At 39.9% G+C, this 144,179-nt stretch overlaps 2 protein-coding genes across 3 annotated transcripts; both read left to right on the top strand.

The window, feature by feature from the left end:
* The first annotated feature begins 69,532 nt into the window (after positions 1 to 69,532).
* Positions 69,533 to 99,754, top strand: RIPK2 (receptor interacting serine/threonine kinase 2). Its single transcript, XM_060775572.2, has 11 exons — positions 69,533 to 70,920; positions 81,572 to 81,725; positions 82,839 to 82,994; positions 84,930 to 85,078; positions 86,110 to 86,159; positions 86,883 to 87,044; positions 89,773 to 89,858; positions 90,026 to 90,121; positions 92,444 to 92,534; positions 94,504 to 94,671; positions 95,028 to 99,754. The coding sequence occupies exons 1-11, from the start codon at positions 70,697 to 70,699 to the stop codon at positions 95,363 to 95,365; spliced, it is 1,674 nt and encodes a 557-aa protein (XP_060631555.2). The 5' UTR covers positions 69,533 to 70,696; the 3' UTR covers positions 95,366 to 99,754.
* Positions 99,755 to 103,557: 3,803 nt separating this feature from the next.
* On the top strand, positions 103,558 to 132,825 carry LOC132774967 (Y+L amino acid transporter 2-like). 2 transcript variants are annotated; one of them, XM_067467367.1, is made up of 10 exons: positions 103,558 to 103,912; positions 112,426 to 112,947; positions 119,350 to 119,475; positions 120,880 to 121,024; positions 121,335 to 121,458; positions 122,759 to 122,862; positions 126,756 to 126,852; positions 127,855 to 128,004; positions 129,063 to 129,246; positions 130,755 to 132,825. In XM_067467367.1, the coding sequence occupies exons 2-10, from the start codon at positions 112,443 to 112,445 to the stop codon at positions 130,844 to 130,846; spliced, it is 1,527 nt and encodes a 508-aa protein (XP_067323468.1). In that variant the 5' UTR covers positions 103,558 to 103,912; positions 112,426 to 112,442; the 3' UTR covers positions 130,847 to 132,825. The 2 variants fall into 2 exon arrangements, with proteins under 2 accessions (XP_067323468.1, XP_060631556.2); XM_060775573.2 differs by lacking the exon at positions 103,558 to 103,912 and adding an exon at positions 107,325 to 107,814.
* The last annotated feature ends 11,354 nt before the right edge of the window (positions 132,826 to 144,179 follow it).

The raw sequence follows: 144,179 nt of genomic DNA, 5'->3' as shown, positions 1-144,179 counted from the left end.
GAAGTGTAGACTCACATAATCCAGTTTAAAGCAGATAATCTGCATTCAGAAACTGGATTATATGGTCAGTGTAGATGGGGCCGGAGGAAAAAGTTGCATCTTTTGCTGTTATAACTTAACCTTTCCTGGAGCAGTCTGTTGGAGAAGATCATAAACCAATAATAATAATAATAATAATAATAATACTTTATTTATACCTCGCTACCATCTTCCCAAGAGACTCGGTGCAACTTACATGAGGCCGAGCCCAAAATACAACAATACAAGCAAAACAATAACAATACAAGCAATTTAAAAACAACAAAACAATAAAACAATAACGTAAACATAAATGTATAATGAGGAAAAGCATTCTCTTTGTTGGTTATTAAAGGGAACCCATGAAAACTGACATTCCACCCAATTAAGGTAAATAATTGGCTAGTAAAGTCAGGGTGCCTTTATCATTTTTTTTATTTAGTTTTATTTTTCCTCTCCAACTTTGGTAATAAGTGAGGCTGGGAGAAAGACAGTGGCTCAAAACTGCCAAAGCTGAGTGCAGACTTGAGGATTCTGTCTGTTATATCCCATTGCCATGCATGACAGTGCCAACACCTCAAAATGGAGATAACCCATAATAATAAATTCTAAATTCGTGTTTATGACTGGTAGTATTTCTTTTGTCATGACTAACTATGTTGAAGAAAGAGACCAGGGTCAGTCATTTGCTTTGAGTAGGCATGGCCAACTCTAACTACAAGCCTAAAGTGAGGGTATGAAATGTAAGACAGCATAATCACTAACTATACTCTGCATTCCAGCTGCCATTTTTATTGCACAAGGGTAATATTTGTGCAGTTTATAAACACATTACACTTTTTTCTGGTAAACAGTGTTTTGTGGCTGTGCTATGCAATTATTTTCAGGCTTCAGAAACCCTATGAAAATGTAGGATTATTTGTATTGAGTGATTTACTGCCCACTTATTTTTATGTAGTTCTTCTCAAGACATCAGGGCATCATCGTTCACAGAGAACTTATAATTTTTGAAGCATTTTACAGTCTTTATCTTATCTTCACAACAACTCTGAGAAATTGGTCTCTTAACACATCCCAAGAGTGGAGGACAGCAATGGCCTTGTAGACACTGAGGGTGATAATGGAATACCAGATTATATTTCTGCAAATATCCATTAGGGGGGTGAGCAATTTGTATGTATTTTACTCCTTTCTTTCCTTCTTATGACTAAACCTGGCCCCTAGCATGGATCATTAAAATGGTTTGTGCCTCTTACATATCTGAACAGAAATGTTTATTTTGTTTCTTATAGGCAGAAACACCAATCCTTAACATTACTTGCTAGAGTTAGACTTGTTCCTATAGTACCAACGTTTGTGTTCTAGCCACTTTCCTTTTTTATTTGAATTTGTAAATATATTGAAGAGAAATTCTCCTAAGGGTTGTTTAAATTTTGTTCCACTGTCCCAATAAGTAGGCCTAAGACAGCATTTCACATTTCTCTTTCAAACAATTGTTTTCAATTTCCATATTTCCTGAGGTCAATAAAGTATTTCAGAAAGTCCAAACACTTTTGCTTTTGCATTGACCATTTTAATCTTAGTACTTGTGCAACTATGTGCCAAATGTTTAATTAATTAATAGTTAAAGTTATATCCTCTCATTCCTAAAATGAGTTTTCTTGATAGCCTCTAGGAGTGTGGATATTCATGTAGGAGAGTTATATGGAGAACATGCAACTTCTTCAAAGAAAATGGCAGTATTCGGGAAAATGATTGATTTTGGCAGTAGTAGATTGAGGGCAAGGACCCTTCTGGGGCTGTCTGGTGTTAAAAATAGCTGGGCTACAAGGAGTCGGAAGGCCACATGTTGCTCATACTAAAGCAAAATATTTACCAACAGGAGAGATAACTTTTAAAATCCCTACTCAGTCATAGATCTCACTGGGAGAATCACAAATCATAATGTTGGGAGAGATCTCAAAGACCACCAAGTCCAATTCCTCACCAGTGCAGTAATCCACAACTAAAGCAGCCTCAAGAATGGCCATCTTGCCTCTTTTTAAGGGACTCCAAAGAAAGAGTTAATTGACTTCCAAGTCAGATTATTGCATTCTTCAACTAAAATTATCATCAGGAAATTCTCCCTAATGTTTGGGTGGAATCTTTCATTTTTTTTCTTGCAATTTAAATCCATTGATTCACATTCTAATCTCTGAAGAAATAGAAAACAACCCTGTTGCTGTCTCATCAAATATTTAAAGAAGTTTATTAGTCACCTCCTGATACCTTCTTCAACCTTAATATACCTTGGCTCCCTAAACTGATCCTGGTAGAACTTGATTTTCAGACTTTGACCATCATGGTCATCCTCCTCTGGACACATTCTGATTTGTCAACAGCCTTCTTGAACTATAATGCCAGAACTGGCAGAACGAATGAAATTTGACCAAAACAGAACAGGAATTGCCTTTTGCTTTCCTTAAATTGGATGCTGTGCACCTATTGATCTAAAATGCTATTGGCTTGGGTGATACATCACACTGTTAACTTGTGGTTAGTCTATGATTTACTAAAACTTCTGGAACCTTTTCATGTGTAGAATTTTGATGCCATATGTCATCTATACTGTATTGGTGCATTACATTTCTCTTTTCTGAATGTAATTTTTGTGTGGCTTCAAGCTGGTTTTGACTTATGATGACTCTAAGGTGAACTTATCTCAGTGTGTTTTGGGGTTTGTTTGTGGGTGTGTTTCTTTTTTCTTTTCTTTTTTTGAAATAATTATGCAGAGTTGGTTTGCTATTGATTTACTCTATGTGAGAATGATTATGATTCATCCAAGATCACCCAGTAGATTCCTGTGCCCAAGCAGTAATTTAAACTTTGACCTCCCAGCATCTTAGTCGAACACACAAGCCATTACACCTAATTGTACCTTATATGTATTCCTGTTGATGCTATGCTGATCCCCCAGGCATCTAATCTAATGTAGATCTATTTCAATATCTCATAGGAAGGTCCAACAGAAATCTATATTTTCAAAGTAGACTTGTGCAAATGACTCATTCCAGAAAGATCCTTTCTTTCATGCGATGTTAAGCAATCATGCCATCAGTCCTGGCTATTAACTGCATTAACAACTATTAGAGAGACATTTTGCCCTGAATGTAAGCTCCTACAGTCACAAGGGTGCTCAGATGTGCCTGGAGAATGCAGGCTACATGAGTGATGTAATTTATTAGTTACCACATGGGTTTCACTGCTGTGCAATGCCATATATTGAAACTGAATACAGCGCTGCACTAATTGCGATAAATGACTCAGCACAGTTAGAGCAGAAAGGTCAGGAAGAAAAACAGATTTCCTTAAGTGGAAATAACCATGTGGTGAGAAAGAGAGACAGGAAGAAGAAGTACTTGGGCAAGAAAGAGTTGGTAATCAGATTTTAGACCATGTCAAGGGAGATATTACTATCTGCAATGGAACGTTATATGTTTGGGCCAATGTCTATGTGAATAGTTGTTTGTTCAACCATGCATTAATTGTAGTTTTAAAAAACCCTGCAAACTTTGCTGATAAATAGGGGAGTCCACTTTTTATTGTGCAGTGATTCTAAGCAAGTTCATAGGCAGTTAGATTTATGTATATATCTAGCCATTATGAACACTGAGATCAATATGGCCCAGTATTAAGCAAAGTCACCACAAACCAGTGTTCACAGCAGTTGTGTTGTCTGAATGATACTGGATAGCACAGAGGTCACAGAGTTTTATATTCAATTTAGGACCCCCCGAATTTCTGCTTTAGGCATTATTCGCGTTATTTCATTGACAGAAGCATTATGGCACCTTGAGGAAAGATACACCATCTGCTTCCTTTTGTAGGATAACAACAACAGTTTGTTAGAGTGCACTAAATAATTCAGTGAGATCATGAAAACTACCACAGTGAATCCTGTGAGTTCTTCTATCCACTACAGGTGTATCAACAGGCAAAACTGGATACCCATGTTGAAGTCTACAAGAAGCAGACCAATTAGCAAATAATTTCCCATCCCTTATTGTAAAGTCTAAAATTCCAGAAAACAAAGGTCATTTTCAAACAATATTTCCCTTTTTCACCATAATCTTGAAAAACATTCCCATGCGCAATACTAGACGCTAGCAGAATAACAGGGGATATATATGCATCTCACATCAAAGTGTGTGTGTGTGAATCCAGATAAGTATCCTTTTCATAGCCATTGGTCAAGCATGTTAAGCAAAGAAAATAAACATAATGGATTAGATCCAGGCTCTGCCATCTAATAGAAAACCTCTGCCCATTAATGTCCCTCACCTTCAGTTTGAATACTGAAGGAAAAGAGATTGCACCTATATATTAGGAAGAACTTCCTATGAAACGGTTCAGGCCCTGCCTATCTTTGTGATCGCATCTCCCTTTATGAACCGGCACAGACTTTAAGATCTTCCAGGAAGGCTCTCCTTTCGCTCCCACCACCGTCACAAGCACGGTTGGTGGGGACGAGAGAGAGGGCCTTCTCGGTGGTGGCCCCCCACCTTTGGAACACCCTTCCTAGAGAAATAAGGCAGACCCCATCCCTCCCCTCCTTTCATAAGAGCCTGAAGATCTGGTGGTTTAAACAAACCTTTGAGATCGACTAGTTATAGCTTAGCCACAGATACTGTTGAAATTGGCCACATCTTTTTCTACCAATTACCCAGGTTACTTTCTTCTATTAGGCCCTGAAAATGTACAGCCATAGACTCTACCTAATTTCCCAGGCCCTGTAATATTGCACTAGCCCAGGCCCGGCCTCTTAAATTGCCTTGAACAGGCAGGATTATTTTAAATATATGTGTGCTATTATGGTTTTTAATTCTTATATTATTTTGTTAACTTTAAGTTTATGCTGTTTTCCTCGTATGTATTGATTATGTTATTTGGAAACCGCTCTGAGTCCCCTCGGGGAGATAGAGCAGTATATAAATAACATTTTGTAGTAGTAGTAGTAGTAGTAGTAGTAGTAAAGTTCTGTTTGACAGTGGAATACATTGCCATCCACAGCAGTGGAGTCTCCTTCCATGGAGTTTTTAAAATGTAAACTAGATGGCCATCTTTAAGGAGTGCTTTGATTGGACTGGATGATTCTGGTCTCTTCCAACTTTATGATTCCATTCCAACTGTCCTGATTTGATAGAGACAATCCCTCAGCAGAGAGAACAGGAAAAAATGAGTGCAAGCTATTTTGCACCAATGAAAATAAACCAAGTGCAACAGGGAAAAGTGGAAAGCGAAACTGGGAAATGTTAAAAGTAGATGAAAAAGTCAAATGACGCAGGATTAATCAAAAGGAAAGGGAAACCATTCCCTTCCCAGTAGGCTAAGGCATAAACAAACTTCTGCTGCCTCTCCTTGTGTGCTCTTCTTCATTAAAAACTTTAGCCATCTTGACACAACACTCTGATATTGCTTGTCCACAAATGTCCCAATTTTCACCTGTGAAATGTTGGAAGGTGAGGGTTCCATGGCTAGAACTGCAACTCCTTGGTCCAAGGATGAGCAACATGCCCCTGCAACTGTTGTTGGAGTATATCTCACATTAATCCTAGCCAATAATGTAAGATAATGGGAATTCCTCAATTGCAAAATCTGGAGAACCACAAAAACTTGCACCCACCTTAGTTGTTGCTGTCGAGTTGTTATGTGTTAGACCAGAACTTTGCAAACTGTGTGTTGTGACACTTTAGTGTGTTGGCTGCAGTGTATAGGTATATCACATGTAGATCTAATGATAAATGACAAAAATCTTCAAAATTCATATTATTATCTTATAATGTTTTCATGAGATATGTTGTGTTGCCATGCATTTCATTATTGCCATTTATGTGAGTTGATCTCTTATAAGGAATTGCTTCAATCTTCACTTTGCTAGTAAAACTGAAATACTGTGTCACAAAATGACACATCTAAAATGTGTGTCGCCAACATGAAATGTTTGGAAAGTTCTGTATTAGACATTCCTATTAGGCATTTTAGAACGGATATGACTTTCAGTTCTATATCACCCTATATACCTTATTGTATTCTCTTTCAGATGGGGAACAAGAGCTTCCCCTCTTACAAATTGAATACTGCACTGATGTATTCTCTCATATCTCATCTGTTCCTTGTCATTCAAATTACCTTACTCACTGCTGTGCATTGAGATGGTGGGTTCAAAAGACTACCTGCAGAGAGACACCAGGATCTATTTCATGGGTGGGAATTCATTCTTACTGACAATTCAGGTATTTTTCTTCTCTAGGCCCTTTCCTGATGTGAATGTTCCTTCAAGTTGCCTTGCTAGCTCTCCACCTTGCAACTTGCTTCTGATACACTTCAAGGGGAAATGGACTGGTGAGACAGCAAAAGAAGAAATACCAGTATGAGTTTTATATATAAAAAGAAAAGTCTGAAAAGAGAGAAGAACAGTTTTTCCCCCCACAAGAACTCATTTGGTTCCCATTGTGAGCTGGCTGGCTACTGTGGAAACAGAATGCTGAACTTGATAGACTTTTGGTCCCATGCGGCTCTTCTTGTGTAGTTCAGTGAATAAGAAAAGGATAGGAAAGTAGAGAATTACTGATAAAAGCAAAAGCATTCTGATTTCTTTGTCATGAAACTATTGTAAACCATGGGTGTGAGACTTTTCTTCCATCATGTGTTCATCCAACTGAAAATATGAACCAGCATAGTATTGTTGTTTGAGTGTTGAACTAGAACTGCGGAGACTTGGGTTTCAATTCACCTTCTATGGTGATGGCAGAGCAAACATTCTTGGGCCCCTTCTACACTGCCCCAGGATCTGATCCCAGATTATCTACTTTGAACTGGATTATACAAGTCTCCACTGCCACATAATCTGGGATAAGTAGATAATCAGATCCTGGGATATAGGGGCAGTGTGGAAGGGGCGTCAGTGTAACCTACCTGACAAAGTTCTTGAGTGGGTGGAGTTGGGCAGGGGAGATTTATACTGAAGTGTTATGAAGTGTTATGTTACTGTAATGTGAATGTGGGAACTGAAGGAATAGGGAGAAGGAATTCTTATTTTGCAAACAGACATATTCCATGCTTTACAACTTTGGATATGTCTCAAAAAATCCAGATTCTAACCCACCCCACCCCACACACACACACACACTAACCAAAAGTAAGTTTTAATTAGATGATGTGTTTGTTTACTTACATTTTTCCATTCAAAACTGTTTCCTCCCATGAAAACTATAAGGGTCATCCAATCCAATCCAATCCCCTACCATGCATGAGCACACAGTCAAAGTAATCTCAACAAATCATTATTCAACCTCTGTTTAAAAACCTCCACAAAATACTCCACTACACTTTGAAGCAGCATATTCCACTGTTAAACAGGAATTCTTCCTTCATCATGGAATCATAGAGTTAGAATAAATCACAAGGGCAGGAGCATACAATCAAAGCACTCTCAACAATGGCTATCTAACCTCTGTTTAAAAAACCCTAGCAAAGGAAACACGGCCACACAACAAGGCAGCATATTCCATTATCTAAGCATCAAGAAGCCTAAGGTTTAGGTGGAATCTCTTTTTCCAGTCATTTGAATGTGTTGCTGCATGTCCAGGTTTCTGGAGAAGACAAAAACAAGTTTGTTCCATTTCCAGTTGTGAAATTCTTTCATATGTTTCAACTTGGCTGTCATTAACCTTCTGTGCTGCAAGCATACCCAGCACTCTCAGCCATTTCTCATAAAGCTTGGTTTCAGACCTTTGACCATTTTGATAACTCTTCCCAGGACACATTCCAGCTTATCAATATCCTTTTTGAATTGTGGTATCAAGAACTGGATGCCGGATTCCATTTGAGACATGACCAAGGTAGAATAGTTGCTATAGCATCCCACTGGACATTCTCTTAGGGCCATAGCTTCTTTGATTTGGTCTATGCATCTGGAAAGTGGTCTTCCACTATTTCCAGCTGCTTTCAGTCTTACCAAGCATTATTGACTTTTATAGTGAGCCTTGCCTTCTCATGTGTTTACTGGCCAAAGTATGAAGGTCTCAGTTCAGTCATCTTGGGTTCCAGGGAGAGTTCAAGCTTGATGTGCTCTAACAATGTGAGATCCTTCATATCAGTACACACATATGCATATGAGTACATGCACATTAATTACTGTTACTTTCCTATATCTACTTTGCATTTAGAATGTCATCACATTTGACAATTTCAGCATACTAGGATGCTTCCAGGACCCTGGGATAATGGAGCCTGTAGAATCTGATCAGACAATGCACAGCTACTTCCAGTGAGGTGCCATCCCCCAAACTGATAGAAATCACAAAAAAAATTCCACATGAAGTTTATTCTTTTCTGTACTAATTACACTGATCTGGGAAGTTGATTTATTAATTTTAGTACTAAATGTGGTTTTCCTTCAGGATGCTGCTTCTCGTGTTCTCATTGACAAAAACAGGGCAAGTGTAGAGGTAAACTGGGTGGTGATACTTTTCCTTGTGGGATGGGGAAAGTGCTGACGCAGGTGATACGGGTGCAGGGGGGCGGTTTTCCCATATCCCTCCAGATTCACCCTGCTGCCTGTTGAATCCCCCCATTATTAAATGCTTTTTGGATCTCAATGTGATGAGCTCCTTAGTCTGACTTCTCAGCAAAAGTCTGCTTGATATGGAGGACCATCAGAACAGTCTCTTGCATCACAGGAGCATACAACTGCACCACCACGAAAAGGTGGTGCCATGCTGGGATTCGGAAAAGTACCTGTATGCAAAAACTAAACAAAAATAAAAGGGAAAAGTAGGGAAACCCTCATAGCCTAGGTAAGAATGAAATAAATATTTCATCTTGGACAAATCATGTTATCTTTGCTTAAGAAGAAGGCCATGTTAAACCTCCCCTGAATAAATCTTGCGGAAAAAAATCCTATGACAGGAAGTGCTTCTACACTGTAGAATTCATGGTGCCCCACAAAACTACAAATCCCAGCAACGGATTGAGCCATGGCAGTTAAAATGGTGTCAAGGTGCATTAATTCCAGGGTCACTATAAGTTGGAGTGAACCCAAAGACACACAACAGTGCTGAAGAAATGGAATCCTAACAACCTATTAAGCTGTCAGGTATAAATGGCATCCTGGCATGAAACAGGAACTGGGATCCAAGCAATGTGCATAATCAGGACCAGAACCAAAGGACAAACTAGGAGGTAAACCAGATAGATTGCTTATTGACTCATCATACAGGACAGCTTCTGCAAATCCCAATAGTTCCTGTCCTGGGTTAGATGTTAATTCATCTGCATAATCTTAATTATTGTATAATTTAGACCAGCAAACTGCTTCTATCAGATGGATTATCATCTGATAGAAGCAACATGGAAGTCAGTGAGAACTATTTCTGGTTACTCCATGGGCTCTTTTTCTCACATGACACTCTCCACGTGAGCATTTGTTAAGGCCCAAACTGATAGAAAGCACAAAATAATTCCATGTGAATTGGGTCTGAGAAAGTTTCTTCTCTTCTGTATTAACCACACTATAAGAGAGTACAAATCTGATCTGGGAAGTTGATTTATTCATTCTTGGTACTAAATGTGGTTTTCCTTAAGTAGTTGGAAAAACTCTGCATATTTGCATTAACCAGTATTATTTTTCATTCCGATCAACCTCTTTTTTTGACCCTTCAGTTGCTGTGGAAATAAATCATGTGATTACTCAAATCTAAAACCAAGATTTATCTCACCGTGCCATAATAAATCTTGTTTAGAATGCAGCAGTGTGTTGTTTTTTCCTCCCCAATTTAATGATTCTTCAGTCAAAAGAAAATGTTAGGGTTGTGACAAAAATCAACAAAAGCCAAGAAATTTAAAGTTAATGTTGAATCTCATCCATAAAGCACCTCATTAAGCTTCATCATTGCATCCTGTATCATTTCGGGAGACGTGTGCAGTTGTTCACAGTTACCGGGCAAGATATGGACAAAGGACTATGCCAGTTTACATTTACACTAAAAGCCATAGTCTGCTACAAGGACACAATCTAACTAAAATTTCCTCCAGAGTAGGCAGTAGAACCTGGTGGGTCTTAAGACTGCCTTGTGGCCCATCTACATCTGATTATATACCCCAAAGAGGGCAAAAAGTCACTCTGTGAAGAACAATACAATATTTAAAATGAAGAAAAACTTTAAGCAACATAAAATTAACAGTATTTCAGTGGAAGACCCCTGGGGCTATCCAGAACAATCCCTTTCTGCCATGCAGGAAAAGCACAAAGTACCCCCAACAGATATCCACCCAGCCTTTGTAGTAGTAGTAGTAGTAGTAGTAGTAGTGGTAGTAGTAATATAAAAGATCTCAGCCACCATTTGGAAACAATAAACATTGACAAAATCATGATCTGTCAACTACAAAAGGCCACCGAAGAAAGTGTGGGGGATCTGGGCTGCGAGAAAGAGGCTGGGAAGTGAGAGAGGTGGAGGGAAGGGTCTGGGTGGCAAGGAAAGAAGTCTAGGCAGCTAGAGAGATAGGGAAAGGGTCTGGGTGGCAAGAAAACAAGTCTGGTAAGCAAGGGAAGCAAGGAGAAATAGTCAGGGCAGCGAGGAAAATAGTCCGGGCAAGGAGGGAATTGGGGAAAAGGGGCTGGACCACATAGAAGAGTCTGAGCAGTGAGGAAGGTGAGGGAAAAAGGGTCTGTGTCCCAAGATCCTGTAATTGCTGCTGTTTCCGGCAACTCAAAACTTTAATGTCCCTGCAGTGCCCCAAGGGCTCCGTGGAGCACAATTTGAGAACCTCCTACTCTTATAGAGATAATTCAGATGCTGACTCCCAGGGCCCTTCCACACAGCCCTGTATCCCAGAACATGAAGGCACAAAATCCCACATTATCTGAATGTGGACTCAGATCACCCAGTTCAAACAGATATTGTGGGATTTTCTGTCTTGATATTCTGGGAGATAGGGTTGTGTGGAAGGGCTCTCAGTCTGTGTATTTACTCACCCTCCTAACCAACTGCTTTTTCTTTTCCTACACTCTTCCAGCCTTCCATATATATAATGTTTGTTTATTTATTGTTTACTTAGCTGTCAGTTAAATGTATATATCACCCAAGTGGCCATTACACCTGGAGCAAATTACAAACATAAATACCAAAAAGAACTCAACAGAAAAGTCATCTGATTTTTAAAGTTCAATTTTAATAATATGCCAGCAATAAAATAGACAGAACCAAGGACCAAACATCAGTGTATAGTGTTTCAGTATCACTAATGTAGACATTGGGCAGATAATCTCACCAAGGAGAGTATTCCACGTGTAGGGGGTCACTGCTGGAAATGTTCTTTTGCCGGTAATTCTGTCATGCCACTATTGTGGCAGCACACAGGGAAGCTTCTCCAATGATGATCTCAATACTTAGGAAGGAACTCATGGGGAAAGACAGCTTCAGGACTGGGACTGTCTCCTTTTGGATGTTAATATGTTTGGACGTTTAATTATTTAAAATATATTTGTTGAGAGTTACATATATTTAAAATACACCAAAGGCACCTGCATGCAACAAACTTCTAAAAAAACTAAAAACACCTAGCTGATTAACTAATTAATACTAATATGGCACAAACATGGACAAATATACAATAAAATATACACAAAAAGAAAGAAAAACGCACATCTTACAGGATAAACTACAAATCTTGAAGTGATTTCCACTTTTAAAAAATTATCATTTTTTTGAAGTTATATACAGATATCGAACATTCCCATTCTGAGTTGTGGCTTATGACATTGGAGAAAATTATCCAATTGTTTTTCATGCTTTTTACCAGACTTAAATCATCTTTCCTTAACTTTCTCATTGATCTGTTTTACTTTTTCTGCCAATATTTCAACTTGAATGCTTTATCTTTTTAATATCTTTTCACTTCTTCCTTTATTTTCTGCTTCAGCTCCTTCTTTAATTCTTAATTCAATTTATTCTGTCTCTTAAATTATTTTACTAATTCCTTTCCCATCAACTTCATTTTTCCTACCAATTGGGTCATTTCTAGTGAACATGCTTTTTCAGCAAATGTTTATACTGATGATCTCCTTGCTTTGCTTCTGCAACTCTAGTTATTCTTGATCAGGGCTTCTTAAACATTTTCCACTAGTGACCCCTTTCCACCCAAATAATTTTTACATGACCCACAGGTATATATAAAATAGGTATAGAAATCAAACATTTCCAGATAACAAATCAGCACTTGCAAGGCTTTCTAAACAGACTGATTTCCACTTTTGTGGAGTACAGCTGAAGCATTTTTTGCAGAGCCCACTGTAAAGTATTTTCTGCAGAGTTGTTGCTAACAAATTTGTATAAATGTGTAGTGTTCAGAAACCTTTTACTGTTGCCAATTTTTGTGACCCCAATATTGCACTAAGGGGAGCCCATTTGGGGTAGGAACTCACAGTTTAAGAAGCCCTGTTCTAGATATCATTAGCCAAAAACATTTCAAAGTTGAAAAAGCTTTGACCACTAGGTGGCAGAGTTTCATCATTAGATATCTATCTTTTTTCTTGTGATTGTCCTTCTAGCCACTAGGTGATAACATTGTCCTTCTAGCCACTAGGTGATTGTCCTTCTAGCTACTAGGTGATATTTCCAGACGTTTCCTCACAAGGTTTAAGGTTGAAGTGGTCAATTCCAATGTGAGGGGTGGATTTTCCTCAATTTTTGCTAACAATCATCTTGGTCACCACACATGGTCAAAAGCACCAACTTTCATGTTCTCTGGGTGGAAACCATTTCCAGAAACAGACTTGATCTTAGTACAGTCAATACAACAGTACAGCAATACCCTCCTAACTATTAGTAACACTCATTTTAATAATCTAGGCAGAGACTCCAGTGCATGGATAACTACAGCGAAGTTATGATTGTCCAAGTAGGTTCAAAGCTGAAGCTGATAAAGGTACTCTGTGCCATTGGTGCCAGTTGGGTCTCAATTGACAAAGCTGGATCTCGAAATAACTTCAGATAATGAACACTCATCTTTCAAGGGAGTGTAACTTCATTTGGAACAGGATGCCATACTTCTGTTCCCTGGAAAAATCATGTCCACCTTTTGGTCCCAGATATTTGGTGGGATCTATGTTGAAGAAATTTGAGGTAGCTACACAGCAGCAAGATGTCCTCAGAATGTCATGAGCAAGTTCTTCCTTCTTTCCAGCAGCATCAACGATTTGAAAGTTTGCTGATCTTGTTTTTGGAAGTTCAACGATCCAATATAATTGACAAGTTGGCAATCTGGGAGTATGCTGAACCAAACATTAAAGTCCAAAGGAGGAAAAAGAAGAGGAGGACCCATATCACAACAGATCCTCATCCCATGTTCAACATATTTTTGTAAAATTGAGAATATACTCTAATAAAGAGGTTGTCGTACATTACACCACTTTTCTTGCCTCAGAGACTCTTTCCAAGGCCTATATGAGACACCTAAAACAAATAGACTTTGGCAGGGCTATTACACCAATGGGGCCAATGTTTGGAATTAGCCATAGGATAGCTTGACTGCAGGCAATTACAAAGCAATCTACTGACTTAATTGAATTGCTGTTTTGTGACATTAAGGCCTGGAGTGTTAATAGCAAGATTTCAGTTGAATTCTCTTGTTGAAGGCTGTTTTTTTTCTTTTAAGGTGATGTATTTCTTCTTACCAAACATACATACTTCAGTCAATCAACATTACCTCTGAACAAAATACTTCTGATCCATTAAACAGACGATCAGTGCTTCCATCCCACCCAGGAAATATGAAATAGTGGGCTTGTGTTTATCCATTCTTTAGATGAAGAATAAGAAAGCTTTGAATCCAGATGTCCTCTAGCCTTCCCTGACAGTACATTATTAGATTACAGGTCTCCAAGCCTCCTCAGATGTTACACAGTACAGCTACCATTATCCCCAGGTAACACAAACAGAATGGCATGTTTCTCCTATTATATCCATGGAACATGGCCAACAGGACAGTGAATAGACAACCTCCACAGAAGTTCTCTGTCTCCACAGGTATGTCAATATAAGAAAGAGTCAAGACAAAATGTGTTGCCTACTTCGAAACCTTGAGAAGCAAGACTAGAGAAAACTTCTAGCTGGAATCCTGGAGAGAAGATCTGGGAAGGATATTCACTTCTATTTGTTTCTATTCCAAGCATAATACAATCAACTCTCCACATTCATTAGGGTTACAGACACAAGACCTGTACAAAAGTGAAAAATCATAAATATTTTTCTAGGAATATCTAGGTTTCTAGTATGACTACCACTGGAACCTGACCATAAAGTCGCACTGAGAAGTAGAGCTTTCTAGAGTGAATATTTTGTTGGAACTCAACCACATCCTGCAAAGTTTGTAGTCCTCATCAAGGACTTACATAGACAGATGAGCTAGTTGGCAGAGAAAAGCCCTTCCCCTACTGGCTTCTCTGTCTGCTTGTCTCCCTTTAGCTCCTTCTATCACCTTGCTGATTAAACTAATATATCTTAGTCCTCCATTGTGTTCTTCTACAGTTCTTCTATGAACATGGAGAGACAAGATGTTTGTTGTGAGTTAGTTAGTTAGCTAGGCCCTATAAACTGTCCTGTCTAATAATGTAGTTCTTTGAAAGTTGTTGTTTACTCATTCAGTCATTCTGACTCTTCGTGACCTCATGGACCAGCCCACACCAGAGCTCCCTGTCAACCATTGCCACCCCCAACTCCTTCAAGGTCAAGCCAGTCACTTTAAGGACACCATCCATCCTCTTCCTTTTTCCCCAGCATCATTATCATCTCCAAGCTTTCCTGTCTTTTCATTATGTGACCAAAGTACTTCATCTTTGCCTCTAATATCCTCCATTATTTCCTGGAGTGTGGACTGATTTGATGTTCTTGCAGTCCAAGGCACTCTCAGAATTTCCCTCCAACACCACAGTTCAAAAGTGTCTGTCTTCTTTCACTCAGCCTTCCTTATGGTCCAGTTCTCACATCCATAGGTTACTACGGGGAATACTGTTGCTTTAACTATGTGGCTCTTCATTGCAAGTGTGATGTCTCTACTCTTCCCTATTTTATCAAGATTGATAATTGCTCTCTCCCAAGAAGTAAACATCTCCTGATTTCCTGGCTGCAGTCTGTGTCTGCATTAATCTTTGCACCTAGAAATACAAAGTCTGTCACTGCCTCCACATTTTCCCCCTCTATTTGCCAGTTATCAATCAGTCTGGTTGCCATCATCTTGGGTTTTTTTTTAATGTTTAACTGCAACCCAGGTTTTGCACTTTCTTCTTTCACTTTAGGTTACAAGGCTCCTCGGCTCCTCTTCGCTTTCAACCATCAAAGTGGTGTCATCTGCATATCTAAGATTGTTAATGTTTCATCCAGCAACTTTAACTTCAGCCTTTGATTCTTTGAAGAAAGTTTTTTTATGACTTTTAAAGGTTGTTTCTGCTCCTGTACAGCTTAAGCTCAATTGCTCTTCTTCTGGCACCAGAAACTTCTGATCTGCTGAACTGCTGCTACTGCTATTGTTGCTATTTTATATTCTTAATGCTTTTTTTTCCTTTTTGAAAATTAGCCCCCAACATATTTTAATCAAATCTGCAAAAGTCAAAATTACAAATGTGGAGGGATGACTCTAATGTGTTTCTCTAGTGTTTGGTAAAGAAGTGGTTGTTAAGGTATTGAATTATATATCCCAGTTGAGACAAACAATATATGGTGGAAATGTGGAATCTCGCTAGATTTAAGCCATGAGCAAGAAGCTAGGAATCAGTAAATGTGTTCTGAAATATTTCACCTCAGCATTTTTTCCCCTTCTTGTCAGTTAAAAACTTTAAAATGGATTGTATAGCTGGTGAGTTCTCAGCATGCAAGCATGTCTGATAAATTGTTTTGTATTCAAGACTGCATGCAGTGGTAAAAGTTAACCAGTGTAGTGGTAAAATACAGACCTTGGGTTTGATTTAGCTAATAGAGCAGCTGAGAATCTGTCAGACTTTTCAGTGAGTCTGATGTCAGGAATGATTATGGAGATAGCCACTGGCACAACACATCAATTTCATCCTAAGAAAATAAGAGAACATTTTTCACTTTTCTGGAAGACATCGTTTCTAATAATACAGTCAGTGATTAACTTGTTTGCGGCACTGATGCTAATGGGACTCCCATCTGAAACCCACAGTATTTTAAAAAGACACCTTAATTTCTTCCTTTTCCCTTCTGTTTGCAGATGCTGCATGCAGAAAATCTACAAGCTGTTTATAAGAGTTAACATATTTTCACCTAGGCTCATCCAAATAAAGTTGGACATATAAAATATGATAGTACATATAATACAATAACTCTTGTAGTCGGGTTTTGAGCATATTGGCACTTGGCATCTAGCCTTTTCTGAAACTGATTGCAAGGAAGGGAAAACACAGAATGATTAAGCAGGTTTTTTTTCTGGAATACTTGGTTCACCCTTGCTGGTGAAGAGTTATGCCTTCTCCTAATATCTAGCAGGCTGCTTCTCACAGCACAAATCCATCTTCAGAAATAGGTTTGAGGTGCTATGTTCCTTCAAACCACTGTTTCCAAATAGAAAATTGTTGCTATAAACTGCAGGAGAGCACCAGAACTCCAGAACATGTGTGTGTGTGTGTGTGTGTGTTATTTTATTGTATTGTCAACATAACTGCAAGTTCCCTAAATTAAATCAAAACATCCTAGTTGCTTGCTGTGCTCTTTTCTTACTCCACATAGAAACTATAGTACCATATGACTTGTTAGATATTTCAAGTGTCTTACATTGCACTGCGATCAACTACCACTGTGCTAGCAACAGGAATGGTTGACAGGACTTGGAAAGGTTTCCACTTGTTAAGAACAAATTTCAAAATCACCCCACATCCGATGTCCAAGTCCAATGACATATTTACTTGTTGGAGAGAGGTTTTTGGGAGAGTTGTGTGGTGTAGATGTGTATAGATAAGAGAAGTGTGCTGGGAGAGGAACGGGGAGGTATCAATCTACAGTTGTACTTAATATAGTGCAGCGGTTCCCAACCTGTGGTCCATGGGTTCGCAAGAACGAAAATATAGTCTGTGGTCTCACCATTACTACACCTTTGCCTCGAAACCACATCGCAAGGAGAGTGATTGGTTTCATAAAACTCTCTTATAGTGCCAAGGCAATGTGGATGTGAGAGCCGTTCAGCAGTGGAACTCTCTGTCCCGGAGTGTGGTGGAGGCTTCTTCTTTGGAAGCTTTTAAACAGAGGCTGGATGGCCATCTGTCAGGGGTGATTTGAATGCAATATTCCTGCTTCTTGGCAGGGGGTTGGACTGGATGGCCCATGAGGTCTCTTCCAACTCTTTGATTCTATGATTCTATGATGTCAGGAGGAGAGAGGCTGACTACCCACAAAAGATTACTACTACCACATCAGCTCTAGATTTTGAAATATGGTTTTCTGTGGGCAAGCAGATGGCAACTACAGGATGATATATATTCCATATCAGAAACTAGAGCTGATGTGTTCTATCCCATGAAATTTTCTGAATCAGCACCCCAAATAACCAAACCAAATCTGAAAGTTGACCAACAACTGATTCATAACACTTTTGTACTAACGTTGGAGACTGGTCCCTGGTCAAAGTAGTCCCTCATTAAAGTGGTCCCTGGTCAAAGTGGTCCCTTGTCAAAAAAGGTTGGGAAGCACTGATAAATGCGTGACATTCATCTGATGCAATGTTCAAAGTGGAAGGAAAACAAGGAGTTACACAGTGGTTGGGAGTATCTGCATCACCCAATTATAGCAGTTTGATAACAGTTTAACTGCTATGGCTCAATCCTATGGAATACTGGGAATTGCAGTTTTGGCTTGGAATCCTCTCTTAGAGAACTCTTGAGTCCACTCTTACAAACTACAGTTCTCCAACAGAGATGACCAAAACTGCGATCTCAGGACACGATAGGACTGAGACAGGGCAGCTTAAGTAGCATTTCATTTTGCCTTATTTTTATGCTGTCTTTCCCTCAGAGCAGGACACAAACCTACTTCCAAATACAGGTATCCAAGAAGTATAACTGTAGTGTGTATATACTCATTATAAGTTACATTAACCTGAAAAGATGCAGGAGTGTTACAGATCTCTAAAACTAGTAACATGTTCCTTCTACTCCTCTTTTAGCACTAATCTCGGCAAATGAAGGCTACCAAATGTTCAGTGGTATTACTCAAAGTTAAGAATAAGATACCAAACTTGCATAATTGTTATTTGCTCTTGGCTCTCAAGTAAGCCTAAAGACTTAAGTTAAACTTTTCTGAAATAACTGGTGTACACACAAGAGCCAATTGACTGCAATATTCCAGGCTTTCTGCTGGTATGAACTCCATATTAATAAATGTGATATTTCTATGAAATATGAAATGCCTATGAAATACACAGAATGTCAAGAGCATCCAGCATCTTCAATATCTAACAAAACCACATGGGACAGCTTGAACAATTATGTGTTTCTGCTTATCGTAATCAAGGATTTCTGGGGAGTCATGACAACCTGCACAATTTGAATGGTTTCTGTCTCTCATCAGAAAGAGAAAACAAGATTTCCTGTATCTGTCATTTAATTTTAGTTGAATAATGTCCCTGCTTGCAAACCATACATGGAGTTTTCGAATTGTCTAGAGTTGGTGATGAGAGATCCTATGGAACCTTTCATATCCCGCTAATTAAAATAAATGGCTTGTTAAAATTCTTTTGTGGAGTATACACGGGTAACATAAATATGAAATGGTGGTCGATGAGGTCAAAAAGAGGAGAGTTGTTTGATTTATTATTTGGTTTATTTAAAACTACAAAACTAGGACTTCTCTAATTATTGATATGTTTCCTTCTTCATTTATTGCCTGTGCTCTTGGCATGATGGGACATGGTCATGTACCATTACAGGAGTCACTGTGGTATCTAAACAAGTATGAAATGCATGGCATATGGTCTTGTACTGGTTTCCCACATGGCAACCATTCATAAGAGTCTAAGGGCGGTTCCATACAGCCCTTTATCCCAGGATCATTCGCGTTTTAAAAATGTGGATGTTCCTGGGGGCGTTTGCTTTCTGGGTTGGGTATCCACATGTTCTGCCAGGACTAGCCCGGCAAAATATCTCCCCAAAGCCTCCAAACCCCTTTGAAAACTAAAAAAAAACTTACCCAGCCTCCAGTACACTGCTGCAGCCACTCCCAATGCGTAGAAATGATGAGCCAGGAGAGCAGGGGGGAGGGGGAAGGGGGAGGAAAATCCCCCCCCCCCCGCTTTCCTGGTGCATCATTTCTATATACCAGGAGAGCGGCTGCAACAGTGTATTGGATGCCAGGTAAGTTTTCTTTATTTTTCAAATGGGTTTGGGAGGTTTGGGGGAGGGGTGGATATTTCTACAGTTTTCCAAACTAATTTAGTCCAGAAGACTGTGGGAATGGTGTGTGGACTGCAGTCCAGACAATGGAAATAGTGGGTTTATCCTGTGCCTTCCAAGAAGGTGCAGAATAAATCCACTATCTAATTAATTCACTACAAATCAGGGTTTTTGTGGTTTGCAGTAAATTAATTCAGGATTGTCCAGGATGTCATCTGGACAGCCCCTTCTTTATTGTGGGAGTTATCACAATAAATGGGCTGTCTGGATGCACCCTAATACTCATCCAAGTGATATGCTTTGATGGTTTTGCTAACTGGAATAGAATAGACTAGAATAACTTTATTGTCATTGTACATTAAAATTGAATGCTTTCCCCAGCACACACCACAAAAACAGCACACCCATCCCTCCATACTCCCACCACCACTGCACACCTCCCAGTGCCACATCAATGCAAAACCATGGCGTTCAAAATAGCCACAGCTCTAGGATAAAATCTGTCCTCCAGTCTGTTTGTCCTAGCCTTTGTCGCCTTATATCATCTACCAGATGGCAATAGTTCAAAAACAGAATATGCTGGGTGAGCTAGAATCCCAGGAATGCTCTGAGCTTTCTTAAGACTGCAGGACTTACAAAGTTCTTCCAAAGAGGAGAGAGAACAACCAATGCTTCTCTGTGCAGAAGTGGTGATCCCTTGGAATGCTTTCCTATCAGCCACTGTGCAGTTACCAAACCATACACAGATGCAGTAGGTTAGGGCACTCTCTATAGCACAGCAGTTGAAAATCACCAGCAGTTTTTCATTCAGTTGTAGTGTTTGTAATTATCAACCCTATGGAAGACAGACCGCACCCTATATTCTATTGGTAGTCCAAACCAGAATAGGTTCATTGAATGAATTTCTTACTGATGATCCAATGCTTACATGAATTCCGTTGCTATAGCAGATCTACTGGGACTACTGATACATTTCAGAGTGCTATTTAGATGTCCATATTTAAAAAGGAGTTTGAAACAAGTTTTTATCCCAGCAACTACCAAAATTGCACTGAGTGAGTTATTGGTATTTTTTTTTACCTAGGCTAGGAAAAGGGTTAGTCATAGGCCCTTCTGTACACTACTTGTACTTTCTAACCCCAATGGGGGAGCCCCCGGTGGCGCAGTGGTTTAAAGCCCTGTGCTGGCAGGACTGAAGACCGACAGGTCGCAGGTTCGAATCCCGGGAGAGGCGGATGAGCTCCCTCTATCGGCTCCAGCTCCTCATGCGGGGACAAGAGAGAAGCCTCCCACAAGGATGACAAAACATCAGAAATCATCCAGGCGTCCCCTGGGCAACGTCCTTGCAGGCGGCCAATTCTCTCACAACAGGAGCGGTTGCTCCTGACACGACCAAAAAAAAAACCCAATGGGAATTCCAGTTTCAATCTGAATGAAGTCAGTGTGTTCTTGGTATCCACTGGGGTTTGGTTCCAGGACCTTCCATAAATACCAATATCCATGAATGCTCAAGTCCCATTATATATAGTGTCCTTTACAGAAAATGACAAAATGGAGCTTTGCTTTTTGGGGGATATATTTATACTTATATTTATATTCATTCATTGAGGCTGTGGATATTAGAGTCCATAAGTGCAGAATTCATGGATAAGGAAGTCCAACTATACTGACAAACAGAGTGTGGAGACTTTATTGTCACAGAGTTCTCCAGTGGCAAAAAATCAGTAAATTTGTCCTGACTGATTCTGCTTAGGGGAAAAAATCTGTACAAGTCAAGTATCTAAACGTCCAGGAAGCTGGTCATATATCTTCCAGCAGCAATGACCAAAATGTCTACATAAACAACAGAGGTACTTGCTAGACTGGATACATTGCCGTTAACTTATAGCCTCAGGTTGCACTGTGAGGTCCTGGCAAGGTTAATATGTAACACAAAAAGAATGTTTAAATATCCCCAACAACCAAAAAGTTTCTGAGGTTCAAGACAAAGGGCACTCATTGATCAATTTTCCATATACAGCCTAATCCACTCGGTATATCTTTCTATCATGGATTTGTTCAAAGCAGCTGAATACAGCCCTGCCATCTTAATGGAAAAGAAATACAGCACAAGTCCAGACTATTTTTTCCTGCCTAACAAGCTGATATTTTAGAAATTTAAACTCACTCACTGACTGAAATGAATACAGCTTTCCTGCAGGTTGATAGGCACCTAGCAACCAAACTGAGTAATACATCAATGTTAGGAAATAGCAGCCTGCAACTACAGAAACAGCTGTTAACAAATATGTTGTGTTTAAAACCATTCCTGGAATTCGACACTAATCATTGTTAGCATTTCTTTGAAATGTTCATGTTGGGGCTTATTACAAACAGCAGGGGAAGTGCTCACAATAATTTGAAAAACGGACTTCAGAGGCACAGACATCCTTCACTTGCTAAAGCATAATAAATAGAGAAAGTTGTGTAAATGCACACACTGGCTCTAAACTTACAATTCCTTCCTGGAAGCCCCATCTATCCTTACTTAAGTGGGTGGCATTAAAGTCTGGATTCCTATTATCAAGGATAGGAATGTTCTCATTCACCTGAGAGCATGGAACTGAACATCCTCTTGTTAGTTTTCAACACTTACTTTGCTTGCTGGTGGTGAAGAAAGTGGTCATCAAATTTCCCGTATCCACTTCTACAGCAGTTGACATTCTGAAATTAGATATCTGTTGCCTGTAGAAGAGCAGCTTGATACAGTAATTAACTAGAGAGAAGAGTACTTCATACACATAGATTATCATTTGGAAATGCTTGCACATATATATGTATTTGCTTCTCCCAGTTGGGTGGTACAAGAGACAGAGAGTGTCCTCAAAAGCCTATTAAATAAGAAAAGGTTTATTAAAGAAAATAGACAACTGCACTGGGGCAAAAAGAGCAAATACATTAGCTGTTCTTCACCAATTAAAAAAGAGCAACTGGATGAATGCAACCAAACAGGTTTCCCCATGGTGAAAAGGAATGCCAATTAAAATTAAATTATATACTAAAGGTGCACAGAATGTTCTTTTGTTGCTCCATAAAAATGATAAAGGAAGTACATGTTTTGTCCCTGTGGCTCTTGGTACATTTGGAACTTGTGGCTGAGTTTTCTTTCTTTCCCTCCCACCCTTTTTGTTTTTGCCACTTTAGATAATGGTGCCTATATTTCAAATGAAGGACCTGGCAAAATCACCTCTGCATATTCCTAGCAAAAGAAAACCCTATGAAATTCCTAGCCGAAGAAGACCCAATGAAAATAAGTCCACAAGTGGCAAGAAAGCACATATAGCCACAGGGAAAATGCAACCTAGAGACCACAATGAGAGATCCCAAATCCCAATTTTATGATTCCAAAATTTCCCAGGTAGTGTCCACAAACTTTCAAGAATATCCATTTTTGTTATGTTGACTCTTTTGGGAACAACTTGTCATCCTCAAACAGACTCAAGCAAAAGAAAACCATTCACAAATGTCACTGTTTTACTTTCTACTCCCCAAACACTCTCCTTGACATCATATTTGATTGAAAAGTGCCCAGAAATGACAAGAGAAAGTGATCCCATATCATTTCCAGAGCAGCACGATGTTTTAGTGTGATCACAATGAAAATTGGCCACTGCCTCCCAGGAAGGGGCCCACTGTAAACCTGATGGCAGGGGCTTGTTTATTTACATGGGTGAATATTAATATTTACATTCATTTTCCCTCAAATAGTCTACAATTTATGGTATTTAAAACAGTACAGCTTACAGAAGTATACATAAAGCACCAATACAAACAAACTATATAAATGTTGTTTTAAGAATAATCTGTGCTAAGCCCGGCCCCCACAGAGCTACAGAAAAATCCTGCCAATCGAAAGATCAGCAGTTCAACCTCGGGCCATGGTGAGCACCCACCGTTAGCCCCAGCTCACCTACCTACCAAGCAGGTTGAAAGCAGAAATGTGTGTAGATAACATAGGTACCTCTTTTAGCTAGGAGATAATAAAAGACCCCTTAAGGACATTGATTGATTGGAGGAAAACTCCTCGGCATTTAAGATGGCACAACAGCACCCCCCATGGCCAGAGCTGAACACAGCCCCAAGGATGCCGAAAAAACTGGCTTTCCCTCTGTTGTGTTGTCTGTCCTTGTTAAGTCTATAATCAGCATTTAATGCTTGCCATGTGTGTGTAAAGCTGCTCTGAGTGAGAAGGGTGAGGTATAAATACTGTAAATAAATAAATAAATAAATAAATACAATTAAAACCATTAAAATTTACCTTTTAATCTATCACACTAATTTGATTGGAAAAAACAAAACACTGCACATTATTAAGAGACCAACAGACTGACTACAGTCCACAGTGTACTCAGAAAAATAATTGCTATACCATCAGGGAACTGTTAATTTTTTTTTCAAATAATGAAATAATGTTATTAAAGGTTATAGGCAATATTCTTTTAACTTGCAATTGGCCAGAAACAATGTATATCATGTGTAATACCAACCCTAACCTCTAAGGAAGGTAGTGGGGGCGAACCTCTACTTGTGAACTATCCTTTAAAAAAGGCAGAAATTATCCCTACCTGATTTTTCATTTTTGGATTTTAACACAAAGGTTTTTTCAACAAAGCATCAGATGAAGGTTAAAAATGTACAGATTTTAGCAGTAAATGGAAAGAACTCCAGTCAAGTCCCTCCAAAAGACAATCCAATCAATATTGTAATGAAAATAATATACTCAGAAATCTTTTTTCCTTAGTAGCTGTTGCCTTGCTCAAGGAACCAAATTGAGCCTTTTCAGTCTCTTGATGCCTATCTATTAAATAGGCTGCAAAAAAGAAATGTTGAAGAATACAATAATAAGATACTGCTGTGTTGGCAAGTATAACACAAAAGGCTAACTCTAAAACCATCACTCCGGTATCAATGCAAGAGGAAGTGGAGTAGCAAGAAGTTTCTTTGAAGTGTTATTGCAGATCTCAGCAGCAGATACAATCCAGCAGACGCAGTCAGCCTTTCATGGATAGTGTTCTTGTGGATAGTATTTGTTTATTTGTTTAGTCTTTGGTCTATTTAATTCTCAAATGAATCACAACAATGTATACAAAATCAAGGCATATCTGTGACATCTCCCAAAGAATTAGAATTGTTTGGTACTAGCAGCACCATAGAAATGCACACCTTAGGATTACTGCAATGCCCTATATATAGGTTTACCTTTGAAGAGTGCCCAGAAGCATCAACTGGTCCAAACAGTTTCATTCAGATTTTAACTGGGGATAGTTATGGGGACCATAACAATTCCCTGTAACTATCAGTTGTAAAACCTCTGCTGCTTGCCAGTCTGGCCCCTTCCACACAGCTGTGTAAAATCCACATTGAACTGGATTGTATGGCAATGTAGACTCAGATAATCCTTTTCCAAGCAGATATTGTGGGTTATCTGCCTTGATATTCAGAGTTATGTGGCTGTGTGCAAGGGCCCATTATTTTCAAATACAATTCAAAGTACTGGTTTGATATAGCCTAATATGGCTAAGCCTTAAGCTATCTCAAAGACCCATGCTTCGAGGCTCAGTTATATGGGACAAACCAGAAAGTAAAGAGCCCACAGATCAAGGTAAATGGCAATTTTCTGTCTTTGGGGAGCTAAATTGGATTATGAACAAGAATCTTTGATGAATGGAACTATGAACGTTATTTGTTTTAATCTGTTTACTGTTTTAATCTGTTTACTGACTAATTATCAACTGTTGTCAAGGAGGGGGTATGTTATTGTTTTTACAGTTGATTTTACCGATATTGAATTGTACCGGAGTTGTAAGCTGCCTTGAGTTCCCTGAGGGGGAGAAAGACAGGGTATAAATGAAGTAAATAAATAAATTGGGGTTCTGGGGAGTAGGATCCAGACTTTCCTCTATGTTTTTTTTTTAACCCAAAGTGCATCCACATTAAGCAGCTTATTCTGGGTTAACTCACATCAGCCAGCACGTGTTGCATGGATGCAGGCAGGATAATGCAACTCAACACTGCATGAACAACCTCATCACAAATGACAGCGATGGGTGAAGTAGGGTGAAGCCAGTGCATACCGCCACCGCAACAACATGGGAAGCATCCTGTGTTGCCATAGAATGAATGGGGGAAGCCACACACTCCACACTTCCCCTTATGGGACCACCCTCAGCTGGAACCGGGCAATGCAAAGCAAGTTCCCCATGCCCCCAATGACACTCAATGTTCTTGATGACCGTGTGACAAGGTTTTAACAGTGTATATTGCAAGACACCTGATGTGTCTTGCCGTATAAGCTGGCTCAAGATCTAAGATCTACAAAGGGGGCACTTTTTTCAATCTGCATGGGTGGAAACATGGAAGAAGACCTTCTCAGTGGCTGCTCCCAGATTATAGAACTCTCTTATGACTTTATTACACAAGGCAGCGAAAACAGCATTGCTGCAGTACTATCACCATGTGTATCACTGATCTGCCTCCTTCCTGTGGTTCTCCTGGCACCTTGATATTACTGGGTGAAACTCATCAATAGGTCTCAATCCCAAAATGTTCCTGTCACCTTCTTTGGTGTGATGAATTTCTTCTACTTTCTTGTACTGGCATGCAAGTAGTAAAGTGATGTCAGGGTCAAAATTCTTCTCCTTCTCCCCTTCCTGAATAAATCTTGCCAAGAAGAGCCTTATAATAGGTTTACCTTAGGATTGCTATACATCAAAAATGGCTTGAAGGCCAGCAGCAGCAGCAACAACAGCTGCTTTTGAAAATTGTCCAGAAGCATTGGTTGGCCCAAAGAGCTACAATCAAGCTACTGATTAAGGCAGGTATATAATTCCCTAGCTGCAAGAGTTCCACTGGCTGTTGTTCTATTTCTGCGCATAGTTCAAAATATTGATCATGACCCAGAAAGACCTATATGTCCTGACTTCAGGCTTCCTGACACATCCTGTTTCCACATATGAGCCTCCCCTGTTCTGGCATCCTGTAAAAACATCTTCCTCTCAACCCAACCACATTCGCAATCACACTCTGCGGGCACAAGGCAGAGTCCTTAAGTGGCAACACATTCATTGCTGGCCTTCCATTTGTAACCCAAACTTTCATTTTATTTTATTCCAATACGTTTTAGAGAATTCAATGTTTCAAAGGAAGAATTGTTCATTGGGTGCTGTGATCCTTGTTATGGGCATTTTAATTACACACACACACACACACACACACACACACACACACATATATATATATATATATATATATATAATACTTTGAGACAATATGTATTTCAATTTATAAACAGCCACGAGTCCTGAATTTGTGGGGAAAGGAAGACTATTTTAATTAATAAAAACAGAAACGATTACAACAACCATTTCCATTCATTCGTGCCATCTTTGGTTATCCAGCTATCAGAGTAAAACTACAACAATCACTTAGCTAAAGCACTAATAATTGTAGTAGGGTGAGGATTATATAGCCATGGGTCATGTATGCTGCAGTTCTATACTTTCCTATTGGGGGAAAATACCACAAAATACAGTGGTTTTTTTATAAACTAACATGTTTTGGACTGAGTTGCCCACTTACCAAAAGTCAGCAATAGGACCAAGAAACCTGTGACAATCCAGATGTTGCTGAATTCCAGTTCCAAATACTCTGGAGCATTATGTGGATTCTGGACTTCAAGTTACAGAATTCCCTAATCAGCCAGTTGGGGATTTTGTGGAATGAAGTCAAAATTAACTTTTATGGGCTGGAGAGCAACAGATTCCCCACACCTAATCCAAGATAAGAGAAAAGGAGCAGATGCCTATGAAGAATTATCTCCCAGCTTGACACATTTTTGGCTGCCAACCTGAGTCAGATGAAAAAGTTCTTTACTTCAAGAAGGCTAAAGTTTCAGTTGCTGTCTCCTTTTCCCCACTAAACAACTGCTACTTAGATACATGCTCATTGTTTCGGAAGAGGACTCTTTGCTGTATTCTCCTTACATTAAGCTACAGAAAGTGAAAGAGTGCTATCGGGTGAACCAATTTATACAAAAGGAATTGTTTCTCAACAAGCACAGAAGCCACTTAACAAGTTGTCAGTTTCAAATGTTTCTAGAGGAGACAGAATAGAAAATACTCAGTTCTACTGCACTGCTCTCTCAACTGCTGAGATTACTTAGAAGGGAGGAAAACAAAAAAACAAGGACTTAAGACAGTGAAAAGGAAGAAGCTAAAGTACACAGAGCATGTCTCTTTCTTGAAAAAGCACCACTTTTGCTGAGTGAGATTTGTGCAGAAAAGCTATTGGAGAGGCAAAGAAAGGACTAAAGAGATTTGGGGTCTCCTGCATGGATGAGTTATTAGGAGAGCAACATGCTGAAATCACTCTTTATTGCATTTGAAGATTATAATTGAGTAGTAGGAAAGGGCCTTCAATCTGACTTACATCTTTAGGTTGTTTTGAGCCTTGAGTTTACTGGAGGAAAAAGATGTATAACAGTATCTAAAAAATAAATTAGAGAGCCTATGAAGAATTATTTGTAGCAGACACAAGAGCATTGGAATAGGACGGTGGTAGACCAGGGCTCAAATCTGCACTCAATCAAAGAAACCCACTATGAAATCTAAGGAAATGGAAATAGAAGGGGTGATCATTATTGTGAAGCTTAATACATGTGAAATAACTACAAACTAACATGGATAAGCATACTAACATTGGTGGATTAATTCACACTTGTAGTGTTGTTGCTTTTGAAACACCATATTTATGCATGATAGCGCTAACAAAGTGAACATTTTAACATTCATTAATTCAGTAATAATAACATATAATAACACTTTATTTATATTCTGCCCTATCTCCCCAAGGGGACTCAGGGTGAATCAAAGTACACATAAATGGCAAACATTCAATGCCATTTTGGATAGACAGGACAGAAACAGACAGAACAAGGCGTCCAGCTTTTTGGAGGTTGTGCTCGAATCCAGCCACAAGGGGTGCTGTAACTCCATCCTCTATTATGAAGAGCCATCAGGACTTCCTCCTTCCTTATCTTAGTGTAACGTTGTCAGGGCTCTACCTTATTTAGGTAGAGATGAACCAAACTCCCAGTTTTATCAAACAGTTTAATTAAAACAGCACTTACTTACTGGCTGTTTTAATAGACCAAAACATAAAACATAAAGATAGCACCCAGCCACAGAATAAACAAAAACTGAAAGCAAAAACAACTCCATAGTCAAAAGGGTCTAGTCCAAATGCCAAGAGTTCAATGAAGAAAGTCCAGGGATGAAGAGTCTATACCTTAGTCAAAAGCCAGTCCAAAGGTTCAAGGTTCCAGGATGCCAAGATTACATGAGACAGGTCAAGATACTGAAAAATCCAACAGACCTGGGGGAAAAACCAGCAGCATCCACCACCAAAATACAACAGATATTTTTCTCCCAAAGATCAGTCTCAAGGTTAACTCCTTAAATCCAGTAACACCCAGCTGCAACCCATCTCCTGCACACCTCCACCCCTAATTGCTTTCACCCATGAACTCCCACTTACAGATTACCAAACCCTCTAGAACGAATACTCACATTAACCCTTCCATCACCAACCACCACCAACTGCAGAACATATGACAATTAGGTAGTCTTAAATTAGGTTTTTACTTTGACATCCTTTTATCAAAGGCTGGGAACTTTAATGTCAATTACTGAGCATACAAACACATTGAACTCTTTTATCCCCTGATTTCTGAACAATAATTTTTGTGATGTCAAGTTTGTATTCTGGCCAGATTACAGACCATCAAGCAGTTTCCAAAAGTTGCTTCTTTAGCCTACAGCTTCCATAATCCTCTAGACAGAACCGGCTACAAGCTGAGTACAGTACCACAAATCTCAGAACCAAGTTAAATACAATATTCTTACAGCATCTAATAAATAGGATGGTATCAGATTTCTGGCCAGATGTGTGACTTGGAAGCAAAGCTTAGAAAATGTGTTTTGGTGGACTAAACTCTTAAAAATTGAACTATAATTGCCAGAATCCCTAGCTGCAATGGCCACTGGCCATGTTCTATGTACAGTATTATAGTGACCTCATCAGATGCAAGTCCTCAGCCATTTCCACACACTTCTTAGACATTTCAGGGACGGAGTACCACTGAGCCCTTCACACAATGTAAAATTACTTCCAGCTGTCATCCATTGCACTTCATCCCTGAAATGTAGTAGAAATGTAGAGAAAGTGTGTGTGTTGGGGGGGGGGGGTGGTAAGAGACTGGGAGATTGCTGCATTTTCTCCTTAATAGTAACCTGGGCTTTCAAAATTGTGCCCTTGCTAGTCTAATGGAGGGGAGGGAAATCTGGGAGGAGGGGACTGGGGCAAAGTGGTTAATGATGACACTGATGTAAAGGAGGAAGGAAAGCCTGGGATCCTAGCAAAGTGGCTTATAATAACACTGGTCTAAGAGGAAAGGCAAGTCTGGAAGAAGGGAGAAGAGATTGCTGCAATTTCTCCTTAATAGTAACCTAGGCTTTCAAAATTGTGTTCTTGCTAGCTTTCTAACACAACACTAGTCTAATGGAGGGGAGGGAAGAAGGGAATTGTGGCAAAGTGGTTTATAAAAGCACTGGTCTAATGGAGGGAGCCTTGGAGGGGACTGCGGCATAGTGGTTTAAAATGACACTGGTCTAATGAAGGGAAGTCTGGGAGGAGAGGGTTGAGACAAAGTGGTTTATAATAACAAAGTGGTTTATAATAATGCAGGGTAAAAAAGCAGGGGAAAGACAGATTACAGCAAAAGGGTTTAAAATTCCCCAGTTCCCCCTCCCTCAAATGGGACGAGGTCCATAGTAATCTTGGCTTTAAAAACAAAAGAATGCAGAGTGGATGGGGACTGCACTCACTGGTGTGATGGTTCAGAACACTGGACAGAATGGGAGAAGGTCAGGATAGAATGGGAGAAGGCCAGAGAACATAAAGTGTCTGATGGGAATTGTTAAAAGAAAATATGTATTTTAAAATGGAAGGGGATGATATGCTTTGCTAAAATGATGATCCCCCCCCCCCCCCCGCTTCCTGCAATGCGTCTGATGGAGTCCTAAATCTCAGTACTAGGTTAAAAAAAACAGAACACCTGCAGCATCTAATAAATAGAATGATGTCAGCTTTTTCACCAAATGGCTTGAAACAGAGCTTGGGAAAGTTATTTCAGGGGACTAAAACTCCCAGCTGGCTGGTGTCACCTCAGCTGGAGCCTCATCTGCACTGAATTATATGGCAGTGTAGATTGAGCCTGGGACTCAGAGTCCCCAGCCAGATTAGTAAAAGGCACAGACATAGATTCTTTGCCTTGAGAAACATTTTGGAGATGTTTTGTTCAGTCAAGGCCATAACTATAATGATCTCCCCTATGTTGTGACCTTGAATTTGAAAGAAAGGTTCATTCACCACGCAGGGTACTATACAGGATTGAGAAACCCTGCTGAAAACCCATCTCCCTGAGTGATATGAATATAAATTGAAACACAGTCCTGCATATTCCGAATGACAGCAAACAAATAGGAAAGATAAATGACTGTCCCACCCTTTGCCAATATGAGCTTATTCCCTGCTTTCCATTAATGTAGGTGAGGGTTAAAGGGCATCCTCTTTTATTTCATGTCCATTAATCTCTCATTCTTAGAACTGCCATTATCCATCAGTTTAAAAGTAACTTTGCAAGCTCTTCCTACTATGTTTTATTTTATTTTATTTCTAATACTTGTTTTTATTTAGATAAACTCTATATCAGGGGTCCTCAAACTAAGGCCCGGGGCCCGGATGCGGCCCTCCAAGGTCATTTACCCGGCCCTCGCTCAGGGTCAACCTAAGTCTAGAACGACTCGAAAGCAAACAACAACAACAACAGCCCTATCTCATCAGTCAAAAGCAGGCCCACGCTTCTCATTGAAATATTAATAAATTTATATTTGTTAAAATTGTTCTTCATTTTAATTATTGTATTGTTTTAAAGTGTTTTTTGCACGACAAATAAGATATGTGCAGTGTGCATAGGATTTCATCCATGGGTTTTTTCAAATTATAATCCGGCCCTCCAACAGTTGGAGGGACCATGACCTGGCCCTCTATTTAAAAAGTTTGAGGACCCCTGCTCTATATCACGCTGAAGAGAGGAGAGATGAGTCCATGGCAACTGCCCAAGGATAGCAAGAATTAGCGCCGATGGATCCCTTTCACACTGCACAATTATAATGCTATGATCCCATGTTAACTCCCACAACAGCATCCTGGGATTTGTAGTTTGAGGCAGCAGTACAGCTCTCTGGATATGAATGCGAATTCTCCCTAAACCCAGGATTCTGTAGTATGTCACCATTACAGCCAAAGTCAAATCACAGTGTTATAAGTTTGCAACATGAAAGGGCTTCTGGTTTCACCTAGAAGTTAAACTAATTGTCATCTATTCAAATTCTCTTCATCCTCTGAAAAATTTTCAACTGCTTTCTTGATTGTTCGGTGTAGTTGAAGGCAGACCCCCTCCCCAAAGTCTTGCTACAACTCTCAGATATTTTTGCTTCATTAGACATTGTAATGAAAAGATTCTCTTAAGTGATTAATTGCATCCTTCCAGGATCTAAAACACATTTGTCTCTGATGTGCAGTTTGATGCCTCAAAAAACCTTTCTGTTTTTCTTTCCACATGCAGATGCTCACACAAAAACACAACTCCTTTACCATATGGGAAGTGTGATTCTTGGTGCCACATTCCCTTCCAAACTGTACTGTTAGACTTCAGTAAGATGGATGTGTTGTTAGGCTGAGCTTGAACAAGGGCAAAGTTTAATGTCAGAAGTAATTTGAAAAAGACTGAAAACCATTTCAGCTTGGGGGGAATGCCTGGCTAGCGCTGTAGCAGACATGCCAATGATACGTTTATGTTCCTACTAGGAAAGGTTACAGAAGGAAGCCAGCTGAGTCTGTTGAACTTCTCGTGTACCTCGTGTCCAAACAAAAGTCCCTATTCCCTCTGCCATTCAAGCATGCAATCAAGGAGAACAAGAGCAGAATATAATGAAAAGTACCACAATGCCTGATTTCCACGTTAAAGAGCTCCTTGTGGTTTGTTCTTTGGAATAAGACTCTATTATGTCCAGCCAGGTGGAAACGGAGGCTGGCCTACTTGTTTCATAATGCGGATGATTACAGCACTGTGATTCAATTTTAACTCCTAGGTTTCCATTCTACTGATTCTTGGAATGTATGGTTTAGGAAGGAGTATTTAGAATTCACATTCAGAGAATTCTTGTGCTTCATCAAACTATAAATCCTGGAATTCCACATGGTAGTTAAAGTAGAATCATCTTGCTCTAATTGTGTGGTGTGAAAGTGGAGTTAAGTGCCTATATTTACAACAGAGACGGTCTCTAAACTGACAAACTCAGGGCAAAAGACTTCTTGCAAAAATCTGTATACCACAAAGTTTTTAAAAACTCTGGTTTGGTTGAATTTGTCTTGGTGGATAAAATGTAACAAAGGGCATTGGGAGTGTTATCCTTTTTTCTAAATATTGTCTCTTTTAGAACAGCAATTTAATCCAATGGCATCCAGTCTAGGTTAACAGTTCTTGAATATTCCTGGGCGGTTTTGCTAGCCCTGAGAGGACATGTGTTGGTAAGACATTTTCCAGTTATCCTTTAGGCAAAATCTTGAAAAAAAGCCATTTTATGATGTCACTCCATGTTCTTTTCTTGTGTATCCCTCGTTAACTTCATTGATGTGTGTGGCTAACTGAGAGATGTTAAGAAACAGCACAAGAACAGACATATATTATTCTGATGATTCCTGCATGTCTTAATGGATTAACATCTGAACCACCAATGTCCGCTTCAGCGACTGAAGCAATTTCCAGAATGGGAAGGAAGCCAGAATTCAGAATGAACTCAGAGCTGCTTTGTACATTTTAAAGAGGCAGTTTGGTATACGAGTTTGATGGTTCAGTTAGGATTTTGTGGGATCAGAGTTCAAATCCTCATTCAGCTGTGGAAAACCCACTGGAAAATTTTGGGCAAACCACCTTCTCTCAGCCTCAGAGGATGGGAATGGCAAAACAAACAAAAAATTCCCTGAACATGCCATGAAAACCCTATGCTGGGTTTCTCTTAGGGTCACCATAAGCCAGAAATGACTTGAAGGCACACTCAACAACAAATTGAATTACTTGGGATATTTAATACTTAATTGCCTATGTAAGGTAGCAGACTTGAAATCTGAGGGCCCTTCCAGACAGGCCCTATGTCCCAGGATCTTATCCCAGGTTTTTTTTGGTTTATCGCAGATTATCTGGCAGTGGGGACTTATATAATCCAGTTTAAAGCAGAAAACCTGGGATCAGATCCAGTGATATAGGGCCTGTCTGAAAGGGCCTTGAGGGTGTATCTACAGTGTAGAATTCGTGCACAACCTTGAATAGAATTTTTAAATATTTTTGTAAAGGTTCTCCTAACCTGGGTACAAAAAGTCACACCTGGTCCTGGTAATTCACCCTGATGGACCAAGACTGGTGATATATCCTTTGGACTAAAAAAAAGCATAGTTACAACTACCACCAAATTCCAAGGAGTTTTGAACCAAATATCAGTGTGAGACAGCTCCTTCACTTTGGATCAGTCCTATGAAAAAGATAAGGTAAAGGTTTCCTCTTGACATTAAGTCTAGTTGAGTCCTACTCTGTGGGATGGTACCCATCTCACTTTCTAAGCAGAAGAGCTGGGGCTGTCCACCGATGCAGGCTCAAAATGCCTGTGACTGCCAAGGCTTGCAGCATAGTGCTGAGTGCCTAGTAAGAGGCACTCTGCTCTCTGCTTGGCGCTTGGCACTAGGCTGCAAGCCCTGGCAGTCATGGGCACTTTGGGCTTGCAGGCCACACACATTCTCTTAAAGAGAGTCTCTTTCCAAGTTACTGTGTGTTGAAAAGTACAGGGGAGCCTTGCTACCCATTTAAAAAGATAATGAAGTCTAAAAAAAAAAAGCCAAGGGCTACAAAAATGACATCAATGAGCCACAGACTGCATTTTGTCTATCCAGATTCAGAGACAGGAGTTTATCCCACCAACCCTAACAACTGGAATGCTGGAGAGAACCTGAGGATCAGTGAAATGGTGAGACCCTCTAGCCCTAAAACTGAGGAGGAGAGGAACATGGGAAGCTCTCCCATGTTGGCCAATGGGACAAAAAAATTTATTCATTTGGAGAAAAGAATGAAACAGTTCATTTGGAAAGGCCCCATTTTCAGAAGCAGTGCTCAAAAACAGGGACATACAAATGAAACAAACAGAAATGGATAGCAATTCTAAACATTCAAATCTACTCACATTTGCATGTTTTCAAACTGCAGATAGATTTTGTTAAAAATACCATTTATGGTAATGTTTCATGGATCCTTTTGTAATGTTTAATTTTTATGCCATTAGTAAATTTGGGAAATCAAATAACCATAATAATTATCTTTTTTTAAAATGGAGCTGCTCTATATTAAACCAGAGTTTGGATGACCACGAACTTGACCTTGCCCTACATGCCCTACTAACATCTATTATTTGTGCTTCACTTTAGTAGTACTCTAGTCGAGAAGTGAAACTTTTCCTCAGCTCTTTTTTTATACAGCTTGCTTGGCAAAATGTACAATTAGTAAGGTTTATCAAAATGAAGTTTCTCAACAGACCACTGCACAGACATCGGAGGTTAATGGTGTATGAAGCATTAGCAAAATCAGTACTGAATGTGCTGATGTCTCAAAGGCTTGGCAGCTTCTATGAGGAATGCAACATCAAGGGATCTTTTTTGGAGATGAGCCCTAAGGCACACAGAGTAATAGGGCTGGAATGCAGGCTGCATCAGCATGATTAATTCAGTACCATCCTCGCACTGTCTTTGGGATTAGTGGCCCTTTCCATATTCTTCATTTCTCAGAGACATCAAATGTCTAGCTCCTGGAGGACAAGGTCCCAAACATCTAGGGAGGCCTGGGCATCCTTCTTCCTCTGAGTGGTGCCAACAGGCACCATTGTGTGAGGAAAGGATGTCTAGGCCTTACCAGGTGTCTTAGCAAAATAAGCAAAGAGATCCAGAATGCACATGATATTTGGAGCAGCAAAATGATATTTGGAGAAGCGATGTCTAGAGCAGACTGTCTAGAGCAGAATGAGCAGGAATGTCCTCAAATGCATAGGCATTGCTTGTTACCATTTGGTCATCTGTTATCCCAAATAGACAAAAGCTGGAATATAGCATCATAGAATTGGAAGAGACCATATGGACCATCAAGTCCAGATCCCTGCCATACACAAGCAAGGCTCTCCCAACAGGTGGCAATCCAAGCTTGGTTTTAAAATCCTGCCAAAAAAGAGATTTCACCATGCTCCAAGAAAGCATATTCCACAGTCCTTATCATTAGGAAGAAGTTCTTCATGTTTAGGTGGAATCTCTTTTCATGCAATTTGAATCCTTCACTCCCTAGAGCAGCAGAAACCAAGCTACTCCATCTTCAATGTTACATTCTTTCAAATATTTAAATATGGCTACCCTATCCCCTCATAATTTCCTCTAGACTAAACATACTCAGCTCCTCAGCCTCTTCTCATAGGGCATAATTTCCAGTCCTTCTACTATTTTGTTCACCTTTCTCTGGACAGGTTCCAGCTTGTCAATATTCTGCTTAAATTTTGATGCCCAGAACTGGACACAATATTCTATAAATTGTCATCAAAAGTGAATTGAAAGAGAACAAAGAAATGAAATTTAATTTAAACAAGACAGAGGTGCTCCTGGTCAGTCAAAAGACAAATATAAGAATAGCAGTTCATCCCTGAAGATGCAGATTCACAGTCTGGAGTTACACCTGGCCTTAGCTTTGAATCTGAAAGCCCAGGTTACTGAAGTGAACAGGAATGTTTATGCATGTTTCAAGCTTGTGCGAAAACTGTGCATGTTCCTTCAGATGCTGAATCTGGTACATACCTTAGTTACATCCCATTGAACTGTTGCAATTCAGTCTACTTGGGACTGCCTTTGAAGAATGTTTGGGAACTTCAACTGTTTCAAAGAGCTGCAGCCAGACTGAAAAGTGGAGCAGGCTAGAGAGACCATACTATATCACTGTTAAAACAGCTCCACTGGCTGGCAGTTTGTTTCTGGACACAATTCTAAGTGCTGGTTATGACCTATAAAGCCCTAAATTACTCAGGTGCAAGCTTTCTGTCAAACCATATGTCTCTGTATGAGCCTGCCTGGTTCCTGAAATCATCAGGAGGTACTCACCACTGTCACAAGTATAATTGATGAGGAGACAGGAGAGGGTCTTTTTGGTGGCAGCTTCTAGATTCTTGAACTTCCTTCCCAAGGAGGTCAGAATGACTCCCTCCTTGCAAGAGGTGGATAGGAAATGCTGTATGGCTTTAAACTGAATTGTTTTTAATAGCTTTTTATTTCTTTCAAAATTTCAATTTATCCTTTCACCTGGAGATTTGAAATGTTTTAATAGTGTAAATAGCTAAAATGTGTTTTAATGTCAACTTTTTGTAATTATATTGCTGCCTTTCTGTGAAATTGCTCTAAGTCCCCCTGTTGGGGTAAGAAGGGCAGGATATAAATGTAGTAAATAAATAAATAAATAAATAAATAAATAAACTGCAAGATGCGTTGAGTCCCAACTTTGAAGAAAGGGGAATACAAATCATAAATAATGTTTACATTAATAAGTCACATGTCTAAAATTACCAAAGTTTAACTTTGACTCCACTCACCAGCTCAGGAACTGGAATAGAAGGTCGGTGGCCCTCCAACTGTTGGTAAGCTAATAAAAATACAAGTTTGCTTGGGATTTTTGTCTTGATCCTTAGTTTGAAATGCTTACTTGCTAGAAGCAATAACAGGCAATATTGAAGAACAACTACTGAGAATTAACAGAGCACCAGCTGTGCCCTCTTTCTCAATGTTATTACTAGTTTTAACAACATTATCAAGACTTCAATCATTAACACATCTACTGATGGATGCAATTATCTGCAATGTCCTTTGGTGAATTGCAATGGTCAAATAGTTCATAACTATGGGAGTGAATGGACATGTAAGACAGATGTTAGAAATTAGGGCACATAAAAAAAACAGTGAAAACACATTCTAACTTCCTTGTACAGATTCTCCATGACTTGCATATACCCTCCGACTGTCCTGATTTGGCAAGGACAGTCCCACTGACACCCCACTTTTTCAGCTGCTCTTAAAAGTCCCGGTTTTTCTCTTTCTCCCACTTTTCCATCAGCTTGCTTTAAAAGTTATTTGACCTAAATTAAGTTCAGTAGGAGGGAGAAGAGACTCTTGAGCTCTCCAACAGAGTCAGGCAAAAGTAAATTGCTACAACATCTCCTTGTCTGCATATTCTTCCTCATTAATAACTTTTGCCACTCTGATGTTGCTTGGCCATATGTGTACTAGTTTTCATCTGTGAAATGTTGGAGTATATGTGATCTTCAATCTTAAATAATTTAGATAATAACATTAAACATAGCTGGTATAGCCTTTAAAGGTTCCTTCTGTATTTATGGGCATTGGGATGGAATATCGTTTGGCTTCTTGTGAGCCTCAAAACCCACAAGAGTGTATAAGCTGCAGAAACCAGCTGCTGAACTATGTGATATTCCTGCATAACACCCCATAATTAAAGAAACTTTTTAAAGTTAGAGTTATGATGCTATCCCACATCAGATTGCAATCGTAATTTAGTTTAGTTATACCTTAGTTGTTGATACTGTGAATTGATTAAAAGTAACAAGTTATTGATAGCTGGTTACTTCAAAAATCTATGCATCCCCAATATGTCACATCAAACAGTGTTATCAGGGCTGTCTCAAGTCATTTGTTGATTATTAACACATCGTTGATTATTAAATGTGTTGATTATTAACGCATCGTTGGAGCAAGGGATTTTTCCATCTAACCTGAAACAGGCTGTGGTCCGGCCACTCCTTAAAAAGCCTTCCCTTGACTCTACGATGCTGAACAATTACAGGCCGATCTCCAACCTCCCTTTTTTGGGTAAGGTGCTGGAGCGGGTGGTCGCCCTCCAGCTCCAGGGCTTCCTTGATGACATCAATTACCTAGATAAGGCACAGTCTGGTTTCAGGCCTGGTCACGGCACCGAGACAGCCTTGGTCGCCTTGGTGGATGACCTCTGTAGAGGACTGGACAGGGGGAGTGTGACCCTGCTGGTTCTCTTGGACATCTCAGCGGCTTTCGATACCATCGATCATGGTATCCTTCTGGGTCGCCTCTCTGGGATGGGTCTCGGGGGCACGGTTCTGTCATGGCTCCGGTCCTTCCTGGAGGGACGAACCCAGATGGTGAAGCTGGGAGATGCCTGCTCGGATCCCTGGCCTTTGACCTGTGGGGTCCCGCAAGGCTCTATTCTTTCTCCCATGCTTTTTAACATCTACATGAAACCGCTGGGAGAGGTCATCCGGAGTTTTGGAGTTGGGTGCCATCTCTATGCAGATGACACACAACTCTACTACTCTTTTCCACCCAACTCCAAGGAGGCCTCTCGGGTGCTAGACGAGTGCCTGGCTGCTGTGTCTATCTGGATGAGGACGAACAAGCTGAAGATTAATCCTGACAAGACAGAGGTCCTCCTGGTCGATCGTAAACCAGATCGGGGTATAGGGTGGCAACCTGTGTTGGACGGGGTTACACTCCCCCTGAAGCCACAGGTCCGTAGCTTGGGAGTCCTCCTGGATTCATCGCTCACGTTTGAGGCTCAGGCTTTGGCGGTGACCGGGAGGGCTTTTACACAACTGAGACTTGTGCGCCAGCTACGTCCGTACCTCGCTAAGGCTGATCTGGCCGGGGTGGTCCATGCCTTAGTCACCTCTAGACTGGATTACTGCAATGCGCTCTATGTGGGGCTGCCCTTGAAAACGGCTCAGAAATTCCAACTGGTCCAACGGGCAGCAGCCAGGATGTTAACTGGGGCCCATTACAGAGAGAGGTCAACCCTCCTGTTCAAGGAGCTCCACTGGCTGCCATTTATTTTCCGAGCCCAATTTAAGGTGTAGGTGCTTACCTACAAAGCCCTGAATGGTTTGGGACCACCCTACCTGCGTGACCGCATCGCTGTTTACAAACCCACATGCTCACTCCGGTCATCTGGGGAGGCCCTGCTCGTGATCCCGCCCGCGTCACAAGCGCGTTTGGTGGGGACGCGAGACAGGGCCTTCTCCGTGGTGGCCCCCCGCCTCTGGAACACCCTCCCGAAAGATCTCAGACAAGCCCCTACACTGGCAGTCTTCAGGAAGAATTTGAAAACCGGGCTGTTCCAACGTGCCTTTTCAGATTAGGAATCTCCCAGTACCAAATCCTAGAATCACTTTAGTACCAAAATCACTGCACACTGCACTTATATCATAATCCCATACTCCGACACATCAGCACTTTTTAACCTTGTACCCCACTCTGGCCGACCCAGTTTTTTAATATTGTCTTATCGTATTGCTATTGTTATTGTTTTTTCTGCTTAACTGTTTTTATTTGCTAGATATTGTATTGTTGTTTTGTGTTGGGCTTTGGCCTATTGTAAGCCGCATCGAATCCTGCGGGAGATGCTAGTGGGGTACAAATAAAGTTATATATATATTATTGCCTGAGATTCCCCCAACTATTCATGCCAAGATTTGTAGTATCCACATATGACTGAATATTCCATACACAGTTCCTTTCATCTTTGACAAGGAAAATAAAATAACAAGTTAAATATCTAGTAAGTTATTATCCTTTCAGAAGATATCACATATGTGGTCTGTGGCATATCACCTAGTCTAGTGGTAGAGCCTGACTTGCATATCTACATCCCACATATTGATAGTAACTTAATAGTGAAAGTAACCTATACATATTAGTCTGAAACAGGAAACAGCACTGTGTAATAAATTGCACATAGTCCTATGCCTGCCAATTAAGATAAGACAACACAACATAAATAAGATGACTGTGTCATAACCTTCCAAATCCACTAACAGTCAGCAGGGACGCTTGCAGGCAATTGCAGATGAGTGGGAACAAAATTACGTATGAGTCATAGAAAGGGGCTCAGAAGTGTCCCAAATGTTGACTTTAAACACAAAGATAAATGAGAAATAATTTTGAACCAAAGCAGCTGAACAAGCAACAGATTGCAAAGTCCAGCAAATAGTAGCAAAGGAGGACAATGAGGGTGAAAGGCAAATATTTGTTGGGAGATACTGTAAATCAAAGAACATGGGAAAGAAGACAAAACTGAAATAATAGCTGAGTAACTGAAGAAAAGCTATGGAAGAAGTGGAGCCCTTATCTGGAAACACCCTCAATCATCCTCTACTCTTTCCATTATGCACATATTGGTTTGTGCAAGTTTGACTTTTTCACTTCTGACATTGAAAATTGTCTATTTTTCTTAGAGTTTTCCTTAGGAAACTCACATTCAAGCAATCTCATTGCAAAAGCTTCTCTACTATAGCCCACTGTCTCAGTTCACTTAATATGGGAGCCGAGCTACATGAAGAACTGAAATGGAGGTCTGATGTGCTTCACAAGAGCTGACCTTTGTCAGATGAAGTGTTGTAGCTGCAAATGAAAACTGCACCTTTGACAAAATAATAAGGAACTAATGGATTTAAAACACAAGCACAAATATGTGAGGGGAGCACTGAAATTATGAAAGCAAGTATGACCTCCTACCATCAATTTAGCCAGACTTCCAAGAAACAATGGAAAGAGATAAGTCAAATGTAATGGCACACAGCTACCTCACAGGTCATAAATCAGAGGTGCTTTGCAGAGCTCTAATAGATTTTTGCAACACACTGTAGCATTTTAAGAACTAAGGAGAATCTATAGGGGCTAATGGTGAAATCCTAAAATGTGACGTATTATCCAAGCTGTAAACTAATTACAACCCGTAAAGCCAAAGGGAAAGACACTGATGATGGAATACACATTTTATAGCCAGCTCCGGAGTAATATGTGCCATGTAAACTTTAGTCAATATTTTATGTCAATATAGGAGATGTTAGTATTGTAAATCATTGTGCAAGGATCAGCAAAGAGCTACACTGGAAATATGACAGCAACTCAAGAAGAAGAAACCTATTTTTCCAAATCATATTGCTGTTTTGGGGAATAAAATAGCCAATGATCAAATCTTATGGTAAAGTGACTCTTTGTATAGTCTTCTTATTTAATTTTTTAAAGCTTCATATATTTTGAATTGCATAACAGAGACATTGCAGAATGGCATTTTTCCAAAAGGGATAATGTGAGACAATAACAAAGCATGTGTAGTGAAAGAACATGAAGGACAAGTAAAATGCCCAAATTGCAAGGGTAACCCACCACTCTACTCAATGAATACTGGATCACTTTAACAATTGAACACTGGGTTCTTAAGAACACTAGTATGCCAAAAAACTAATATCAGCAATGGATAAAGCCACATCCCAAAGTCTATAGAACTATATTACTGCTAGCAAAAGAGGATTGGAACAGAGAGGGGAATTAATGCTCTACAGAATGGATCCAAAGAGCTCCATGCTGAAACTCAAAGTTTTACTCTCAATTTACTCATGGGTCATCTTAAAATCCATAATTCTAAACACCAAACCTGCCCTTGACTTACACATGAGATCAACACACATGAGTATATGGTATCTTTTTGGCGTGAGATTCAGAACCTTGGATAGCTCTTTTAAAGTCTAGATATTGCAACAACCCCAATGCTGAACACAGATTCCCTACAATAGATCACACTATGTTATTTGATGACATAATTTTCTATGTCAAGTTTACAACTCACTCTGATCCTTGCACATATTAAAGGAAAAAAGAGTTAGCTTTGTTTTAGAGATACATTTCATAGTGAAGGCTGAAATAAGGCATGTCAAATATTGTGATTTAGAAGTACATATGATCTATGACTGATTTACCAATGTATCACGCTACATTCACTGTCAGAATAGCATCTGCTCAAATTGGACTGACCTGCTTCTGCAGGCATTTTGGTTTCTCAGCAGACAATCTTACTCCATGAACTATTTATAATCTACATAATTTTCAGCTCCTTGGGGACAGAACTGCTGCCATGGTAATTTTCAGTGTGCTGAGGGCTTCAATAAATATGTCTGGACTTCATCCGACATTTGATACTCAAAGCATGGCAGTTTGTATGTTTTTCCAAATCACTGCAAATCATTCAAGCAGCCAATGCCATTTTCCATTCTTACATTTAGAGAGGGTAAGGCCACTCCATTAGATAGTGTGTGTGTGTCTGTGTGTGTACCTTCAAGTCACCTGTCAATCTTTGATAATTCCATGAATTTCATGGGGTTTTCTTAGGCAATGAATACTCAGAAATGGTTTTGAAATGGTTCCTTCCTCTTAAATATAACCTACATCATCTGGGATCCATTGGGGGTCTCCCATCTAAGCACGAACCAAGGCTAACCCTGCTTAGCTTCCCCAGACAGTAGACTTTAAATGTCAGGAAAGAAAATCAAATTGTTCTTCAATGTATTGTTATTGCATTATTTTATTATTATTTCTAACAGGGAGAAAAAGAAGTTCTTACTTAGTTTAAAAAATATTTAGCCTTAGGTACTTGAGAAATAAGTATAATTTCCTGCTCTGATTTATGCAGCCATGTTTCTTGGCCTAACCTTATTGATGTTGTTATTATTGTTATCATCATGTTAATATTATGTATTTATTGTATTTATATCACCTTGTCTTATGTCCCATATAGTAAAAATTGTCTTCATCTTATATATTGACTGTAATATATTATTGATTGATTGAAGCAAAATCCTTAGATTTTTGAGAAACTCATATAGCCAGAATGGGTCTGGATCCCACAGTTTTGGTGTTATCCACACATGTCCTCCCACTGTATATTTTTTTATGCAGAGAGATTCAGTTTGTTTCCATTTCTGAGGGCCCATCTAGACAGGCAAAATGAGTTGGTTCTGGAGTGAATGTACGCTTTGGCACCTACATTTGCCATAATGCAGGAGAAAACTGCTTATTGCGGCCTTGCCCTGCATTCCCCATCAGTCTGTATGACTAGGATCATCCACATTTTGGTCAAATGTAAACCATTGTTTCACTTTCCATTTTAGAAGCAACTGAGCTGTTTGCACCGCCATCCCACTTTCCCTGAGATTAGGCAGCCCATGGACAGGGAATGGCATTAATCTTGCCCCTCTTGTTCTTGCTTTTGTGGTGCCCACCAGGCATGACAATGGCAATGTCCACCACTTGGTACCTTGAATGACACTTACCAGAGCACCATGGTAATATCTCACATAGATTTTTTTACTCTGGCTATCGTCACATCTACTGAGCAATGAATAGCATCTTTGTAATCCCCAGCAGACTCTGCAAAGGCCAGAACAATGAGGGCCAGATAATGGTAATGGTCTGACCTTGACAAACCAGTTCCAGAACTGCTGAGCCATGCTGATACCATCTACCTGCTGGACCATCTCAGAAGTGTGCAATGTGATCACCCACTAGCTCCTGAGATGGCTCAGCTCCTGGCTGGGCAGACCATGGCAATGCTTAGCTGGAGCATCCACTCTAGATGAGCAGTGGAGCATCCACTCTAGATGAGCAGTGCCATGTAGATAGGATCTAAAACTTCTGCACACGTACTGGGTTAGAAAATGTTTTTCATACTTTACATAGCAGAAGGCAGGCACGCAGGCTAATTATCAATTTAGAACAATAATGACAAGTGTATCGATATTTTTGGAAGAGCTCTTTTTTATCAAAACCTTAGAGGAGGAAGTGGTGATGGAGCAGGAAATACAATTCCTACAAATCTTGGATTAAAAGTGTCTTCAATGGATAGAGAATTTGGTGTGCGGGGAGTGAAACTGTTATATAATTTAAACTGAATGTTAAAACACACATAAAATATCTATCTCACAGCTGAAAGTGTAATGGCATAATAAATCAAACAGAGGACCTGACTTATACAAAGTTGCTTGCATGAACATTATGTCAGTAATTTAATGACTACACGCTCATCTGAAAAGCATAGACTATGGTAAATTTGCTGCCGGAATCATCAGTGATAACCAAAACTACCAAGCAAACCAAAGTTAGTCAACCTTTACACACAACTTTAACATTAGAGATGTGAATAAATGTTGCTACTCCTGAGATTTTCACAAATCTAGTCTTCCCAATACAAAGAGGCTCAACCACAAGCATTCTGCAATTCCCTTAAGACATTTTTAACAGAGGCTAGATGGCAATCTGTCAGGCATGCTTTGATTGTGTATTCCTGCATGGCAGAATGCAGTTGGACTGGATGGCTCTTGTGGCATCTTCCAACGCTATAATTCTATGATTCTATAGTCTCTCTGTCTTGATACCTAGATGTCAAGGTTTTCCCATCATGATAATTGCAGGTTGCACAAAGTTTAACTTCATTTCCTTTCATGAAATTAAGACACAGAAAGAGCAAGCAAAGGCATGTGCAACCAACCCTTTTCTTACTAGCCCATACAGTAAGGCCATCGTTATTAACATTTCCAAAACTGAACATTTTTCAGAAATGTATGGGAACCAGTTGGGTAAATGCAGAATTTTTTCCCTAGGATTGCCAACAACAAAGAAAGGTCTCGTGGTGACCTGTACAAAGCAAAAAGACTGTGACCTTTTCTCATTTATTGCATAAGAATGGACTAAGGATTTACATTCCTAATTAACATATATTTTAATTAACGTGTTAACTGCACACACCTGGAAAATGTAAATGCCTATTTGATGGAACATTAATAATCAGTGCTCTGAGCTGTAGAAACCACCAGTGGTTGTTATTCAGAAGTAGAGTAGACCCTTTGAATCAATTATTGAATGATGAGTCAACACTTACATAATTTCCATCGATTGAGTGAGTCTATTCTAGTTAGGTGTACTAATAGAATTTTGGTCGTAGTCTGTTTTCTAATCCCACAAATATCCAATATAAAACTTAATTACAATCTAGATAAGTGAAGCTTTCTCTAGTTTCTGTGTGAGAAGAACAGCTATTGATAAACAGAACTGAGAGTGAAACTCAATTACTGCAATCACTTTGTGCCTGAAGGTTCATAGCAAAATTACTGAACTATAATTATAGAACAACCAAGTCCGCAAAAGTTCACAACAAATGTTGCATATGATACAATAGACTGCAAGCATATTTCCACTTCAGAGAGTGAACTTAAGCCTGCATTTTCTGGAAGCATTACTTTTAATGGGTTTGCCTCTTCAGCAGTAAAAAAAACTTTGTATATTAATTGATGTCTTACCCAAGTCTAGTTTGCATCCATATCATTTTTACCCATGTTCACACATAAGTCTATCCATGCCTCCACAGATTGCCATTTCCAAAAAAAAAAAAAATCTGCATATTGATACTGAGTGATGATTTCTATATCTTTGTATTACCTTAGTCAACAGGGGAATGATATGGAACTTTGCAGCACTTCACAGGAAAAAGTTCTGTAATCCCTCAGCACTAGGTCCTGTCATCTATGAGATATGTAGGAATGGAACAACTGCAAAAAAAAAAGTGTGCTCTACTCCAAAGAATGAAGAATAATGCCATGACCAATCTGGCATTATCCTCTCTGTGTCATTTTCTACCTTTGCTCCTTCTTTGTTGTTTTTTTATTCAGGCACACTTTTGGTGTGAAAAAATGGTCTATGGACAAACTGGGTCTAAAATAGGAATGGGTAACTATGGTGTAGTAGTTTAATCCAGTTGTTCTCAAACTGTGCTCCATGGAGCCTTAGCACCAGCAGGGCTCTGCGAAAAGCAGCTTCCCAGGGGAGAAAGTCCAATAAATCGTAGGCCAGGGCCCTGGGGGCACTGAGTAGCACCGGTGTGGAAGGTGGCCTTCAGGCCCTGTGGGGGTAGCCCAGGTCCAACCGCAAGGCCTTTTCCAGAGGGAGCAGGTTTTTGCCTACCTAGGACACAATGGAGAAGCAGTGCTTGGACCCTGCCAATGCTACCATCAAGGGCTGGAACATGCTCAGTCTGGCGACCCCAACTGGAAAGGGCTTCCTTCCCTTCCCCATCCTCTCCTTCCCTTTCCCTTCCCCCCTTCCTTTCATTCACTTCCCTTTCTTCCTTCCTTCCCTTTCTTGCCATGCAGACCCTTCCCCCCATGCCTTCCTTGTTTCCAGAACCCTATTCCTGTATGGCAGAAGAGGGTTGGACTGGATAGCCCCTGGGGTTTCTGTTGTTATTGTTGTTGTTATTATTCATATTACAAAGGCTCAATGGTCATCTGTTCAGGGTGATTTGATTTCTGCTTTTACTGCATGGCAGAAGGGTGTGGGACTGAATGACCCCTGGGGTTTTCCACTGAAACACTGTTAAATTTATTTTGGTTAAAATTGTTCTTAATTTTAAATATGTATTGTACTTTCTTTCTTTTTTTTGCATTACAAATGGAATATGTGCAGTGTGCATAGGAATTTGTTAATGTTTTTTCAGTTAGTTCACACAAACATTCTCCATCCATCTGCCACTGACCTAACCTGTCTGTCCAAAAGTTTGCCCATGCCTGATACATATACATCATATATAATATATAATATAATAACCTTTATTGGGGCTCCACAAGAAACCTTTCATTCTAAAAGGGTTCTGCTGCTGAAACAGTTTGAAAACTCCTGGTTTAAGCATTAAACTAGGGCTTCTGAAACTAGGTTTTGATTCTCTGCTTGTCTGTGGACACCCATTGGGTAACCTTGGGTAATTCACATACTCTCAACACCAAATAGCATCCAGTATAAGGTTGCCTCCATGTCACTATGAGTCATAAAGGACTTGAAGGCACATAACCAACACTATGGCCTTCAAAATGTAACTAGTCTAGAATTTCTATAATCCTTCATTGGTTTTCAAGCTAGAACTGGTAGGAACTACAATCCAAACACATCATAAAAGTTCTTGGTCTGATACCCGCATATTCTCACCAACATCAGAAGCAGCAAACCTCTGTGCATTAGTCATGTTAGAGCATTGTGCTGTTGTCCTATGGGTGAGATCCTCATAGGGGGATGCTACTGGGTGAAGAGAGGATTGGCCCAGGTAAGTCATTGGTCGAATCCAACATGATTCCTCATGTGTTCTTGTGTCCATGTGTTAGACATTGTTCATTAACTTCCATGAGCAGAGATCTCATAAATTATTTCACAATCTATTAGATGTAAAGCAGAAGCTCTGTCACTGAACTATGACTCATCCTACAGCCTTTACTGGAAACCTTCGCTCTTGACCAAGATTGTCCTGTTCGCCCTCAAATAAACACTTGAAGCAGATCTATGACTAAGAACACTCTTCAGAATAGTAGCAATAATTGGTGTTTCAGAAAAAGTAGTCAAGGAAGATGAACAAATTAAAAACAGCATCCGTGAAGTGTTAGGTTCAACAAGCACTTGAACCATTTTCAAAAGTGAAGATGTGATGAGAATTGCTTTAAACAGAGCCAATTTATTCTTAAAATGGTTATGAATAGAGATAAGTCGAACTGAAAATGTGGCATTCAAGTCCTTATTAATACAGAGTCATCATAAATTGGAGATAAATCTCTTCCTTACTTCTTTATTTCAAATACATGATCAGAGAATTTGTGGCTACAGTGACACCAAGTGGCTAAGCATCATTCTGACAACAAATCTGTAATTTACAGATTCTCAATAAGTTTACTGAGGCCGTCGGTGAATATGCACATAATGTACAATTTAGATTTTTTACCTATTATATTTTTAAATTTTAAATTTCCAAATGCAATAGTATTATATACACATAATGGACAGATAGGCAACTGAGAAGTCCATTGTCATGATGAAAGTGGGGAGTGTATACACACAGAGTTAGTTCTAATCAGTAATGATGCAAAGCCTTTTATAAAACTAAAAGCTTTATTTGGTTTTTAAAGTTAAAAGAACTACATAGATATAAATATTAGGTCACCACTCTAGTCATGGAGCAAACAACAGTGAGAAGAATACTTGTAAAGCTACACAGGACCCTGAATGTCACCCATTATGTAGTTTATTTGTTTATTTACAACTATTTATACCCTGCCTTTCTCTACCTAAAAGGGGACTCAAGGTGGCTTACATATAGGCAATGATTCAATGCCTTAAAGTAATAATTATATAATAATATGCTTTATTTATACTCTACCCTATCACCCCAAGGGGACTCAGGGAGGATCACAGAAACATACATGGCAAACAGTCAATGTTGTTGAAACAGACAAGACAAACAGACAGACAGAGGTATGTTGTGTTGGCATCCAACTTCAGCTCCTTGGAGGTTGTGCTCAATTCCAGCCACAGGGGGCTGCTGTGGCTCCTTCCTCTATAACGATAAGCCATCACAGACTTTCTCCTTCCTTTTGCTTACCACATTTGTGGTATTTACCACATTTGTGGTATTTCTTATATTTTCTTTTATGGTGCCGTAAAATACCTCCCCCGCTATGAGCAGTACCTAATTTCTCTACTTACAGCTCTCAAGCTGTATAAAAACACATACAATTCCAATCTTTAACTTCCTATTGAGACAACTAGGTTAGCAGAGTAAAATGTGAAGAATCGCTTTGATCAAGTAAGAGTATAATGGGGAAACCTTGAGTATATATAAAGTGTGGCCCTGTAGATGTGACTGGACTGTACCTCTCAGCATTCCTCACCAAAGGCTATACTTGATCAGGCTGATGGGACTTGGAATCCTTCAATGGCCTAAATTCCAAACACCTTAAGGGCCAAAGTTTGCCAATGCCTGGTGTAGATGCTCCTAAGTTGTCATATTTGATGCCATTTATTGACTGACTCTTTGGCTGTTTATCATTGGTTGGCAGACTCTTTATTCTTAATAGTCATGAAAAATTGTGAGGGTTTAATCCAACCCAAACTCTGGCAATGAAGATCCACATAGTCAAAGCAATGGTATTCCCTGTAGTAACCTATAGATGTGAGAGCTGGACCATAAGGAAGGCTGAGTGAAGGAAGATAGAGTCTTTTGAACTGTGGTGCTGGAGGAAAATTCTGAGAGTGCCTTGGACCGCATGAAGATCCAACCAGTCCATACTCCAGGAAATAAAGCCCAACTGCTCATTGAAGGGAAGGAAATTAGAGGCAAAGATGAAGTATTTTGGCCACATCATGAGAAGACAGGAAAGCTTAGAGAAGAAAATGATCCTGAGGAAAATGGAAGGAAAAAGGAAGAGGGGACTGACCAAAGGCAAGATGGATGTATGGTATCCTTGAAGTGTCTGGCTTGACTCTGAAGGAGCTGGGGGTGGTCATGGCCGACAGGGAACTCTGGCGTGGGCTGATCCATGAGGTCACCAAGAGTCGGAAGCAACTGAAGCAACAATCCAACCCTCCCTCTTGATTTTGTTTTTTGAACTGCTCTTCCCCCCCCCCTTTTTTTTTTAACCCTAAGAACAGCTACCTTAGCAGGACTTGTCATAAACTCAAAACACCTATCAACAAGTTCTGGATAAATATCTTCAGAAATCAGTGTACTTAAAAACATTCCCTTTCCCAATCAAACACAACATGTTTCACATTAAGACAATCAGATTTTCCTGATTGGAAATCTCACTTCAATTTCTAAAAGGTTGTACCAGATCTTTACCACAAGATGGCAATCAAATCATACACAAATGTTGTGTAGTAGGCAAGCTGTGATCTCATTCTTCTGACTAAAAAGCATAAAGCCCACATGTACTATATTTTTGACAAATGAGCTATGCACATGGGTGAAGCACACATTTCTATTTCTCTTTTGCATGCTACACTAGTAGTGGTTTTATTGGATTTTCTTGGATGTGTAACAAATATTTTAAATGTATGCGAGATAAAAATGCAATTGATTTTTTAAAAATGTCTTCCTTTTCACTTTCTCCTTTGTTAATAACATTCAGAATGATTAGGAGAAAAGGCAAAAGCAGAACTCCATTTTAAATGGCCTTTGCCAAAGTGGGTCATGCTTTTCTTCTGCTAATACTTGCCGACTAAAAACATCTTAATTATGCACTAAATAGTGCTTCTAGTCTCCATTAGAATTTTTTTCTGTGCCACTTTAATTAGCATTACAAAGATATATTTCCAGTTTAACTCTTTTAATGGAAAATGTCATCACAGAAATCAATATTGGTATATGTACCTCTGACATAATTAACCCACACTTTCTAAACTAATTCTCTGTGAGGACAAAAGAAAACTTTCATTTTCTGATCCTTCTTCTGGAGGAATACTAATTGTGGTAAAACACCTATGGTACTGCAGTCAGCTCTCCATGTTCACTGGGGTTAGGGCCACCCCCCAAAAATAACAAACTATGAAAAAAGAAATCACTATTTTTTCACCTGAGAAAACCTCTCTCTAGGAATTTTTAGGCCTTGTAGCATGACTCTGTGGAAGCAGACCATAGGATCCCACTGGAGGACATAGAGGTTCCTAAAGAGGTGTTCTTTTTTAAATTATCTCGGTCCTCCAACATAAACAGAAAAAGTTGATCTTAGAGTTGCATTCAAGGACCTACATATTCTAAGAGAGATTCAGTCGAATTCATAAATGATCAAAACCTCAAATGTAGAGGGACGACTGTACTTTGTCATTGTCATATTGACAACAGGATGCTTAAGCAATAGAACTTTAGCCTAGTATTATCTACTCTGGATCCATACAAATATAAATAGTTTCTACTCTGATGAGGTTTTGATGGAGAAGAGGGTATTGTACTAGAAGAGAGCCATCAAAGAGTCTGTAGATGTCACTTTTGGACCACAACTTCTGGAATTCCTTGGCCAACATGAGATGCATCTAAACTGGAGAATTAATGCAGGTTGACATCAGTTTAATTGTCATGGCTCAATACTATGGGATTGTGTAAGCTGTAGTTTTACAACCTCTTTAGCCTTCTCTGCCAAATAGTGTTGGTTCTTCACCAAATGACAAGTCCCAGGATTCTATCACATTTAGTCAGGAAGGTTAAAGCGGTGCCAAACTGCATTAATTTTACAGCTAATTAATCTGCTGGATGATGAATTAGAATTGCATAATTCTAAAAAAAACAATAGTTTAGTTACATTTAAACACCAACTTTTGCATGCTTTTACTAATGTCTTTGCATGTGCTTATTTTCAGTGGTTCTATGCAGTAATTTGTTTCATTTGTGTTTCCATTTTGGTCTGTCTATTCGTATGGCATGACATGGAAAGGCCCCTTCTGAAATAAAAATGCATTCAATATGAAAGGCAGACAAGCCTGCCTTTTGGATGGATTGTGTGGGGCCTAGCAGGACCTGCAGCCAAGTGCTAAGTAAGGTGCTTTGGGCCAATGGGTGAAGCCTAGTGCTGAGTAAGGTGCTTTGGGCCTTTGGGCCCCCTCCCCACTCTACATGGCCACATGGGCTAACAGCAGGGAGTTGGAATCCCAAAACAGCATTTTCTCATGAAAAACATTTGTCTCTGGATAAATTAAGTGCCACCCTAATAGCATTCATTGAATTGTCCAGCGTATGTGAAGCTGAGAAAGTGTATTTTCATTATTTCTCAAGACGCTAAATGATACTATAAGCAGCACTGTAATTAAGGCTGTCTTTTCAGAAAACCAAGCAGATGGCCTTCATAAGTAGCTTCTATTTGTCACCCAAAGTGCAGCAGTTGTCAGCATCATGGATAAGAGCTTTGCAGGGAAAAGAAAACCTGCTACACTCAGGCACCAATGATCTATTGCTCCTTTTAGAAGTCATCTTTCATCAGTGTAAGAGTTACTAGCACCCACAAGACATTGAATTCCAAAACTTAAATGGTTCTCCAACTAGTAGTTTCACTTACCTATCTGCTGGGTAAGTGAAGAATACATAATCAAAGTGAAGAATACATAATCAAGTGTTCTTGTTCTTTTCTTGCATTGCTGTTTACCTTCCAGTCATTTCTGATTTATGGAGATCATATGCTCTGGTTTTCTCAGCAAGATTAGTTTAAATGAATTTGCTGAAAAGTGAAGCTGGATTGACACTGCCATATCACTTAGTTTCAGAACAAATGAACTTTATTGAACTTATACTGTATGAGTTTTGAAAAGGAACTGTTATGTGACATCCCACAAGGTGCTACTCTATCACCAATGTTTTTTTTTTTTTACATTGACATGAAACTGCTGGAAGAGATCATCTGGAAGCATGGAGGTGGAGTGTTATTAGTATGCTGATGATGCCCAAATATATATCTCTATACCTTCAAAACAGCTTTAGGTAAGGATTGCATGTCTTCTCTGAATGATTGCCTGGAGGAGGTAATAGGCTGGATGAGAAAAAAAAACGAATCGTAACAGAATCCAGACAAAGCAGAGATGCTTGCTATCAATGGTCCTAATCTGGAGATAGAGGTGTGTCAACCATTCCTCCTGAAAGACTGTGTCCGCAGCTTGGGAGTACTCCTGGATCCGTATCTCCAAATGTCAGCCCAGGTTGATGCGATGGTCAGGAGTATATTGCTGGACATGCTTGCTATCAGTCGACCTAATCCAGTGACAGAGGTGTGTCAACTAGTTCTGGATGGGGTTACATCCCCCTGAAAGACTGTGTCCATAGTTTGGGAGTGTTCCTGGATCCATCTCTCCAAACGTCTGTCCAGGTAGATGCAACAGTCAGGAGTGATTATTATCAGCTTTGGCTGATATGCCAGCTGTGCCCCTTCCTAGATTTGGAGGACCTAAATTGTGGAAGTGCATGCTCTGATAACCTCAAAGCTGGACTACAATGTGCTTTGCATTGGGCTACCTTTGTATCAAGTTTGAAAACTCCAATTAGTTCAAAACACGGCAGATAGATGAGTTATAGAAACATCTAGGAATGAGCATATTACTACAACACTAAAATCACTCCACTGGCTGCCACATGTACAATGGAGGACCTCCTTATATCAACACCAGAGGCACTCCAAATGGTCAAAGGACATTTAATATAATTGCAAAGTTTTTAAACTTTGTGGGGGTTTTTTTTAATACATTACAACTGTATCCTTGGTTCGCTCCTGATACAATAAATAAATAAATCCACTAGTTGCCAATTAGTGTCTCGGCAAAGTATAAAGTGTTGGTTTTGACCTTTAAAGCCCTACATGGTTTTGGTCCAGGTTACCTATAGGATTACCTTCTCCCATACTATCTGCTCTGGACACTGTGGGCTGGGGGCTGCTCCAACCAGCAAGAAACCAACTGGCACATGTCACCCAGAAGACCTTTTCATCAGCCGTCCCAAGATTTTATATAAGGGACACTGTTTTTAGTGCACCTCAGTATATAATGGGACTTGAGCAACCATGTATTTTGGTAGCCATGGGAGGTCCACGGATCAAACTCCAAGGTCCCATAGTAGTTCCATGTAGACTACTTAAGGGTTCACTGTATATGCAGTATGTCAAAAGAATGTCTCTGAAATTATTACTTATAAGCATTTCCACCATGCATGCCTAGAGCTCTTTTCATCCTTTCTCTCTAAAGCAATAAATCCTAGATTACTTGTGTGCAGTATTTCTATGCTTGCTAAACCATTTCTTCCTTCTTGTTGAAAAATTTCTAAACTGGAGGAAAGCAAGGGACTTCCCTCTCTTTCTTCATGGTCTGTAAACATAACCAAGCTACCACCCAAAGGAAAATCTACTCAGGGCCCTCCACACAGCCATATAACCCAGCATATAAAGGCAGAAAATCCCACAATATCTGCTTTGAACTGGCTTATCTGAGTCCACACTGCCATATAATCCAGTTTAAAGCAAAAAAATGTGGGATTTTATTCAGTTGTGTGGAATGGGCCTCAGTTACCTTGCACAAAATATTGCTGGACATCTAAATATTGCTGGCAGTCTAAGAATGCATTGAGAGGGAGGGTTCAATTTCTTCATACCATTTCCTTTTTCCTCTTAATGTGCTTCCAAATAAGGCCCTCTTCTCCAGTTGTGTGGGCATGTTACCAAGCTACAAACATTTATTTCTTTATTGTTCTTATACCCCGCTACCATCTCCCGCAGGACTCGGTGTGGCTTACAAGAGGCCAAGCCCAACAACATCATAAAACAACAACAACAAAACAGTAAATAACTCATAAAAAGTAAAAACAATACAATAATAACACAACACATTTAAAAAACATGAGGCGGGCCAAATGTAAAAGTTTTAAAAGTTAAAAGCTGGGAAGTTTAAAGGGGATAGAAGGAATGTTCTGGGAAAAGTGGACGTGCAGACAGTTCTAAATCTCTCATAAAGTGCATTGAGGACATATTGCTTAGGATTCTTTATTCTGGGAAGGCACACCGGAACATCCAGGTTTTCAAGCACCTTCTAAAGACTGCCAATGTTGGGGAGGGAGTTCCAGAGTCGCGGCGCCATCACCGAGAAGGCCCTGTCCCTCATTCCCACATTCCTATCTATTACTAGGGTGCATTCTTCCTTGGTAATTCTTTGTGAAGTCTTGGCTTTGCCTTCTCTTCTGCTTCAGCCCCCTCCCCCCTGTTTATAGGCCTTCTCAGCCCCCTCCCCCCTGTTTATAGGCCTTTGTATTAGTTTCTGGGTGGAGCTTAAAACACCCCTCAGATGCCAGTCTCGGTTGGTCTATTCCCTTTCCCTGCACAGAGCTGGACTCCTCCTTCTTTTACAGTAGAGTCTTAGAGGCCTGGATATTGTCTGGAATCCTAGGCCTAGCAATCCAAACAGGCAATCTTAGCTTCTTCTTCTGCTTCATTTAGCAGTATTTTATATCTTCAGTCCAAAGGACAACAGAAGCTTTTGGCCAGCCTAAGCTTCACAGGAAAGAAGATTAAGGCAGTTTATAACTATCGCTTTGCACCAGAAACACAAGAGGCTTTCAAAGACCCCAGAAAGATGCCTGCAACCAGCAAGTTCTCCTTTTGTAATGTATTGTTTTAAGTTACCTTATGATAGTCCCAGGTGGAGTTAACCCTTTATTCATCTTGTTTCAGTAAACTCATTTGGTTATCTTTTCACCTTGCCTCAAAGTGCTTCTGTCTGCTAAGGGTCTTAATCTTAACAGAAGGTATCAGCCCTGGAGTAAAGCCAGACAACATAGTTTTCACAAAGGCTCAGGTGTGCCATCACATTCTCCTACTATGTTCTGTCATCACTTCTTCCATCTTTTTTCTTACCATAAAAAACTTGCTAAGGATTGTCTCATGTGAGGCTGGTAATGCACAATTATAGCAGAATAAAAGTGCCCTTGGTTGGGGCTTATCTGCTTCTTCTGCTTCTTATTTCTTACCTGCCTCTCCTCATGGCTTGCTAAAAACACATAATTATCTAAAACTTTATATAAAATAAACATACTAAAACATATTTCTACAAAATACATGGAACACATTAAACACAAAACATAAGTTTAAAATTTGTAATTAAAACTGGCTGGGTAAGCCTGCCAAAAAAAACATGGGTCTTCAAATGTTTTGGACAGCTCATTTAGCTGCTAGAGCTCTTCTGGCACTTCATTCCATAGTCTTGGGGCAGCTGATGAAAAAGTCCTCTGGGTAACAGTCTCCAGTCAGGTTGTGGTTGGTTGGGTTCCCCCCCCCCCCCCGAGGACCTAAGTCCAGACTGTCAACACTGTGAGACAAAACAGAAAAAAGCACAGTAGGGTAGGCATAGGAAACAAGGGTAGGCATAGGAAACAAGGGTAGGCATAGGAAACAAGGCTGTTCAAAAAACTGATTGTGGGATTTTACTTCATCAGTATAATGCAATTCCGATATGGTTTGAAAGTGGTTGTTTAAGCAAATGTTTTCATTTGCTTAAACAATGCAATTGGCATGACACTAAAGGCTGATGTGATAAAGTCCTAAGCGAGAAAAGAGGGAAAGGTATACAATTCTTCTTGGTTAGTGATACCACCAGGAACTGTTTCCAGAAATTAAGATAGCAGAAGCATGTGTAGTAAGAACTTTAACAAAATACCTGCTTTGTGAACTCATTGTGAACTCATTGGCAGCCAGACTGTCCTATTTTAAGATGCCTCATTTTATTCTCATCTCGTCCGTTTCCAACAGTCAGCAATCGTTCTGTGGATAGTAGAGAAAGCTTAATCCACACTGGGTTGTTTGGTGTTCTGCTCTCTTTGACCATTTTTCTTTAAGTATTTTTTTTTGCATAAATATCCCCTTTTGCATGTGTGGGTATCCACATTGGGCAAACTAAATTTACTCTTAGTATTAATAAATCTTTGTTAATGAGGTCTGTAAATTCTGTTACTAAGTACTTTGACTTCACATATACAGCAAAGCATATTGCTCAAAACATAAAGGGGTTAGCTGAAAAGTGGAAATTCCTAAGCTGTTAGTTAACTATTAGTTATTTTTACACAGGGAAATTTCCGAATAGTTCCTGGAGTAATTTGGGAAAGTCCCTATTGGCATATGGTTTGGTATTCTGCCAGGTAACTAGAAAGGCCACCAAACTTTTACTTTCCTCTGTTATAAAAAGTGTGATACAAACAGCTCTTTTGAAAACTATCCAGAGATTGCATGCCCACAAGATGAAAGGAAGTAGAAACTGAAAGTAAAGGTTCTTGCCTGAGATTTCATTAGTAATATATACACTGCATACAGGATGTGGATTTGTAACAGTTAGAAATACAGGGCTTTTTAAAAATTCATTTGCTATTTTTACATCTTGCCTTAACCTTAATGCAAAATCCAGCATTGGGGTACATTCAAAGCATCCCAGCACCTTGAAGAGTATTATGCTTTCTCAAAACTGCCCTTACTGTTGTGATTGCTTGTTTTAACATTATTTCAAGGATTATTTTAAACTGTGTTTGAAAGATGGTAAATAGTATCTTACTACCTTTTAAACATTTGTATCTTCATTCCACCTGTTATGTGTTGCCTTGGGGGCTCAGGTGGGCAGGGAGGGCAATACATAAACATTTTAAATAAATAAGTAAGTAAATAGCATTTCTAAAAACATTCCATAGATTGTTGCCTGTGTTGCCCTAGATACCTACATGCAAGGTTGGTTGGGCTGAGAAAGAGTGATAAAGGATCATGACGGGGTTTGGGGGGTTGAGCCTGGATTTCATAAATTCCAGTCCACCATTTTAACCACTGCTCAATGCTCTCCTTCTAGCTGGGCTGTGAATATTAAAAGTGTTAACAATTAAAATGTGTAAAAATTCCATATCATTTTCTACACAGTTTGTTTCTACACACACCTACATACACACACACATACCACATGGACATTTTGTAAGGAATTGAATTGAATGTGAGCAATTGAATTTTTTCTTACAATAGAAAAACAGGCGAAATTAATTGTTGCTTCCTTTGGGAACAAAGTTACTAAAGAATTACACTGTCTCCTGACAATGATAAATGAAGGTAAGCACTTTTGATGATATTTATTTGCTGAGTACAGAATATATTAGGAGTATCTATATTAGTCTTTCCTACACTAGCTGGGGATTATGAGAACTTCAGTCCTACACATCTGGAAAGAAACAGAAAGAGGAAGGCTGGTCTTTATAGGAACAAAATTATGTTAACTGTCATACCATTGTTACTGCAGCTGCCTTTTTCATATGTTCCTGTTCATGCATACAGAATGGGAATAGACATGCCATATGTATGCAAAGCTTGAAAGATGACTATTTGGGAATACAATTCACCATATAGCATGGCCATTTTCCTCGGCTATGATGAAAAGTAGGATGTCAGAGGCATCATTTTGTTATTTGCTTCAGGCAACAAAATATCTTGGGGTGCTCCTAATCCCCGCACACACTACAAGTGAAAGACCAGAAGATGCACAATCATATTTCCACAGAGGACTAGAAAGGATATAAGGAAGAGAGCAATTGCCAGCCCGCATCCTCTAATTACTATATCCCTGGTGGATCCAATTTAATGCAAGTATCTGCTTTTAGGAGAGAACATTTACAAGTAATTGGTTTGGATGTTGAACTATAACACTAGAAGTTGTCACTTTGAATTACTGCTCAGTCATGGAAATCAGTTGGTAACCATGGGAAAGTCACAATCTCCCAGCTTCAGAAAAAGGCCATAGCACACCTTCTCTGAACAAATATGGCCAAAAAAAATTTCTCCTGATAGATTTGCCTTCATGACATCATATATCAGAAATTACATGAAGGCTCGCAATATGTGCTTTGAAGGGTTTATTCTGGGAGTCAGTCGATTGGAGGAGAGTGAAGAGAGTGAACAGAATGGAGACGTGTCTGGAAAAGTAGCAAGAGACAGACAATCAGTAAAGGTTTTTTTAAAAAATACTTTCTTCAGTAAGAAAAGGGCAAGTAGAAAAATCTCCTTTTTCCTTCCTCTCTTTTAGGGCCAGCCTGTAGCATAGCTGGTTAATTGCCAGCAGCAATAGATCATTGCCGATCAGAAGGTGGCAAGTTCAAAGCCTGAGTAGGATTGAGCACCCCACTATTAGCCTAAACTCACTATCCACCTAAGCAGTTCTAAAACAGCTGAGCTGTGAGTAAACAAATTAGGCACTGCTTTTGCGGGGAGGTATTTTACAACACCATAAAATGTTGGCAATCAAAGAACAAGGAGAGAAATTCTACAACCAAAAGGAGCTCATCATCACAGCAGATGGAGTGACAGCACCCCCTGTGGCCGGAATTGAGCATAACCTCCAGGTGCCGAAGTTGGAAAAAATACCAAAACACATCTGTCTGTCTGTCTGTCCTGTATGTCCAAAACAGCATTGAATGTTTGCTGTGTATGTGTGCATTGTGATTCACCCTGAGTCCCCTTCGGGGTGAGAAGGACAGAATATAAATACTTTAAATAATAAATAAATAAATGTATCCACCCCTTATTTCTCTCTTTCTCCAAATATAATCCTACAACTAATTTGAAGAGACTTCCAATTTCTTCTCAAAGGGCAGCCTGTAGTGGAGGCTCCTCATTTGGAAGCTTTTAAACAGAGGCTGGATGGCCATCTGTCAGGGGTGATTTGAATGCAATATTCCTGCATCTTGGCAGGGGGTTGGACTGGAGGTCTCTTCCAACTCTTTGATTTTATGATTCTATGATTCTAACTTGAAAATGTAGCCCATAATGTTTCTCTCAGTTGTCCTTATAGCAACTATGTGGTGACAGTAGAAAGAGAAAACTAGTTACCAAGAGAACATCCCTGTTATTAAATTTCCATGATGAACCATTCGTTCCTTATTCTGAATGATGAGCAAACCATCTGCCTAACAAAATGTGGTCTTTTTAAACCCTAACAATGATTTTTTTTTCCAAATATGACATTCATCTTCTTCATTACATTACATTAAGGTATATACATTAAGTGTATATACCTTAACAAAGTTAGTAACATGTGAAATGGCTGTACCCTGCAGTTATAAAAAGCAGAACTATCAGGAAATCATGTGTAAGACTATGGGGGTTAAATTATGCTCTGTTGATAGCACAACAAACAGTAATAAAGGTTACAAAGCAGTCTCCATTGCTTGAATAAGCAGAGTTAACTTGAAACAATATTAATAGTTTTTTTGCATAAAAGGTCAAAACGTCTACTAGTTTATCCAGCTCCAGAAGACCAACAAAAATCCACTTCCTCTACTCTATTGTCTAGTCTTAGAATTGAGGAAAGGCAGTTCTAGATCATGTTTGGTTCCATTGCTAAGGGGTATTTTAAGGGGTTATAAATGTAGAAAAACAAAAACACAAATTGTTGGAAATGTCAATCACAGTTGGGAAGCTTTTTCCATATGTGGTGGACTTGTAAGGAAGCAGTCAGATATTGGAAAATGATAAATGAAGAGTTACAAAAGATATTAAAAAGAAAATGGCCAATGAAACCGGAATATTTCTTATTGGGTATTGCTGACAAAAAAACTAAAACTAGATCATAATGAAGATATATTATTTACATATTTCATGACCACAGCATGTATAATCTACGCAAAGTGCTGGAAAAATGAGAAGATCCCTTCAAAAGAACAATGGTTAGTAAAAGTATTAGAGATATTAGAGATAAAAGATATGGACAAATTAACCATCTTTCTAAGGAAAAACACAGGAAGACCAATAAAAAAACAGACTGGGTAATATTGGAAGACTATTTGAAGAAAGAACTAGAAGACAGATAAGACGCTAAAAGAAGGAAAGGAAAGATTTTTTCCAAAAACTCAAGGGGAAGAAAAGATTGATGGAGAGATAGGACAATAATTTTAACATTAACATTAATAACATTAAAGGAGAGATAGGACAATAATATATAGAACTGAAGAAAATAAGATTGGAAATCGAAACTCTCTCTCTCTCTCTCTCTCTCTCTCTATATATATATATATATATATATATTCCTTTTTATTAATATTTTATCTATATATTTTTATTCCTTTTTGTTTTTGTTTTTCTTTCTAATTATTATTATATCTTTTTCCATATATATATACACACACACACACTCACACATTTTTCCTCCTCCATATAGACTGCATAGCTTCTCATAGCTTCTATAGATTTTCCCTTTTTTTCTTTTCTCTCTATTCTTTTTTCTTTTCTTTTTCTTAACTATAGATTATACTTAGCTCTATTCTTTCCTTTCCTACTTTCCTATAATTATAATGTTCTCCCACTTTTCATATAAAGAACATTCTAATAAAGATTACTTTTTTTAAAAGATTTCTTTGTAACATTGAACTCATATGGGAAGAATCAGTGAATCATTAAGCTGGGAGGAATCAACTTCCTTGAGGAGACCAACCCTCAAACTGTACTAAATATGGCCCAAAATAGATGAGGCTGGACTATAAAGAACCAAGGACTCAAGAAGAAATATGTTCAAACTCACTTTTTTGCTATCCTATTACACAATCCTATTGCATTTGCATGGTAAAATATAAGAGAAGTTAGAGCCACATTGGTTTGTGGCTCTCAAACTGAGTCACATCTCATTCAGTTTATAGGAATGTTACTGTAATCTGAAAGTACTGAGGTTTGATCTATGCTCTGCAGCTCAAAAGCCAACGAAAAATTGAAAGCTGTAGAAATCCGCCCTGCTGATTGAGGTCACCCTGTTGGAATGTTTAGCAAATTACTGTTGGATCCCCATTTAGGCAATTCAGGTGGTTTGCCTTTGACAACAGTGTGGCTAACAATTGATACTGAAATCCAAATTACTGTGAAATTGCCTAATGGAATCAAAATGCCAGCATTATCCTGTAGCTGACCAAGGCCGAGTAGAGGAAAGGAGTATAGGACAGCTATGATTTCATTTTTTCCCCCTGCTATCACAAAATCCAGCAGTTAACTACAGGACATAGTAGAACAGAGCACCTTACAAACTGCAATGCAATTGTAGACTGCACTACAATATCTGGATGTAGGCTACACTAAAACATCTGGATTATGAGAAGCTACAAATATATCTGTACTCATCAGATCACATTTGGAGCATTGTGTATATTTCATTTTTTAGAATACCTGTGATAACTAGGATGCTGAGAAGTCTGGGAAACAAGCCCTGTTCAACTTTAACATATGCCAACAACTATGCAAATCAGAAGCCCTCCCACCTAAGCTTTATGGACTCCCAAAAATCCATAGGGACTCCACCCCACACGGACCCATCATAAGTACCATTGGATCCCCCACACATGATTTGGAAATCTTTTTAGCCACACAGTTACAAACTCATATTGGGCTCACTACACACTACATCAAGGACTCAGCCCACTTCATAGAAAAAATCAGCAACCTCAAGCTCAACATCAATGACAAGCTGATCAACTTCGATTTAGTGTCTCTATTTACCAAGGTCCAGGTAGCAGACACCATCGCACTAATCAAATAGAAGTTCCCCAAAGACATCACAGCTCTGTTTCACCATTGCCTCACCTCAAGTTACTTCCAGTGGGACAATGAATTCTATTAACAGAAAGAGTAGCTATGGGGAGCCCTCTCAGCCCAGTCATAGCAAAATTCTACATGGAACACTTTGAAAAACAAGCCCTGGAAACAACAACAAAAGATTTGTGGATGACACCTTCACCATTTGGAGCCATGGAGAAGTGGAACTAAACAAGTTCCTGGACCACATTAACAGCATCCACCCAAACATCCAATTCACCATGGAAAAAGAAAATGAAGGAAAACTGCCATTTATAGATGTCCTAGACTTCTGCAAACCAGATCAACAATTGGGTCACACAGTTTACAGAAAACCTACACAATGAGATAGATATCCCGTCTTGCCTTAAGCAGGCAGTGGTAAAACCTCTACTAAAAAAGACCTCCCTTGACCCAACCATCTGCAACAATTATAGACCAATTTCCAACCTCCGTTTTCTGGGCAAGGTTCTGGAGCGGGTGGTCACTTCGCAGCTCCAGGGATTCCTTGATGACACCAATTTTCTGGATCGTTCACAGTCTGGTTTTAGGCCTGGTCACAGTACCGAGAGGGCCTTGGTTGCCTTGGTGGATGACCTCTGCAGGGAACTGGACAGAGGAAGTGTGACCCTGCTCGTTCTCTTAGATATCTCAGTGGCTTTTGATACCATTGACCATGGTATCCTTCTGGGGAGACTTGCTGGGATGGGACTCAGGGGTATGGTTTTACTGTGGCTCCGGTCTTTCCTGGAGGGTCATTCCCAGTTGGGGAAGCTGGGGGACACCTACTCAGACCCCTGGCCATTGACCTATGAGGTCCTGCAAGGATCTATTTTGTCCCCCATGCTATTTAACATCTACATGAAACTGCTGGGAGAGGTCATCCGGAGTTTTGGAGTGAGGTGCCACCTCTACGCAGATGACACACAACTCCACTACTCTTTTCCATCTGAATCCAAGGAAGCCTCTTGGATACTGAATCAGTGCCTGGCTGCTAGGTCGATCTGGATGAAGACGAACAAGTTGAAGATTAATCCTGACAAGACAGAGGTCCTCCAGGTCAGTGCTTGACGGGGTTGCACTCCCCCCCTGAAGTCACAGGTCCGCAAATTGGGGGTCCTCCTGGACTCAGCGGTGACACTTGATGCACAAGTGTTGGCGGTGGCCGGTGGTGGGCCTTTGCACAACTAAAACTAGTGCGCCAACTGCAGCCATACCTCGTGAAGTTGGACTTGACCACGGTGGTCCATGCCTTAATTACCTCTAGATTGGATTACTGCAATGCACTCTATGTGGGGCTACCCTTGAAGATGGCCTGGAAACTACAATTCGTCCAATGTTCGGCGGCCAGATTAATAACCAGGGAGAATTACAGGGAGCGGTCAACCCCCCTGTTTAAGGCCCGCCTTGTGGGAACAAGGGAGAAAGCCTTTTCCTCAGTGCCCCCCCCCCCCCCCCCGACTATGGAATACACTGCCTAGTGAGATTAGGCAAGCCCCCACCTTAGAGAGTTTTAAGAAGAATCTCAAAACCTGGCTCTTCCACTGCGCTTTTGGAGATTAACCATTAACTTATATGTCCATTAACCCTCAACATCTGTTTCTAGTGCACTCCTCCTCTGTACTAAGGTCCTTGTCGACCTTATCTCGGAAGAGTTCTGCCCTCATAAATAACTCGTGCCACTGCTGTCTCACCCCGTTTTTATCCTTAGTATTTTGTTCTGGATATGTGGCCCGCTCATTGCTTTGTTTTATGAATGATTTTATTGTAATTTTATATGGTTTCTGCTTTATGTAATTCACTGTGTTGTTGCTTATGTTTTGATTTCATTGTGTTGTTGTTTGTTTTGATTATTGCATTGGGCTGAAGGGCTTGGCCTCATGAAAGCTGCCCTGAGTCCCCATTGGTGAGATGGTGGCGAGGTATAAATAAAGATGATGATGATGCTTATTATTATTTTATCTACATAAAAAGAAGCACAATTAAAGCCCTAGCAGACCGTGCAAAAAGAATATGCGAACCCCACCTACTCCAAGATGAACTGAACCACCTAAACTGGGCTTTACAGGCCAATGGATACTCCACCTCAGACATCAGAAGAGCTGCAAGACCAAGAACAAGCCACGAGAGTCAAGATGAAGATCCACCCAGAGATTTTACTGATTATATTTAATAGAGGTTGTTTTACTTAATGTACATTATCTGGTTTACGTAATGTGTTATTTATTTTAAATGTTGATGTATTTTATTCTGTGACCTGTATGGCACCTTTGTGTGCTATTGTGTAAGCCACTCGAGTTCCTATGGGAGATGGTGCCAAGGTATAAATAAAGTTGTTGTTATTATTATTATTGGGTTGCTGTAGGTTTTTCGGGCTATATGGCCATGTTCTAGAAGCATTCTCTCCTTACGTTTTATCTGCATCTATGGCAAGCATCCTCAAATAATTTGTTGTTGTTGTTGTTGTTGTTGTTGTTAAAACATTTTAAAGCCTGGTAAGTGCTTCCACCTGCATCCAGGTGGAAGCAGTAATCTGTCCAATGGAATCATCCCCATTTGAAAGTATAGGGCATTCTTTCAAGTCATCTGTTAACCTATAGCAACCCCATGAATTTTGATTCACAAACAAAGAATGACCAGAGTTGATTTTGCCACTTCTTTCCTCTGAATCCAAGTCCTAATCAGGGCTGATTCTGATCAAAGGAGATCGATCTGCTGCCTTCAGCCTCCTTCAAATAAACAGAAAGCATTCTGGTTTTGCCTTGCTTTCATGAGACAGGAAAGGTGGAGAACAACTTCCTACAGAAAGTTGACTCTAAGCAGGGGTGTGTATTCAGACGCTATGGGCATGTGATCAAAACCAGACACTGCAGAGGAGGAAAAATTCTTTCCACAGCTGTAAACAGCTGTTGCCAAAAATAGAGACACATTTGGGTGCTTGCTTACCCTAAGAGGTAGGACTGTTTAGTCCACCGGGGATGGCATTTTACTTTGAAACTTTACAGATCTTGAATCATAGAGTTGGAAGAGACCTTGTGGGCCATCCAGTCCAACCCCCTGTCAAGAAGCAGGGAATATTGCATTCAAAGCACCCCCAACAGATGGCCATCCAGCCTCTGTTTAAAAGCCTCCAAAGAAGGAGCCTCCACCACACTCTGGGGCAGAGAGTTCCACTGCTGAACAGCTGTCAGAGTTAGGAAGTTCTTCCTAATGTTCACATGGAATCGCCTTTCCTGTAGTTTGAAACCTAGTCTTCAGGGCAGCAGAAAACAAGCCTGCTCTCTCCTCCCTATGACTTCCCTCACATATTTATATATAGTCTTCATCATGTCTCCTCTCAGCCTTCTCTTCTGCAGGCTAAACATGCCCAGATCTTTAAGCCACCCCTCATAGGGCTTGTTCTCCAGACCCTTGATCATTTGAGTCGCCCTCCTCTGGACACATTCAAGCTTGTCAACATCTCTCTTCAATTGCGGTGCCGGAGCTCCCGGCAGGACTGAAGACCAACAGGTCGCAGGTTTGGATCTAGGGAGAGTGTGGATGAGCTCCCTCTATCAGCTCCAGCTCCTCATGCGAGGACATGAGAGAAGCCTCCCATGAGAGAAGCCTCCTTGCAGACGGCCAATTCTCTCACACCAGAAGCGACTTGCAGTTTCTCAAGTTGCTCCTGACACGACAAAAAAAAATTGCAGTGCCCAGAATTGGATACAGTGTGATTCCAAGTGTGATCTGACAAGGCAGAATAGAGGGGTAGCATGACTTCCCTGGATCTAGACCTGAGATCCTCAGACTTTTTAAACAGGGGACCAGGTCACAGTCCCTCAAACTGTTGGAGGGCCAGGTTATAATTTGAAAAAAACATGAATGAATTCCTATGCACACCGCACATACCTTATTTGTAGTGCAAAAACACTTAAAAACAATATAATAATTAAAATGAAGAACAATTTTAACAAATATAAACTTATTAATATTTCAATGGGAAATGTGGGCCTGCTTTTGGCTGATAATAATAACAACAACAACAACAACAACAACAACAACAACAACAACAACAAACTTTATTTCTACCCTGCCACCATCTCCCCAATGGGGACTCGGAGCGGCTTACATGTGGCCATGGGAGTTCTTTGTGGGAAGTTTGGCCCAATTCTCTCATTGGTGTGGTTCAGAATGTTCTTTGATTGTAGGTGAACTATAAATCCCAGTAACTACAACTCCCAAATGTCTATTTCCCCCAAACTCCATCTATATTCATATTTGGGCATATGGAATATTTGTGCCAAGTTTGGGCCAGATCCATAATTCTTTGAGTCCACAGTGCTCTCTGGATGTAGGTGAAGTACAACTCCCAAACTCAAGGTCAATGCCCACCAAACCCTTCTAGTGTTTTTTCTGTTGGTCACGGGAGTTCTGTGTGCCAAGTTTGGTTCAATTCCATTGTTGATGGAGCTCAGAATGCTCTTTGATGTAAGTTAACTATAAATCCCTGCAATTACAATTTCCTGATGGCAAAACCATTATTTTTAGTGATGGTCACTCCTTGGGTTAGTAGGTGTCTTGTGGCCAAATCTGGCGGAAATTCGTCCAGTAGTTTTTGAGTTATGTTAATCCCACAAACAAACATTACATTTTAATTTATATATTAGCCATTCCCTGCCGCGCGTTGCTGTGGCCCACATAGGGGTTCTGTGTGGGAGGTTTGGCCCAATTCTATCGTTGGTGGGGTTCAGAATGTTTTTTTTTAAATAATTTTTTATTGATTTATCACATTTATTACATACTATTACATTTTGTACATCAACCTCTTTAACATGTTGTTTTGTTGTTTTGCTCTGACATTTCCCCCCCTTTTCTCTTTTTTTTTTTCCTTTTTTCACCACAGTGCTCCCCTCCACCCGTCTCAAGCCACCATTCTTACATTTCATCTGTCCAAAATTTCATTTCTTCTTGTGACGGTAATTTTCCTTCCTTATTTTTTAATCCATTTACCACAAATCTTCCCCATACAGCATCAAAATCGCTTTGTTTCCATATACCTTTTTTAACCTTTAATATACATGTCAATTTATCATTTATTGCTATTTTCCATGCTTCTTTATACCACTCCTCTATTTGTATATTCATTTCTTTTTTCCAATTCCTTGCTATAAGCAGTCTTGCTATAGTTAGTAAGTTTGTTATCGCTTCTTTATCCTCCTTTTTCAGTTGCTTATCGTTATATAATGATAGTAAAGCTATACTAGGACTTTTATCTAATTTTATATTCATTATAGTTTCTATTTCTCTAAATACTTTCTCCCAAAAATTATTTACATATTTACATTGCCACCACATGTGTATATATGTTCCTGGTTCTTGACACCCTCTCCAACAATTTATTGAGTTATTTTTATTCATATATGCTATTCTTACCGGTGTCAAGTACCACTTCCATATTAACTTGTAATAGTTTTCTTTAACTCGTATCGATAAATTTTTAAAATGTCTTTGTCCCGGGTTCAGAATGTTTTGTGATTGTAGGTGAACTATAAATCCCAACAACCACAACTCCCAAATGTCAAGATTTTCCCCAAACTCCACTAGTGTTCACATTTGGGCTTATTGAGTATTCATGTAGAGTTTGGTCCAGATCGATCATTGTTTGAGTCCATAGTGATCTCTGCATGTAGGTGAACTACAACTCCAAAACCAAAGGAGACTGCCCACCAAACCCTTCCAGCATTTTCTGTTGGTCATGGGAGAACTGTGTGCCAAGTTTGGTTCAATTCCATCATTGGTGGAGTTCAGAATGCTCTTTGATCATAGGTGAACTATAAGTCCCAGCAACGACACCTCCCAAATGACAAAATCATTTTTTTTTTTAGTGATGGTCACTCCTTGGGTTAGTAGGTGTCTTGTGGCCAAATTTGGCGGCAATTCGTCCAGTGGTTTTTGAGTTCTGTTAATTCCACAAACAAACATTATATTTTTATTTATATAGATATGTTAAATGTGGAAATAACAGATTGTAAATGGAATAATATAGATAAAATTGAAAAGGTCCCAATAACTAAGAGGATGTGGGAACCGGTTAGGAATTATTTAGAAAATGTGCTAAGATGTGGTGTAGAAAAATTAAGATTGAGACTGATATTTGAAATGCAACTTCTGTAGTTAGATGTATAAATTCCATGTACAAGGAGAGGAGGGTGGGAGTGGGGGGGGGGGAACCAATAAAACAATTTTTAAAAACTGTATGATTAATGCAGTTGGGCCCCACTTTGACTTCCCTGGCGGAGTGCTTTGGGATCCAAGGAGATAATGACAAGCTGGAGAGATATTGACAAGCTGGAATGTGTCCAGAGGAGAGCGACTAAAATGATAAAAGGTCTGGAGAACAAGCCCTATGAGGAGCGGCTTAAGGAGCTGGGCATGTTTAGCCTGAAGAAGAGAAGGCTGAGAGGAGATATGATAGCCACGTATAAATATGTGAGAGGAAGCCACAGGGAGGAGGGAGCAAGCTTGTTTTCTGCTTCCCTGGAGACTAGGACGGCGGAACAATGGCTTCAAACTACAAGAGAGGAGATTCCATCTGAACATGAGGAAGAACTTCCTGACTGTGAGAGCCGTTCAGCAGTGGAACTCTCTGCCCCGGAGTGTGGTGGAGGCTCCTTCTTTGGAAGCTTTTAAACAGAGGCTGGATGGCCATCTGTCAGGGGTGATTTGAATGCAATATTCCTGCTTCTTGGCAGAATGGGGTTGGACTGGATGGCCCATGAGGTCTCTTCCAACTCTTTGATTCTATGATTCAAGGAATGGTGCTTGAGCCAAGTTTGGAGCCTCCTCTGCCCAAGAGGTCAACTCGCAAGGTTCCATTGCATTAAAGTGCGCCTCTCTCTCTCTCTCCACTTTGGAGGCGCCCCTTCTCCTCTCCCTGCCTCCTTCCCTCCGTATCCGCGCTCGGGTGGGCTGCCTCCCCCTTCTCTCGACTGCCCCAGAAGCCCAGCCGGACTTTCCGGGCGGCCAGCCCCTTCGTTTCCCGGAACGAGGAGGAGAGCGAGGAGGAGGCGTCCCCTGGAGCCGCGCCACGGAGCCTCCGCCTCGCTCCGGCATCAGGAGCAGGCGGGGCAAGAGGCGAGCGGTTGGGCCGGATTGTCCGAGGCGGGGCCTTCCCCGGTCGCCATTGGGAGCCGAGGCGACGGTCCCGACCTTTGGGGTTGACGCGCCTCTGATGCCCCAGCCTGTCGCCCTCCTGGGCTCTTAGGAGGCTTTCCCAAGTCGCCCTTTGCTTCGCCTCCCAGGCGCGCCTTCTTTTGGATTCTTCCAGCGGGATTGGGGAAGAGGAGACACGTCGCCTGGGTCTGTGGCCGGGAGAGGAACGCCTCACTGCCTGGGCACTTGTTTTGGAGAGGGAGAGGTCTGCCCTCGGTGGGGAAAGGCAGAAGGAGTTGGAGGAGAGCCGGGTTGTCGATGGACTTGAGGAGGAGGAATAAGGAGAACTTTGCCCTGGAACTGTGACACGGAAACCATTGGAGCTCCAGGAGGAAGAGGAGCCCCTTGACTTGGATCAAGGGAAGACTGGGAAAGGGAGGTCTCTGTATCCACGCCCCACTGCCTGAACCTTTTTTTGGGTGTGTGGGGAAGAGTTTTCCCTCTCCTTGGCGGAGAAGAGTTGGGGAAAACATAGGAGGGGCTGCATTGCCCACGTGTTTTTTGAAGATGCCAAAAGAGAGTCCCTTCTGCAGATTTTGGGGGGTCAAGGCAGGGTTTTGAGGGTCCAAAGAAGACAGCAACCAAGGAGAGTCGCAGCTGCTTGGAGGATGTGAGGCAGACAGAAATTTGCCAGCAGGACATCAGAGGAGGATTTTTTTTAAAGGAGACCTTATTCTCTTTTTGAGAGGGACCCCAGCCTGCTTTTTTCAGAAAAGCCTCTGTTCTTGGGATCTCATTCTCTATTTGAAAGAGGCCTCAGACTCTTTTGGAGCATCCATCTCTTTTGAAGGAAGACCTCCATCTCTTTCTGAGGGAGAGCTCACTCCCTATTTCGGAGCAGCGTCTGTAGTAAAACCCCCAGACTCTATTGGAGGGAGAGCCCAGACTCTATTTCAGAGAGGCCTCAATCTCATTTTGAGGGAGACCTCAGATTCTGCTCCCAAAAAGTTGTGGGGCAAGAGCTGAGGAAGCCAAGGTCCTCCTGGGTGACCCCGGGAGAGCTCAGTACACCACGAAGGCCAAGCCGGAGGAGGGCCGCCCCGCCTTGATGGCTGCTGGGGGCGGCAGTGGCAGCATGTGGACCAACGGTGGGGCCTCGGGCACCTGTGCCCCTTGTGCCCTCAGTTACACACTCCCAACCATCTCTTCCAACAAACTGCCAGACCTGTGTTTCCTTGGCCGGGGAGCCTATGGCACCGTCTCTTCGGCCCGTCATGCAGACTGGCGAGTGCCAGTGGCTGTCAAAGGCCTACAGGGACCACTACTGGACAGGTGAGTCTCCAAGGGGAAAAGAACATAGTTCTGTACCTGGACATTCTAAGACAGTGGTTCTCAACCTATGGGTCCCCAAATGTTTTGGCCTTAAACTCCCAGAAATCCTAACAGCTGGTGAACTGGCTGAGATTTCTGGGAGTTGTTGCCAAAACACCTCAGGACACACAGGTTGAGAACTACTGTCCCAAGAACAACCTTGCAGGGCCATGGCTTTGGGAAGATTTGAATGAGGACTTCCCTAATCTGACCCAAGCCCTTAAGTCAGGGTTAGCAATTGGCCAAAGCTAAGAATCTACCTAACACAGCTTCTTAGCCTTGTTCATATGAATACACTTAAATATAATTTTTTTTAAATAAAATAAACCATGTATATAATTTCTATAATTAAAATCATATAGAAGTAGGTTGGGGAGGTCTCCACTTTTTTATAATAATAATAATAATAATAATAATAATAATAATCTTTATTTGTATCCCGCCATCATCTCACCGAAGGGATTTGGTGCGGCTAACAAAGCACTCAAGGTGCCACACATAAAATAGATTTACATATAATTAAAACAATACAAAATTTGACCAAATACAAACAATGGACAATACCAATCAATATAATTAAAAAATTTAAAAATTCTAAAACACAGTCATCCCTGTAGATCGTTGGGTTTCTTCAAACATGAGCTAAAGTGCCGAATAACAATGGTCGACATCATCACATGACCATAGTACATTACTCCAGGTCAAAGGCCATGTTTTTAGGCTCAAACGGAAGGTCTGGAAATTTGGGGTTAATCTAATCTTTCTAGGGAGTGCATTCCAGAGCCAGGGAGCCACCACCAAGAAGGCCTTTTCTCTCGCCCCACCAACCTCACCTGTAATCATGGTGGGACCGAAAGAAGAGTCTTCCCAGCAGATCTCAAGGCCTGCACTGGTTCATAGAAGGAGGTGCGGTCTCAAAGATAGGTTGGACCCAAAGCGTATAGGGCTTTATGGGTAATAACCTGCACTTTGAATTGGGCCTGGAAGCTTGTCAGGAACCAGTGGAGCTGCTTCAGAAACCAGTGGAGCATGCTCACTATAGCTAGCCCCAGTTAGTTATCTTGAACCTTTAGACCTCCTGTAACCCCTTTCTATAAAACAAAACAAAAGTTCTCCTCCCATGATAACATGGGAAGAGAACCAAACTCGAATTACACCATGGCCATTTGCCATTTGCTCTGGCCATGATGTAATTCAAGTTTACTTTTTGTCAAAGTATCTCTTTGATTTATATGGAACAGAATTGTAAATGGTTTATTATAGATTGTGTTCAAAAGTTTTTGCTCCTCACCCCCTTCCCCAAGATTTTTAGGGTGAGTAGAGATATTATTATGTGCAGTGTGTGACTTTATGTTTGCAGAACAAAAAATGCATTTCCTTCAACAGATGCTGATGATCATGTTTTTCAATAGAATTGACTCTTGTCTAACATCATTGATCTTTTATGTGGTTTCAGTAACGTTACATATTTAGTAATTGTAATGTATAGTCAGTGATCTAATCTTTAGTTAACTAGAACAGACCTCATAATCAATGAGATGATAATGAACTCATTACTTATGTGCCTTCTGTTGAATCAGTTAATACAGTGATGTCAAACTCAGTTTCACTGAGAGCCCCATCAGCCTTGTGGCTGATTTCAAAGGGTATTTGAGTCCATGGATGGAGAAACCGAGGATACAGATGGCCAACTATCTTTTTTTTTTTTACATAGTGGTCAGTGCTCCTTAGTTTTTACTCCATTTGGTGTTATTGAGTGACAACTTCCATCACTTTTGTTTAACCACCATGCAGATTGGGAATAATAGGAATTGCAACCCAACAGCACATGTGGTTCTGATGTTGGGTAATGGTTAAAGGATATTTTAAAGTCAGACATCATATCCACAAGCCTTGTATATAAATTCCAACCCCACTATCCTGACTAAAAAAACAATAGTTCAGTCTTCCAGGTGTTACTATATGCCAACTCCCATCAGCTCCAGTCATGATGTCTAATGATGAGTAATACAGGTGTTATAGTCCAGCATCTGGAGAGCCACATAAAATGTCATGGTGGTTTAGATTTGGCCTGCAGGCCTTGAATTTGATACATGTGAGTTAATACAAGCTATTCTACCTGAGATGAAAAATTGGAAATATACCACTTGGAAGCACTAGAATGACTTGAGTATTAGACTAGGACTCTGGGCAGCCAGAGTTCAAATCCCCAAATCTTGACCAGGTCAACCTCTGTCAGCCTCATCGAAATGCACTGCCACACCCAATCTCCCACACACAAATCTTGCCAGGAAACCATGTGGTATGTTCACTTTCAGGTCACCATAAATGGGAAATGATTTGAAGGCAAAACAATTGTCATATTTATGTATTTTTAATCCATGATAGGCTGAGGATTATGTATCTTTTTGTTCAATTGGCAGGAAACATGACAGAGAACATGCCATTAGCCATACTTGCTGAAGGGTTATACAGTAGCTGAGTTGCAGAGTTACACTGTTGGTTGTAGTCCAAAAAAGTAGCTTTTCTAAGCTGTGCTGCAGTTTTTTACTTCAGTAGTTTTTGTATGGTTTCTGATGGTAAATGCTATTTTACGGTTTAGTGGATCTTGCATACGCAATCTTATAGTACAACCCCTGTATCCACAGAAAGGGACCTATAGTTTTATTTATCCAACTATCAGTAGAGTTCACTGTTCACTTATTCAGCCAAAGTCTGGGAACATATTGAGGGTTGTAGTTTTCATAATTGATCCAGAAAGATGCAGTGTCATGAGAAAGAGACAGTTGCAGGATACACATACAGGTACAAATCATTCTGACAGAGCCGAGAAAGTATAAAGGCCCAAACCAAAATCAAATTAAAAAGTTAGATAAAATCCGATTTAGAATGGAGGAAGGATCCTAAGAAATAGGATACAAATGTTATATACTATGTAAATCTTTAAAGATTGTGTCAAAAAGGATTTATATGTAAAATAAAATAATCCTCGTGCTGGTGAGAATTGTAAATGTGGTGTATGTGTATGTCCTAAAATAAGCCTCCTGGTGGCTCAGTGGGTTAAACCACTGAGCTGCTGAACTCGCTGACCGAAACATTAGCGGTTTGTATCCGTGGAGTGGGGTGAGCTCCCTCTGTTAGGCCCAGCTTCTGCCCAACCTAGCAGTTCGAAAACATGCAAATGTGAGTAGATCAGTAGGTACTGCTTAGACGGGAAGGTAACGGTGCTCCATGCAGTCAATCCGGCCACATGACCTTGGAGGCATCTACGGCCAATGCCAGCTCTTCGGTTTAGAAATGGAGATGAGCACCACACCCCAGAGTTGGACACGACTAGACTTAATGTCGGGAAAACCTTTATCTTTGCCTATGTCCTAAAATAGATTTAAAAGAACTCAAAAAAGAGAATGGAGGAAGGACTTGTTGTGTCATGGATTTCAAGGGGATGTAATTCCTATTTTCAAACTCATATCATTCAGTAAAGGCAATCTTGGATTAAAGTCCAGGGATCTTTAAGGTTTGCCTATTTGTATACTGAATCTTTAACTGCTAAAATTAAATAGTGAGTTTTAACTGTATGCCAATTTTTAAAGAATGAAACAGCTTCTTTCGTTTCTGCTCTTTGTGGTTTGCCAGCAATGGGAAGTGCCATTGCATTTGGGAAGGAGTAGCAGAGAAAAGGGAAAGTAAAAAAAGAAACAAAGGAAGCCTGTGCTCCAATCTATACTAGCCAGAGTTTTTAAACTGGAACTCTCAGAATCTCCCATCCGCCCAAGAGTCATTATCTGTAGGTGTTCTTGGGCTAAAAATACCAAAACTCTTCATCATCAGCTTTGTTGGCTAAATCTTCTAGGAACTAGAGTCCAATAACATCTCCAGGGTCATATGATTTCTGTCCTAGATCTAGAGTTGTGGTTCTCAATCTTTGTCACTCAAGATGTTTTGAACTTCAGTTCCCAGAATCCTTGGCCAGAATCCTGGCTAGATCTTCTGGGAGATGAAGTCTAAAATATGTTAGAAGGCAAACGTTTGAAAACTGAACACAAGAAGTTAGAGAAGACGTATCTAAGCTTCGGATGAAATCATTCTTAACCACTTGATGATTTTATAAACAAAATTATGTAAGAGCAAACAAGGCAAAATCTATGTAACTAATCTGAACTGGAGTCTTCCAAACAGAAGCTGTCTAAATGAACTAGCTGTTACGGAGCCAAGAAGACATATACCAGCATATTTGGTGTTCAGTTTGTATTAGATGCCTGAAAGAAACAAAGAGTAATTCTCTAATTTTGCCTTAATCATTTTCAGTGCTGTTTTAAATTTACGCATTGTATTCAGTTGTTGAACCTCTTCTAGCAGGTTGTTCCACAATCTATGATCCCTACGTTGGCCTGGCCCCAAACCATGTAGGCCTTTAAAGCTAACAGGCAGCACTTTCTACCTTGCCCAAAAAATAATTGGCAGCAAGTAGAGTTATTTTAATATACGATAGTTGAGTAATGATTGAAACATCAATCTGATTCAAGGCATTTCAGACAATTTAATCATATGAGTCGTTATCTACACTTGCATGTACATAGGTGTAGATAACCACTCATATGACTCATACTATCCTATTTTATCATTTGCACTTCATGCAAATCTACCATTTGCCAAAATATATGATCCTGTGCTTTTATTTTCCATTTCTGGCCAAATAGCTTAACCATTGGTACAAATATATCTACTGGAATATATTTACAACTTTATTTTGAAATATGCATTCCTCTTGCATAAACTTGAAAAACAATGTCTCTTAACCTAGAGTTTATTGCCTGCCGTTTTTGTAAGTTTGCTTCTGCCAGAATTCCACTCTTGGTTCTACAAGAGCAGTGGCTCTGAACCAGTGGGTCCTCAGATGTTTTGGCCTACAACTCCCAAAAACCCCAGCCAGTTTACCGGCTGTTATGATATCTGAGAGTTGAAGGCCAAAACATCTGGGGACCCACAGGTTGAGAATCACTATGCTAAAGCCTCCTTAATTGTTAATACTGTACACATAGCACAATACTTTCACTTTGAAACTACAGGATGATGGCTTCTGCATGGCTTCTGCAAGTACACACTAAAAATATTTTTAGGAAGTGTACCCATAATTCAAATGCAGTTGTAAAGCCACATCACGCTAGTGAGGGTAGATGCAACAGAAGGCAGAATCCTTTGCTTTACTAATTATATACAGGAGGGAATTCTTGTGATGCAAAGGTAAAAATATGTTTCCATTCTCAAATAGTCACTGTTTCATGGCTCAGTTAACAAAATCAGTGTGTCTCTAGACTTGATTTCTTTAACGGGGAGAAAAATAACATAGAAATCATAGAATCATAGAGTTGGAAGAGATCTTGTGGGCCATCCAGTCCAACCCCTTGCTAGGAAGCAGGAAACTTGCATTCAAAGCATCCCCAACAGATGGCCATTCAGTCTCTGTTTAAAAGCCTCCTAAGAAGGAGCCTCCACCACACTCCGGGGCAGAGAGTTCCACTGGTGAACAGCTCTCACAGTCAGGAAGTTCTTCCTAATGTTCAGATGGAAACTCCTTTCTTGTTGTTTGAAGCCATTGTTCCGCGCCCTAGACTCCAGGGCAGCAAAAAGCAAGCTTGCTCCCTCCTCTCTGTGACTTCCTCTGACATATTTATACATGGCTATCATGTCTCCTCTCAGCTTTCTTTTCTACAGGCTAAACATGCCCAGCTCTTTAAGCCACTCCTCATAGGGCTTGTTCTCCAGACTCTTGATTATTTGAGTCGCCCTACTCTGGACACATTTCAGCTTGTCAACATCTCCCTTCAATTTTGGTCCCCAGAATTGGACACAGTATTCCAGGCGTGGTCTGACCAAGGTAGAATAGAGAGGTAGCATGACTTCCCTGGATCTAGATGCTATGCTCCTATTGATGTAGACCAAAATCTTGTTGGCTTTTTTTGCTGCTGCATCACATTGTTGTCTCATGTTTAACTTGTTGCCCATGAGGACTGCAAAATCTTTTTCACACGTACTGCTCTTGAGCCACACATTCCCCATTCTGTATCTTTGCATTTCATTTTTTTCTGCCTAAGTGGAGTATCTTGCATTTGTCCCCATTGAACTTCATTTTGTTAGTTTCAATCCATCTCTCTAATTGGTTAAGATCATTTTGAATTCTACTCCTGTCTTCTGGGGTATTAGCTATCCCTCCCAATTTGGTGTCATCTGCAAATAAGGATAATTTCTTGTTCGACAATAAAGAAGAACATTTGAACATGCTTGTGCAGACTATTTTATCCAGAAGTAACAATTCAATAAAATAACCAAGGGATGTTAGCTTTGCATAAGGAAGGAAAAATGGGATTTTTTGGGGGGAACCACTTGAAAGCTTCTTTCAAATAAGTGTCTTGATGCCAGTGCTACGATTATTGGACTCAACATGGATTTACCAAATTCTGCCAAACTAACCTTGTCTTTTTATCAGTGCAGTCATTTAGCAGAGGGTAATGCTGCAAATGCCATTTATGTAGATTTCAGCGAAGCATTTGATCAGGTCTCCCATGATATTTTGATTAGCAAACTGACCAAATATCTAAACATTGCTTTCTTTGGAGGCTTTTAAACAGAGGCTGGATAGACATCTGTCAGGGGTGCTTTGATTCCGATTTTCCTGTTTCTTGGCAGGGGAATTGGACTGGATGGCCCATAAGGTCTCTTCCAAGTCAATGATTATGTGATTCTATAATTCTATCAGATCATAATTGGTTGGAAAATTGTGCCTAAAGAGTTGTCATTGCTCTATGAGCCAAAATTTCTGGATGATCAGAAAGTCTTCAAGCTTGATGTATGGATAATTACTTGTAATCCACTAAATGTGCTATGCATGGTTCTACTTTGAAGTGGCACCATGTATAACAGAGGTGACTGGAATTAGATGATTGACAGCTAATACGGTATCATAGTTCTATAATCTCTCAGTGGGAAAAAACCCAAATGGTTTCAAGAATAGTATGATGCTATTTCCAAAGTTGTGTGGTTCTGTTATGTAGATGGTTCAGGTTATATTTTAAGTCAATACAATACTTATAACAAAGTTTTGATTACGTATCTGGATCTACAGTAATGTAATTGAGTACAAGAGCTGGACTTGTGTGTTACTTTGGTTAATATGTGGTGTACCCAGTGAAAAAGGTGACCTACTTGAAGTCTATTCAATCTGAATCCATTCTGTGTGGATAAATCACAGTGGTGATGTCATGTTGATTGTTCAGTGTCACAACACAATTGTGGCAGTTTGCCATCAAAGCTATTTTGTTTCTTGGGATGGAATAGTGCCAAAATCTACAGAGAGGTAATTGCTAAGAGTTGCTAAGCAGCAGAGGGAAAGATTGTAAACTTTGCAGGTGCTGTAGAAAAAACTGCAGGATCTTAGAGAGGAAAGAAAGTGAACAATGTTGGGAGCATAATGTTTTGGGGGGTTTTTTTGCATTTATGAATGATTTTAGTGTAAAAGTGGTTGATAACCTAGCACATATATAACTTGAATAAAACTGTTACACACACATTTGGACTTCAATAGAAATGTGTGTTTTAAATTTATATAGGAATGAAGCAAATCCCAGTGGTCCTTGCTTCCAAGGGAAGAGCATTCATCGTGTATGATGCCACACTGAAGAAGGTCATTTTCCCCATTCTTTCATGATGTCTTCCTTCCAGAGCCCTCCTATAGATCGTAATCCTTGGGCAGAGGTGTTTTTTCAAACAATGAGTTCTCAAGCCATTTAGAACTTAAAAATCATAGAATCGGAAAAGACCCCGTGGGCCATCCGGTCCAACCCCCTGCCAAGAAGCAGAAAAATTGCATTCAAAGCAAATCCTCATTTTGTGTTGCTGTTGTGTGTCTTCAAGTTATTTCTGACTTATGGTGATCTTATCACAGGAGTTTCTTGGCCACCTTCCTTCGGAGATCTGTATGTATTATTGCCTTCCTCTTAGGCTAAGAGAGTGTGACTTGTTCAAGATCACCCAGTGGGTTTCAGTGGCTGAGCAAAGATTTCCACTTTGGTCACCCAAGTCATAATCTTGTAACTAAAACCAGTAGACCACACTGGCTCCAAATATGATCAAAAGCCCATTGAATTCAGGCCATAACTTTATTTACAGTCACTACAGTTCCTTCAAATCTATGCATGTTTTGTGGTTATATTATTCATAGAGTTGGAAGAGACCACAAGGGCCATCTAGTCCAACTCCCTGCCATACAGAAACATATAATTAAAGATGACTTTAACCAGTTTTATATAGTCTCTTTTAGTTGAGAAACTCATTGATACAATTTAATCTTTTAAAACTTTGGTAATTATTGATGATTTTAAATGGATTTTATTCTGAGTCTCCCTGAAATCTTGAGCTGAAGATTAGGGTGTAAATATTTTAATAACTAAATAAGTAAAACCAGTGTCATTGTGGTGGCAAAAAAAGTGTAACAGAGAAAAACAAACAATGGTCCTACATCACATGATTCAGAGTCCTGGCAAGTTTAAAAGAGGCTTGACAATCCTCAGGGTTATGGAGAAGGACTGTTAATTGAATGGCAAACACTGGACTTCAATTCCGAGAATAGTTTAGGCATTTTGAAGAAGTGGCAGTGACAGGGGCAACGTGAATGACTCGTGCATCTGCTTTTTGAAAAGGGGAACTCTAGTCACTAGAGGAACTCTAGTCACTTCTTTGAGCACCTGATCTGGTCAAACCTCTACTGCATATATTCATGCGTATGTCTAGAAATTTTAGTTTAAGAAAACTGACTCCAAAAACCTGGGTCAACCTATCCACAGGTCAGTGTACTATGTCTTCACCCTTATTAAAAAGGTGTTACCTCTGAAAAGATTGGCAAAAGGCAAGAGCTTAGTCTGTTCTGGAGAACTTCTCACTCTACTCTCTGTGCCATAGTGCTGCTTTGGGCCTTTTGAATGCCTAGGCAAGGGAATTGGTGGCAGCCAATGCAGCTCACCCCTGAAGTGATGCTTTTTCCCTCCATGTAGAATTAACTTTGGCTTAGTTTTTTGGAGACACACGTTCTAGTCCACACTGAGCCACATGAATCCTGCTTCTCCTTTTATCATTATTACTTTCTTTGGTTGCCTCTGTCATCTTATTCTCCTCTGAAGGGAATTTCCCTTGCTTGTGAGGGAGAAACGTAGCTTCACTCTGAAGACCCTATAACAACTTCATGGTGAAAATAAATTTCTTCCTCATAAATGGTGCAACCTCCTTTAAAGGTATTTAAACAGACTGAATGGCAATCTAGCAGGAGTACTTCATATATTTCTGCATGGCATGGTCAGGTTGGATTGGATGGCCATGATAGCCTTTTTCAGCTCTATGGTTCTTCACTGCTTAGCTCTTTCGGCCCTTGGGCTGAAGTGAACTTGCTTGTGGCTTTTTAATATGTAGGTTTTCAGGCAACCCATTCCTTTACTCCTAGGGTGCTTCCAAACAGTGCCAAAATGTGGGATTAAAAAGGGGCAAAAGGGGGGGGGGACCTCAGAGCAAGTCCCCACATAGACCTGCCAGTCCTGGGCTTTCTTTCCCTGCCATCCTCACAGCCATTCTGTGTCTCAGGATAAAATGGAGGGTGGACAGGAGACATATATACACACACACACACACACATATATGGTTACGTGCTGATTTGTTTATGTGCACATGCAAATATAATAAATGCAAGTGTATTCGCATGTGCAATATATGGATCAGTGCATAATGGAGGAATTTTTTAAAAAAACTTCCACCAGATTTCTCCCTTCCCCTGATTATTTATTAAAGCTCTGCTCACAGTCTTTACAGTGTTAAATAAAGAGTTTCAGAGAGTTCTACTGGCTCTCCATTCATTCTTCCTTTCAATCCGCTATGCATCTATTTGACAGCTCAATCAGCTGATCAGCTGTTTTGGGCTTTTTAAAAAGGGTGGAAATCAGCTCAAGCAGTCTCCATGGGTTGGGGAGGAGGAAAACATATATTTTTGGCATGCAGGGTCACACAGACATAGAAGGATGTGCATCTTTCAGGCAGAAAGGGGGTAAAGGGGGACCTTTTTATCCTGCGGTTTCCCTCAGGTTATCCGAATCAGTGTGCATTTAGCGCTGACGTTGTCTAGCTACCTCCTCCCCTTTTTGAAATAGGAGCTCCCATGTTTAAAGCCCTGTCTGGATAGACCATAAGAACTCCTAAGAAACAAGCATTGAAGAATTAGTCCACTCTAGAAAGACGTGTTTAGGGTTGCTTGAGGCATGCAGATGACTCAGGATAGCAGTGACAAGGCATTCTGCTTCACCATCATCCCATCCCATCCCAGCCTATGTCCCTGAGCATGCTTTTATACAGAAAGAAAATGAATACATTGTTATAAATAAACATCAAAGCATCAGTAGTTATTTCCACTGCTGTTGTCCCACACAGTGTAGTCTTTACACGGTACTGCCTCAAAATGACCTTTAGTTTTCCTATGAGAATTTGTCTTTCTTATAAAAGGAAAATAATGTCAAATTGCATATCTTTAGATTCTTAATGTAATTGCAAAACTGTTTTGTCTTTTTTTCCCTCATAGCGAAAGGGCCAATCTCTTAAAGGAAGCTGAAATTTTACATCAGGCAAGGTTCAGTTACGTTCTACCAATTTTGGGAATTTGCAATGAGCCTGAATTTCTGGGCATTATCATGGAATATATGCCAAATGGGTCACTGAATCAACTTTTGCATGCGGTAAGTATGAGCCATGTAAACAGCATAATTCTTAAGCCCCTTGTCATTTAGGAAGCTTAGGAGGAAGTTCCTCTTACTCAGTGGTTCTCAACCTGTGGGTCCCAGATGTTTTGGCCTTCAACTCCCAGAAATCCTAACAGCTGTTAAACTGGCTGGGATTTCTGGGAGTTGTAGACCAAAACACCTGGGGACCCACAGGGCGAGAACCACTGCTCTTACTGGTTGTTAAGATAAGACACCCTGCAGTAGGCTACACCTCCTGGTCATGCCTTTTTACCAGCCAATTAGTTTAAAACAGGTGATTAAGGAAGGGTCAACTTACATTGATGGAGTGTATAATTTGTTGTTGACCACTTATAGTGGGGAAGAATACCTTTAGCCATTTAGATGTTTTGAACCATAGATCCCACAATCCCTTGTCATTGACCATGAAGATTATATCATACATGTTCTCTATCCTTACTGCAAATAGCTGTTGAATATCTGGTTGCTTTACAGAATTCAGTTGGGCTTCATCCACTGATTCAACCATCCATGGCTGGAATTTCTTTTAAAAATAAATACAAAAAGCAAATCTTGATTTCACCGTATTACATAAAGGGCCACCTTACTGCCTCTTATCATATCTTGGTACTTGAAATCCATCGATTTTGCCATCGGTGGGGGTTGGACCCAATTTCAGTGAACAACAAGGGTCTATGGTAGATGTAAAACTTCTTTGTTTCAACAAGACTTCATCAGTTGTTAGGTATACTGACTTAATGTCTTGCTTTTCATCTAATATGAGATGAAAAGCATATGTTAAAATACAACTGAAATATGCAATCTTATCCAAAAATACTAATCTAAAACCATTATAAAATATATGGAATTATGATAAATGTAGAGCAGCTACCTAGAAGGACCTTTTATGTTTTTTATGTGTACCTATGACTGGTGGAACTGAGAAAAAATCCTCCTCCAAGCATGTTGAATTTTGGGCAAGTTTTTATAGGGAGAGAAGAATATAGGGTGATACATTGGGGTTAGCATGGCCTTGCATTGCCTTTGTTCTAAATTCAAATGAAATAATTGTCTATGTTTTTGTTTAATCTTCCTTTTATATCTATATAGAAAAATGTGTATCCTGACATTGCTTGGTCACTAAGGTTTCGCATACTTTATGAAATTGCCTTGGGAGTGAATTACCTTCACAATATGACACCTCCACTCTTACACCATGATTTGAAGACCCAAAATATTTTACTTGACAGTGACTTTCATGTTAAGGTATGACCGGTTTTCTATTCTGCGCTTTTCTACAATTCTAGGAGTGTGCGTACCTTGAGGGTAGGGTTTTGCATAAGAAAAGGTTTTCCATCTGAGAGAAATGAAACTGCTCAAAACCACAAATACTGTACAAAGGGGCAAAACCCAAAAAGGAAGTGAAGCCACATCTTTCATTGCACTGCTAAGTCTGACCTGTGATAGCCATCTGAGATTTCATCAGTCCTTGGCTACATTCTGCTGAGGCCATTTCCACCACTGAGGAGTAAGAACCCATTTTGGTTTTCTAAGTAAAAAAAAGGAAGAGCTTCAATGAATGAAAAGCTTGTCCACATTCCATTTTTAAATGTAAGGGTCATTTAATTTGGCTATATATCAAGTACTGACATACAGTGCTACAAAGTCTTTGTGGGAAATGCACCAGTTTTAAATTGTGCTACTGGTTTGTCCTCTTAAATTTAGAATTTGGATGCAGCTTAGTTTGGTATTTAAATCTGAGTAGTGTGCAGAAAATAATTTTTGCTTAGTACACAAAGGTTTACATCCTGTTGGCAAGTCCCATGTAGAGTAGACTTATTCACTCAATTGTTGAATGATGTGTCAATATAGAGTTAAATCCCATTGACTGAACAGATCTATTCTTTCTCTGTATAAATGGTTACACAGAGTTTTCAGAACATTCTCAGTAAATAATAAGTAGGTTATTAATAAGTAGTAGCCTCAACAGTCTGAAGCTACTAAGATAGGAGAGGAACATATTTTTATAATGGTGAATAATGTAATAAATCAGAACAGGTTGAGTATTTGTTTTCCAAAATGCTTGGGACCAGAAGTATTTCGGATTTCTTCAATTTTGGAATATCTGTATTTGTATATATGTGTGTAAATAATGAGATATCTTGGAAATGGGGCCTAAGTCTAAGCATGAAATTCATGCTTGAACTAGTTGTACAAAAGCAGATTGGCTCCAGATAGCAACTAAGGTACAGTCTGGATTGGAGTTGTAGGAGGTATGAGGAAATGATTGAGAGTAAGATCTTGTTCTTGTAGGTGAGCTGAATCAGAAGAACAGTTTTGCTTTACATATGTGCTTAAAAGACACCGGATGTGTGTACTTTACTTTAGTACATACATTCGGTGTCTGCATACATTCAGTGAGTCTCCTTCAGGGTAAGAAGGATGGGATATAAATGTGGTAAATAAATAAATGTAGGTTGACATCCTATTGGCTAGTCCCAATGTAGAGTAGACTTATTCACTCAACTGTTGAATGATGTGTCAACACAGAGTTTAATCCCATCGATTGAACAAATCCATTCTAGTTAGGACTAAACAGGATATAGTTCATTGTATACATAGGACTTAGTTTACTCTATTAGCCTGTCTCATGCTTTAGGAAAGCATAATAAAGATTTGCTTTGAACTGTACCCTTCTTTGTTTGTTCCAATGTACCAAAGAAGGATACACTATGTGTCTATCTCTGAAACAGAAATTGGTAGATGGTAGGTTGGATTTTCATGGTAGATACCTGGCTGATTTACAGAAAATGGATTATTACTCTCTTGAAGAATTGCAGCAGGGAAGAATGTTTGTCCCTAAGTCGGCCTGCTGAAATTGGGAAGGTTTAGGGGCAAACCAACTGTTGGTTTATTTGTGGATTATAGGGCAGTGTAGATGGATATAATCCAGTTCAATGCAGCTAATACACATTCTAAAACTAGATTCTATAACAGTGCAGATCCAGCCATAGTTTGTTCATCTCTCCCTGCGTTTTTATTCCTATTGTGTTTTGAAATAATGACCTAGTAGAAAGACACATTCTGTATAAACATACTTTCTTTTGTTCATGAGAATAAAACCTTGGCTCAAATTCAGTGAATATAATCATTCTTGTTTAGTCTTATTTGCATTTGTTTACCTCTCCCATCTTTTTTCAGATTGCAGATTTTGGTTTGTCTCAATGGCGCAAGGTCTCCATGTCATTGTCACGAAGTGAGAAGTCAATGCCTGAGGGAGGGACTATCATCTACATGCCACCTGAAGATTATCATTGCAGACGTGCCAGTGTAAAACATGATATATACAGGTATTTATATTTTATTTCAGAACTTACACACATTCAAAATGTAAAGGACAATGTTTTCAACACAGTGGAATTTGAGGGGTTTACCATATCAAAGTCTCAAATCTGGAATTATTTTAGTCTCCTGCCTGAAGTTTAAATCCAACATCACTGCCCCAGTGGCGCAATGGGTTAAACTCTTGTGCCAGAAGAACGAATGACTGACAGGTTGGAGGTTCAAATTGAGGGAGAGCATGGATAAGCTCCAGCTTCCCATACAGGGATATGACAGAAGCCTCCCACAAGAATGGTAAAACATCAAAACATCCAGGTGTCTCCTGGGCAACGTGCTTGCAGACAGCCAATTCTCTCACACCAGAAGTCATGAAAAAAACCCTGTTTCAACAGAAGGACTAATTTTGCACAGTGATATACATGTCTATATGTCTATATATATGTCTATATGTTTTCAGGGGCTGCATCTACAATATAGAATTAATGCAGTTTGACATGCCATGACTCAGTTCTTTGGAATCATGAAATCTGCAGTTTTTAGCCTTCTTTCTGAAGAGTATTCAGCCTCATAAATCTACAAAGCTTATGATTTCTTAGCACAGAGCCATGGTAATTAAAGTGATGTCAAACTGCATTAATTTTACATTGTACAGTGTAGATCACGCATGGGCAAACTTTGGCCCTCCAGGTGTTTTGGACTTCAACTTTCACAATTCCTAACAGCCTACCAGCTGTTAGGAATTGTGGGAGTTGAAATCCAAAACACCAGGAGGGCCAAAGTTTGCCCATGCCTGGTGCTGATGCATCCAATTTCAATATCACACTGGATAAGATGATTCAGATGGATATAGGATTGCCCCATTGAGCCAACCGGTTTTTGAGCTGTCATTGAATATTAGACATTATTCTCCTTTCTAAATAAATGAGACAGAATTCATTTAAAAATTGTAATTTAAGGATGGTTATTTTTGTTTTGGCAAATAATATGGAACTAGCTTATTTAATATGTTTTGTTTTGTTTTTGTTTTTACCTTGAACAGTTATGCCATTATCATGTGGGAAGTAATGTCAAGAAAACAGCCATTTGAAGGTCAGATTCTTTTCTTTATTTTCATTTATCATATGACCATATATATATATATATATATATATATATATATATATATATATATATATATATATATATGCAATTTGTTCTTTTCCAGAAAGCTTGGGAGGTAGGGGAAAAAATCATGTACTTTTTCAATAAGAGCTTTAGTGGTGATATACAGGCAGTCTCCCAAGTTACAAACATCCAACTTACAAAAAACTCATAATTAAGAACAGGGTGTAAGTCAACAGCAAGTGAGAGAAATCTTCCACTCAGAAAGGAAATTTATTCCTGAAGGAGTTCTCATGGGGAAAAGGTGTCGCCATTGAAGCTTTATCACCAATCTATGTGTCCACAACAAGACATTTTTTTTCAAAATCCAGTTATCACAGGGACAGAAAGTGAAGTGAAATTTTCTCAACAGTGGCTCAGACAACATGATAAGCACCACAGAGGTGTTAGCCCTTCCCTGCACTATCCAAAGCATGTGTATGTATGTTTGTGTGTGTGTGATTGGAGTTACACTTAAAAATGTACTTGTTCTAACTTGCATACAAATTCAACTTAAGAACAAACCTACAGAATCTATCTTGTTCGTATCTTGGGGACTGCCTGTGGTATAAACTAAAATATCAAGCATTTTTTCAGTATTCACTTGTATTTTCTCTACTGGATAAGAAATCTTCTGGATTTCTAATAAGTGCATAATATCTACTTTGACAGATGTTATAAACCCCTTGCAGATTATGTTTAGTGTGTCACAAGGAAGGCGTCCAGACACCAGTGAAGAATATCTGCCATTTGACATTCCTCATCGAGGGCTGATGTTGTCATTAATCGAATCTGGCTGGGCACAAAATCCAGATGAAAGGCCTTCTTTTTCAAGTGAGTGCTAAAGGATGCAATAGTTAAGTAGGTATTACTACCTATATGGCTACAAATGTTTGCCTCTATTGCTAAAGCGTACACATTGAGCCGCATCTAGTTATATGAGTTCTGTAGTGCAAACACTGTTGTAAAATCCTTACTCTAGATTAGTGGTGGTGAACCTTTTAGAAACCAAGTGCCCAAACCACAATCCAAAACCAGCTGAAAGGTGAGCAAGTGAGTGGGGAGGGGGGCAAGCGGGCGGGCAAGCAAGTGGGCATGTGGGTGTGCCATAGGTTCACCACCACTGCTCTAGGTAATGCATAGGGCACTCTCTTGTACAAGATTGAGACAGTTAAATCATTGCTCTACTAAGCTTTCAAATTTCTTAATTTTAGTTCACTGCCCCCTATGTTTTTGTTTCATTGTTCTTTTTAATGCTTATCTAACATTAATTTATTTTACTAATATTAGTTAATATTAGTTTTCAATTTTTTCTCCTCCTTCCCTCCCCATGATGTGATCAACCTATTCGATTTCAATTTTTCTCCTTCTCCCCTTTCCATGATGTGATCCACTTATTGACATTTTCAATCATAAGTGAAAATTGGTTTGCTGTCATATATGAAATGTGGAAATTGTCCGGACTGCCCTTCTGCTTCCTCCATTTTTGCAATAATAAGTTTTAAAACTTAAAATTGTACTTACCAAAATTGTAGTCTTTTCTGTGAGTCATATTTGGTTTTTCTTCAACAACTTGTTTTCCAAGTTTTTGCATCATGATTTTGACATTAATGGGGAAACTTTGGGGAAATACCTCCCCCCTGACTTTGCAAAGCAATTTGCTCATTCTAGTTAGGCTCAGTCATCTGTTTTGTTGTTGTCTTGTTTTTACATAGATTTTGATCTTACCACTTTTGTTTATGAAATGAAAATGTATAGTACAACAGTGAAGCCGCAATTCAATCTACACTTACTCATCTTTAGTTTCAAGGGGACATACTTCTGAATGACTTCTAGTCATTAGGTATTTTTCATAGAGATATCATGACATACATCAAAATATTTTTATCTATATAACCTATTCCCTGACAAGGATACCAGGATCTAGTAGTTCTGAGATTAAACAGGTGGAGACTCACCAAAGCAAAATGTGCTATAGCATGATGTCCCTCCCACAAAGACATAGTTTTTGCAGTTTAATTAACTTTCCCCACCTTTCTATGATAGAACCAATTAGGAACCAAAATCATAGTAATACATCATCAAGGTTCATCTAGACCAGGGGTCGTCCAACTTTTTTAAACAGAGGGCCAGGTCACAGTCCCTCAAACTGTTGGAGGGCTGGTTTATAATTTGAAAAAAAACATGGATTAATTCCTCTGCACACTGCACATATCTTATTTGTAGTGCAAAAACACTTAAAAACAATACAATAATTAAAATGAATAATAATTTTTACAAATATAAACTTATTAATATTTCAATGGGAAGTGTGGCCCTGCTTTTGGCTGATAAGATAAGATTGTTGTTGTTGTTGTTGTTGTGTGCTTCAGGTAGTTTCAGACTTAGGTTGACTTACTTACTAGAGAAGTATCAGTCGATCCTCCTCTTTGCAGAGTCAACATTTATTGGAAGTGGCTGTGGCTGGCTGTTGACAGGGAAGGATAAATCTCTCTCTGTGCTATTCTGATTGGTGCTTTCTGATGCTGATGAATTCTAGGAAATGTAGTTTAGGGCAGGGCCTTTTGAATTGGCATAAAGCTCCTCCCTTCCCAAACTACATTTCCCAGAATTCTGTGCTGTTCCCAGAAAACACTCTTCCCTCTTTTCCCCCACTCCTAATGCCGAGACTCCATTAATTTACAGAGGAAAGGCAGCTTTTTTGGCTTTGCTTTGCTTCCTTGCCCTGAATATGAAACTGACTTTGGGAGCCTTCTGAGATTTACAAAATTAAAACGAAAAAGTATGGGGTAAGTTTCAATACTTAAATTTTTGGCATGGGCCATTCTCACATATCGGATATTATTGCCTCACAAGTACAAATTTAATCCAAATTATTAGGACAAACAAAAAAATGCACACCTCTGGACTTTACATACTAGGAAACTAATCATTTATGTTTTGCTCAGTTAATAATGTGACACATCAGGATCCAATCTTCTCCTCGGTTGACTGTCGTATATATGCAGGTGCTCTGCATCCTATAAATTAAATAATTAATAAATGTTATTACAATATAGCTGTTAACACATACCAGATCTACATTCCCTTTTCTGCACATGCCTAAATTATTCCTCTTTTCCCAGGCATATTTTAAATCTCATGTTCTATTTAATAATAATAATAATAATAATAATAATAATAATAATAATAATAGGTTGTTGTTGTTGCTAGTTTACTGGTTGAACGGTATTAAATCATCTTATTTTGTGAATCCCCGGTGTTTGTATGTCAGTTTGTTCATTTTTTTTTTGTTTGGTGTTTTTATTGCAGTTTGTTCATTCATAGCTTTGTTTACATTGCCCTAATATCCCATGTGGGTGAAAGACAGTTCATAAATTTTAAAAAATAGTGTAGTGTTTTCCAGGGATTATCAGATCCATGGTGCTTAGCATGGTGCTTGCCATGCTCTTTACAGTGCATGTGCTTAAGCCCTTTTCATAAACGTAGTTTCATAATTCAGCATTTTTTCCTGTTGGAAATCTCATGCTATAGAATTATGTGTACTATTCTCTTTGTTTAGAATGCTTAATAGAGCTTGAACCTATCCTGAGAACCTTTGATGAGATACCTATGCTTCAAGCTGTGATACAGTTGAAGAAAGCCAAAGTAAGTATTCATTATTACCTAATTTAAAATACCCAGGTGGGAATTATCTGCCTGTAAAGTGAAACATGCTCACAAAGTAACTGAAGCCAGAAATAGTGTAGTAGGGATGTCCCCCTATTACCATAGTTCCATGCTGATGGATACAATCTTGCAAATATCTCTTTCAGTCTGAATACGAAAGGCGGTGCCTTCACTTCCCGAGCAGCACATCTAACGATCAATCGGTATCTCTAAATATACCATTGGATTTTAGTCTACAAGAGGTAATAATTTCTGCTCCTGCTGTTTTTATCATTGTAATCACCAACAATATTTGCTTTTCCTTAGATTTTATAATACCTTCTTGAAAACTCTAAATTACTTCAAATGGATGATTACTCTCCACCTTTCCATTATTTTGAGATATTAAAAGTCACATATTATCAAAGTCACATAAAAGAGGATAGTTATCCCTTCAGTTATCCTATTGCATTCAACTCATATCATTCTGGTTGACCACATGTTTTATGCACTGAAAGTTTCAGAAAATCCATTACTACCATGTCCAGGCAACATGGAAAGAACCCACCTGGCAGAGCACTTAACTAGATGGACACATTGTCCTGTTTCATACCATTTATAATTATGGGTACAGAGAGAATGCAAATCTGTATTGGAATGTCCCTGGAGGGCATTAGGACTACAAGGGAAATGAGAAAATTGCTAGAAATAGTTCATGTGCAAAAACATCTTGCCTTCTCGAGGTAGTCGTTTTCTTTAGTATCTTTAAGTCTCACTTGGGAATAATGGTATACATTCTGCCTGTGATGTAAGGAAGTCATGTAAGGAAGTTCGATTTGGGGGCCAATAAATCATATACAAGCACTTGTGGAGCTGTGAGTCATTTGGGTGGAGTAGAGAGATGCGATTTCATTCATGCAAGAGAGAAGAAAGATGTGATTTCATACATGCCTTCCAGGTGAAGATTGGATACCCAAAGGTTGCCCACTCATTAGAGAGTTCATGGCTTTTTGTTCCTGTGGAATAATTAGTACTCACTTTTCAAATAATGGAACCATACATAAGCCTAAAATGAAGTGTAACAAGTTACACCAGCAATATTGGTATATATAGGGAGAGTCACAGTGTAAACCAGTTCATGTCAATGTATAAGTAAACAATAACAACAACAACTTAATTTTTATATCCCACCACCATCTCCCCGAAGAGACTCGGGGTGGCTTACAGGTGGCACAAAGTGCCTAAAAACAAAACAAAAAAATGAAGTAAACTATAAAATACAATAAAATAAAACACATGCGCAGATAAAACATCAACTCAAACTCAATCAAACTGTGGTCCTCAACCTGAGGCAATAAGTTGCTGTAAACATGGCCAAGCTGTAAATAGGAATGAAATAAGTGCAAGCTGCAGTAATGGAGAGAAGGCATGGGATGAAGTGCAAGGATATGCGACTACTTCACAGGACAACTAAGGACTAGACATTCTCAAAGGCTTGTTTGAAGAGCCATGTCTTCAGGTCCCTATGAAAGGAGGACAATGTAGGGCCTGTCTAATCTCCCTGGGGAGGGCGTTCCAAAGCCAGGAAGCCACCATCGAGAAGACCCTCTCTGTCCTCCCCAGCAGCCATGCTTGTGACGGTGGCAGGACTGCGAGGAGAGTCTACCTGGCAGCTCTTAGAGCCCATGCTGGCTTTTTAAAAACCAACTCCTCTTAAATTTCATTTACTGCAAGGTATTGCAATATGGGGCTTTATCTAGAGTAGACCCATTATATCAGCTAATCAACTTTTAAATAAATAAAACACATTTAGTGGGTTGATTCTAGTTGGGTGAAGATTTGGACCAAAGTTTTGGTTTCATACATAAATATTTTAAATATTCCACAGACTGATGTAAAATACCTGCATTGTCATTTTCAGTGTACTTACTTGACAATATGTTTGACTGAAATCTGGGCAGATATGTTAAGGAATAATGTTTTGAGTACCTGACTTTTAAAAAGAAAAAATATTTATAGAAGGAAATTTATATATGAAAAGCACTTTATTCTAGTTTTGGTCTCTCCCCCCCCCCCCCTTACAAGACACTTTTAAAAAACAGATAAAAGAAAAGGAAATAGCATGAGTAGGAATATAGATTCTATTTTCCAGCCACATGACCTTGGAGGTGTCTACGGACAACGCTGGCTCTTCGGCTTAGAAATGGAGATGAGCACCACACCCCAGAGTCAGACATGACTGGATTTAATGTCAGGGGACTACCTTTACCTTTACCTTTAGGAATATAGAAAGTTATAAATGAGAACCATCTAGCTTACACTAATGAGCTGCACTACATCGAGGCTTTAGGCAGAAGTTCTTTCTAGTTCTGAATGTTGACTGTTGCTTCCAAAAGTACATTTTTCAATGGAGAATTTTTGCTGAACCAAGAGGTTCATACCTCATTCTCCTCTATATCCATGTCCCATTGAGAGTTTTCATAACTTGCTTCTAGGTGCAGAAAGAAAGTTTTGTGGGGAAAGGGGCAAGTGATGAAAATGGCATTGATTCCATCTGTTCCCTATGTGACTGTATTTTGTTCCAGGAAGCCTGTGGCTTGAGATCCCAGAGCAACAGATGTCATCAACCAAGTGTTCTCTCAGATATGTCGAAACAGTGCAATGTCCTCTCAGATGGTATGCATTTCAGAACTGGTACAGGTTTGAGTAATGACTGGTATGAATAAAGTTGCAACTTCATTTTAGACATAGAGCAGGTGTTGTTGGATTCCAACTCCTATCATCCTAAACAGCATAGCCAATGGTGAAGGTTGGAATTGCACTCCAAGAAGATCTGGAGGGGCACTTGTTCCTCATCAGTGAAACTATGACCCCTTCCACCCAGCTGTATAAAATCCACATAGAACTGGATGATATAGCAGTGTGGACTGAGATAACCCAGTTCAAAACAAATATTGTGGATTATCTGCCTTGATATTCTGGGTTATGTAGCTGTGTAGAAGGGCCCTAAGTAGTACTTTTCTTTTAAATAAATGTTAATAGCAGGGTTTGAACCAACATGAATGAGAAGAATATATTGGGCTTGTTGTTCAAACTATGAAAGCAGACATTTGATAATACTTGGTGCATATGATTCACTCGGTGATTAATAGGTATACAGCGGGCCATGTATAGCACATCAGACCATTATGTCATTATTCTGCAGAGATGTGTGCAAGCACAAACCAAAGGGACTCAGACTGGTTGAACGAGGAGTAGGAGTTCTAAGCGGAAAGCTTTAGGGCTTGTGATAATACAGCAGGTTTATCCTGTCTGTCCACCTCTGAACAAACAAGATTGGAATTTGTTCTATATGTTAATGTTACTTAACTCTTTTTCTATTCTACTCAGTGAAGTAGAGATGAAATCAGGGACTTTATTAGCCACAGAACCTAGGCTAGTATACATACTAGTGAAATACAATGGTAAACAAGGCATAGCGCCTTCTCTTCCCCTCAAAACACTTCTTAGTGTTGCGGGGCTTGTAAAGCAATTCACTGCCATTTTTCATTGCACCATTAAAAAGTAACATGTCCTGGCTTTTTTGCTATTTTTCAGTGCTTTAAAAAGTTTTTTAAAATGGCAAGACAAAGACACAAAGTTTAAATTCTTGTCAAATTATTTCTAAAAAGATCTAGACTGTCCTTAAGTAAAAGGAGCAAGAATAGTTAATTTTTGCAACACTAAAGCTCTGAAATGCTACTTTGTTTGAACAAGCCTCACTTTTGCTGTTCTTTGAAATGTTTTTTAAAAAAGAAAGAAAAAATATCTGTGTGATTTTCTGCCCCAACTATGTATAGACATGGCAGTTTGCCTGTCAAATCCCAGGCAGATCCCATGACAAGACAGATCCCAGCATTTTCAAATGAAATCTCTAGTACTCACCGGGGGGAACACGGGAGCAGGGGAGGTTGCCTTCTACCTTTCCATACATTTCTGGTCATGACTGGATATTTTGAAGTATTGAGAATCCTTTACATTTTTCACCCTTTTCTAAAGAATGAAAATACTTTGAATTGGGAGTTAAATGCCAGTCATGGGATATCTTTGGCCTATAAAACACCTAAATAAGAACAATCTCTGTGTGCTATGATGGGAGGGGTTGGACTGGATGGCCCTTATGGTCTCTTCTAACTCTTATCATTTTATGTTACAATCTTCACAGAAACACTGATAATTATTTTAAACAGGTGGCTTTTCCCATCATTTTCCTTTTCAGCTATTTCATAGCATCTGAACTTGTTTTTTTTCCTAATAGTCAGCTGCTTCTCAGCAGTGAGAAACATGCAGTCCTCCCAAAGGTGTTGGATTGCAACTCTCAGCAGCCCTCAGACAGCAAAACCCATAGTGAAGAAATCTGACAGTTCAGCAACATCTGGAGCACTACCTAGGAGGACCTAAAGACAGCATTTTTTATCAAATCCACAAATAATCAAATTTGCAAAACTGAAACCCACAAATGTGGAGGGCTGACTGTACAACCAAAATAGTTCTTTGGATCCATGGTGATAGATGCAAAATGGCAAATTGATTTGATGTTGGTTCTGTGCTTGTTTTTTGCTTACTGTAAAACTAAATTAAAAACACATTTTCTTCTTCATCAAAGGCAGTGACGATGCTTCAGGTGAACCACGCACACTGCTGAGCCTCTTTCCACTGCGCCAGGACACTCCTCCCAACATGTCCTTACAGAGCTCTTCTTCTTCCAATGCAAGCAGCTCCAATTCATCCAATTCTATGCCACACCTGCTGCAATCACAAGGAAACAATTCAGGTACACAGGTGGGATCATTGCATCCCACACGTAATGATGAGTTTGGGTGTTTATTAACAGGATATTTTAATACAGCACACTGTTCCATGTTTTCAATTTAATTCAGTAATGTATAAGTTATGGGGAAACATAAGAATGCAAAAAAGCAGGAAAATCACACTCTGGGCAGAGAGTTCCACTGCTGAACAGCTCTCACAGTTAGGAAGTTCTTCCTAATGTTCAGGTGGAATCTCAATTCCTGTAGTTTGAAGCCATTGTTCCACATCCTAGTCTCCAGGGCAACAGAAAACATATAGGACAGGTTGTTTTTCTCTTTTTATTTACTTTCAGAATTGTTTTTTTATTATGTTTCTCAGATTTCACACTAAGGACGGTGCAAAAAAATGACTTTGCCATAGCTCACCAGTGGATTCAAAATAAACGGGAGGAAATAGTCAACCAGATGACTGAAGCTTGCCTCAACCAGTCTTTGGATGCCCTCCTTGCAAGGGATTTAATCATGAAAGAAGATTACGAACTTATCAGCACCAAGCCTACAAGGACCTCAAAAGTCAGGCAGCTGCTTGATACTACTGACAGCCAAGGAGAAGAGGTTGCCAGAATCATAGTGCAGAAACTGAAAGACAATAGACAGCTGGGACTCCAACCTTATCCAAATATACCTGCTTTGTACAGGCCAACATCTTTGAATTGATAATACTTGCCATTTTTTCCTTAAAAGTTGAGTTCCTGGTTCTGAAATATCCCTATGTTGCTGCTGCAGCATTCTCAACTAAAGTGTTCAGGGGAAATGGGGCCTGGTAAGTGAAAGTATTATTTGACTCCTTTTGTCATTTTAAAATGCACACACACATATAGAAATTGTTTGACCACACACTTGAAATTTCATCACCATATGCAGATGTGTTTTGTGAATATTGTGAATGCAGGAAAAAAATACAAAACTTAATGGAAAATATGCATAGCTTTACCGTGATTATGCACATTTTCTCAAGAGTGAAAATTATCTTTTAGAACAGTGGTTCTCAACCTGTGGGTCGTAAACTGGCTGGTAAACTGGCTAGGATTTCTGGGGGTTGTAGGCCACAACACCTGGGGACCTACAGGTTGAGAACCACTATTTTAGAAGAACAATACAATTGGTTTAGTGTCATTCTTGAGACAGTCAGTGATGTCGTTAGGGTTGTGTCGCCCAGTGAAATAACTCATGGTATCAACTCCATGGACTTCCTGCCATACCAGACTATATCACAATATTGTAGCTAAAATGCAAGAAATGTTGACAAAATTTTCAGCAACAGAAACAACAGTGCATTCTTGTAGTATTTGCAGATGAAACCATGTGCTTCATGAACAATCATGAGAGCTCTAACCAGAGTGGATGCCCATTAGAAGATTCAAAAACTAAATTGGCATCAAATTTTAGCCTCCTGGTTATGTTGTTACCATACACATAATCTGGACTATGAAAAATGTGTTTGCAATTGTATCTGATGAGATTTTTTACTAAAAAAGAATAATTTTCTGCTGAAGCACCTCACATCAATTTTATGGTCATTTTGGTGTCACTCACCGTGACAATGTCACCCAGTGGAATCCACACTATCCAAACAGTAACTCCATTTCAGTTTCAATTTTGGGCAACTTCCAGAATCCCCTAGCCAACATGGCTCCCTGTGGGATTCTGGGAACTCTGGTTCCAACATGTATTCCAACCTCTGGTTTCATATATTGGTGGGATTTTTAAAAACAGTGTTGTCTGCCATGGGGGAACACTGCCTATCTGCTCTAGCAGAGCTTTGTGTTATGAGACATGAATTAACACTATGTAACAAAGTTTGAAAAATGTTTTGTTCCTTGTATGAAAGTGTTGTTTCCTCTTTAATTGTGTGTTACTTACTTTGAAAGTAGTTGTTGTGCTCCAGAACCTTTGTTTTTATGGCTGTCACAAACTATGTGGAATTGGTTGATACTCCATAAGATATTCATTGAAAAACTATAGCAAAATGTGCTGCAGCCTGTCCCACAAAAACAAAGTTAATACATTTTCCATGTTTTGTGATAGAACCAATTAGGAAATAACATTTATAACTCAAGAGTAAAAATCATGTTACATAGTGTAATTGGATTTGATATACTGTCAGCCCTCCATAGCAATAGATTCTGTATCCACGGATTCAGCCAAACATGATTTGAAAATATTCTCCCCAGTCTCCCTCATTCCCAAACCCAAATCGTGATTTTTCCATTTTACATAAGGGACACACCATTTGGCTCCACTGTTGTATATAATGGGACTTCAGCATCCAGGGATTTTGTATTTACGTTGGAGGAGGTGGGGGGCTGGATCCAATTCCCAGCATATACTGAGGGCCCACTTTATAGTGGAGAGGGCTGACCAGATCTAACAAACTCACATTTTAGAATACATCTTATAATGATCTCTGGCTGGAAAGCACAGTAGAAGATCAGAAAAGGCGGGCAAAGTGTGTTTCTAAGAGCTCTGTCTGTCATTAATGACCTCCATGGTTTTCTAGTACACAGGTTCAAAACCACTACTATCTTACTTTTAAAAAAAACAACAAGAAAAGGTTAGAAATTGTGTAAGTTGCTTGTATTTCATTCTAAGGGGAAACCACAGTGCTGATCTTTCGGAAAAGGACAGTCCGACAAGCTATGATTCAGTAACTTCTTTAGCATAGTTGCTCAAAGAAGAAGGCGTACTGTTACATTCAGGGGCGGCTCAACCCATTATGCAAAGTAAGCATTTGCAGTATAGTTGATTTTGCCCAGGGGCGCTCTTGAGGCGCTCTTGGGGGGAAATAGACCTTGACATATGCGAGTTGAAGTTACTGGGATGTATAGTTCACCTAAAATCAAAGAGCATACCGAACTCCACCAATGTTGGAATTGAACCAAATATGGCACACAGAACTCCCACGATGAACAGAAAACATATATCAGGGATTGGTTGGGGGGGGGGGGGGCTCCAATATACTGTTTGCTTACCGTTGAAAATTACCTAGGGCCGCCTCTGGTTACATTCAAACTTGAGTGCAAATCCTAAATCAGAGGGCAGGGAAAGGATTCAAATTAGCAGTTGAGGATTTCAAAGTTGAAAATGCTAAGAGAAACCCAAAAAGGGAATCTGTTGATGTATAAAGAATAATGCCATAAATAAATTTTGGCATCACATGGAAATATTAATAGATCAGGGGTGCCTTCCATTCCTTTGCAGTTTTCTGTTTATCATCAAAAGAAGAAAAAAGTTGTCTCAAAAAGAGGGCAGAAGCGGAAGACTGCAGTCTATATCTGTCCTTTGCTCAAGCAACACACTTCTCCATGTGGAAAGACAGAAACCTGACTGTCGTATTCACGATTGCAATATGTACAAGTAATGTAGGATTTCATTTCTGAATAACAGGAGAGACTAATTAATTTTCTGAATAATGGCTTTCTTGAGCAACTAAGCATCAAAATCGTACTGGAACAAATTGACAAATTGACAAAACAGCTGCATGTGTGATAAGGGGCCCTTTTCCACCCAGCTATATAAAATCCCACATCATCTGCTTTCAACTGGGTTATATGGCAGTATGGACTCAGAAAACCCAGTTCAAAGAAGATAATGTGGATTATGTGCCTTGATATTCTGGGTTATATGGATGAGTGGAAGGGCCCAAAGTCAACCTGATCAAGTCTTATCAGTGGAGCAGAGAGATCTACATGATTTATAATGCTTTTTATGACCTACAGTAAACTGCTTTATTGCTAAACAAATCAAAAGCATTATCTGACTTAGGCCTCTTCCACACAGTGGAATAAAATCCCACATTATCTGCTTTGAACTGGGATATATTGCAATGTGGACTCAGATAACTCAGGACCCTTCCACACGGTCCTATATCCCAGAATATCAAGGCAGAATATCCCACATTATTTGCTTTGAACTGTAGCAGCGTAGGTGGATTCAGATAACCCAGTTCAAAGCAGATATTGTGGGATTTTCTGCCATGATATTCTGGGTTATATGGCTGTGTGAAAGGACCCTTAGAGACAATGTGGTTTTGCATGACTTCCTAGAACCTGAAAAGTCTCATATAGAAAATCTTCTGGAGCAGAAAAGTCAGAATCAACGGATGAACTGAATTAAGCCAATTATGTTTGCCTTCTTTCACCTAATGAGGACTGAACAGTGGTGCTTGCATGTCAGGAAGACTTGTTTGTTTTGTTTGTGTGTTTTGCTTTCATGTTGTTGAGCAAACCTAATTTTATCAGTTGATTCTTGGAACTGCTGGCATACAGCATGGCTTGTACACACAAAATACACTGATGTTAAGATGTGGGATTAATTGTATTGTTTGTAAATCTACTGTCAGCATTTGCTGGGACTCTACTCAAAATTTATTTGAAGACCAGCAGTACCATACAAAATTCTTTCTGTATTTGGAGGAAACTCCCTTTTGTTGTTGTTGTTTGAAACACAATATGAGTCCACAGCAGAGAAGATCATTCTGCTGGCTGTTGTATTGGATCACACGTTGGACACTTCCCAAGTGTCTAGGACTGTGTGATGTATCGACGAATAATGTGTGCAGATTATTATTCTTATATCTCCCAGAATTTGTCAGCTCACATGTTCAGTGCCCAAACCAGTTGAAAAAATGGGTGATGTAATCCCTAAAGGGAACTTCAAAGCGCTGAAGGTTTGTTGACTGAAATAGAATGATTATGTTGGAAGAGGTCACAAGGGCCACCCAATCTGCCATGCAGAAACTCACAATCAAAACTCTCCAAACAGATGGCCATCAAATCTGCTTTAAAACTTCCAGAGACGGAAAGTCCCCCACACTCAGAGGCAGTGTATTCCCCTGTTGAACAGCTCTTATCATTAGAAAGTTCATAATATTTTATGTTGTATCTCTTTTCCTGCAATTTGACTAACCAGGAACGATGTAAAAGATGTAAAATGTGGAGAAAAAAATATTTGTATAGGTATTTGTATGTGTGTGTCTACATGGATATAGGCTGATATACTGTTGGTTAACCTAATGAGAATAAACCCATCCATTCAATTGTTGAACTGTGAATCAATTAGTCCCATAGATTAAATGAGTCTACTCCAGTGAGGATGAACAACGGAATTAAGGACATGCATTCTGTGTATGTAAAACCGTTTTTTCCTGTTAATATTTTCTAAATTCAGCTTTTGAAAAAAGCCAGATAATAAAGAAATGAGATGTGAAATAGAAAAAAGAAACAAATGTAACATCCTCAGCCACTTTGCAATTTTATGGTCAACTCCAAACTCTCATGAAGAGAAAAAATAATCTAAAGAATGAGACAGGAAAACAAGAATTTTATTTCATGGAAAATCGAAACATTTGAGAAACTAGGATAAATGTTAGCACCGCACCTTCTCCTGCTTTGTTCTGGAGCACATCAAAACGGTCCCTTCATTTATTGTTGCCACTGAATTTACAATGAGAAAGCTATAAATATAAGCATCTTCCATTTGAGAAAAGGTATAAGCATTGGCCCTTCCACACAGTAATATTCAGAAAACCTTGGGGGAAAAGTACTGAATCAAAAGAATGAAAAAGTGCAGCACCAGAATTTCCTGGGATATCTTTTTTTGAGAAGCTTTATGAGGTTTTTCCTTTTTCTATCTTCACCAGAAATTTATTTTATTTATTTATTTCAAAGTTTTATATACCGAGCTTCTCACCTCTTAAGAGGGACTCAGCCCAGTTTCCAACCATAAAAACACATACAATCGGTAAAATATCAAAATACACATTACAATAAAACATTTAAAAAGCGCATATATTTAAAACTACAGTGGTCAGTCGTCATACTAAAATCGAATATACAGAACACCAGTTTACAAAGTTTTAGAAACAGAACACCAGTTTACAAACTTTCCCCACCATTTTTACAAGCTTTCCCCAGAACAACACTAAGTAGAGCAATGCATGGGCAACCGATATGGATTTGATGGTGGCAGTTTTTCATACTAGCACCTCCAGAGGCTGCGTGGAAAGTTTTATCTGTGAAATATTGCATGGCAATGTTGAAAGAGACCAGACAAACTAAAAGTAGATCAAAATCTGCTCATTGGTTTTGAAAAATGGGCACTGTTTAAAAAGATATTGTAAGAGTGGTAATTCACATTTGGAAGATTAGAAGCCATCTAATGAGGAGGAGGAGGTGTAAGAGACATTTCTGACTTCTAGCAACTATAAGGGGGAAATTGTCTTTCCCTTTCTCATTCTCAGAAGAAGACAACAAATCTTGCCAAAATAAAACCCCATGATAGGTTAGCCTCTGGCTTGCCATATGTTGGAAATGACTTGAAGGCATTCTACTGAAATGTCCAGTTGCAGGCGAGTCCAGTTGCAGGTAGCTATAGCTGTCTTTGAAGAGGCTATTGAAAGGCTATATGTCCAGTTGCAGGTAGCTATAGCTGTCTTTGAAGAGGCTATTGAAAGGCTTCGTATTTGGCAGAGGCACTGAGTGCCTCTTTTTTGGACTACAGTTTCCAGAATCTTCAAGAATAGCTAAGGGTCAACAGGTCAAGGCAGCAGCCCCCGGTGGCACAATGGGTTAAAGCCTTCTTCTGGCAGGACTGCTGACTGACAGGTCAGCAGTTTGAATCCAGGGAGAGCAGGTTGAACTCCCTTTGTTAGCCCCAGCTTCCCAACATGGGGGCATGAGAGAAGCCTCCCACAAGAATGGTAAAAACGTCAAACATCCAGACGTCCCATTGGGCACACAGCCAATTCTCTCACACCAGAAGTGACTTGCAGTTTCTGAAGTCACTCCTGACATGGAAAAAAACAGGTCTGGGCTACCCCAAAACCTAAGAGTTTTGGGCCAAATTCTAAGTCCTGCGCATATCACAGGAAATAGACCCAGGATCCTTTCAAATTGTACAGAGTGCTATGAGTTCACTTTAACTGCCAGGGCAACATCCTGTAATTTGTAGTTTAAGAATATTTAGCTATCTCAAGAGAGCTCTAGTGCCCTACCAAAGGCCACATTGCAGGATTATCACAACCAACATAGAATCACAATATTATAATTTCGTAGTGCAAAAGTGACTTCGATGTTGTTGCAGGTGACATGTTATGTGTGGCTGCACCTGATGATGTCATTAAGTAAGATACCTTAACCACAGCAGCAGAGAGTGTGCCCTTCAATGAGAACTATAAAGCCTAAAAGATGAATAAAAACAAGAGGTGGGAGAGAGACAGAGAGAGACTTTTCATGACAGCGCTCTTGCCTGAGATTCCTCCCCTGTCTCTGAAACTAGATGGGCCAGGCACTGAAGCTCAGGACCAGGCACTGGAAACCCAAAGGATGGTACCTAACTTACAAAATGGCATGCAGGGATATTCCTAAGCATAGCTCTTCAACTAGCAAGTGACAGCTCCTGGAATCATTTATTTTTGTTTTTCTTCTTTGAGCAAGATTGCATAACAGCTATGAATAGATATGTGGAGAAGGAGTTGGCTGTAACAGTTGCCACAGGCAGCAGATTGGGAGAATGCTGAAAGGGCAAGAAATGGTTACTTCTTTAATTTGTTGTTTGACAGCCAAAGATGAGGGAGAGGTTGCTTGTGCAATTTTTTTTTGCCTCCTGCCCAAAAAAACTTGGCTGGCTTTCGACTTCGCAGCATAGAGGAAGGTGGCACCATCTGCCCCTCCACTTCCACCTTGGTGTTGTACAGCTCTGAATACGTGATTTCTTTTCCTGCTTGTGTCCATAGGTTTAGAAGAGTTCTGTGGAACTTTAATTTTAAGCACTAAACCTCCAACACAGTCAGGACCAATGCAGAGTGTCATGTGACTTTCTGTCATTCTCACATTTATTGCTGGTTTAAAATAACACTGCTATGACTGTAATTCTGGAGGAATAGAATTCCCACCAACTGGGTATAGCTTCAATAATAAGCCCTCGCAAATTATTGTTTTGCAATTGATAAATAAAAAGAGCAAATGTGGAGGAATATTTTTGGATTATGTTCTACTGTCTGCAGTCTACTGAAGTTAGCATTTGTCTCAAATATTTACAATACAAGGAAGAAAATTATAAATTTGATTATAAACTTGAGCAAAGTCCCTTAAAATACTAGAATTCAAAATTATCTGAGATCTTCACACCATAGTAAAGGTAAAGGTTTCCCCTGATATTCAGTCTAGTCATGTCCAACGCTGGAGGATGGTGCTCATATCAATTTCTAAGCCAAAGAGCTGGCATTGTGCATAGACACCTCCAAGATCATATGGCCAGCATAACTGCATGGAGCGCCATTACCTTCCCACAGAAATTGTACCTTATGATATACACACATTTGCATGTTTTCAAACTGCTAAGTTGGCAGAAGCTGGGCTTAACAGCGGGAGCTCACCCCACTCCTCAAATTCAAACTGCCAACCTTTTTGTCAGCAATTTCAGCAGTTTAATCCACTTCACACCATGGTAATGCAAAAACATTTATTTTCATTTGGGTTTTTTCCCAGATGTGTTACTTGTTTCACAGGTTTGAGTGCTAGAATTATAAGAATTGTAGTTTGGTGAGGTCTCTAGCGATCTCTGTCAAAGTGCTGGTACCTCACCAAACTACAACTTCCAACTTAGCATTGAGTCATGGCAGTGAAAGTGGCATTAAACTGCATTAATTCTACAGTGTATATACACACATTATGTTTGAGGGCACCTGTACCCTTGTTATCTTGACTTGCAGCAACAGGAAGTACCGAAATTATACAAATGTGTCTGGAAAAAAAAATCTCTAGCCATCTCTCTGATTCTTCCTGACTCTGGTTCATGTGGAATTATGACAGACCAAGCTGCTGGAATTCATGTGCAAGATACAAGACAGTCATGGTTGGAGAAGAGGGAATAACAAGCACTCCAGAGGAAGAAAAAAACCTGGCAGACAGATGGAGGAAAAAACAAGGCAGTCCTGACCAGCCTGGATCACATCCCCATGGCTTCGCTGTGCTCAGTAAGCTCCTTCCAGCTGCGCTTTAACTTTAGGAATACAAATTCATTCCTTGACCCTGGCCTCCTTGTTTTGTCTGCCTCATAGTTCTCTTACACTCATTAACTTCTTAAGCTGCTGCCCACAACTGACGAGGCTGTTTTCAGGTTTTTGGGCTGCCTGTACTTTGCTTCACTCCAGTCCTTCAACACACTCTTCAGCAACAGGGGACATCTAACTAGTGAGTCTTGGTAAGTCTTTTTTATTATTATTTCATGAGACCTTTTTAAAAAGTTAGACACAACAAATAGTTATGCCTCCTTTCCTGGTATCTGGCTCATGCTAGAGGATGTTGGAACCACCTCTGGATCTTGGAGAAGAAGTAAAGGCAGATAGACCATCAAAGAGGAGAGGAAAGGGCCATCAATTTTGCACAATCAGAATTGATCTCTGTCCTGTGTGTGGACTGATAACAAATGGTATTGCTACCTCTAACTGTATTAATCCCTTTTATTGTCATGTTTTCTGTCTATAGTCTCTGTAATGCAGCACATTCTTAGGAATGAAGTACAGTGAGTATTGCACATCATTACATGCCACCACAAAAAAGGTTGATTTTTGTCCTGGCAAACTGAGGAGGAGGATCCAGAAAATTAATGTCCACCTTAATTGTAGATATTGTGTCAATAAACTTGTTGGTTTTAAAAGGCATAGCTGTATCAGCCTGAAATATTAATATGCAAAACTATCTTACAAGCACCCTTGTGGCTAAATGAGAGAACAAAGTTGGCAGCATAAGTTTTCATAGACTTAGGTTTATTTCATCAGATGCATCATCATACCAACTTCTTTCTCTTGGGCCCCATCTACAGTGACATATTAAGGCAGTTTGAAACTCATTTCAGTGTAATGTTTGATGTAGTTCAATAAGTTGGATTGCATTATTATAGTCTATACACCTTGTATGGTCAAATCTAGGCCCATGAGCCAGATGCGACCCCTTGGGCTCTTTTCTCATACCCTCCTCTCTCAACCATCCCTTCCTTCCTTCCTTCCTTCCTTCCTTCCTTCCTTCCTTCCTTCCTTCCTTCCTTCCTTCCTTCCTTCCTTCCTTCCTTCCTTCCTTCCTTCCTTCCTTCCCTCCTTTCCTCTTTCTACTTTCATCCTTCCCTTCCTCCCTTTCATCCTTCCTTCCTTCTCTCTTTACTTCCTCCTTCCCTTGCTGCCTTCTATCACTGGGAAGCTAGTCCTCCTAACAGTGAGTGGTAGCATGCAGCCCCCAAGTTAGAAAGTTTGCCCATGCCTGGTCTATGCAGTTCCATTATATGGTCAGTTATGGGATCCCAGTCTAAAAGGTGCTACAAGATCCCTTTTCAAAGCTAAATGCCTTGAAATATGTTAACTAGAGTGTGTAAGTGCAGAAAAGGCAGAAAAAGAGCTAGAAATATAATGAGCAAATGTTCATCAGTCTTGCACAAACAGGGAAGAGGAACCTTTGGCACATATAAATGATTTATCAGTTTGATAAAGGTGATTTGATTGACTAGGGACCTCTTCACACAGGGTATGTTTACCCCATTTTGCTGCTTTTATGTGCGGCTTGGATGGGGCCTGTTGTGTGTCATCACATGACACACAGCAGACCTTGCTCATATTCCTCCCAAAGTGAAGGAGAAGCACCAAAAGGCACTTTCTCTTCCAACTCGGGGAGGAAAGGGTTGTTTGGGTAACTCTGGTAGAACTACCTGTACTTGCCTCCCCTTTTTGCCATGCGATGGCAAAAGGGGGATGAAAGTACCACCCTTTCTGCCATCTGATGAGGGGAAGGAAAGGGTGCCTACGCACCCTGTCCCGTCCCTATCATGTGATGAGGGAAGGAGGAAGGGCACTCTGGGCAGCGGCATGGCCCAAAAGGGCCATGTGAAGAGGTTACAAGTCACTGCTCTGCCTCAACTGCATCATCTTATCACAACCTCTTTTCCTGCCTGACAGTCTGAAACACAAGATGATCACATGGAGGTCTGTAACATAAGTGACAGTGGGGAGATTCACTGGTCATTATGGCAAATCCATGGGACAGTGGGAGATATCATTGTCTTGCACCCCACATTGCCGCTTTCCCTATCACATGGGAATTACCCCCACACACATGCTGTCCCCATTCTTAGGGCTCCATTTTAGGAAGCTTCCAAGATAGAGCCCTGTTGGAAGTAGCTCTGCATCATGTGATGGGCTCCAGCAGACTCCATCCTGGCTCTGTCCTGGAAATGTCCTAGGAGGAGCTGGAGCCCGATTTGATGAAGTCCCAAGTTAAAACTCCCCATTAAAAAGTTTCAACTGGGCCATGGATAAATGCAGAGTGATAGGAGAGAAAGGGCTTGACTTCTAATTGATAATAAACGTGTTCCATCTGTTGATTTCTGGGACTATGTGGTTCAGATTTAATGTCTGATTTGGGAGGCTTGAGGCTGCCACATCTCCTCCCTCACACTCCAACATTACTGTTCCTTTGATATCCATGGGTATAGTACACATGAAGAAAATATTAGGAACCTGTAGCTAAGGCCACTCCTGACTGATTGATTTCAGCCTGAAGGAGGCCTTAAAGTGATAGGAAAGTAGGCATAGATGTCGAGTTCTTTACCCAGGTTTACCATCTCTGTAGAAACTTATATTCTATTTTCAGATCCAACTCAGACTGATGTTAGTCATACAGTGATTTGGTGGTATGATTGACACTTTTTGTTTGCATTTGGCAAATGAGCTTAGTCCATATTTAATTAGTCCATAGTGATTTCACTTTAACTGTGGCTGTTGCTGAGTGGCTTAAAATAATTTCCGACTTATGGTAACACCAGTCAAACCTATTGTGAATCCTGGGGTGTGGGGTGGATTTGTTCAGAGGATTCCTGTGTATCAGTCATATTGGCAAAAACAGATGACATCTCCAGCATCCCAGCCTAACAAATGTTAAAGTTATCTTTTAAAAAATCTATATAGTTTCTTGCACCTGAAGCTGGATCTGCACTGCCAAGTAATCCAGTTTCAAAATGTGGATGAATTGCATTGAACTGGATTATATGGAAGTGTAGACTCATACAATCCAGTTCAATGCAGTTAATCTGCATTCTGAAACTGGATTATATGGCTGTGTAGATCCAGCCTGAGAAACATTTCTGTGTACTGTGACAGACTCATTGTAGCTACACGTTTATTGGTGCCCTTCATATATAGCTGAAGAGAAAACATTGACAAATGATATCAGAACTGATGGGATACTCCAAGAATACAGTGGGAAAACCTCCCTTTAGATTTTGTTGGTTCTGAATACCCTCAGGCTAATCTGGAAAAAACATGGGTTTTAAGACTGTGTAGATGAGTCCTCAGAAAGAAATTACATTGTGAGGAAACTCTTATATATAATTGCACGCTAAATCCCATTGTTTTTAAGGAAATTTTCATACCATGCCTTTGGAGTCAGGCCATTCACCTTCCTACACAATAATACCAAGTGAACTCTGACTTACTATGTCATGAAACTTGCCTCTTCATCTGCTTTGGTGAGTTGGCTCTGAATGAGTGACTCATGAATGGATGCTTTTCCTGCTTTGTCTCATGCTTAGCTTTAGAGTTATTCCGCTTATTCTTCTTTTAAAATAGTTTGTTTTAAATCAACATCTTGTGTAAAATATCCCATTGCAACCACTTCAGGATTTTAGTATCAAAGGTCATAATGAAAAATTCTAGGAATTTAGGAAGAAATGTCAGGAACAACTGGCTAGACAGTTTCCTTTATTTTCAAGCTAACATTATGCATTTCTAAGAAATCCTGGAAAGAAAGGGCTTGGCTGTAGCTCTAAACATTGGTGCTCATTTGTAAACTTGAGCTGTTTGGAGAAAACCGATTTGCTGGGTTGCTGCTGCTGATTTGGGAGCCCCTGTTATAAAGGACACAAATAGCAGCGATTGCAGCAGCAGAGGGACAGAGAATGGGGTCATTCATATTCGTATCACTTACCATTCCTCACGAGGCAGCTGCTTGCTTGCTTGCTTGCTTACTTACTTACTTACTTGGAGCATGAGGTCACTATTCCAATCCTGAACTAAACAGCGGCTTTCTTTCTAAACGAAGCAGGACATCGGTGATACCTAGGTAAGCCCTAACAATTCCTTTCTTTGCCAGCTCCAAATAAGTTTAATGTTCTGAAATGATTTGCATCAGAAATGGGTTACTTGGAGGACAAAGCTTATGTTGGTTTGTTTAAAGTCAAACCACCATAAGAATGTTCTCAACCCTGTGGACAAGCAGAAACAGGCAAGATGTATTTTTATCATTTAAGGGAAGAATGTTTTCAATTTCTTTCTAGTGGTGAGTAAGCATGTATTATCATGTATTTTAATGGACAGTATCCACCCCCCCCTCCCCCCGCATTGCCCCTGTCCATGCTAAATGTGGAATTTTGGAAAGTGTAATGCAACTTTTCCAAGATCTGAAGTAATGTTCGTAACTATAGTTTTGTTACTTTGCCTTTAGGGAATATACCTTGTGAATAAATCAAGCCCTGTTTTTGTGTACTTGGCTTACATCTGATTCAACACGTGGTCAAATGATAAACATTTCTCTTACAGCTTGCATTTGAATATTGTCAATAGCTGTATTCTGCATTTTGATACAACCGAGATCAGCTCAAATTTTATTTATGTATTTGGAACATTTATTTTCTGCCCTTCTCACCCCAAAGGGAACTCAGGACAGAGCATAACATATATACGGCAACATTAAAATCAGTTATATCTACTTTAAAATCAGCTGTTTAAAACCATCTCAAAACACCATGCTGGTTCTGGTCAGCGGAGTAGGTTTCCTATTATTGCCTCATTGTACTGCCCCAAGGGCTTGGCCATACCGCCAGGTCTTTACCATCTTTTGGAAAGACAGGAGGGAGGGGGCTGATCTAATATCACCAGGAAGAGAGTTCCACAGCTGGTGGGGTAGGGGGTGGGAATCACTGAGAAGGCCCTCTCTCTTGTCCCCAACAAACATGCCTGTGACCATAATGGGACCAAGAGCAGGGCCTCCCCAGAAGATCTTTGTCTTCGCAGTCATTCGTAAAGGGAGATGCATTTGGACAGGCAAACTAGGCCAGGGCCATTTAGGACTTTATAGGCCAAAGCCAGCATTTTGAATTATGCTCGGTAGCAAACAGATACCAAGTGGAGCTGACACAACATGGGAGCTGTGTGCTCCCTGTATGCCACCTCAGTTATTAACCTGGCTGCCTCTCGTTGGACTATTTGAAGCTTCTGAACAGTCTTCAAAGGCAACCCCACACAGTAGATCCTGTAGTAGTATATCCTGGATGTAAGGAGAGCATGGACCACTGTGGCCAAGTCTGATTTCCCAAGGTACAGGTGCAAATGTTGCACAACTTTTAATTGTGCGAAAGCCCACCTAGTCACCACCACAACCTGAGCAACATGAATTTAGCAACTATACTAAGCTTGATTTGACAAAGCTGTTTCAATAGACGTTTACCAGTAGAAACTGCAGATTTCAGGATCCTGCCCAGTCTCTGTTCTTCAGAAAGGGGGGGATGTATCTATTTTCCTTATTTCTTAGACTTGGTTTTTTTAAAAAATAAATGTAAACTCAGTGCAACTATGGTCAGTGCTTAATATTTTGTGCTTAATGACATCACCAAGGGGCTTACCCGCATTACATCACAAGGGACATCCTTCAGTCTCAAGCGTTGGCCTTGAAAATATATTCCCTACATAGTCTTAATCTAACAATTTGCTCACCAACCAAGTATTGTATCATCTATTGATGGCAATTATTTTACAAAATAAATTATTCTGGAGTATTGCCTTCTCATTTGTATGCAGAGTCACTACTTATTTCGCCCATTTGGATCAATTCAAACGAAAGGAAAGGGGGCCATAGTTGATCATTCACCTCTGTTTAGTAAGTTGCTGCTTTGAGAAGTCATTACCTTAGCTGAACTTCTCATAACTGGCAGAGCCAAATTCTAACAAGCACATAATGAGTGATCTGTGGGAGCCAACAATCATTTCTGGCTGGAGTGCCCTGGATTAGCCACCTGTTCATGTCAATCAAGAAGTTGATTCTGATGAATTTCTGGTTTCCTTCCACCAATGGAAGCCCTATAAGAAACCCGTTTGGAGACTGGAGTGCCATGTGATTGTGCGGGATGAGGAGGGCTTAAAAGCCAAGTAAATTAAGTTGTCCAGGCAGTTTCTCAATCTATGGCTGATACCAAATGAGAGACTCCCTCCAAGGCACACAGAAGGCTGAGCGACTTAGAAGGCACTGAACAGACCACTCTGGCACCATGAGATGGAGAACCAACCTTAAGAAATGAGGCCACAAAGTGGAGTCCATGACATGCAAGTGTGGAGAAGAACAAACCACAGGCCACCTATTACAATGCAGTCTGAGGCACTCCAAGTGGCCAGCTACTGGTTAAAGGACATTTAATGTAATGTCAAGTTTCTAAACTGTGCTTTTTAAAATACATTACAACTGTATCCTTGGTTTGTTCCTGATAAATAAAAACATTTTATTTAATGTACATTATTAGTATCCATGTTATTACCATCATGGAACTAAATGTAGTAAGTATAGGATATCGAGGTGGTAGTCTATCAAAGAGCTATCTAGCTTCAGCAAGTCGATTGTCCCTTTAGTCTTCAGACCATATCCTGAGATACTGTAGATGACAAATGTCCAATTTATCTCAATATAAAAATAGTGCACATCTTCTCAGGAATCTACTTCTAGCGTGACAACTGTCATATGTGTAGACAACAACTGCCTGTTTTATCCCACTGTCAAGGTAATGTGCAGCATAACCTCAGCTGTGTAATTTGGACATAGTTACAACCCTTCAGCCTATTTGTTTTAATAACATGCACAAATAATGAGAGCAAGGGGTGCATGTGAATCTTTCATTTCACTGGTATTAATGGAGCCCCTGGTGGTGCAATGGGTGCCAGTAGGACTGAAGGCTGACAGGTCGGAGGTTCGAATCCAGAGAGTGTGTGGATGACCTCGCTCTGTCAGCTCCAGCTTCTCATGAGAGAAGCCTCTCACAAGGATGGTAAAACATCAAAACAACTGCGCATCCTCTGGGCAATGTCCTTGCAGACGGCCAGTTCTCTCACACCAGAAGCAACTTTCAGTTTCTCAAGTTGCTCCTGACATTTAAAAATGGTATGAATAAGTCAGCATATTAAATGGTTCTAAATATTCAGAGTTGTGTAGATGAAGCTGTAGATTAGGGAGCTTGTTATTGAGTACCTTCAGATGTAAGGTGACCCTAAGACAAACCTATAATGAGATTTTCTGAGGCTAAGCATGTGTTACTTGCCCAAGGTCAAACAGTGGGTTTCCATTACCTACTTTACAGAGCCATGGTCCAATGCTCAACCCAGTATGCCATGCTGGCTCTTCCTGATCAGGAAGCATATATGGGAAAATCTTTAAGAGTATAATCCTCACAGTATTTGCAAATAGGAACTTCCATCATTTTGTTGTTGTTAGACTTGATCTGGTGCAGGCTCAGGTTGTCATGTGGCCATCTGTTTCTTTCCAACTTCTTCAAGGTTGAGCCCTTAAGGAAAACATATCTCCTCTGTTTGTGGTAAATACTTCTGCAAGCTAAAATAAAATTGATATAATCTCTGGTTTCACCTTCTAGTCCTCCCCCTTTGAAACTGATTGGAATTCAGTGGTTGACCTTTATAATCAAGTTTACACTTTTGACATGAAAAAAAGAATGAAAGGGCATTTTGTCACAGAAAGTATGCAATTAAAACCTCCAGGGTCACTTCTTCTGGGAAGAATGTAAACAATCCAAAGAAGACTAGTTCAAATGAGTAACTAAATCATTGGCAAAGCAAACTCATTCGCTCAAGTTTGTTTTTGGGAGAGCAGCCAAATGGGTGAAGCAACAGGGTCAAACTGATCCAATGTACAGTACTGGGTTTCAGTGTAACTGTTTCAGGTAACTGTTTCGAAAGACTGAGATGGAGTTTTCTCCAAGTGTTCCCCACCTTTTCATAGTCCAGTCAATGTTGTCATTAACTGACTCTGCTTAACGTCTAAGATCAGATGCAATTAGGTGCATTTAAGATATTAAGAACATATGCCATAATTGCTATTGTTCACTACTCAGTCTTTTTGGTATGCAAATGGCCATTCATTCATATCACCCTCATGTTGGAAACACGGCAGATCAGCCATTCTGTATCTAATTTCTTTGGAGAAATCTCCACTGAATCCAGTGGGATTTACTTTTGCTTGTTTGTTTTGTGTCAAACATATAAAGAACTGTGCTATTTGGTTGTAATCCGATGCATGTTTACCAACAAAAAAGCCCTGCTGAATTGAGTAGAACATATTTTTGAGAAACATGAATTGCATGAATAGCTGAGCTTGGGAAAATTGTATTTTGGGAATACAAGTCCCTGATCAGGCAGGAGATTCTAGAAGATACAGTTCAAAGAATGGTTTTCCAAGTTACTGATGAAGAGGCATCTACAGCCAGGTAGCCTTGGGATTCTTGATAAATCTTACGATCACATGACTTCTTTCCATAGCCAGGGATAACAAAGATGAGCTTGCCTTCACTTGGTGACAGTCAACTCAGGCTGTTCCCTTCCAACTCTGTCCTTTGAGACGAGACGTTCTTTTTAAAAAGCATTACAGACAAATATATTCTCACCTTCTCCTCATTTCCAGGTAATGATTAACTGAAGATGACAGGCCCTTGGACAGTGTGTTGCAAGAAAAAGAATACGCCCAAGAATGGATTACAGGAATTGGACCCAGTGGCAGAGGACAAGAAGGAAAAAATGCAGATGAAACAAGAAATCACCTTGTTGAATGGCATTTCTTTAATAATAGGGAACATGATTGGCTCGGGGATATTTGTATCACCCAAGGGAGTTCTGATGTACAGTGGCTCCTATGGACTCTCGCTCCTTCTCTGGGCCCTTGGTGGGATCTTTTCATTGTTTGGAGCACTGTGCTATGCTGAGCTGGGGACATCCATCATTAAATCAGGAGCAAGCTATGCTTATATTTTAGAAGCCTTTGGTGGCTTCATAGCCTTTATCAGACTGTGGTCTTCCTTGCTTATTATTGAACCAACAACTCAAGCAGTCATAGCCATCACTTTTGCTAACTACATTGTTCAGCCAATCTTTCCATTCTGTGAACCACCCTATGGAGCAGTCCGGTTGATTGCGGCTGCCTGCATCTGTAAGTACGACTGTGATCAACCAATGTGCACATTTAATTTCATTACACAGGTTTGAAGCTTGAATCTCTGTTTTATTCTGGGGACAAGTGGGCAAGAAAAAGATCGTAACTATATATTTCTGTCATTTCAGCAAAATTCAAGGGTTGGTGAATGGTTTCATAACTGGGCAATTATGGTACTGCAAATGGTAAGGAGAAAGGAAGAAAACCCTGGACAGATAAGACATGAAATAGTTAGGTAATGTTAGGCCCTTTCTTCATGGTAAAATTAAGGACCTCCCATTGGGAAACATCAGGAACAGTGTGACTCTTTGTGTTATTAACTAAAACTATCTATCAAAAGATGCATTCAAGGTCATCAAATAGCTGGAACGAGCTCTACATGCCAAACTCTATTCTTATCATCACAAGAACACATTCTTAGTTGTTGTCAGTTGGTAATGACTTCTTTTTTAGTGCCCTGTCAGTGGTTTAAGGTACATTACAGACCCTCAGCTTGCTTCAGGGCTTCTTTTAAATAATTGGCTACTAATCCAATCAGAGCTGGTTTCAGCTGTCGCAAAAATTTCTTTTTTTCTGCATTTGCCAAAGCTTTCTTGAGTGGTTCCAGCAGGAATAGCGGTATTCTGTTTTGTAGCCATACTGGTTGCATATGTGTAAGCCCATCTCTAACCTCATTTTGCCTTCAAAGTATCTAGTACCTGGAAAATCTCCCCATAGTCTGAGAAAGTCTTAGATGAAATAATGTAATAGGTTTTTTTTTTACGAAGAGCATACTGTGGTACTGCAGTGCAATTAAATCAATGGTTCCCAACCTGTGGTCCATGGCCCCCAAGAACTAAAATATGGTCCACGCCCTCACCGTTACTACACCATTGCAACAAGAGCAACTGGTCTCGCAAAACCCTCTTATAGTACCAAGGCAACGAGGATGTTGGGAGGGGAGAGGCTGACTACTCACGAAAGGCATGACAGCAAGCCTTCTGACTGCTGCTTCTCCCCCCCCCTCCTCTCTCCCTCTGAGTGGAGCCGTTCCATATTTATTTATTTATTATTCGAACTTATATGCCGCCACTCCCCTGGGGCTCGGAGCAGCTTACAAGAATGACTAAAATCTAACACAGTTTAAAAACAATTTAAAACAATTTTAAAACAGCAATATCAACAATCAAAGGCCTGTCGAAACAGGTATGTCTTACATGCCCTGCGGAAAGCTGATAAGTCCCGCAAGGCACAGACTTCAGGTGACAGAGTGTTCCAGAGTGATGGTGCCACTGCTGTAAAGGCTCTGCGTCTGGTTGCTGTTAGATTATTATTTGCTTTATTTCTATACCGCGTTTCTCAACCTATAATAGGTGACTCAATGCGGTTTACACAATATTAATTATCACAACAATAACAATTAAAACACAGCATCCAATAGCACACACACAACCATTCATACAATGCCTCGATCGCAACCAAGATCCAGTCTCATATCCTTATGCCGTTCCTATATTCAGTTTACCGTCATTCTGTGTACCATTGCGCTGATTAGCCAAACGCTTGCTCAAAAAGCCAGGTTTTGAGCTTCTTCCTAAATGCCAGCAACGAAGGGGCCTGTCTGATGTCGTTTGGTAGGGCATTCCATAACCGAGGGGCCACCACCGAGAAGGCCCTGTCTCTCGTTCCCGCCAGCCGTGCCTGTGACGCAGGCGGAACCGAGAGCAGGGCCTCCCCGGACGATCTTAATGTCCGTGTCGGTTCATAGGAGGAGATGCGTTCGGAGAGGTAGGTGGGGCCGGAACCGTTTAGGGCTTTGTAGGCTAATGCCAGCACCTTGAATTGTGCCCGGTAGGGAATTGGCAGCCAGTGGAGCTGGCTCAACAGAGGAGTGGTATGCTCCCTGAGAGCTGCTCCTGTTAGCAACCTGGCTGCCGAGCGCTGGACCATCTGGAGCTTCCGGGCAGTCTTCAAGGGCAGCCCCACGTAGAGCGCGTTGCAGTAATCTATGCGGGATGTGACCAGAGCGTGGACTACCGTGGCCAAGTCCGACTTCCCGAGGTACGGGCGCAGCTGGCGCACGAGCCGAAGCTGTGCAAATGCTCCCCTGGCCACCGCTGAGACCTGAGGCTCCAGGCTCAGCAATGAATCCAGGGTTACACCCAAGCTGCGAACCTGCGTCTTCAGGGGGAGTGTAACCCCGTCTAACACAGGCTGTAACCCTATACCCCGTTCGGCCTTTCGACTGACCAGGAGTGCCTCTGTCTTGTCTGGATTCAACTTCAATTTGTTCACCCTCATCCAGTCCGACACAGCAGCCAAGCACCGGTTCAGGACCTGAACAGCCTCCTTAGAAGTAGGTGGAAAGGAGTGACAGAGTTGGACATCATCTGCGTACAGATAACACCGCACCCCGAAACTCCGGATGATCTCTCCCAACGGCTTCATGTAGATGTTAAACAACATGGGGGACAGTATTGAACCCTGCGGGACCCCACAAGACAATGGTTGTGAGGACGAGCAGCTGTCCCCCATCAACACCTTCTGGGTACGACCCTCTAGGAAGGACCTGAGCCACTGTAAAACAGTGCCACCAAGGCCCATTCCCGCGAGGCGTCCCAGAAGGATACCGTGGTCGACGGTATCGAAGGCCGCTGAGAGATCCAGCAGGACCAACAGGGACACACTCCCCCTGTCGAGCTCCCTGCGGAGATCATCCACTAAGGCGACCAGGGCTGTCTCGGTACCATGTCCCGGCCTAAAGCCAGACTGTGCCGGATCCAGATAATCCGTGTCTACCAAGAATACCTGGAGTTGTGAGGCCACCACACGTTCCAGGACTTTGCTCAAAAAGGGAAGATTGGAAACAGGCCGATAGTTGACGAATTGAGTGGGGTCTAGTGATGGTTTTTTCAACAGCGGTTTTATTACAGCTTGTTTTAAGCTGGCTGGAATATTGCCTTCCCGAAGGGAGGCATTAACCACCACCTCCACCCACTCGGCCAATCCCCCTCTGGCCTCCTTTAGAAGCCAGGATGGGCAGGGGTCTAGGATGCATGTGGTAGCTCTCATTCCTCCAAGTATCTTGTCCACATCCTCGGGTTTCACCAATTGAAATGAATCCATCAAAATCGGACAAGCAGATGCTCGTGTTACATCCTCAGAGACTGCCGTTAACGTGGTATCCAGGCCAGAGCGGATCAAAGCGACTTTGTCCGCAAAGAACCGAGCAAATGCTTCACAGCGGGCCGTCGAGTTGTCAGGGTTCCCATCCGGAATGGTGGGGTTCAATAGCCCTCTGACAACTCGAAACAACTCCGCCGGACGGTTCTTTGCGGACGCAATATTGGCCGCAAAGAAAGCTTTCTTTGCCGCCTTTATTGCCACGGCATATGCCCTTAATAGGGCAACAAACCGTGTTCGATTTAACTCGCTCGGGTCCGAACGCCACACGCGCTCTAGTCTCCTCTTCCTTCGCTTCATCGCTGCCAGCTCCTCGTTGAACCAAGGTGCTGGTTTAGCTCGGCTACTTGAGAGGGGACGTTCCGGAGCAATCGTGTTTATGGCCCTAGTCATCTCCCCATTCCAGAGAGATACCAGGGCTTCAACAGAATCACCAACCGAGGTGGCAGGAAAATCCCCAAGAGCCGTCAGGAATCCGTTCGGATCCATAAGCCTCCTGGGGCGGACCATCTTAATGGGTCCCCCACCTCTGCAGAGGTTGGAAGGTGTGGTGAGTCTAAATCTGACCAGATAGTGGTCGGTCCATGGCAACGGAGAGGTGGATAACTCCTCAACACCGCCACCTTGCTCCCATCCCTGACAGAAAACCAGATCTAATGTGTGTCCCGCACAGTGGGTGGGGCCAGATACTTGTTGGGACAGCCCCATGGTTGCCATGGATGACATGAAGTCCTGAGCCGCTCCTCCTAGGGTAGTCTCGGCATGTACATTGAAGTCCCCCAGCACAAGAAGCCGTTGAGACTCCAATGCCAGGCTCGAGACCACCCCCGCTAGCTCAGGTAGGGAGACCGTAGTGCAGCGAGGTGGGCGGTACACTAACAGAATCCCTATTCTGTCCCGGTCGCCCACCCTCAGGTGGACACACTCGAAATTGGTTGACTGTGGGATGGGGCCTCTGGTCAGAGGGATAGAATTTTTATAGACCACCGCAACTCCGCCTCCCCGCCCTCCAGGTCTCGACTGGTGCTGTACGGAGAATCCTGGCGGACAAAGCTGGGTCAAATTAACTCCTCCAGCTTCATCCAGCCAGGTCTCCGTAATGCACGCCAGATCTGCCCGTTCCTCCAAGATTAGATCTTGGATGAAAGATGTTTTGCCGTTGACAGCAAGGTCTTGACACTGGGAATTTCCAATAGATCTTTGTCCTCAGAATGGAGGGATCTCTCGGTTGGTAGGGGGTGAGGCAGTCCCTGGAAGCACCTGGAAGCAGGGGTGTCTTGGTGTCTTCATTTTTAGGCCTGATCCTGGGGTTATTTGGGGTGCTGATTCAGAAAATTGCATTGGATAGACCATATCAGCTCCAGATTATTAAATATAGTTTTCTGTGGGCACACAGATGGCGACTACTGGATGGCATATGTTCTGTATCAGAAACTAGAGCTGATGTGGTCTATCCGATGCAATTTTCTAAATCAGCACCCAAAATAACCAAACCAAATCTAAAGTTGACCAAAAACCGATTCATAACCCTTTTGGTACTAATGTTGGAGAATGGTCCTTGGTCAATGTGGTCCTTGGTTAAAAAAAAGTTGGGAACAACTGAATTAAATCCATGGTGCATAGTACAAGGTTGCTCAGCAGTAAATGGCTGTTCTTTCTGCCAATACTATAAGTCTGGCAGAATCAGCAGTGAAAGAGGCTGGTAAGGTGGCAGTCCCTGATACCCCTAGAACTGGAAGATCTAAAGATAGTAGTACACTCTGGTAGCCTCAAGCTTGGACTTCTGTAATGCATTGTACATTGGAGTATCTCTGTACTAAGTACAGAAATTCTAATTAGTCCAAATTGGCAACTGGATTGGTTTTGAAAATAACCTAGAATTGAGCATATTACACCTACAGTATACTAAAATCACTCCATTGGGCAGTGCAAAGTGCTTGTCATTGCCCTTGAAGTCCTGCATGGTTTTGGTCCAGATTATCTGCAGGATCACCTTCTGCTACACCCCATATGCTTAGCTCTTCTGGACAAAGTTTACTTCAACCAGCCGGAACTCGATTGGCAACTATCATCTAGAGGCCTTTTTCATTGAAAGTATCTATACTTTTGTTCAGATTTGAGGTGTTAATTACACATTCAACATCTTTGAGGAAACTATTCTGTACATGTCAAGATTTGTGACAAAAATGTTTTTGAGCAAAAATTATGGTTTTTGTGCACTCACCCCCAAATTTTGAACAAAAACATTTCTAGAGTTTTTCATGATTTTTTAACATAGAAAACAATATTTTTATTCTAAAATGATTTTAAATATACACACCAGTTTTGTGTAAAAAAAATACTCCATGTATATTCTGCCTACAAAAAAATTCTGAAGGTGTTTTGGGATGTATGAAAACTGGATTAAAACAGGAAAATTCTTGCCTCTCTTTGTTTCTTTCTGGTTTGGTTTCCCGAGCGTCAGGAAAACCAATTTTAGGCCAAGAAATAAATTAAATAAAGAGCAACACTAAAAAACAAAACAAAAAAAAAACAGGAAAATTCAAGACAAGAATCAATCTGGGCCAGCCAACACCTCCCAACAAAGGACCCCCAGGCAGCAACCAGTCAGGTTTTGAAGCTGCAAGATCATTAAATGCCAATCAAGCTGGCCAATTGCAACATTCACACCTGCCTCAAGCAGACAAGAGTTCTTTCTCCCACCCTGGACATTCCAGATATATAAACCTCACTTGCCTAGTTTCTAACAGACCTCACAGCCTCTGAGGATGCCTGCCATAGATGTGGGCAAAATGTCAGAAGAAAATGCTTCTGGAACATGGCCATACAGCCTGGAAAACTTACAGCAACCCAGTGTTTCCGCCCATGAAAGCCTTCGACAATACATTCTTCCCTTCGTTAGTCTGTTCAGATATGCTTAGAAACTGCAATACTACCCATAAGCAGATAATTTAAAAATCAGTTATTTCTATATTGAATAACGTTGTTTCCATAGCTCTTTGTTCCTAATTCTCACCTATCGGTAACACATCATACTTGAAACAGCCATCCATTACTTGGCCTTTCTTACACACTCATTTTTGGTATGCATTTGGATAACTTTGCTTCCTTCTCCTGCTGTGGCTTTGCATCCTTGTTATATTCCATTGATTTCACATAACAACGACACAGAAACTGCTAATGTAAAGTTATCAAGTTAACCACGTTTATCTTATTTGTATTCTGTTTTCTTATTAGGCTCCCTGACATTTATTAACTGTGTCAATGTGAAGTGGGGCACCAGAGTACAAGATCTTTTCACATATGCTAAAGTTATGGCCCTTATTATGATAATAGCTGTGGGTCTGTATAAGATTAGCAAAGGTAAGAGCACATTTCCTATGGGTAAATACTTACAAAACTGAATAGCTTTGATAGTTATAGGATAGCTAAAACCAAAACGTTTGGATGATTTCTCTAGTCCTCCACATAAACCATCCTTGAGGCTGTGACCATGTGGGAAGTTATTACATCAACCATAGTGTGGGCATTCTACCATTGATATATGTTTTGCACATTGGGGGAGATGGTGGCGGGGTATAAGTAAAGATTATTATTATTATTATTATTATTATTATTATTATTATTTTGCCTATTCCCATCATATGGTTATCCAAGAGATGATGATCTTGTGAATGGACCCCTTGGACAATCACATAAAGTACAAATACATAGTAACTAATATGATAATGTGAATTAGCCATGGCTTCATTCTATAAAAACGCTGTTTCCTAAATGATTCTGCTGAGGAACACATTATTCTACAGAAAAAAACATTTAGCCATTGATTTTCCCTAAGACACCTTTCCCAAAAGCCCTTTAACAAGGTGAATGGCTAATAATGATCAACTAATGATTTTAATGATCTGGATTAGTGATCAGTAATGATCCTGGGTTGTTTTTTTTTCCGTGTCCAGCGTGACTTGAGAAACTGCAAGTTATTATTTATTATTTACAACATTTATATACCACTTTTCTCACCCCAAGTTGCTTCTGGTATGAGAGAATTGGCCATCTGCAAGAATGTTACCCAGGGGATTCCCTGATGTTTTGATGCTTTATCATCCTTGTGGGAAGCTTCTCTCATGTACCTGCATGGGGAGTTGGAGCTGACAGAGGGAACTCATCCACACTCTCCCCAGATTCAAACCTCTGACCTGTTGGTTTTCAGTCCTGCAAGCACAAGGATTTAACCCACTGTGCCAAGGGGAGCTCCATGTGATCCTTGATAATCTACATCCATTCTAGCTTAGCTGCATATGTATTTTACATGATGAGAGTTCATATTGGACCACTTGTATTGTTAATAACTGGTGAGGATGGTTTACTTGTATGAACTTTGCAACTTCAACAATAGGAGATTCAGAAAAGATAGTAGGTTAACTTTAAGGATATCTGGCCACAGAAGCTGACCTATGATCTTCTGTGACTTTCCTTTCTTTTTCTTTTTCTTTTTTTTTTTTTTTGATATTAGAAAATGACTACAAATTGATAATTTTCCAGAACTGTGAAACATGTAAGAACAGCAATCTGCAGTTCTCTATTCCTCTATCACAGAGGATTTGACTAGATGGCCCCTGTGGTGCCTTTTAGGATTCTACAATATAAAAATGATTTTTATCCATTCTTTTCTGAAAATGAAATACCCAACCACACCTATTTTATGTAAGCTACAAACTGAGCATATGTACAGATGTAAATGACCGCAGATTTTCACTGTTTTCACAGGAGAAACAGATAATCTCAAGGAACCATTTGAAGGTTCAACTGCTGATGCAGGATTAATTGCACTTGCTCTGTATTCAGCGCTGTTTTCCTACTCTGGATGGGATACGTTGAATTTTGTCACAGAAGAAATGAAAAACCCAGAAAGGTATATGCATGTATCAGGCTCCTTCTACACTGCCATATAATCCAGATTATCAAATCAGATAATTGTTTTGAGTCTACACTGCCATATAATCCAGTTCAAAGCAGATAATTTGGATGTTATATGGCAGTGTAAAAGGGGGTCTCAAAGAACCATTCTTGCATTAAATGCTTGCTTACAGTTTATGGGGACATCTGTAGACCTTTTCAACAATATTTGCATATGGAAAAATGTATGCACAAGTGACTATATTATTGTCCTTCAGTCTTTTGCAAATAACGTGTTATATTTTTTTAAAATTTCCAATTTACAGGAACCTGCCACTTTCCATCGCAATTTCCATGCCTATAGTGACAATCATTTACCTACTAACTAATGTGGCCTACTATGTCGTGCTAGACATGCCTGCTCTGCTAGCAAGTGATGCTGTGGCTGTGGTATGTTGCAACTCCTGAACAGTTAGTGGCATCGAGTGGAACACTATGTCTACATTTATACATCATGCATGTTTATATCACGGTTTATGTTAACTGTGGTCTGTAGACACAATTCTCCCATAGATGGTTAAATAAATCAATTTCTGGTCTAATCCTCTCCCACCTATTTTATCATTTCCTATTTTATGGAAGACTGCTAGGAAAGGGTACCAGGAAGAAGCAATTATTGCAGATTTGGGTGCAGTGCCAAACCGGGGTTTGAACAAGCCAGAGTCCTAAGCCAATAACAAATGAAACAAATTGCCTAGTAAAACAACAATCCTTCTGCCATAGCACTAAGCCAGGCTGGTCCTCCGGATATTGTGGCACTTCAGTTCCTATAAGCCATAGCCATATTGTTTATTGTTGAGGGACCATTGAAGTAGAAGTCTTTCAACACTTAGAGGACCATGAATTCCTCAACTAAATGTACTTACTTACTTACTTACTTACTTAGGCAATCCCTCGTTGTCCGAGTATGGTGGCCTTCTGAGTGTAGGGTCTTGGTGGTGGGTTCGTAGGTGACTGTGGAGGCCTTTTCTTGATCCACATATTCTTCCACAGTGAGGACATTGGTTTCCAGGTAGAAGGCAGTCCTGGTCGGGGTTGGCTTAACATGCCTTCCTCTTGACATGTTTCTCCCTTTCGTCCTCCATTTGTGCTCATCGAATTCCACAGCAGTGGTGGTCACAGCTGACCTCCAGTTAGAGCACTCAAGGGTCAGGGCTTCCTGTACAAATGTACAAAGCACATAATGGTCCCTTTTGCTGTCTATCAAACTCTCCCACTTCAGTAATTAAATGGGGGAGGGGGTAGAAATCATACAGTTTTTCAGGTATTGTTGATTTCATCTCCCAGCATATTCCTTTCACTGTTTATGCTGGCTAGGGTTTATGGAAATGGTAATCCGGCAACATTTGGCACTCGACATGATTCCTAGTTTGGATTTAATCCCACTTTTGAATCACAATGAATTTTTTATAGATATTGATTTCACTTTCTCTTGCTTCTTACTTACCCATTCATTGGCCATTTAGCTAAATGCAATGGAAAATAAAAATATCAGCATGTTGGTGTTTAAAATGTGTCCCACCCACCCATCCCCCAACCCCCGATGATGGCAATCACAGTGGTCAACAATAGTGTGACCTGATTTTGTGGTTTAAGATGTAAATCTCTATGACAGCTGGCTAACACTGAAACTAGTTGAACAAATATCTCTCCCTCCCTCCCTCTCTCTCTCTCCCAAACTCAACTGTAGACTTTTGGAAATGAAACCCTTAGCTATGCAAAGTGGATCATCCCAATTGCAGTGGCCATGTCTTGTTATGGAGGATTAAACTCATCAATAATTGCAGCTTCCAGGTATGAGACAGCTACTGATGCTATACAGATGATATCAGTTTTTTAGTATGTGATTTCAATGAATAATGGATAGTACTGCCATTCCTGATCCTATCCTGGGATTGTTATCTGCAATTTCATTTATCCATGTCCAACAAAACATGACCTTTCTGTGCCTTCAGCACAACTCTGGAATTTTGTGGCCAGATGTCCCAAGAACATTGACACGCTGGAATGTGTACAGGATAGGTTGACCAAATGATCAAAGGTCTGAAAGCCAAGCCCATTTAGGAACAGCTTGGGGCATGGTTATCTTGGAGGGAAAAAGGGCTGAGAGGAAACATGATACCCGTGTTTCAATATCTGAAAGGATGTCACATTGTGGAAGGGGCGGGACAAGCTTGTTTTCTGCTACTCCCAGGGAAGATGTCTGGGAGCGACTGTGGGTGCATCTACACTGTAGAACTAATGCAGTTCAACATTACTTTATTTTCCAAGATTCAATACCATGGAATCATAGGAGTTGTAGTTTTATACGATCTTTAGAATTCTCTGCCCAAGAAAATTGGTGCCTCACTAAACTACAACACCCAGGATTCCATGGCATTAAGACATAGCAGTTAAAGTGGCATCAAACAGCATTAATACAACAGTGTAGATGTGCCATAAGGCCTGGTGCAATGGATTCAAACTTCAATAACAGATTCCACCTAAACTTATGAAATAATTTACTGATGATAGGAGTTGTTCAATTGTGGAATATGCTGGGCTGGAATGTGGTGAAGTTGCTGGAGGTTTTAAACCGAGATTGGATGGCCATCTGACAGGAGTGCTTTGTATTCTATTCATGGAGGGAGGGGGATCAAACCGGATGCCTTTGTGATCTTATTTAATTCTATAATTCTAACAAGTCCTTCATTTCAATAGGTTTGGCAATATCCACATTTAGAGACTGAGTGAATGAAATTGGTAGTAGTTTTCATACTCCAGTCTGCTTCTGAACCCAGTAGACTTTGTTTACAGAAGCTTAGGATACCAACTTTGTTCTTTCTGTTAGTCTCCTTAAGGTGCTAAAAGATCCTTTTGCATAGTTGTTTTAATATATTATCTAAGTAACTGGTGTAGAAGACAAAGCAGCATTGTTAAGCCAGTTAGATAGCAAGATAGTCAGTCAGCAAGTTTCACCATGAAAGGCAGCACTAAATGCTTCAAATAAATGCAATACATTTTGGCCTGAACAGCAGCAGATCAGCTTGGTGAATCAAGGTGTGATGGAATGTTCTTAAAAGCACACTGCCACCTTGTGGTCCATTTAAAAACTCATCTCTAGCTTATCCTTAGGATAATGGAAGAATGCAGGGAGTTTCAGAAAAAAACATCTATTTCTGTTTTATTGACTATTCTTTAGCCTCTGACTGTGTGGATCATAATAAATTGTGGCAAGTCACCTTGTCTATCTCCTGAGGAATCTGTATAACAATCAAGTAGCTATGGTAAGAAGAGAACGCAGAACAACAGACTGGTTCAAGATTGGGAAAGTGGTACGACAGGAGAGTATACCCAACTTATTCAACTTGCATACAGAACACATCACGCAATGTGGGGGGCTTGATGAATCCAAGCCTGGAGTTAAAATTGCTGGAAGAAACATTAACAACTTTAGATATGCAGATGATACCATTTTGATGGCTGAAAGTAAGGAGAAGCTGAGGAGCCTTATAACCAAGATGAAATAAGAAAGTGCAAAAGCTGGATTGCAGTTAAATATCAAAAAACCAAGATTATAGCAACCAGACTGATAATTGGCAAATAGAGGGGAAAAACAGAGTGCAGCCAGGAAATCAGAAGATGTTTACTTCTTTGGAGGAGAGCAATGACCAATCTCAATAAAATAGTGAAGAGTAGAGACATCACACTGGCAACCAAGATCCGCATAGTAAAAGCAATATTCCTCATAGTCACCTATGGATGTGAGAGCTGGACTATAAGGCTGAGCGAAGGAAGATAGACACTTTTGAACAGTGATGCTGGAGGAAAATTCTGAGAGTGCCTTGGACCGCAAGAAGATCAAACCAGTCCATACTCCAGGAAATAAAGCCTGACTGCTCATTGGATGGAAGGATATTAGAGGCAAAGATGAAGTGCTTTGACCACATAATGAGAAGACAGGAAAGCTTGGAGAAGATAATGATGCTGGGGGGAAAGGAAGAGGAGCTGACCAAAGGCAAGATGGATGGATGGTATCCTTGAAGTGACTGGCTTGACCTTAAAGGAGCTGAGGGTGACAACGGCCAACAGGGAGCTCTGGCGTGGGTTGATCCAAGAGGTCATGAAGAATTGGAAGTGACTGAATGAATAAACAACAACAAAGCTAAAGTCTTTTATAGTCAAACATACACTTACAACAAGGCTGGGAGAGTATAGTAACCTATTAATGTTAATGAGTGCTCCTCCAAATATTGTTAGGACACAGCTCCCACCATCCTTCATCATTGGCTATGTTGAGTAGGGCTAATGGGATCTGAAATCTGACAGCATCTGGAGAACCACATTGCTTATCCTGATTTGCTTCAATTTTTGACAGTGTTGTCCATTATGAGAACTAATCACACAAGCTTTTAATTGTTTCCCAAAGACTTCATGAACCAGGAGGGGCAGGAGAAATATAGTGATGGTTTGTTCTGCTGCTTCTAATAACTTATGGGATGAAAGGAAATGTTCTCCATAATTCAGAGCTTTTCAAACATTTCATGTTAGTGACACACTTTTTCGACATGCATCCTTTTGTGTCATAGTAATTCGGGTTTACTAGCAAACTAAGGTTAAACTAATCTCTTATAAGAGATATGGACACATACATACAAAATGAAATGTATGGGGATACAGCATATCTCATGAAAACTTTTAATTTGTATTTTTTTTAAATATATGATTTCACATAGACTCCAAAGTTTCTTGTTACATTTATATGATACACGTACTCACTGCAGCCAATGCACTAATGTGTTGCAACACATCGTTTGGAAAGCTCTGTCCTAGCTACTTCACATCATTGTAATGCCTCTCCACTGAAGTTTCTATAGAAACCCATGAGGGTTTTAACCTCATTTCTCCATTTTATTCATGGAACATTGGTACAATCAGATCATATACCAGCTTGTTTTTAGAACAAGGTTACGGAAGGGCAACTGTCTTTGAAGACAGTAACTGCTCTGAACATATTCATAAATAACATTAGTAGCATATTATCCTAGATCTACTCTATGTATACTAACTGTATGTTCATTTTTGGGTCAAATTGAAAACATTGGTATTAACCTTTAAAGCCCAAAATCAGTTGGGGGCAGGCTACCTTAAAGGTTATCTTGTCTACCAAATCTTTAATATAATATCAAGATACAGATACCCAAGTAAATGGTGTGACAATGATGGATAATACTAGTGAAGGTGTTTTGGTGGTGACACAATAGTTGAAAACCTTGTACAAAGAGGCTTGCCTGGCATCTAAACATTATAGTATTTACAATCTTGGTTGAAGTTATCTTCATTTCCTTGGGTGTTTAAATCTTAAGATTTTTTAAATGTTTTTGCTGTTCAAATGGGAATTTATAGAATACTTTTGTACAGGCATGTTGATATATAAAAGGAAACAATAATCTTACAGCTCAAAAGCTGGCTTGTCCATATGGGAATATTAGAACAACCAAGTCTTCGGATTTAAATAGTAATAGTAAATATCCATAAAATAGTAAATATCCATAAAAAGGATATATTTTCCCAGTGTCAAGTAAACAAATATGTTAGTGAGTTAGATGTTATGTTCTGTATCCTTTTTATGTACATGTATTAATGTAGTCTCTGGAATTTCATTTAGTAGGATTGTGTGCTGATAGACTTTCTTCACCTTATGACAGGCTTTTTTACGTTGGGGCCAGAGAAGGACACCTCCATGACAGCCTGAGTTTGATTCATGTAAAATGTTTCACACCTGTTCCTGCTCTTCTTTTTAATGTAAGTAAGAATTACAAGCCAAACATTTATTTATTTATTTATCTATTTGTATATGTGATTTACAGTACAATATCATGAGTACATGCTTGGAAATAGGCACATTGAGTTTACTCCCAGATAAGTGGGTCTAGCAAGACTGGCCAACTTGTAGTCCTCCAGATGTGGGATTACAGCTGTCATCATCTGTCATCGTTGACCAAACCGAATATGGAATTTAGAAAGTACCACCTGCTGAGGTTCACATATGCTCCATCATAAAAAGTATATCCTAATGGTAAGGGATCATAAGAGATAGCCAAGAGAACTAAAAGTTTCTCATATCTGATGTAGAATATCTGCTTCGATTAGTGTGGACAACTTTGTATTGGTCTAGATCAGTGTTCCCAACTTGTGGGTCCTCAGATGTTTTAGCCTTTGACTTCTAACAGCTGGTAAACTGGCTGTGATTTCTGGAGTTGTAGTCCAAAACACCTGGGGACCCACAGGTTGAGAACCACTGGTCTAGATGTTATTGGACTGCAGCTCCTATAATATTCACTAAACTGAATAGAGTTAATGTGAGTTGTAAGGTAAAGGTAAAGGTTTCCCCATGACATTAAGTCTAGTTGAGTCCGACTCTGGGGGGTGGTGCTCATCTCCATTTCTAAGCCTAACAGCTGGCATTATCCGTAGACACCTCCAAGGTCATGTAACCGGCATGACTGCATGGAGCACCATTACCTTCCCACTAAAGTGGTACCTATTGATCTACTTACATTTGCATGTTTTCTAACTGCTAGGTTGGCAGAAGTTGGGGCTAATAGCAGGAGCTCACCCCATCCCACGGATTTGAACTGCCAACCTTCTGGTCAGCAAGTTCTTCAGCTTAGCAGTTTAGCTCGATGCACCACCATGGCCCCTAATGAGAGTTGTAGACCAAAAATATTTGGAGAGTCACAGTTGCCAACCCTTGACTTACAGTCCATTATTCTCACCTTTACATTCTGTTTTATATCTCTTTAGGGTTTAATGACTCTGGTTTATCTCCTTGTGGAAGACATCTTTCTCTTGATCAATTACTATTGTTTCAGCTATTGGTTCTTTGTTGGGTTATCCATTGCAGGATTAATATATTTAAGGTACACCCACCCCAACAGGCCAAGGCCTATCAAAGTAAGTAGAAAAGTAGAACTGATGCTTTAAAATTAACATGTACTTGTAGTCTTGCTATTAAGATTGTACAGTTACATTTTCTTTGGTTAAAAGATCCTAAAGTGGCCGAAGTTGTTTCTGATATCCAGCTTATGCCAGCAAATCAGTTTAGGACTTGGATAAAGAGGATGGGGTCATGCTCTATAAATGCTCTGAACCACAGCCACATGCATATTAATCTTTGCTCTGGAATTTCTGCTTCAACTATCACTGTTCTGACCAGACACAGATGGGAATACATCAGTGATTTGCTAGCAAGCTCATAACTGAATGGATTTTTTTGTTTTCCTTCCCAGAATTTAAATATGTTGGGGAGAAGTTTGATCATGGCTTGCCCAGTCTGGCAGAAATAAGGAGTGAACAACTAACAATGGACAGAATGGAAACAGATTTCTTGTACTCTAAACAGAAGAGGGCTGATTTCTAATTTGCTTAATTGTCTAAATATTTTAAATGCAGAATGGTTCAGACATTTAAGTGTTGAGATGCTACGCCCTTAAAAATGTCACCAGGTTTAGTCTTTTGTCTTCCTATGAGGTGTATGGTGGTATTTATTTATTTACTTACTTACTTCACTTGTATACTGCTTTTCTCACCCGAGGGGGGACTCAAAGCTGTTTCCAACATATTTATGGCAAAATTTAATGCCTCACATTCATATAAAACCTAACCTATAATAACCATAACATATAATTATAAATTATATCATAAAGGTTTATGCAATTTTGGGCCAACCCCCTTCCCTTCCACATATACACATACATGAGTAGTTACAACATTTAGTGATCAAGCCTATTTTGAGCCTATTTTGTCCTATTTTAGCCATCATAGCTATCAGCCACACAGTGACATGAGACTGTAGTGAATTAATAAGAGACACTGAAATCTTATGTCTGCTGAAAGTAAAGTCACTTCAAAGAAATAATATTCGTATTAAGTTATGAGGTTTGGTATGTGATACCATGCTGTAATTTTTCACAATATTTCCTTCAAAGAGCATTCTTCTTTTTAATTTTCAGCTCAGCCTTTTCTTCCCCATTGTGTACTGCATATGCAGCCTTTTCCTAGTCATTGTTCCTCTCTACAGTGATACAATCAATTCCATTATTGGAATTGGCATTGCACTCTCTGGAATTCCTGCATACTTTTTGGGAGTCTATTTGCCAACTGAAAGGAGACCTCGATTTCTTCAGTGGCTTTCTGGTAAGAAACAATGTTATTTATTTAAATATGTATAAGCCCTATCCTCTCATAGAATCATAGAGTTGGAAGAGACCTTGTGGGCCATCCAGTCCAACGCCTTGTCAAGAAGCAGGAAAAGCACATTCAAAGCACCCCTCTCAATTCATTAGTGTCTCAAAATACTTCCATATGCATACACCAAAATTAAACAATGTACTGTTAGGAGTTTACATGGTATGGTGACCTCTATTCTGTCCTAGAATACATCCACTATTGTCTGATTTTAGGGAAAGCCAGCAGACCTCCAGGTAGTAATAAGTCAGCATCTAATTCTGCTCAGGAACTGCCCTGGATCAGCATGTACCTGCTGAATCTGAGGATTGCATCCTGTCACTGAAAACACTCTCCTCTAGCAATGTGACAGGTGAGCGGTGGCTCTCCATGGCTATTCCATTTGCTGATTTCAGAATGAGGTACCTGCATAGTCAGCAAGGAAGGAGGGCAGCAGTGAAAGGATGGGGATGAGCCATGCCTTCACCTGGCACTGATCAGCACAATGAAAAAATGATACCAGTGGTATCCATCTGGACAGTAGATTAGGCTGAAACAGACCCAATCCAACTGCCCAAACTGCTCAAAGCTCCAGAACACTCTAGAGATCCCTGCAATTTCCAGAGTTTCTCTCAGATTTTCCTAAAGCAGAAAAAACAGGTAAAGAGCAGAATACTCAAAATACTCACCAGAAGTTGCCATCATGTAGACATTCCATCATGTAGACAACCAGCCTGGATATGAGACAAGTTCACATTTTTTAAATTCATGTAGACAAGCCCTAAGAAAGGATATTTCTGAAAGTGTGGAAAGCTGCTGCCAGAGTTAATAATTCTAGTCTAAGGCCCCATCTACACTGCCATTATATGGCAGTGTAGACTCATATAATCCAGTTTAACACAGTTAATCTGCATTCTACAACTGGATTATAAGGTAGTGTAGGTCGAACCCAGGTCAACTATTTCTGTAATTAAGTACAAGGCAACTTGTTGTGTTCCTGTAATACAAAAAAATTAAAAAGTACTACATCATCTGATTTTACCAATATCCTTTGCAATAGGTAGAACCTAGAAAAGTTCCAGGCTCCCCAACTCACTTGACCTGTAGCCCTGCTAGTTTAGGGATTGTGGGAGTTGTAGCTCAAAACCCTCTATAAATAGTAAAACTCTATAAACCCTCTATAAATAGTAAAACTATTCAAATCAACAGAAGGATTATCATGTTCAATGTATTGTTGAAGGCTTTCATAGCCGGAATCACTGTAGGTTGACCTCACAACCTCTGAGGATGCCTGCCATAGATGCAGGCAAAACATCAGGAGAGAATGCTTCTAGGACATGGCCATATAGCCCAAAAAACCTACAACAACCCAGATTACCATGTTTATAATGAAATGTAGAAAATATTGCCATAAATTACAACATATTTACCACTCCTATAATGTCATCAGTTTTGTCTTACTGTCTTTTATTTTGTAGCCACAACCACAAAGTTTGTTCAGATGCTATTCTACTGTTGTCTGACAGAGCTGGACCTTGAAACAGAGATGCCAGAAACCAAAGCCAAGTAGATTGGCAGTTTCCACACTTGAAGCATCCATGTGGCTGGAAATGTTCTGTTGTGCTCTTGGACTGTGCCAAGGGACTCCACAACTGTACTGTGCATCATTTTGATGTTTCTTAATCTGTGCTACATTATTAGCTTTTCTTTGGTCTGATTACCAGTTTGTGAAGTCTTTTTACTGATTCAGTTTCTGGTAATTAAACTGTTTCGGGAGTTGTGGAGGGGTTTAAATGCATTATACAAAAACAAGTACTTGATAAGTGCTAAGGGTTTTCTTTTTTAGGTTAATTATAAAGGTAACTCAGAATTATCTGTTGGAAGCATATGTCTGGGAAATGTAAAATCATGTCAAGAGGAGAAGCTAAAAACATCCCTTCTACCCTACAAGGTATATGAACATATAGTATAAATATTAAATCAAGGGTGCTATGGCTACAATTTTACACTCCGTCATCTCAGAGCAAACCCCACTGAACTCAATAGGACTCACTTCTGAGTCAACATGCCAAGGATTTCAATTTTTTTTCATAGAAATAGGGGTAGATTCGTTTTATTCATTTAGATAACAGTAATCTTTACTTCTGAATCTATGGGATACAGTATTGTGGCAATATGTAATAGAATCAATGGAAAGATACTAATTATACAGTAAGGAAACATGTAAGAAAACTTGGTTAATCAAAATCAGCCGCAGTACACCACTGCCTTAACTTATTGGCATGGCCAGACCTACAACTGAGCGGTACAAGGGAACACTGTCCTATCCTTCACTTCAGGAAGCAAAGTATCTTTAGATAGGCTTTGCTTATTCCTTTTCAATTTACCAACATGTTACCAAGAGGATCGCAGAATCATACAATTGGGCCATCCAGTACAACCCGCTGCCAAGAACCAGAAAGATCACATTCAAAGCACCCCCGACAGATGGCCATCCAGCCTCTGTTTAAAAGCCTCCTAAGGAGGAGCCTCCATCACATCCCAGGGCAGAGAGTTCCACTGCTGAACAGCTCTCACAGTTAGGAAGTTCTTCCTCATGCTCAGGTGGAATCTCCTTTCCTATAGTTTGAAGCCATTGCCCTTTGGCCTAGTCTCCAGGGCAGCAGAAAACAAGCTTGCTCCCTCCTCCCTATGATTTCCCCTCACATATTTATACACAGCCATCATGTTTCCTCTCAGCCTTCTCTTCTGCAGGCTAAACATGCTCAGCTCTTTAAGTCGTTCCTCATAGGGTTTGTTCTCCAAACCCTTGATCATTTGAGTCGCCCTCCTTTGGACACATATTGAGTAGAAAGTTGAGCTGATAGCAACTCCTTCTGCAAGACACTAGGGGACACTGAAGCAACACCAGATTTCTATTATAAACACTCTGCTCTCCATATTCACTGGGGTTTGGTTCTAAAATCCCATGTAGATTACCAAAATTCATGAATGTTCAAGTCCTGTTCTCAATGACAGCATAGTAAAATGATGTCCCTCATACAAAATGACAACTCAAGCAAGCCTGAGGGCTTGTGAAATAGCAGAAGGCTACATAAGGCTATACACATCATTGTAGTATTCAATGTGTGGAAAAATCAAAGTATGCTTTTTGGAACTTTTTTTTCCAAGTATTTTTGAATTGTGCCCACCCTCCCAATACATTTGAGCCTATTGTAATATTGTCCTTAAGGTTTTTAATGTTTTATATTACAAAAAAGAGCTTGAAACTCAACATGGTAAGTTTAAGATTTCTCTTACGCAGAGCTGTAATTCTGTTTTACCCAAGATAAAGGAGTTTGTGGAACAATTAAAAATATCTATACATGACATTTTACTCCCATTTTTTCTTCTGAATTTGTATTAAGAACACAAAGCATAAAACGATCAAGATTCTTTTTGTTGTAGTCACAGTATTTTATATTACAAGCAAACAAATGCTGTATTACTGTATAGAATGATGATCTGCTAAATATACATATGTTTTGAATAAACATGGGTTTTAAAATATATCGATTTTTCATTTGTCAGAGGTTTTCCTAAAAACCACCAAAAGCCAATGCATAAAAAGAACAAGGACTACACCCACTCTCTGTTGTTATTATATATAGCTAAAATAGAATTTATAAAAAATCTTATTGTACAAATATTTTGTTAAATGTTTCCTGAATGCATGCTTATGCAATATTTTATATTTGACAACATCCTGAGATATTTGACTTGTTTGTAGCCCTGATTCTTCCATTGCAAAACCAGAAAGGAACTATTGTAGCTGATTTAATAAATTAGATTAGATATTTGAAAAGGTTAAAGAGATCTCCACAACCTAAAATGTAATGTGAAGTGATTTAAAGCATGTTGAATTTCCATTACCTCCCAACCAGAGACTGAAAAAAATCAGCAGGGTAGAGAATATGAAATCCCAAGTCCAGATATGAAACCACTACAAAATACTCACTGAGATATAGATCTCCCGGAGTTTGATAAAATTACTTTTTGGGCTACAATTCTCAGAGTCTCTCAACCAGCATGGCCACTGTATGTGTGTCTCGGAGCTATAATCAAAAATATACCTCTTCCAAGATCTGTAATCACTTTTAAGAAGGTAGTTTTATGATTTCAATATGTGGTAGGGAGACCGATAATCATAGTTTCCATATTGACTTTCATGGAATGAAAGTAGCACATTGAACATATGAATACGACTCAATAGAATATGCCTTTGTGACTCTTCTCTGGATCAAAACTGATATTATGCTAAATGATTTTCTCAGCCAATATTCAACCTTTCCCTAAACATATTTTCTGCACAGTGTCCTAAGAGTACTCCTCCATAAACAAGCTATTCCTTCATTCTCAGGGAGAATTCAGGAGTAAGTAAAATAAATTTAAAAGATAAAGCTGGTTCAATAAAAATTTAGATTGCAGTAGAGAAAGAAAAGGCAGAAGAACTAGAGACCAAATTGCCAATATCAGCTGGATAATGGAGAAAGGCAGGGAGATTCAGAAAAAACATCTATTTCTGTTTTATTGACTATTCTAAAGCCTTTGAGTGTGTGGATCATAATAAATTGTGGCAGGTTCTTGGTGGGATGGGCATACCAAGTCACCTTGCCTCTCTCCTGAGGAATCTGTATAAGGACCAAGTAGCAACAGTAAAAACTGACCATGGAACAACAGACTGGTTCAAGATTGGGAAAGTTGTACAGCAGAGTTGTATACTCTCACCCAACCTATTCAACTTGTATGCAGAACACATCATGCGATGTGTGGGGCTTGATGAATGCAAGGCTGGGGTAAAAATTGCTGGAAGAAACATTAACAACCTTAGATATGCCGATGATACCACTTTGATGGCCGAAAACGAGGAGGAGCTGAGGAGCCTAATTAAGGTGAAAGAAGAAAGCACAAAAACTGGGTTGCAACTAAACACCCCCCCAAAAAAAACCCAAGATTATGGCAACAAGAATGATTGATAACTGGGAAATAGAGGGAGAAAACATGGAGGCAGTGACAGACTTTGTATTTCTAGGTGCAAAGATTACTGCAGATGCAAACTGCAGCCAGGAAATCAGAAGACGCTTACTTCTTGGGAGGAGAACAATGACCAATCTCGATAAAATATTGAAGAGTAGAGACATGACACTGGCAACAAAGATCTGAATAGTTAAAGCAATGATATTCCCCATAGTCACCTACGGATGTGAGAGTTGGACCATAGGGAAGGCTGAGCGAAGGAACTGTGAACTGTGGTGTTGGAGGAAAGTTCTGAGAGTGCCTTAGACCGCAAGAAGATCAAACCAGTCCATACTTCAGGAAATAAAGCCTGCCTGCTCATTGGACAGAAGGATAGTAGAGGCCAAGATGAAGTACTTTGGCCATATCATGAGAAGAAAGAAAAGCTTAGAGAAGACAATTATGCTGAGGAAAATGGAAGCAAAAAGGAAGAGGGGCCGACCAAGGGCAAGATGGATGGATGGTATCCTTGAAGTGACTGGCTTGACTCTGAAGGAGCTGGGGGTGGTGACGGCTGACAGGGAGCTCTGGCGTGGGCTGGTCCAGGAGGTCACGAAGAGTCGGAAATGACTGAACGGATGAACAACAAAGAGAAAGAAATTGATCCTAAAATGAATGTTTAGCATGTTATTGGCAATACAGTAGAGTCTCACTTATCCAACATAAATGGGCCAGCAGAACGCTGGATAAGTGAAAATGTTGGATAATAAGGAGGGATTAAGGAAAAGTCTATTAAACGTCAAGTTACATTATGATTTTACAAATTAAGCATCAAAACATCATGCTTTTTACAAAAAATGAACAGAAAAGGCAGTTCAATACATTGTAATGTTATGTAATAATTACTGTATTTAAAAATTTAGCTCAAAAACATCGTAATGTGTTGAAACAGCTGTGGATCTGGGTGGGAGACAGACTGCGGTGGATAATACAGAACACTCGATGAGCGAAGGCTAGATAAGCGAGATTCTACTGTATATATATCAGGACATGGTCTAATCAGAATTTGGCCTTTTTCAATCCAATTAGTTTAATTGGGGAAAGCATTTGAGCATCCAATCAGGCGAGCCCTCTGTCACTGCTATAGAAGTGTTTCATTCTGACTAGATTGTTTTTCTTATACTTTTATTTGTATAATCCATTCAACAAGTTGCATCCCACCATTACTCCAATAAATTCAATGTAGCAGATATAACTTTGCCTTCATCTCACTACATCATCACAACAACTCCCTGAAATAGGTCAGTCTGAGAGAATAATGGACCCATGGTCATTCTCTGAATTTCAAGATTAGATAAGGACTGGGATTGGGATCTCTCAAACTCCATACAACATTGTGACTGTTGCACTATACTGCTATACTACACTGGCTTTCTTTTTAAGGGATGTAGATGTGCAGCCGTGTGCAAATAATATGCCTAAACAATGTTATTCCGAATCAGCAGAAATCAATGTGCATCAGGCCAAACAACATTTTGGCTTGGATTCAACTGTTAGTCTTAATTGGAGATGACTCATTAGATCAATGAAAATTGTGTAATGATTTGGTTTGTTCCAGGTAGAGCAGACCCATCCAGCAATTGATTGAATGGGTCTACTCTACCTGGAATAAACCAAGAAGATTCCATCAAAGGGACACCTCTTTCTTTTTTATCATTATTGTTATTATCATTGAGACGTCTAGGATATGTTTCATATCAGGACTATTGGATGTGTGAGGCTAATGTGGTTTTTCTGCAGTAAATCTCCCTGGAGTTCCCATTTTTTCCCATAGTTTCTATTTGCATAGGATTATCGCTTTTCCTTGAATCCAGAAGGGAAATGTATAATCCCTCCCAAGGCTGCAGACTGAATAACCCATTCTTCGTTACCATTGGCTACATTGGGTGAGGCTAATGGGAGTTGCAATTTAACAATATCTGAAGGACCATGTTTTTCTTGCTCCATATTTGAGCTAACCTATGTACAATTACTGTAAATAACAACCACACATTCTGAAGGAGCACGGTTGTGGAATTCTCTTCCTTTTCCAAGAGGTATGAAAGCCATAGAGCAGACATGAGCTCACTGTTCTATAGTGTCTGTTCTGAAAACAAGAGAGGTCCTGCTTCATATGTTCAGGGAATGTATTGAACTTAGATAAAATTAACATTGTTGTTCTGTTTTAGAAAATTCCAACAATTCTACAGAAGTGTGAGTACAATAAGGCTGCTGACATTTATTTTAGTTGTTCTTAACAGAAGTAATCCCAGGGTATGGGAACAGGGCACTCTGAGTAATTCTAGAGAAAGGCCTCCGTCAAAATGTTGGCAAGACAACTGAACATTTCCTTTGCTCTACAGGGTAAGTAGCTTTCTGGGAAGAGATTAAAGAGAAATCTTGGCAGAAGAGAAATGGGAAATGTCCAAATACGGCCACAACAAAATTCAGGGTAACACTGTAATAATAAATTACCCTTTGTGACATTCTGGGGTGGAACTGAGAAGCCATTCTGATGCAAAACAGAGTATTCAGAAAATATCTGCCTACAATGGTAATTTATATTTACCTATAGGGTGGCATCACATATTAAATCTGCTAAAATTCATTCTTCACCAAACTCCAGAAAGTGTTTATTCCCTCTCTTATTTTTTTATCTAGCCATCGTCTTTACCGAGCATTCATATATTAAAATATGTTTAGTATCGTATTAGTAAAATCGGCAGGTTAAGCACATTCAGAAAAACATTCAGAACAACTGGCATATTCTCCTTTGAGATAGCAAACTTCTGTTCACTTGTCTTGTATATTGACAGAAATGAAAACTTGTATATTGACAGAAATGAAAACTAGATATGTCAGCTAAAATGATTGTTTCTTGTTTCACATAGATTGGCCATCAGTATTGGTTTGAATCATCTTTCTCAATGCTAACATGGACCCTTTTAACAATATCTGGAATATACTATGTTGTTTAGGACCCAAACAATAGAAAAGATTGGTCATTTTTACAGTGAACAGGATAGATATATGTGATGAAGCAGTGATTTTTAACTGTAAGTTAAGCGTAGTTATGTATTTGTGTCTCTACAGTTAAATATGATTGTATGTATGTATGTGTGTGTGTGTGTGTGTGTGTGTGTGTGTGTGTGTATGCTTAGATAGTTGAATATTATCATATGTATGTGTTCAGGAGGTAAAAGACAGTTATGTATGTACATAAAGGAGTAACCATTTAGAAATGGCAGAACTAGGGGGATGGGACCAAACTCAGCAGTCTGAGTTAGGTTGCCATGGAGAAAGGGGTGGAGCCAACTGCACTTACCAGAAGCAGACATTTTGAGGCTTCAGTCCTTTGGTCATCGAGTCAAAGGGAAGGTGGTTCAAACATGTGGTGAACCAAACTAAGGGAAAGCTTTTAGCCTGAGTGATTTAAATAAGTCAAGGGGACTTATTTAGGTTTGTGGTTTAGCTGTGTGCTAATAGGAGAAGAAATCCCACTAGGAATCTTTACTTCAGCAGGAAGCTGAAGGGAGACAAGGGCATTAGCTGACCTTAGTTAACCTGTCAAATAAGGAAACATATTTAGAAGTGTAACAACTAAAGAACTAGTTGGTGAAGTAAAAGACATCCTAAAGTTATATTAAGATTTTTTGAAACTGTAACTCGTGAAGCTTTATACCTCAGGAGAAGAGAACTCTGAAACCATTAAGACCCTTACACACTCCAAATAAACTTGTTCTTGTTTTAGTAACTCAAGTCTTAGTGTACTATTTCAAAGGGAAAAAAGGAAACCTCGCTACACACCAAAAGAAACACTACAGAGTGGTAGCAGTGAATCTATTTGAAAATAGGGGAATCCATTAATAAACTATATAGGAAACCCTTATTAATTGGTGGCAGCATAGCCTAGTACCTCACAGAAGGTGGCAGAATACTCGATTGAACAGAATATCAGACAACGAAGAGGAAGCCTTTTACAATATATATCAGGGTTTTGATAAATAGATGAGTGCAGGGTACTGTCATATAAGAGCCAAAACACCACATCTGTTCATTGATGTTTCCCACCACTACCCAATGATGCCTCACTGAATAGGATTGAGTGATGTTTGCTTTACAACTCAAAGATTGCAGATAAAAATATTTTCAGTTTTTTGCACCTTTTCATGCCACTGTACTCTTCCAAGTGTTACCAAATAGTTATTTGCATGGTTCTTGTACTCCATTGTCCCTTTCATAGAATAATAGAGTTGGAAGAGACCTCATGGGCCATCCAGTCCAACCCCCTGCCAAGAATCAGGACGATTGCATTCAAAGCACCCCCAACAGATGGCCACCCAGCCTGTGTTTAAAAGCCTCCATAGAAGGAGCCTCCACCACACTTTGGGGTAGAGAGTTCCCCTGCTGAACAGCTCTCAGTTAGGAAGTTCTTCCTCAGGTGGAATCTCTGCATCTCATGGTACCAGAGCACAGCCTACTCAGCACCTTCCAAGTCACCCAGTCTTCCCCAGGAGGGAATTTCTCATCCAGTATGAGCCATTGATTGAGGTTCTGAGTTTTGGCCTGCCACTTTTGGACTCTCCTTGCTGAGGCGTTCCTGCAAGTATCTCTGTAGAACTTAGAAAACCATTTCTTGATTTAAGACATTGACATGCTGACTGATATTTGAACAGAGGATGGGCTACTGACGTCAATGCCTTGGTCCTTTCTTTACTGGCTGCTACTTCCGGACGGATATCAGGTGGTGCAACCCCGGCTAAACAGTATATTTTCTTCAGAGGGTATAGACATCCTGTGATATAATCCACTATAAGCCACATCCACTGTTTTAACGTGGTGAAATGTATTCCACATTGCCCATGCGTATTCAGCAGCAGAATAGCAAAGCACAAGGGCAGATGTCTTCACTGTGTCTGGTTGTGATCCCCAGGTTGTGCCAGTCAGATTTCATATGATATCATTTCTATCGTCTACTTTTTGCTTGATATTCAAGTATACATGAGTTAATATAACAGTAGATTCCACCTACATTATGTTATATAGTGTGTATTATATACATATTATGATCTGTATGAGATATCTCTTTGTCTTTATCAGAGAAATACCTCTGGTATTGATACCACTGTTTAGAAACATTTTTCTACTATTTCCAAATTATGTGGAACATAAAATACTTGGTCTGGCTTTGTAACAATTTTTTTGGAGTGTTCTCTTTATTATTAATCTTCACTCATGTTTGAAAAAAGCTACTTTATTATGGCACCTGTTAACAGCAAACACTTTTTTCAAATTATAGAAAACCTTCAAGCTATTGCCACCATATCATTGCTTTCAAGTGTGCTTTTCTTCAGGTGGCAATAACAGATGTGAAAAAGTCCCGCTGTTCATTACCATTGCTTTTCCTCTCATGATAAAATGTCCATTTCCCCAAAGTCAAGTGTACTTCTATAGCACTTACCAGGCTATCTGTGGCTCTTGTTGAGTGGCTGCAAACAGAAAACAAAAAGAACCATATTCTCTTTGGTAATGAAACCTGGGCTGAAGTTCATTTGATTACAGATGAAATACTATGCGTATAAAGGGTGTTTATTATATTTAGGTGGGATGAGTACCACTTTCATTTTTCTGATAGTGACAATGGATGAAAATACAGCAATAGCACAGACACCTGGAATAATTTTAACAAGAGACACACAGGGGGAGTTCTAATTTCTAAAAGCTGCCATTCTTCTCTTGTAATATTCTGTTTTATGTCAGCTCTAAAATTATTAGTTATGCCAATCTTCTGACTACACAGAAATATTCAATATTTGGGGGAATTATGACCTGCAGAGGGAGATGAATGAAATTTCTGGGAAGAAAAGGTATAGGCAGAACATCCTGTAGTACCAAGTTCCTCAGAGCAGGACCTAGAGTTTTGATGGACCAGGAAGATACAAATATTGTCACTGGATCTTTATCAATAAACACCTGAATTGGAACTACATTTAATATTCTACAGCAGCTGGGCAGTCACCAAGATCAGAAACATACTGGGATGAGCATTTTAATTATCTCACCCATCTTCATGCACACAATTGTGTCAACTTACTGATCCATCGTCCTTTGATTGCACTTTTGCATATCCTCATAACCCTGCCTTCCTGCACTTCTTTACTGCTTCATAATTTATTATTTATTTTTGATGAATTTTGCTGTTCCAGCATTGGTGTTCTAATGGTTAATATAAGGAAAGAAAGACAAATATTACTGAAAAATATGGGAATAAAAAGTTCAGTAATAGCAGAGGAAAGGAAAGTGAGATAGGAGGAGAATCTCACCCTCTAACATAACTTTATTGCTGGTGTGTTAGCACAAAAGCAGAATGGACCCATCACTGAAGATAGATGACAGAAACGTTGCAGGATTGACAGCTATCGATGGGTTTCACCAAAACTTCGAAACATTCCCGAACTTTCCTTAGTGTAGTACTAAACTGGTTCAACTTGTTTATCCTTTGTTAAGGACTAAATGTACTTGGACTGTGTAGTAATAGTATTGAGCCACTTTGGATCTTTTGGTCAATGTAAATTTATTTATTTATTTATTATTTAAACTTATATGCCGCCACTCCCCTGGGGCTCGGAGTGGCTTACAAGAATGGCTAAAATCTAACAAAATTTAAAAGCAATCAGGCATCCTCAAACTATGGCTCTCCCAGAAGCCCTAACAAGCTTGTTCAATTGTCAGGAATTCTAGGGATTGAAGGCGCAAACAGCTGGAGGGCTGCATTTTGAGGATGCCTAATATAAATAATACTCCAGGTGTTATAACAGCTCGAAACACATCTGTTGGGTTGTAGAGATGGCAAGGCAATTGTGTTACTTTGAGAAGTTGAAGTGAAACCTGGCTTCCATGACCTTGTTTCCTGAAGAGTATCAGTGTTTGGATTGTTTGAAAAGCTGCTTTTTGTGCAAACGTATTTGAAATAAGGGTCAGAATTAACATGCTGGTGAATAAGAATGTGACCCAAAGAGAGAGAGAGCGAGAGATGGTACTACTGTAGTTTTGGGGAGAATACCAGTTTTGATATTATTCTCCAAAGTCCATTTTCTTTGCAGTTCGGCCTTTTGTGTCCATTGTGTCTTGTCTTAACACTGAAAACATTTTCTCCATCAAATGCGAGGTCCTCATTCCCTATTTGAATATTCTCTGTGACCCAAAATTCTTAACCAGGGCAATTGCACCAGACATATATTTAGATTTGCAGCTACTTGAATGCTAAGCCACTGTATAGTCTGCTGCCCTGCCAACCAATTTGTTTCAGATTGGAATAGTACAGCAATATTCTTATGGCTGTCAGGTAGATATTGGGGGGAAGGTAAAAATTTTCTCCATAAGTAATGTGCCTACTTGTAAGTTGGCAACTTTAATTGCCAAAGCTGCTGATGAGCAAAAATGTCCACACACAGTATCTGGACCATGAATTCCCTTGTCCATTGGAGTAATATATTTTCTTTGAGAGCCAGCCACAATAATGGCAGACTAATTGAGTGAGAGGACACTTTCTAAAGATTTCCCTTTCTCTTTTACCAGTATCTTCTTCAAATGTTTTGTTGAGGCCTCTTAAAGTGCGTTTGTGAGATCTCGTCAGCATTGAAAGATCCATTAGTTAAAAATCAATTGTGTACACCCATTTCAATAGTATTGACTTTTAAATGTTTGGAAGGACTTTTTCTCTCATACCTCTAAGTACAATCTTATGAATGTTTATTCAAAAGTAAGCTCTACTATGTTCACGAGACTTAACTTTCTAATTAGTATGTTTAGTTGCATAAATTCTATGGTAGCTGCCAGATGAAAAATCCACTGATCCTTTGGTTTTACAAAATTAAATAATTTATATTGTATTAATTGACACAATTGTAAATTATCATTTAAAAAAATTCCAAAAGTCCTTACCAACTAAAATGAGTGTCTATGCAGAGAAAGCAACTGCTTTGACCTTTCTACTGTTACTGAATTGTAAATAAAGGCATCTATTGTTTGAGCTTGAATATTGTCTCATCTGTAGTGGAAGGGATTTGTTTATGGAATGACAGACAGTGTTCATTTCTATTTTTAGCCAGGCGGGGTTGTTTTTATGTAACTAAAGCCCAATTCATTCAAATGCTTGAGGTGTGGGAGTTAATTGTTCTAGTTTTTAAATAGGGAGCCTTTCCATGTAGCCAGTTTAGCATACAATAAATATATCACCTCCATTTAAGACCTAAATGACTTCTTTTACTTCCAGTTCAAAATCATGATGATATGTTCTTGGGGAAACTGCAATCTCTACTCTGAAACTATTGTGCTTCTTTGAAAACTGGGTGTGACAAACAGAAAAAAGTATCCTGGCTGAATTGTTATTTGCAATTAGAGCACTCTATAGAGCAACCTTTTGTGACAACTACTAGGTTGACTTCTTTGCTTTGAAGAACACCCTTCTTATATTTGGACCTGAACAGCAGACTCTACAATAAGATGTCTCAAGAAATACACTCTATGAATACAAGTGGAGATTCCAAGAGTTGAAAGAGACCACATGGACCATATAGTCCAACCCCACGCCATGCAGGAAAATCACATACAAAGCAATCCTGACAGATGGCCATCCAGCCTCTGCTTAAAAGAAGCCTCCAGCACACTCCAAGGCAGAGAGTTCCACTGCTGAACAGCTCTTACAGTCAGGAAGTTCTTCCTAATGTTCAGGTGGAATCACCTCTGTAATTTGAACCCATGGCTCCAAGTCAGCAGAAAACAAGTCTGCTCCCTCTTCGTTATGACACCCTTTCAGATATTTATACATGGCTATCACATACCAGCTCTTTAAGACACTCCTAAGGCATCGTCTCCAGCCCTTTGATCATTTTAGTGGCCCTCCTCTGGATACCTTCCAGTCTGTAAATATCTCTTTTAAGCTGTGGTGTCCAGAATTGGACAACGTATTCCAGATGAGGTCTAACCAAAGCACAATAGAGAGGCACCATGACTTCCCTTGATCTAGACACTATATTTTTTTGATGGAGCTCAAAACCCCATTGGCTTTTTTAGCTGGCTCATGTTCAACTTGTTGCTCATGAAGACTTAAAGATTAACCAATTACGGATCCACTTCATAGTAGCATTGCCTTACTCACATTTGACTAGTTTATTTGCAAGAAGTCATGGGGGACTTTGTCAAAGGCCTTCCTGAAATCAAGATATGCTACATCCACAGCATCTACCAAGCTTGTAATTCTAACGAAAAAAAGATGTAATATTAATATAATAATATATTTATATTCTCTATCTCCTCGAGGGGACTCAGAGCAGATTAGAGAATACATATATGGCAAACATTCAATGCCATTATACAATTAAGAACAAAGACAGTACATAGACAGAGGCAAGGGCTTCCCTCTTTTTCATCATTTTCAGCATCTGGAGGCTGTGCTCAACTCGGCCATGGGGAGGTGCTGTTGTTCCATTTTTCCACATCAAGGAGAGACTGTTGTCTGTGGATGCCTTCCTGATCGAATTGCCGGCATTTTTTTTTCAAGGGCGCCTTTTACCTCCCCACCAAAGTGGTATCTATTTCTCTACTCACATTGCAGTTTTCGAACTGTTAGGTAAGCAGAAGCTAGGGCTGATGGTGGAAGCTGATACCAACCAGCGGCTTGAACTGTTAACCTTTCAGTTAGCAAGATTTTCTATAGCTGGTGGTTTAACCCACTGTGCAGATTAGTCTGACATGACTTGTTTTTGAGAAATCCATGTTGACTTTTAGTAATCACAGTATTCCTTTCTAAGTGACTGTAGACTGCCTTTTTAATTATCTGACCCAGAATCTTTCCTGGTATTGATGTC

This window comes from Anolis sagrei, chromosome 4 (assembly GCF_037176765.1).
Source record: "Anolis sagrei isolate rAnoSag1 chromosome 4, rAnoSag1.mat, whole genome shotgun sequence".
In the NCBI taxonomy this organism is placed as follows: Eukaryota; Metazoa; Chordata; class Lepidosauria; order Squamata; family Dactyloidae; genus Anolis; species Anolis sagrei.
Note: the sequence above shows the minus strand (reverse complement) of the source record. Positions and strands in the feature narration are given on the sequence as shown.

Bases quoted from the DNA above. Each gene is read 5' to 3' on its own strand.
- RIPK2 (XM_060775572.2), top strand. From the start codon at position 70,697: ATGGCTGCTGGGGGCGGCAGTGGCAGCATGTGGACCAACGGTGGGGCC. The intron at 85,079-86,109 runs GTATTTATATTT...TACCTTGAACAG, and splicing joins GTAAAACATGATATATACAG to TTATGCCATTATCATGTGGG. The intron at 89,859-90,025 runs GTAAGTATTCAT...TATCTCTTTCAG, and splicing joins TACAGTTGAAGAAAGCCAAA to TCTGAATACGAAAGGCGGTG.
- LOC132774967 (XM_067467367.1), top strand. From the start codon at position 112,443: ATGACAGGCCCTTGGACAGTGTGTTGCAAGAAAAAGAATACGCCCAAG. The intron at 119,476-120,879 runs GTAAGAGCACAT...CTGTTTTCACAG, and splicing joins TCTGTATAAGATTAGCAAAG to GAGAAACAGATAATCTCAAG. The intron at 121,025-121,334 runs GTATATGCATGT...TCCAATTTACAG, and splicing joins GAAATGAAAAACCCAGAAAG to GAACCTGCCACTTTCCATCG.